The sequence below is a fragment of the Pinus tabuliformis genome, chromosome 1_2 (assembly GCF_031772625.1).
Source record: "Pinus tabuliformis cultivar Carrire ecotype Pingquan chromosome 1_2, CPIR1, whole genome shotgun sequence".
NCBI lineage: Eukaryota > Viridiplantae > Streptophyta > Pinopsida > Pinales > Pinaceae > Pinus > Pinus tabuliformis.
The window spans coordinates 122,700,121-122,844,299 of record NC_142298.1 but is presented as its reverse complement, the minus strand read 5'-3'; positions in this window follow the sequence as shown (position 1 = coordinate 122,844,299).

The window sequence follows — 144,179 nt, the reverse complement described above, 5'->3', positions numbered from 1 at the left end:
TCTTCACTTCTACTTCCCGAATTGGTACGATTCTAGCCATGTGATTTAAATGATTTGATGTCGAACATGTTAGAAACCACTTGATTACCAGTCGATGATGTAAACTGTTAACAAGCGTGAGAGAGACCACCAGTAATGTCAATGGTTCTCAAAGTACCAAGCACAACCCGTGAAATGTGAATAGATGTTTTGATGTCGAACACTTCACGGAATCCTTTGATCGAAAGTCAATGATGTAAACTGACGTCAAAGGCGAGAAACCTGCCATTGATGCATGCAGACTTCAAGGTACTGTCGATTCCTAAGTCATCTTTCTAGATAATGTGTCGATGTCGATAGAAAGCGACCCATTGCAGGCAAGCCCGCAACACGAAATCATTGTTCAAGTTGAAGAAATGTTGCTGTAAGGACTGACTCAGGGATGGTCAAATGGATGACAAGTATTTTGCAGATGAAAGTTTTTGCTTGCAGACCTCTTGAACACATAACGACACGACAGATGGCTTGGTGACGAATAACTCAAAGTTAATCCCCGGAACCCGGTTAAAGACTTTCAAAGTGGTTTGGTCAACTGTGAGGTAAAAAATTTCCCAACCCAGGTGAATGAAAAGTGTCGTGTTCAAGAGTGGTAATAAAGTTTCTTTTGAGACAAAAGGTGACAAATAGGTTCATTCTTCTCTCTTTTCCCCCACCATTTCTGGCAAGTACCTCTTTATTTTTAACAAGCTTGAGGAGGATAACATATGCTTGATTATAAGCTCATCCTTCGGACGAGTCCAACCTAGTTTAAATTCGAACCCTAGGAAGGAGTGGTTCGTTCCTGTTTGTAATTGAACAGGTCCTTTACTGTAAAAGTTTTAACGAGCCCAGTATAGGAGAAACTCGGCGTTTTTCAATTTTAGAGAGTCTGAAAAAACTAAAGGAGACTCCACGTTGAACTTTTTCGTATATTTGTGTCCCTCAAGCCCGAAAAAGTATAAAATAATACCTGGGGGAACCGCTTGATCTTGCGACCAAGGAGTACTTTCATAATAGTGTCGTTGACCTGAAAAGTAAAAAGCGATCAAGGACACGTCGTTTTATTTCCTTATCGAGTTCGAAACGACAAAAACCCGGCAATCTTTTCCTGATTTTGCGGTCAGAAAAGAGCTAAAAGGGGACCGTCTTTTAATTCCGTTTTAACGAGTGTAAAAGAAATGCTCGGCAATCTTTTCATGTTTTAAGAGTTTGAAAAGGGCTTAAAAGAGAACTCCAAGGTTTCACTTTTTCGTAAGTTTTAACGAGTTCGAAAAAAGGGATAAAAATGTACTCATGGTTTTCACTTTTTCGTAAGTTTTAATGAGTTCGAAAAAGGGATAAAAATGTACTCATGGTTTTCACTTTTTCGTAAGTTTTAATGAGTTCGAAAAAGGGATAAAAATGTACTCATATGACTGACTTTCAATTTAATTTACGAGTAGGAAAAGACGGAAAGATCTCGGCATTTTCATTTGTTTTACGAGAATGAAAGATAGCAAAATAATCTCGGTATTTTCATGAGTTTAACGAGTCTTGAAAATAAATGAAATTGACTCGAGATAGGTTTCATTTTTACAAAAGCTTGAAACAGAGAAAAACTATGCTTCAGAGTAGTTTCATTTTTACACAAGCTTGAAACAGAGATAAAACTGTGCTTGATGCCCCCTAAGCATAACTGCTAGAGTGCATGCCCCCCTAGCTTCATTTCATTCAACCATTTGGATGAAATGAAGGTTTAGTGACGAGATCATTTAAAAGACTTTGACCTAAAACTGTAAGAAAATTATGCAAAACACCGAAACAACTAACCTAAATATACAACTTAACATTTACGAGATCTAGTCAATCTCTCGACTCAAGTAGAGGAGGATTTGTTTCATTTTTTAAATGAGCTTGACACAGGAAAAGAACTATGCTCGGATTCGGTTTCATGTTTACACAAGCTTGAAACGAAAAACTATGCTTGTTACAAGTTCACATGCCCCCGGCATAATGATGCAAATCAAGGTACATGCCCCCCAAACTTCATTGCATTCAATGAGGTGGATGGAATGAAGCTTTACTTTCAAGATCTTGGAAAGAATTGTGGGAGTTGTTTCATTTTTTAGTGAGCTTGACACAAGACAAGGAACTATGCTCATAACTACTCTCTACAATCTACCTAACAAAAACTTAACTCTAAAAACCTTGATTCATTTTTTAACGAGCTTGACACAAGACAAGGAACTATGCTCTAAAATCCTTGATTCATTTTTTAATGAGCTTGACACAAGACAAGGAACTATGCTCATAACTACTCTCTACAATCTACCTACTTAACCTACCCTTGTTTCATTTTTTAACGAGCTTGACACAAGACAAGGAACTATGCTCAAAAAGTTCGCATGCCCCCAGCATAATGACGCAAAGAGAGGTACATGCCCCCCAGGCTTCATTGCATTCAACCGACTGGATGAAATGAAGGTTTACTTTCAATATTTAACTTGAAAAGGGAGTTGTTTCATTTTTAAGGAGGTTGACACAAGAAAAGAACTATCCTCACACTCACTGATTCATTTTTTAACGAGGTTGACACAGTAAAAGGAACTTTCCTCGAATCCTGCTTTCTACAATCTACCTACATATCCTAAAATCTACCTGATTCATTTTTTAATGAGGTTGACTCAGTAAAAGAACTATCCTCATACACTGATTCATTTTTTAACGAGGTTGACACAGTAAAAGGAACTTTCCTCGTACACTGATTCATTTTTTAACGAGGTTGACACAGTAAAAGGAACTTTCCTCGTACCTGATTCATTTTTTAACGAGGTTGACTCAGTAACAGGAACTATCCTCATAACCCTGATTCATTTTTTAACGAGGTTGACTCAGTAACAGGAACTGTCCTCAAAATCTTACTTTCTACAATCTACCTACATAGCCTAAAATCTAGCTGATTCATTTTTTAATGAGGTTGACTCAGTAAAAGAACTATCCTCATAACCACTGATTCATTTTTTAACGAGGTTGACACAGTAAAAGGAACTATCCTCATAACCACTGATTCATTTTTTAACGAGGTTGACACAGTAAAAGGAACTATCCTCATAACATCCAGTTTCATTTTTTAACGAGGTTGAGACGGGAACAAACTATCCTCACACTCCTTGTTTCATTTTTTAAAGAGGTTGATACAAGAAGAAACTATCCTCGCAACATCCTGATCATGGCTTCCAACTGGAAGAAAGACATGTCAATGGACACACCTTGATCATGGCTTCCAAGAGGTCTTCATCAGAAGGAAGAATAGTTCTCTGGAAGGAATCCATGTCAAGGGACTCGAAAGGGATAAGAACATCGTGTTCAAGTAATCCCATAGAGTTTTCCATGTCAATTACCGGATCTAAATCAACAGTGAGAGGTTCACTTACATCGGTGACTGAAAACATGGGACCAGTTGCCACATAATTAACCCGTGGCAGGGTATATACCACTTGAGAATCAGGAACATTTAGGGGTGTCATATTATTGGTAGTTGAAACAAGACTAGGGAACGAAAGCTGGTCTACAGTCACAATACTACCATTGTGAGGGAAAGACATCACGCGAAAGAGTGTCGATACAACAGCTTTCATTGCATAAACATAGTCTCGCCCAAGGAGTAAATTGAAATCCAAGGGACCTCGAACTACCATAAGATCAATACAGACAGTTTTACCTTCCAAGGTAATGGAAAACTTAGGAAGGATCCCTAAAGGCTCACTAATAGTTCTGTTAAAAGCTTTCAGATTCTGCGTAATAGGCGCAAGCTGAGGGGAACCCAAAGCTTTCCAAACAGTTGACGATAAAATACTAACAGAAGCACCTTCATCTACCTGAGTACGATGTATGTCCCTACTACCAGCCTTAACAATGATTTGGAAAGGGATGGAGGAAGGAAGACGAGATTCTGTCAGTCTATTCCAATCAAAGGAAAAGACCTCACTACTTGGAGGGGGTTCTGTAGAAACAGGTGAAATGCCCCCCGGCATAGAAGAATCTGATGTAACCAGAAGAACCTGAGCGGTATGAAATTCACTCTCTAGATGGAAAGTGGGATCGACCGAACGTGAAATTGAATCGACCACTTGATCAACTAATTGATCATCAACCTGAGTGACATGAGTTTCACTCTCCAATGGGAGAGTGTGATCGACTGTACTTGAATATAGATCAATCACTCCGTCAGTTGACGGTAGGTTGGGAGAAAGTTTACGGTAACCAGTTGGAAATTCTTGCTGTGGAATAGTAAGTTTTTCCAACAATGTTGAGGCTTCATCCGTGTGAGGGCAAATGTGAGTTTGATGACTCCCTTTGCATAACTTACAAGGAAACCTAACTTTACCCTTTTTCCCAGGAACCTGACTATCACTGGTTGATGGATCAATGGAAAGTTGATGAGAGTTTTTTGATGCGGAAAAAGTCGTTTGTGCGGACACAACTGACCTCCCTAGGAGTCTAAACTCTCTAGCGACAAACAAGACAAAATGGAGTGATCTTTCTCTAAATATACCTTTTAAAACATGAAAACTACAAGTGTTTAGGCTTACCTTATTCCAAAACGTGGTTGTTGTAGTCCGTCCTTGCCAATCCGGATGAGCTCCTCCTTCAAGTCAATTCCTGCAACCACAAACAATCAAACAATTACCAAGCACTTGCATTTCATATAATAAAACATATATTCAACATGCAGACCAAGGAACACATGAAATAACTCATTAACACAAGCTATTGAGAAAAATAAACCAGTTTGTATTAATAACGAAACAAAGAAACTCTTACAACCTGGCCTTGGTGTTGTGCAAGTTCCTCCCAGGGTCCATCAAGGGTTTTCCTCTACTTTGACAAAGCTCACCCACTTCCAAGTAGAATTAAGCAAAGACAATCTCTCCTCACAAGGTTCTAAATGGGAGTCCTAATTCCTGCAGCATTTACCCAAAGAAAATGTATAGCTCCAACCTCTCCTCCCTCTGGCTCAATGTCTTTATTTATAGTGCTGTAAAGAGGTTATTCAGGTCCACCATCAATGGGATAATCCCCCTCTTTGGGTGGGATAGCTCCCTTATTGATGGGATAAGTTCCCCCTTAATAGAGATACATGAACCAACTGGAGGCGCGTCCAAATCATCAAACCGACCTCTAGAAAGTTCTAGAAGTAACCACAAGTAACTTTTCTAAGATGAAACTCGCGCATTTTGCCTTTTACAGAAGGACGCACCTGTCCCTTAACATACAGATCGTCCATGGACGCAGCTTTTGTGAACATGGTCAGCGTCCCCGCAGGTAAGGCTAGAGAGAACCTGCGACCCCAGAGATAAACATATTTTTTACAAGACTTTCTCTCTTCTTTGAGTTTGAGATGGATAACAGAGGCATAAGACTTGCCTAAGAGGGTAGCATGACTGTTGATTTGAGCCATACTAACTGTAAGTAGTCAAGGTGACATTTTTTAGTGTAACAAGTGGGGTGATAAAAGACTCAGAAATAACATCTATCATACCCTTATAGGCAGTGTCCAAGAAGACCTTGTAGTGGTGGTGCACGGGGTTGGCTGTTGATGTATCCAAATTATAAATCCAGTTATCAAATTGGCATCTTGCGCAGATGACATCTAGGAGGTATGAAGCCATGTAGAATTCTGGTGGCTGCTCTGCCTCTGGATGCTTTGCTTAAATGATGTTTGTCCTTAGGTCTGACACAACAATGCTCACGCAATTGAAAATTGTTCCACGAGTGGTGACAATGTACATGAAAGGGACCTATGTACTATGGAATACATAACAATCTGCTTTTCCATACAGGCGACACATCACGGCAGTGATCAGTTGATAAAATTTTCTTAGACCTTTTGTCCTGTACATTTGATCTGCACTAACTCAAAATTTAGATGGGTCTTGCCACCATTCCTTGAGGATGTCTTTGGTAGGCGTCACAAAGTTGGAGAGCCATAGGGTGTTGAAAGTCTCTTGCTTCTCAGGGAGTCTGTAGTAGGTGGAAATATCTGTAGAAGAGATCATTGTTAAGGGTGCACCAGTATGATCCCTCACTGTCCATGAATCTGTATCTGTGCTTTGTAGGATCCAATCGATCGTTTTGACACACGAAGAATGGGATGGTGTGATGCTATCTTGTGGAGCTTAGACCTCTTGATGTTCAGGTACACTGGGAAATCTTCCTGGGTTCGTGGTATGTTCGGCTTGGTGAACTTTTCATAAATTTGGTACCAAGAAATCCTCGAAGTCTTATTGATATTGCAGGCCATGTCTCCATACATAGGTGGTTACCAATACTGATAGATTTCTATTGAACTGCTCCCTGATATTCTACGAGCGGACTTTGTAGTTGCAGGTGCCATCTCATCTTAGAAAGAGGAGATGGACATGTAGTTGAGATCCACATCACCTGGCATGTCAAACAAACAATCCCACAATGAGAGTGATGACATGAAAATAAAGGAGACAGCTTAAACAAAATTAGTTCTAGATGTGGTGAGGTGGCTTTTAGGCAGGTCATAAGGGAAAGTGGTCGCAAGGGTTGCAAGGGGAGAGGGTGACTTAGCGACTAAGTAGTAGAGAGGAGTTGTGGGTCACGGGGGTGGAACTGGTCGTGAGATTTAGGCTATTACGGCTATTGGCCATGCATTCTATGCACTGGGTAAGTTAAACGTCAGGTTGAGGCTTAAGGGATATGTATGGGACTCCTCAAGGCCAAATGGTCAGGCTCATAGGAGAAAAAAGGGGTGGCTAAGGGCAAGGAATGGCTGTTGTTAGTGTCAGTCTTTGCATCTTATCACCAGTGATCAAATAGGCTCTTATCATGTCTTTTTAGGGTCCCACAGTCAAATTTTTGTCATTCCATTAGGTCATCATGCAAAAATTTGGTCAGTGGATGTAGTCTCAGGTTTTTCTCCAATCCTTTTAAATAAATTTTATTCCTTGTTGGTTCATATCACCTTTGTGTTGAGTGTACTTCAGTGATGAGTTGTCTTCATCATGATATTCATTTTTATTTAGATTTCATTCAGCCAAGGTTCCCATTAGGCTTTAGTGTTTCCAAGGTTTCCATTAGGTTTTAGGGTTCCCAAATGATCATTTCAGAAGATTTCATCATCACACATAGGTTGAATTACATGCAGTCCAAGTAAGTTGCCTTGTGTTTACCATATTTGTCTCTCAGTTTTGCTTTGAAAGCTCATTTCCCTCTCCTAGGGTTTTGAGGGCATTTTTCTTGGTTTCATGACCTCCATGGTAAAAATGTCAAGAAAACTTGTATCTTGATGCTCATACACCTTCCCCTATCCTTAATATACCTTCCATTTCGATCTCTCCCATACCTCAAAATCACCATTTCCCCACAAACCCTAGCCTATTAGTACAATTTTACACTTTTATTGGCTAGGCCTCTACTTTTCCCTTTTTAACCTTTTCTCCTCACTCAATCCTTGAAATTACACTTTCCCCTACTTCCTAACATCCCTCCCTATCTCCCAAAACTTTCCTAAGAATTTAGAAGCCCCTTGTCCCCTTTATTTCCCTTCATTCTTATAAATTGCCCAAAGCCCTTGTTTTTCCTACACTAAACCCTAATTTTCTCTCCCATTGAGCTAGGGTTTGCTATGGAATCAAATAAATCTTCGTAGATGAGGCATAATGGAGGTCATATCATCAAGAATGAGGATATTTTAGTTCATAAACGTCATCTCTCCATCATTTTTCAAGAAGTCATTCCAAGGGACAAATCATTTGCCACACATAGGGCCAATTTTTCTTCAAAGGATGGTTCTGAGAAAATTGAGATTAATTTCACAAATTTTCACGAGGGCTTTTTTTATAATACACCAAGGAAGAAAAACCTCTTACAGTTTTTACACATGTCATGGTTTGGGAGAAATGTCTAAAATACACTTGCTACAGGAGTATTGCTGCACTTTTGGAGTGACATTGGGAAAAACATTTTTTCTCCTAGCTGAAGTATCTAAATCACTTTTTTTATTACTCCATTGAAAACTAGACATCTAGGGATTTCTAGCATGCTATCACACTCTCAATTTGGATCTTGGGAAGCCCTCCAAAATTTCTCTACAACATGGTGCTGCATTTTGCCCTGAAAGTACTCCGCTTTTCCCTTAGTCGCTGCGTTTTGCCCTGAGTTTCCACACTTTGTCCATAACAGAGTCAATTTATCTCCATATTCTCTAAGCCTAGCTCTAGGTGCCTCGACCGCATGACAACATAAATTGGCTTCATTTGCAAGAGCATTGAAAATATGGCTTACATTGTATAAAACAAAGAATATGAACAACAAATGAATAGTCTTTTCCGTCACTCTCTAATAATGATGATTGTACTTCATAACCTCAATCAGTTAAATATTGCATGGGAAACATTTATTTAGAATGATATCATCGCTACACCACCAGCTCATCCTGTTAGACCTATTCCATCACCATCATCATTGCCTCAAAGGGAAGTAGGACCATCTAGCAGTACTATAGTGAAGAAAGTTAAGAAGAGAAAAAAGACTAAGAAGGATAAAGAGGTCAAGACATATCATAGAGGACCTAAGCTAGTGTTTGCAACAAATAGGCAAGTGTTTTATCTACATATTGTGGAAGGGGCCTTGCGTTCTACATCAACAAAACAGGATCATCAACATAAGGGTCAAGCATTTGAAGAAGAAGCTCAAGGAAACCCTAACAAGATAAAAGGACAAGGAGAAGATTGATTTAATTGCAGATGCATCCCCCATGGCATATCATATAATATTATAGCTTCAATCAGAAATTTTCAAAATATTTGGAGAAATTTTTGTCATTTTCAAAATTTTGATGTTTTTTGAATGTTTTAAAAAACACAGTGTAAGTTATAAAAGCAACGACTTGGACGTTCCGCTTATTGTGGGGACCTAAAAATGAAAAATGGCTTGCATATTTGGATTCATAATGACCTATACATGCAATTTTGACTATTGTCACACCAAAACTTCAGATTCTGACAGGTAGAAAAGGCAAAAAACCCTCAAGAAATCACCTTTCTGCCTCCTTTTTCAGATGGACGTTGTGCTTATAGAGTCACCTTGGGAGAATCAATTCTTGAAGGCATGGGTAATTTTACAAAATTCAAGATATTCGGGACACTGGACAGGGAAGGCTAGTTGACTGTTCTCTCATATTTCAAATGTGACCTCTGGAAGACACCTAAAAGAGGCCTCAAAGTTGACACTACGCTTATGACAAATTTCTAAGTTTTTATTTAAAAATTGCACTGTGTAATTTCTCATGTTTTTAGTTTGACTTGGTCAAAGTTAAAACCGTTATGTAACTTCAGTAGTTTGAGTTTTATATGATGTAATCATAAATAAATAGGCATGGTAGGTTGTTTTTATGCTTAATTAGGCCTCATAAGAGAAGAAAAAATCAAATCAAAGTCTAAGAGAAGAGTTTGTGTTTGACCTTCTCACTCTATCTTGTTGGTTGAGAGAATCTTGGAAAAAGTTCCACCACTTAGGAATTTGACTCCTAAAGGTGGGGAAGCTATTTGATTGAGTCTATAAGTATCATTTCTCATTCAGAGAGAAGGGTTGGATTTCAAAGGAGAGACCTTTATTCTTATGCTTTCATACATTTAATAAAGGACCAATTGTAGCTATTTTTCAAGAATACTTGTTCACTGCGTTTGTGGTGTTGTTTACCTTCTATATCCTTTTTTTATTGATGAATTCATCTCTCTTAACATGATTTTATTTCTTCTTGTGATTTTCCTTACAGTCATATAGGCAGAATTCTTTAATTCAAAGCTTTGTTTATGTGGAAAATCATGTTTATGTATCTTTTCTTCTAGATTAATGAATTCACGCTAAAACATGCTCGTTATGATCTCTTAATATTTTAGACCCTACACTACATTGACCAAAATCTTCAATTCACAAAAAAACATTGTTTTCTTGCTCCTTTTTACGCTTCATATTGAAAACCTTTAACACTCTAATCTAATTTCTTGCTCTCATCCCCAGTCCAGCGACCTAAAAGACCCTAAATTTCCAAATACTCAAAATCTACCCTAAAATCCATTTCTTTTCTAGTTATTCACTAAGAAATCCTTAGAGAGATCCATCACTAGTTCATCAGGGATAGTTTTTGGACTACAAGTGGTTTGAGGTTACCTCTTTTGATCTCCTCCTCAGCTTGGGACATTGTAGGGGATAACATTTTGGTGTTGTTGCTGGGGACATGAGCGATATATCTTCCCTTGGAAAGAATGACAAAGATAAGATCTTCCTGCTGATGCTGAATAGCGATCAGACATGGAAAGGTTGTGCATCTTTCACCTGGCGACTCCACTGTCGAAGAATCCAAAGGTTTAGAATTCTCATGGTAACTCCACTGTTGAAAAACTGGTAGTTTGAAGAACTTGGTGACTTAACTATTTTCAATATTGATTCAACTACTCGAAGGTATGCTCCCTTAAATTGTGCTCATATTCCATGTTTTCCAAACCACATGCCTTGTGTAGATTGGCAGACTTATTTGTCAAAGTTCAAAGATGAGAAAGGAGAGCATACTGTTCTTCACTTCATCAAATTTCACATGCTTGTACATAGGTTGCAGATTCAATTTCTTGAATATTTTCTGATGAAGATGTTCATGGCGATCCTGGAAGGGAAAGCAAGATCATGGTATGAAGGGTTAAACCCAGGTAGATCATATTCTCTTAAAGATTCCCATACAGTGTTCTCTGAGAATTATGGGAAGTATCTTTTAAAAATTTGTTTTGATTATTGTGAAGGTTTTATTGCATATCTTAAAAGTATTGATGATATCGAATGTTTGTATGATGAAGATATCATTGGAGCCTTCTATGATTTTTCCTCCCAAAAAAAATCTGAAGAAGCTAATCACTCTGATACACAAGATCACACTCAACACATAGTAGCCTCCTCTTTGATTGATGAAGAAAAAAATGATGAATATTGTCTAGATTCTCATAAAGATTCCTCACACAAAACAATTCAGGCAGCAACACAACACACTGATAAGCTAGAGGTTAAGGAAGAAATTCAACAACCTAAAACTAGTCAAGAAGAGGAGAATAATGAAAAGGAAAAAGTTATTTTAAATCCTATGGGTGTACATCGTAGCAGTATGGTTGTTAGAAAAAGTCCTCTTTCCAATCATTAGGTAAAAGTAGATGAGCATATCATTGAAGAATCATTTGTTTATTTGCAACAATCCTATGATCGACAAGAACATCTCCAACAGACAATATTTTCTTCCATAATTAAATATCAATCAGATTTGAATGATGAAAGCCAAGTTTTATTTCATGATCCTAATGATGAGCTACAATGACCTTGCCAATCTTCAAGCAATCAAGATATATATAAAGATGTTCTTTCCGACTTCCCTTCATTCCTTTCCTCTTCTGAGTGTTTAATTCAGGAAGAAATATGTGTAGATCTAAATTTTGGAATTTCTTGTATAGAAACTCTAGAGAGTCATGATTTATCTGTTCAGGTCAAAAACAATGTACAACAACTTTTTTTTCTTGAGTTTGAAAAACATGTTCAGCAGCCTTCAAACGATCAAGATATATAATTTTTTCAAAGCCTAGACAATTCTTTTTTTGATATACATGAAAAGCCACTTGTAGAAATTTGTGTTGATGTTGATTTGGCTACCTCAATTGAAGATCTGCAAGAACATACAAATCTTGTCTATGATCTAGATGGTATGGAAGATCACATTGCTACATTTCCATTTAAGAAGAATCGACCAAAAGAAGAAGAACAATCAGTCATTATATTTGAAGGCATCTCCCTTGTTTTTGCTGATCAACAAGAGGTATTGTTTCATGACTTTCAAGACCCCATGGGCAGTCTTTTGCAAGCATCAGAAAAAGAGGAGTTTGTTTTATTCACTAACACAGGTTTTGGACTTAGGTATCATTTTGAGTTGCCATCTTCTAAATATTTCTTTATGCTTTCTAGAGTTGAATACAAGCATCAATCAATTAGTCACATAATTGATTGGCTACACTGTACCTTCAAATCCACTTCATTAGATCATTTATGGATTAGTTAGAGTAGCTAAGATGTGATGAATAAGCTCAAAATTTCAAGCACCTTTTTCAGTGTCAATTTCCAGTAGGGTTCGCAGTTGATGGTACAGTTCAGTTTCCAGTTTAATTTGAGTCAGTTTGAATATTGTAGCTGCAATGACTCCATTTCCCAATGAATAAGGCTACCTGGTTTACGATATTCATGACACCTCCAAGGAGTTTCCATCCATAGTTGGAGCCAATGTTAGTTTCATTCTTTGCATCCTATCACCAGTGATCAAATAGTCTCTTATCATGTCTTGTTAGGGTCTCACAGTCAAATTTTTGTCATTCCATTAGGTCATTATTCAAAAGTTTGGTCACTGGATGTAGTCTCAAGTTTGTCTCCAATCCTTTTAAGGAATTTTTATTCCTTGCTGGTTCATATCACCTTTGTGCTGAGTGTACTTAAGTAATGATTTTTCTTCATCATCATATTCTTTTTTATCATGATTTCATTCAGCGAAGTTTCCCATTAGGTTTTAGGGTTCCCAATTCATCATTTCAGAAGCTTTCATCATCGAATTCAAGTTGAATTACATCAAATCCAAGTAAGTGGCCCTGTGTTTAGCATATTTGTCTCTCTGTTTTTCTTGGAAAGCTCATTTCCATCTGATAGGGTTTCGAGCACATTTTTCTTGGTTTCATGAACTCCATGGTAAAAATATCAACAAAACTTGTATCCTGATGCTCATGCACCTTCCCATATCCTTAATATACCTTCCTAAACACTTCTGATCGCTCCTATCCCTCAAAATCACCATTTTCCCACAAACCCTAGCATATTGCTACAATTTTACACTTTTCTAGACTAGGCCTATGTTTTGCAATTTTGGACCCCTACCCCTCACTCCATCCTTGAAATTACACTTTCCCCCACTTCCTAACATCCCTCCATATCTCCCAAAATTTTCCTAAGAATTTAGAAGCCCCCTATCCCATTTATTTCCCTTCATTCTTATAAATTTCCCAAATCCCTTGTTTTGCCGATGCTAAACCCTAATTTTCTTTCCTGTTGAGCTAGCGTTTGGTATGGAATCAGAGACATCTAAGTAGAGGAGGCATAAGGGAGGTCATGTCAGTAAGTATGAGGCCATTTCAGCTTATAAACATTGTTTCTCCATCATTTTTCAAGAAGTCATTCCAAGCGACAAATCATTTGCCACACATAGGGCCAATTTTTCTTCAAAAGATGGTTCTGAGAAAATGGAGATGCATTTCACAAAAGGGAAATATTTTTTGATTAATAATACACCAAGGAAGAAAAAATTCCTTCATTTTTTACACACGTGTCATGGTTTTTAATAAATGTCTAAAATACACTGGCCATAGGAGCGTTGCTTCACTTCTAGAGTGACCTTGGGAAAATCATTTTTCTTCTAGATGAATTATCCAAATCACTTTCTGGATGGCTCCATTGGTAACTAGACATCCAGAGCTTTCCAAAGAGCTATCAAGCTCTAAATTTTAAGCTCACCAAGTCCTCTAAACTTTCTCTACAACATGGCATTGTGTTTTTCCTTGATAGTGTTGTGTTTTACCCTTGGTCATTGTGTTTTGCCCTAAAAGTGTTGCACTTTGCCCTTAGTCACTGTGTTTTGCCATGAGTTGTTGCACTTTGTCCAAAAAAAAGGCCATTTATCTCCATATGCTCCAATATTATCTCCAGGTGCCTCCACCGCGTGACAACATAAATTGGCTTCATTTGCAAGAGCATGACAATATGGCTTATATTGTAGAGAACAAAGAATATGAACAACAAACGAATAGTATTTGTCACCACTCTCTAATAAAGATAATTGCCCTTCATAACCTCAATCAGTTAAATATTTCATGGGAAACCGTCATTCATAATGATATCTTCACTACACCACCATCTTACCCTGTTAGACCTATTCCATCACCATCATCGTTGCCTCAAAGGGAAGTAGGGCCATCTAGCAGTACTGCAATGAAGAAAGTTAAGAAGAAAAAAAAGACTAAAAAAGATAAATACATCAAGAAATATCAGAGAGGACCTAGGCTAGTGCTTTCAACGAATTGGCAAGTGTTTGCTCCACAGATTATGGAAGGGGCCTTGCCTTCTACATTAAGAAAACAGGATCAACATCATAAGGGTCAATCATTTGAAAAAGAAGCTCAAGGAAACCCTAACAAGCCAAAACGAAAAGGAGAAGATTAATTTAATTTTTGAGGCACCCCTCATGGCATAAAATATCATATTATAGCTTCACTCAGCAATTTGCAGAAGATTTGGAGAATTTTTTGTCATTTTCAAAATTTTGATGTTTTTTTTACTGTTTTAAAAAATGCAGTGTAAGCTATGAATGCAGCAACCTGGACGTTGTGCTTAGTGTAGAGAGCTATAAATGGAAAATGGCTTGCATATTTGGATTTATAATTACCTCTACATACAATTTTTACTATTGGCACTCCAAACTCTGAGCTTCTCACAGGTAGAAAAGGCAAAAAACCCTCAAGAAATCACCTTTGTGCCTCCTTTTTCAGATGGACACTACGCTTATAGATTCACCTTGGGAGAATCAATTTTTGAAGGCCTTCCCATGGGTCATTTTAAAAAATTCAAGATGTTATGTAAACTAGATAGACAAGGATAGTTGACCATTCTCTCATATTTCAAATTTGTCCTCCATAAGACACCTAAAAGTGGAATCAAATTTGGCACTGCGCTTATGAAATATTTATGAGATTTTATTTAAATATTTCACTGTGTAATTTCTCAGGTTTTAAGTTTGACTTGGTCAAAATTAAAATCATGATGTAACATTAGTAGTTCAAGGTTTATATGATGTAATCATAAATAAATAGGCATGATAGGTTGTTTTTATGCTTAATTAGGCCTCATAAAAGAAGCAAAACTCAAATCAAAGTCTAAGAGAAGAGTTTGTGTTTGACCTTCTCACTCTCTCTTGTTGGTTGAGAGAATCTTGGAAACAGTTACACCACTTAGGAATTAGACTCTTGAAGGTGGGGAAGTTATTTGATTGAGTCTATATGTATCATTTCTAATTTAGAGAGAAGGGTTGGATTTCAGAGGAGAGACTTGTATTCTTATGCTTTCATACAATTAATCGACAAGGAGTAGTTGCAACTATTTTTCAAGAATACTTGTTCAGTGAGTTTGTGGTGTTGTTTGCCTTCTATATCAGTCTTGTATTGATGAATTCATATCCCTGAACATGATTTCATTTCTTCTTATGATTTTCCTTGCACTCATATAGGAAAAATTCTTTAATTCAAAGCTTTGTTTATGTGGAAAATCATGTTTATGTATCTTTTCTTCTAGATTAATGAATTCATGCTAAAACATGCTCATTATGATCTCTTAAGATTTCAAAACCTACACTACATTGACCAAAATATTTAATTCAACATAAAAAAATATCTTGGTCCTTTTTATGGATGCTACTGCAAACCTTTAACACTTTGACCTAATTTCTTTCTCTCATCCCTGGTCTAGCAACCTAAAAAACCCTAAATTTACAAATACTCAAACAAGACTTATATATCTAGCCTAAAATCCATTTCCTTTCCGTTATTCACTAAGAAATCCATAGAGAGATCCATCTCTGGTTCAGCAGGGCTAGCTGTTGAACTACAAGTGGTTTGAGGTTACCTCTTTCAATCTCCTCCTCAGCTTGGGACATTGTAGGGGATAACAAATGTGAGGAAAGAAAAAGGGGTTTCATGAGGACATAGGCATTAATTTCAAGTTTTTGGTGTAAACTTAGGGCAAAATGTAGATAAAACCCCCCGAGGTTGGAATATGCAAGGTTTGGATGGAATAGGGCAACACTTGGATGGAGAAAATGATTATAGGGGAAGAGAAAAGGTTTCCTACCTAGAGAAATCGCACATGCGCCTTGGTCGCAAATATCCCTCGTCTCTCGTGTGACCCAAAAACCGTTACCAACTGATTCTTGGATGACCAGTTATAAATAAATTCGGTCGCACGTGTGGGGGTCGCATGGGTCACATGTTTTGGAGCAGGGAAGGAGTGTGACCTTGCGACTTGCGCGACCTTCGAAGGTTGCTAGGTCACAAGGTTCATGTGTCTATGTTTTGGGACCTATGTGACCTTATGACCCAGTGACCTATTGGTCGTATTGTCGCTTAGGTTGCAAGGGTCGAAATTTTTGGAGATATGACTTATGTGACCTATGTGACTTGGGATGGCTAGGTCTCATGGGTCACACTAGTCACAAGCGAATGAAAGGTCGCATTATGTATATGCAACTAGATGACTTGATCTAGCTTGCGACTTAGCTTGACTTGGAAGGAAGCCTCAGGTTCTTACGAGACTTTTCTAGTCTCTCGAGCTCTTGAACAAACTCTTAGGATGAGGAAAACTCTTGAAAGGTAAAAGGGGCTCCTAAATTCTGAAGAGCTTGAAATTTTGGAGGGGTTGTTGTAGTAGCTACAATAATTGGTGATTCATTGGGAGAACTCCAGGATCTAGAGACATCTTATGGCTTAGATTAAGGGGGACCTCAATGAGTGTTGTTTCCGTAGAGTTGTGGGTCCTGTTGATGGTTCCTGGGTCTCTCATTTACATTGGTCAGCTATCCCCAATCTGCAAAAAAATCGCCTTTAACACATGGAATAGGACATCAATTCCTGTTGGTCTGGGAAGGAAGAAGTTGAAGTAACGATATGAGCTTTAAGTATTTTCGGTAAAATATTCACAGTACTCTGGTGTTCCTTTGCTGTTAGCGAGCATAAATAGTACCCTGGCAGAGTCACTACCTAGAAATCACAAATGTTGCTCTACTACCAACAAGCCTGGACAGTACCATGACAGAGTCACTGCTTCACCTCTATGTGTAGGAAGCCATTCTCAATCCTTTAGCACTTATTAATAGATGAATGTGCTCATTGTCACTTATTTGTCTATGCTTATTTGTACTTATTTGAGGTGGCTATGTAAGCATGGGTGGACAAGGGATCCCAACTTATTTGGCTTGCAAAGAGGTTCCTTCTATTTTTTTAGAGACCTTATTATTTTCCTGAAATGTGTGTGTGCCCAAAAAGGTTTCTTCAGTTTCCCTTCATTCCAAAAACAACATGTGAGCTAGAACACCACAAAATTCATGCCAGGTAAGGAGCTAGGATAGGCTGACATGAGGAATAGGCACCGTGTTTTCTGTCAAGTTCCTCATTACTGTCAATTTTGAACACTATGTTTTGGTCGTGACTTCAGGTTTAATCAATAGACAGTTCCATAGAGAACTTGTGGGAGCCAAAGTGCAGGGCACTCCAACCTCAACCTGATGTTCCAAACTTTTCTTTCAAAGCAAACAAAACTCAAACTGTGCTAGAAAAACAAATTCGTGAGAAGGGAAAACAAAAGGGAACTATAGTACAGGGTGGGACTAGAAACCTCGAGGGCTACTAGGTGAATTAGGATTTTAGGTCTTGGCCATTCAAATGAAGGGGTTCAACCCGCCCTCCTAGGATTTCCAAGTTATAGGTGTGCTGGCCAATTTTCTCTTTGACTTGGAAAGGACCAATCCACAAGGCTTGGAACTTGGTGTGTTTTCCCTTGTCCTCATAGGCCCAATGCTATTTATGAACTAGATTTCCCACACCAAATTCAGAAGTTCCTGCAGAATTCTTGTCAAACCACCTCTTAAACTGGTTTTGGTGAACAACAAGTTTCTTCTTGGTCTTTAGTCTCTCCTCTTCCAATATAAGGAGTGTGTCAATGAGGCTTTGAATGGTAGGGTAAGGGGAGCCCTGTGATTCTTGTGCCAGTTTGAGGGCCAAGAGATAAAGGTTACGAGGCATTATGATTTCTTTCCCATAAACCAGGAAGTAGGGGGATGTACCGAGGGATGGTTTGGGCATGACCCAATCAGCCCACAAGGCTTTGCTGAGTGCATTGTGCCAGTTTCTTTGGTGGGAAAAAAATGTTTTCTTGAGGATGTAGATGAGGTTTTTATTGGTAGATTCTGCTAGGCCATTCCCTTGCGGGTAATAGTTGGCTGAATGTTTTAAAACAATACTATTCTCCAAAGAAAAATCATACAACTTTAAGGACGAAAAATATGTAGCATTATCAAACACAAGTGAGGTTGGGACACCAAACCTGGCCATGATGTATTGATTGATGAAAGATATTTCCTCATGAGTGTTGATTTTCCATTACAGTATTGCCTCCACCCACCTGGTGAAATACTCAGTGGCTATGAGTATATACCTATGCTATTTTGATTATTTTGGCATGATCTCTCCAATGACATCCAACCCCCATTGTTGGAGAGGATCTTCTACTACTATGGGTTGGAGTGGGGAAGATAACCAATACTCTCTTCCTGTGTGCTTCTGACAGATGGGACACTTTCGAGTGTAAGCATACGCATTCTTGAAGAGTGTGGGCCAGTAGAAACCTTCCCACATGATCTTGTGGGCAGTGGCGTTGGCCGCATAGTGACCTCCCACAGGTCCATTGTGCAATTCCTTCAACACTTGCTAAGTTTCATCATATTCCAAACATCTTAGTAGCACACCGAGGTGGTGCTTTCTGAATAGGTTTCCCTGGACCATTTGATATGAAGTAGCCTGAGTCTGATTGTTCTCTTCTGTTTGGTGGACAAAGTATGTGGTAGGGTCCCTTGCAATAGGTATTTTTTGAGGTCAGAGTACCATGACGAGGGATCATGTGAGCTGAGTCGATCATTATGGTACATTTCAATCTCATGCTCTTAGCCTTCTGCCTTCGAATCGTATTGATCTATAGCCTTGGCAATTAGTTTACAAAGCCCATGCCCTTTCAACATATGTGAGGGTTTGAACTCCAAATCATATTCCTATAGAGAAGTCATTTAGTTGGTTCTCCTCTCACCCATCCCTTGTTGGATGAAAAGTGATCTGACAGCCAGGTATAGGACCATTACTGTGACATGGTCTTTGAGAATGTATGGTCTAAAGTGTTTCACTTCTTTGTAGAATACGCATGCTTGCTTATCTATGTCAGGGTAATTGAGTCTAGCGCCTTGCAGCCCTGTACTTATGAAGGATATAGGACGTTCATCATTGTTGTTATCCTTTTGCATGAGGACTGTTGTGAAGGACAAATCTAAGGTGAAAGTGTATAAGATGAAGTCCCTCCTAAAGTTTGGGATGCAAAGGGAGAGGTCCTTAGAGATTTCTCTCTTGATGCAATCAAAATACTCCTTCTCTTCTTGATTCCATTAAAATACCAAATCTTTCTTTATCATGCTCTGCAAGGGCTTAACAATTTGCACAAAATCTAAAATAAATTTTTGGAGAAAATTGATCTTACCAAGGAAGGACAACATACCTTTTTTGCTACTCAGTGGAGGGATCTATGCTATAGATTTTACACGATCGGGATCAATAGTGATTCCATATTTAGTAATGATATTCCTGAGAATATTTCCCTCGGAAACTGTGAATATGATTTTTTTACGATTGAGTGAAATTTCATATTTCCAACATTGTTCGAAAATCTACTTCGAAAGGTGATGGTGATCATACCTCCTCTTTGAAAAGATAGTGACATCAGCAAGGTAGACCACCACACTCTGGTTCATTAAACCCCAGAATGCGATGTCCATCACTCTTTGGAATGTTTCCATGACATTGATAAACGAAATGCAAACATTCACCACTTATTTCTAAAGGTTGTTTTAATCTGGTGTGGTTCGGGTACTAGGACTTGATTGTAAATGGAGAAGCCATCAGGTAAGAAGAATCTTTCTGATCTTGAGACGGCTAGGAGAATTTGCTCTAAGGAGGGAATTAGGTATTTTTATTTGTTTGATGCCCGATTGAGGTTCTGAAAGTTGACGCATAAACGGATCTCTCCAGATTTTTTCAGATTGGATACCCACATAGAGTGCCTCACCTTGAAGATAATGTCGACATCCAACAACTTCTTGAGTTCCTTCTAGATAAGGGGTTGTAATGTGTGATGCACTTTCCTCAACTTTTGCTGAATTGGTTTGTTCCCTTCTTTCACAGGAATAACATGGATGATACACGTATCAAATGTTTTTAGGTCGTCATATGTCTAAGAGAAAATGTCATGGTACCTCTTTAAAAAGCTGATGAGCGCTTGTCTTTCCTCGTGGGAGCATTCTAGTCATATGTTGACGAATTTGGGATCAGACTCGGTTCGAAGGTTGATTTGTTCATGCAAGAGGGTGGAACTTTGGGTCTTGGTGTTCAGTGGGCCCCAGAAGCGACTCTATAAATCAAATAATTTTTCTAACATAACCAGTCCTTTAGGTATAGGATTCCCCTTATGTGAGTTTGCTTCTTCCTACAGGGACCTTTCATGCTCCTCCTCCTCGATGGTTATGTCTTTAAACACTTCTTCATTCATCATGAACTCTAGTATCTATTGGTCATCATTGAAAACATGTAAGTTAGTTATATTATCAGGAACTACCAATTTATAAAAAATTTCAATTGAAAACCCATCCCTAAGGGGCATAAACGTGGTCGTTGCATTGGCTAGAGTATCAAAAATGAAATTATTAAATTTAGGAACATAAATAATGTTAAAATCTTTAAACGATATTATCAAGTGTCATACCTCTTGCTGGTAATTCTTGAGGTGCTGGTAATTCAGAATCCCTGATTACCGTCAAACACTCCGACTTTAAATCTATGTCTTTCTTGAGGCCTAGGATCAATGCCTCATACTCTGTGGTGTTTTTCGTGCATTGGATGTCTAACTTGCAAGAAATAAAAAATATTCCTTTTGGGATCCACCAAGACATAGCCCACTCTAGCTCCGTCGTGAGTCTTGGACCCGTCATAATATAATGTCCAGATTCCATCATTGAGCACGGGTGGGTTCGGAGTGTGTAGGTTTAGAGTGTAGATTTCATTTTCATTGGCGAGGGGCTATGATGGGAGTTCCAATTGCGTACCAAGGGGAATGGTCAATGTCTTGGATTGATAGCAACCCAATAAAGTCTCGAGGAAACACACCCTCAGCTCCTCTTGGGGGAAGCTGATCGACCTGTTAGAGCCTTCAAGACCAGTAACGGTTTGTTTCATGCAATTTTCACTATTGACTCTAATTCGATTATTATTTCCTTTATAGGGTAACCATAAGTGCGACCAGTCTATGGCGAAGTAGCCTTTAAGCTTGCAGGACTAATCCCTACTAAGGAGTAACTCATAGGCTTATGGGATGTCAACCATAATTATGTAAATGCACTGATGCACCTGAGAATCAGAAGACAACCAATAATAATGTTATTCAACTCACCAACAGCTGAGACTTGGGACTTGTCTAGTTGGATGATCTTAGTATATTTTTTTTAGGCTGGATATTTAGCTTCTTGCACATCGACTAGGGAATGATGTTGGTTGATGCACCAGAGTCAATGAGGCAGTTGTGCACATTGTAGTTGAAAATCTCAAAGGTCAAAAGGAAAGGAAGGTTCGAACCTCTTGAGTTTGCATTGGTGGCATTTACAATGGCTTAAAGGTCAATCACGACCTGGGATTAGTTTGAGGAGTTAATCCTAGCTGATGAGGAAGGTTTTGAAGTGGCAGGATAGGTGGCGACGACTTTGATGATAAACTCACATTGGTTGGTCAACATTCATATCTCATACAATGAGATGTTGGCTCGCGTCTTCTCCATGTCGTAGATATATTCCAAGTCTACGGCCGAAGTGTCTTCCAATGAGGGTTGCGAGGATGAGGTGGTTTTAGTTTCAACACCTTTGGTTGAACTTTTAGGTACGGATGTGTCTCCTTTGCCTCCTACTTGAGATTCTTAAGGGCTTTGGCTAGGTGCCCCTTTGGAGGAAGGGGTGTATGGTTGACTAGTGTTAGTGGGTGGAAGAATCCTTCTTAACAAAGCCATTTTATTTATCTTCCAGTATGGAGTCTGACACAAGTCCCTTACTCCTGAGGCTGTAACTTCTGGGAGGCCTTGGGGGAGGGGTGTCCCCCATGATCGCCTCTTGAGCAGTAAAACCTCTCATCCACAGATGACTTTGAAGGCTAGCACAACGGAAGGAAGATCATCATTGGGAGGCAAGGTTTCCTCGTCAGGGTCATTAGTTTCTTCCTCACCATCAACCGTGGTATGGTCTTCTAGGAGTTGGGTTACGATGAAAGTCATGTTATGGAGCCATTAGGGATAGGTATTCTTGGAATGAGAGACCTGATGGAAATTGAAAAAATTATCCTTTCACAGTTCTTCCACATTGAAGTCCGTACTAGATCCCTGAGGTGTCTTAGGGGTGGATTGTTGGTCTTTTGGAAGAAAGGTTTAGTGGGCTTCTCTCCTCCATAGGTGTCACTAGTCTTCCTCTTCAATTCAAACACCCCATTTGTCAGTTTCTTTAAATATTTGGCTAATCCTTTGAAATAAAAGGAATCTTCATCTTCACTGATGGGTTTACTGGTTGAGGCTTGAATTTTTTTAACGAATGGTTTTTCTGCCTCTCGAGAGTTGTGCTCGAGGGCACCGATAGAGAGTAGATATTTCTTGACTTTTAGGGTTGTAGCAAAGTTTTCTACTAGAGTATGTTTTACTTCGTATTTAACAAACATGGAAATGTTCCGCAAAAGGGATTTGGCGTAATAATCGATTGTGATGGAGTCATCAAGGGCTACGTCTGTTGGTAACTTGTTCAAAATGGTGGTGACTCATTGGTTGAAAATTTTCACCTTCTCCTTCTTATGGCACTTTAATGTACTTAGCTCAGTGAGGAGCATAGAAGGTGTCTTGTCTTCTGAAAACTTATCAAGAAAGGTTTTTCAGAATTCTTCCCATGTTCGGATCGAAGCTACAGGTAGTGACCGATACCAGGTGGCAGCCTTATTTTTGAAAGTGTGAGGGAAAAGGTGACAAGCCACATCATTGTATTTCACCCTCATCATTTTCAAGGCTAGGTAGAAATTGCTAATATGGTCATCAACCGAGGTTCCCTTTTCAGGGTCAAATTTCGGGAGGTGTTTCTTAGGATGGCGAGGCATGTTGTGAAGTTGGCCCTTTATGGCTAATGGGGATTGAGCCATCCAAGCAAAAGGCTGACGATAATTGCCTCTAGGTGGGGGAGGAAACATGAGGTGATTGTTGTCCCCTCTGATTCACTATCGGTGCCTAACGCCATGCTCGTATGTGGAGGGTGTCTGTCATCCCCTTAGGGAACACTGAGGTGTCATAGGTCTCTGGTGTTTCTCACATTCTAGAAATTCCTTAGGTTCTCCTAACATCTCATAAGTCGTTGATTATTGTAGAAGCTAATATAGTACATAAGATGATCCTTGGTCCCTTGCCCTAGGGTCCCTTCAATATTCTCTCTCAGAGGTTGGCTGTCGAAAGGGGTATCTTCTAGGAGCCGTTGGTTATTTCCCAGTGTTCCTCCCCATCATGATTGCTTGTTCCTCCAATGAATTTATTCTTGGGGTCCTCTCCTTCATTGCTGAGTGAACTCCCTAGGACACCTTGATGTGTGTGATGAGGCGTGGAGCTGCGAGGGTTGGACATGGAGTTAGTGACAGGAATGCATTTAAAACCCTTGGCACACTAACGAGTAATAGTGTGCATGGCCATAAGATTCTCATTGGTGACTTTGAAAAGGGGGAGTTCTTACCCTCCCGGGGCATCTTCAAGGGGGGGGGGGGAGCTAGGAAACCTCTTAGTGGGGCTTCGTGAAAGCTGGAACAAAAGGGAGAATATATGGTATTTCAGGAGGGGTGAGGGGATGGGTTTGGTTACTAGCTTGATGGGAAGTTTTTATGTGAGGGTGTGCATTGGTACTTGCCATGACCCTCCTTCTAGTGCCAAATCTGTTGATGGGTCAAAATTATCTACCAACAGTAAAGGGGATCTCCCCGATTTAGGATCCCAATTAGAAATTGCACCGTTTGATTTAGGGATCCTATCCAGTATGTAGGCCCAGCTATCGCTCAAATGAGTCGAGATTGCTTCTGAAAAAAGTGGAATACAGGCTTTCAATCGAACAGATGAACTTCAATAAATAGAAGGAAATAATCGACAAAAATATTATAACATGCATACCATGAATAACCAGATTATAAAAAACATAAACCTTACATAAAGTAACTGTTAGTAGACTTGAGATAAGACTCATGTCCATAAAATAAAGTTCTTAACAACTTTAAAGAAGTTTACAGTAATCAAGCATCTATAAACGTAAGTAAACACACAATCAATGATAATATTATTCGAATATCAACGAAATAATTCACCAATACAAGCATAGAGTTAGCAAATCATATACCATCCACGTGTAGCAAAACAAGGGTTGTAGCACGAGATAACACACGAACAGACTGTGTATCAAAGCACTCTCAAGAACATCCAATCCATCAAGTGAAAAGTACTCATGGAATTATAACATAAAATATTTGTGGAGTCCAATAGTGGAAAATAATAATTACTCCTTGCATCAACTATAAGAGCATAAGTTCTCTAAAACAATATTGTCCCAAAAAAATTCCTCAACTAAAAATCCTTTACAATGTGTCATGAGGGTGGCTCTTGACATACCACTGACTCTTGGGATTCCTCACGACTTTTCAACTACCTGATGACTCTTGGACTTCCTTATGAATCTTTTCATTCCAAAAATGTACTATCCTATCTAATTTCCAAAATCACAAAATAAGTTGCTAATCTAATCTATGAATTTAACAATAGTAAGTTTAGGAATGTCCAGGTGGAGCTGCTCCATTATGGTTAATGTGTTTAGGGACGCAAAGATATAACAACTAAATTCATTTAATAATGTGTTAAGTTACTTATTATATGTTGATATTAAGAATTCATATGAAGATAAGTGTATGAGTTTATTTTTTTCTTTACTGGACTTGTGGGATAGTTCGATTGTTGTCATAGTTAGTAATGCAACTACTTTAAGTTTCAACAATATAGCCTCATCCTTGTTATCAGAGGAGAAAGGAAGGATCATGCTCAATGGTGCCATGTTAGGATAATAATTTTAGGTAAACAAAGTGGACACTTCATTTTTCCTGGTAAATGGATTACCATCATCGGTGTTATGACAAGGCTTCATGAAAGAAACAGTCTGGGAAGAAACCCTCTTTTAAGATTCTTTTGATTCTTATAGGAAGCTACATAAAAAACCTGAGAAGTGTATATTTATTGGATATAAATATGGTATGAAAAGTTCTAAGTTTTGGAACACAAAAAATATGAATCTTGTGTATAGTATGATATGTGTTATTTATAGAAATCAAAGATGTTGTCAAATAGGGAGTCCTACCAAGGGAGAAACATCCATAAAAGATAGAGTTTGAATTTAATGATGATTAGGCAAACAATAAAGAATAATAATAATGATAATAATGAGAAGAACCACATATTTTAGTATTGAGGAGATTGGTTTGAGAAAGAAGGAAACCAAAAAGCTATGCTCCACCTAATTTTTGTTCAAAATTTTCTTTATTTATTACTGATAATGATCCTATAACTTTTAGGGAGGTAGTGGATTTAGATGATGGAAAATTCTAGAAGAAGAGCATCATTGAAGAAATTTGATCATTGGAAAAGAATAAGGCCAGAGATCCAATGGAGTTTATACTGGAAGAAATCACATTGCAAACAAATTGGTATTTAAGAAGAAGTTGAATGTAGAAGAAAACATGGAGAAATACAAAGCTTGGATAGGAGCTAAATGATGTTCCTAGGTAGAGGGAATTGAATTTCATGAAATAGTCTCTTCTGTTTCCAAGTTAACTTCTATTATATTTCCTTTATCTATTTCTACTACTTTTGATTTTTTAGAATGGATGGGCATAAAGGAAACATTCCTACATGGGGATCTATAAAAATTAATCTACATGAAGTAGCTAGAAGGATTTGTAGTAAATGGAAATAAAGGCTTAGCCTACATGATGACAAGGTCCCTATATTGGTTAAATCAATCACCAAGGATGTGGTATCAACAATTTGATACTCATATTAGGACTAGGCTTCATACACAGAAAATCATATCACGTTGTATAGTTCAAGTTATTTGGTGATCATATTATTTATTTGGTCTTTTGTGTGGATGATATGTTGTCGATTGGTTATAATAGGGAAGTCATCCAAGAAGTGAAAACTTGGTTTTCCTCTAAATTAGAAATGAAGGATCTCAACAATGGAAATTTATTTTGTGTATGGAAACTAGAAGATATCCAGAAAACAAGAAAAATTGGTTAAATTAGAGGAAGTATGTTGAGAAAATATTACAAAGGTTTAATGCACAAGAATGTAAATCGGTAAAGGTTCTTATTCCTATAGTTTTAAATTTATTTGGATATCAATTTCCCAAGGCACAAAAAGAGGAAGAGGACATGTATTATGTTCCATATGCTAGTGTAGTTGGAAGTTTGATGAATGCAATGGTGTATACTACACTGGACATTGCACATGTAGTGGGAGTAGTGAGCACGCATATGTCAAATCCAGGTAAGGATATTGGAAAATGCAGAACAAAGATTTAGGTATTTGTGTGGAACTACTAACTATGGATTATGTTTTGAAGGAAGAATAGGATTGGAAAGAGTGCTGGACATATATGGATTTGTTGATGCAGATTGGGCTATAGATTTGGATTGCATAAGATATATTAGTGGGTATTTGTTTAACCTATTTGGAGGAGCAATTAGTTGGATGAGAAGATATAGTATATAATGGCACTCTTATCTATATAAGTTGAATACATGGAATCCACGTATGCAAGCAAGGAAGAATTATGGTTATAGAGGTTGTGTTCATGTATTGAATTTTTATAGTGAGATATGAGGATAGATTATGACAGTGAGACAAGAATATTCCTAAAAAAGAAGCCATTTTATCATTCTAAGATAAAGCATATTAATTTTCAAAATTACTTTGTGATAGATATGATCGAATAAAATAAGGTGATATTAATGAAGGTGCACACTTTAAATATTGTTGTAAGTTCATTAAAAAAATTTGTGGGAATTTAGAAGTTCTCTTGGTGTAGAGAAACAATGGGCATTATTTCCCTAGAATGTTAGTCATGTACTCCTGTGACACCTTGTGTCTAGAGAAAACAAGTGAGAGAATGTTGGGTATGTGTTATACTCTTCACACGACCACCACCCCATGTTATATGTTGCATCAGGTGTAGTGGATTCATTGCTCATAGACTTCATATTGGAGAAGACGCCCCTTGCTTTGTAAAGGAGTTCTGGGGTAGTGCCCCCAAAAAAACAATTAGGAAGTCTTTTACATCCATTTTTTGTGGTTTTAAGCACATGATTTCTCCTTTAGCAGTTTGTGGTGCATGGTGGTTTATCTTATGGTTTTGTAGTTTCAAGTAAGAAACCATGGTTGTAATTTTATCTAAGGTATATTGGATTAGTAGTTTATGGATGGCGTATGACACACACACACACACACACACATAACATGACACTATAAAGAAGAATATATACTAAAAGCTATTTTTGGTTTTCCTGATTTGGATTTCTATGGTAAAATATTTGTGCTAATTTATGTGTTTTCCATTGCATCTTTCCTATTTTATTAAGAATCTATTTGCAACAATTAACTACAAAGGGTTAAAAATTACAATTTTTAGGCTACATGAAGACAATTATTTTGTTAATAATTATACAAAATTAATGCTAAAGTGTGACTACTTTAGCAAGCACAATGTTGAGCAAATGACAGTATTGGAGGATCCTACAATTATTCATGGATATTTTCTAATTTTTCCCACAAGAGACCTAGTTTCAGGTATAATTCATGTTCAATTGATCGAAAGGACTAGTTTTTATAACTAAACACACACACACACACACATTTATTTATTTTACTTCATTTTTCCTTTTCTCTATGTAACATACGCCCATACACACGCACACACATTTGTGTGTGTGACTGTGTGTGTGTGTGTGTGTGTGTGTGTGTGTGTGTGTGTGTGTGTGTGAGAGAGAGAGAGAGAGAGAGAGAGAGAGAGAGAGAGAGAGAGAGAGAGAGAGACATAGTATGATATAATGGTAAATGTGAATGAGGACCTCATACCTAGTGATGTAATGTCTAAATTTATTTATTGCATCGATCACTAATAAATATTCGTTTTCTATTACTATGTAATTTAATTTAGCAAGTGACAATTTTACCAACAAAGTAAATGACATAGAATAAATAATTTTCTATTTGTTCTAATACTTCTTGAAGAACTATGTTGGAAGCCCCCCATCAAGATATGAAATGGAAGAGAACAATTAGGTCCCCTTAGGATTGGTTCTACATACTTATTCTCTGATAGTATCTCAAAAGTAGTTTGACAAGGTATATCCCAAGAAAAATCAATATCCATAGTAAGCAATTTAGACAAAGGAGAAGCTATTTTCAAAAAGTTTTATATAAAATTCCTATAAAAGCATAAAAGCCCTAAAAATATTCTTACATCCCTTACAACTCTTGGTACTAGAAATTTTGCTAGAACTTTAATCTTCACTAGATTAATTTGAACCAATCCATAATATATGTGATGACTAATAATTATGCCTTTAGTCTGTATCATATGACATTTTTCATTAGTTAATGTACGGTTAGTTTTTTGAAATATTATAAAATATTTCTCAATATTCCCTCTTCTTCATCAAAATAATTTCAATAGATAGTAAAATCATCCATATATACTTCTATTTAATCATGGATCTAGTCAAAGAAAATTCCCAAGACTGTCATTTGGAATGTTGCAAGGGCATTACACAATCCAAAGGGAAAAATTGTTAGAAATTGTCCTCCATGGACATGTAAATATATTCTCCTACTAATATTTAGATGTAAATTGTATCTGGTTGTAACCACTAAAACCATCAAGAAAATAAAAATACTTCTTATCTGCTGAGGCATCCAAGACCTTATCAATGAACGAGATATGGATGTAATATTTCAAAGTGGCTTTATTAAGATCTAGAAGATGAATGAAAATTCACCACTTGCCATTATTTTTAGGCACTATCACAAGGGGTGATACCTATTGATTATCTAAAATTCGATAAATAACTAGTATCAAGTAATATTTGTAATTCTACTCTAACAATTCATTTGAGTGTTAGGTTTATGCATATCTAGGATTGTCTAATAGGATGTTAATTTTATTGAATATAAATGTGGTATGTACAATTATGAGCACAAATTCCTTGCATATCATGATAAATACAAGAAAATGAATTAGTATGTTTTTGTAGCATCTTAATTACTTACTCCCACTAAAGGTTGTCCAGTGTAGAATTGATATTTAAAAATTTTCCTGAACTAAGTCAACAGGGATAGTGTGAGATTCTTATGTGTTTATGTCCTATATAGAAGGAAGTGATGATGAAAACCGATTTGAATCCTAGTTTTCTTGAAAACCTAAGCCCAAGGTATGATCAAATGGATAAGAAGATGAAGCAAAATATGAAAGAAATTTTGAATTACTAGGGAAATTTTGAAGTAGATTTTCTTTAGTGTTCTATTTGAAATGAATATTTTGGTCTGTTATGGAATATATATATGAATTTTCCTAATATTTTTTAGTATTAATAATTTTCCAACTCATTGAAATATTTTGCAGAAGGATACAAATTTACCTTTTCAACAAATTCACCATGTGAAATAACCATATTTCCAAAATGACGACCAGTGAATGCATCCACAATAGCTATCCATGGCCTTCCTAGGATCAAGGGATGCCAACTTGAAGAAGCTTTAGGCTATATAACCATAAAATAACCAAGGTATTCCCAAGATTCCAGCAAGATAACTACATCATCCAACACAGCTTATGGCCTAATATTAGATCAGACTGCTAGTTCCATATTGTAGATGTAGGATGTATATTGGATAATTATAATTATTCCATGGATTGTTTATTCATTATATTGTTGTTTTTTCTTACATCTATTAAATTATTTGGAACAAGGAAATTATTGATATGTATTAAAACAATAAGATTTCCAGTATCAACATATGTTTCCATGGAAATTTGTCCTCACAATAATTCTGTTAATTTTCTGATGAGTGGAACAAATTTTGGTTAAATTTTCTTCCTTCTAAGTTTCTTCAAGCATATTTCCCTAATTGTTTTGGCATAAATGGGAATATATTTGATATCTTGCAATAAGGAACTTTAATACAAACATTATTCAATTCAATGATTACATCAAACTCATAGTGCATAATAGGTTTCTCTAAGTTAAAACTCTCTAGAGAGGGAGCTGAACTAGATGTTTGGGGTAGCCCATAATTGGAAAGCCTTATTTATCGTAATATTCATTAAAGGAATTTTGAGGTTTAAAATGAGTATTTTAAGGAAAAAAATAAAATAAGAGTTATGGAATTTTAAAGGAAAATAAATAGTCCTTTTTCTGGGTATCTTTCTAGCTTTACTTAAATTTCAAGTGTAGCACTTGTTGGATGGAAATATAATTTCACATCTAATGAGTCCCACTTTGCATACTTTTTACAAGACCTGCACCTAGAAAATTTGAAAATACATGAAAAAACATGTTTCAATTTTTATAGGTGAGACTCGACTCAAAAGTATGCAGAATGGGTACTCATTGGATGCATAATCTAATTCCACATCCAATGAGTGTGACACTTGAAATTTAAGTAAACTTGCAAGGAGATAACTCAAAATACAATAAAGTAACATGTATTTTCATGTATTTTCATTTTTTCTAGGTGCATGTCTACTTAAAAGTATGCATAGAATGGGGGCTTCACTCAATGAGTTTATGACATATCATGTGTGTTCGTAGCATGCTAATCAATACCCTAAATTTGACAATATATTGGAAAATACCTCTAAAAATCCAATTATTTAGCCCTCTTCCAATGCTAACCTAATTCACCTTCGCAATTTAACAAACCCATAATGTCACTAGATATTGTAGGTATCCATTTTTTTATTAATATTTTTATACCCATTTATATATTTTCATTAACTTTAAGTTCCTTTTTTTATACCTCAAAATATAAAAACCCTTTACCCCTTATATATTCCCCACTATATTATGTCATTTCTTCCTCAATGTATATCCCCCAATATGAATGCATGTGGTATGGTATTTTTCACCCAGTGAAGCCCCCATGATGCATAGTGGGTACTTATTGGATGCAAAATCTAATTCCACATCCAAGGAGAGCCAAACTTGAAATTTGAGTAAACCTACAAAGAGATAAATGAAAACCTTGATAAAAAAAAGTGGTTTTCTTCTTTTCACTCCAAAATATTTACCCCTAGTGATCATCATCATCTTGAATCCTATTGGTTCCCTAAAATTTATTTTATTACTACCTTTTTCATTTTGAGGTCCATTTTTACCTCAAAATTCCCCTATTGATTATTAAATAGAGGTGGACTTTCCTCTGATTCCTTCCTCACTAATGAGAGGAGAGTCTTTCTTCTTATTAAATGTCTTTATTGATCTTAATTAAATATCTTGTAATAATACCTCGGTAAACAAATAGGTGGTAAAGGGTTGCAACTCAACATTAAGAGAAGGATCAACTACCTTATTATTTTGGTTAGGTATTGTTTGTACATCTATTTGAGTTGGTTTTTGAGGCTAAGAGAATGGATGTTGTAATTCCTAAGGTGTTACAGCCTATTGTGGTTGTGCATGGTATGTTTTAATTGTGAATGGTATGATTGTTGTGGATATTGTTGAGGTTGTAGTTGCATAAGGTATGATTAAATAGGGATGTTCCCATATATTGTTGGGGTTTTGGTTTCATAAGGTATGATTAAATAGGGATGTTCCCATATATTGTTGAGGTTGTGGTTGCATAAGGTATGATTAAGTAGGGATGTTCCCATAGGTATGATTAAATAGGGATATTGCTAACTAGAATGGTATGGGGAAAATTGAGATGCAAAGTCTGAAGGTATACTTAAGGCTTGAGGCTATAATGGTCTCTTTTTTGTAAGCATACAAATTTTCTTTGCAACTTCATTTCCTGCTTGATACACTTCCTTGTGATCAAGTAAAGAGGGAAAATGTCCCATTCAATGCCCCGCTATACAAATAACACAAATTTCAATGTTATTTAGAGGGAATTATTTTAATGAATGCTTATTTATACATCTAGGATAGAAAATAGAAAGGGCTACATTCTCTTATTATTGTTTTTTTTTAGAATATAAAGTGTTTCACCACATATTAATAGTGCCAAGAATTTCAGTCTTGAAATTATTTAACAAATTTCCCAATCCAACCCTAGTTACTCCACTTGTTGTAGATTTGGTAACTTTAGAGTCTGTAGACCCTTTACCAGATCTAGCTTGACTTGAATAATACCTCATACATACTTCATTGATTTGATCAGATATTAGTTGAGAAACATCTGTAGATCCCATTAAATTAAGCAAATTTATAGATTCAACCAAAGTTCCTATTAGATAAATGGTCGTAGTAGTATATGGATATAATCTATTTTTCTTTGATCATTGGAGAATAAATAAAAATTCCAAGATAATATTATAAGATATATTCTTATTTTTGGTTCGTTTTAAAATTTTCTTCTCTCAAATTTATGGCTTTACAATATTCTTGATATTTTTAAAGGAAATTCCTACACATTTCTTTCCATCAAATTGTGTTTCCTCCCAATCCCATAAACCAATGCAGGGATGAAACATTGAGAGTAGTGGCGAATAGTTTTTGAGTTTTAGTGAATCATTTGAATAGCCATAGATATAACATAAAATGTCAAAATAACAAAGAAAATCATTAGGATCTTATGTTTCCATACCAAGAAAAATGAGGAAAAACAGATGGAGTGATGCTTTTCATTTGTACTATTGTGGTTGGATCCACAACTAGGAAAACCAAAAATTAACTCCTCTTGTTAATATACACATATCTCAACTTCACCATTTAAATGCACCTCACCTTCACCTTCTTCCATATGTCTACCCCTAAACATGATGCACTCAATTTCTATATAGGGAGATTCAAAATCCATAATTCAATTGAGCTCCTCTTCAACCTCTACTTTCTTCCTTCGTTCACCTATTACTGTTTCATTCACCGTAGGATATATTGGAAAAGCTTTAAGCTTCAATATTTTATTTTCTATTGGTCATTTCCTCATTGAGTTGTCCACTACATGTCTTGGATCCAGTCATGTCACTAGACTTCAACCTACTTATATTCCTTTTGTAGATCTTCCTACCAGCAAGTTAGTATGTGAATGGGTATAAATTAGTGTGATGAGAAATCCTTTACCTATTCCCTTCCTAAAAAATATTCCTCTATTGTCTCTTTCCTATTTATATAGTACAATTTTTTTTTAAGATTCATTAAAGTCGTAATCCCACTATTCCACTATATTTTGAATGTTTGTACAAAACAAAATCACATACAATTAATTTCTGAAATTATAAAGTGTCTAAAAAAATGAATCATAAATTTCCTAATATTTTTAGGATTTCCCAAAAAATGTTAGCCAATTTAAACTTTTAAATCCACACATATTTTATTGTCAATCTAAGAACATATATTTAGAAATGCCAACATTATATATGAATAATTATCACATTAAGGATTCTTATGCTATGAAAATAACTCTATAATTTAATGCTCTAGAAAACACTCCTACAATAAAAATTAATGATAATAGAGAAAAAAATACCATAGAGATTTGTTTGACCATTGGGTTTATTTTTACGACAATTCTTTTCTAGGAATACACATTCCTTTGTTAGGATCAAAGGAATCAAACAATTATGCAATACATTACAAGAACATTCTTTCTTCAACATTCAAGGTCTAGTTTCCGTAGGGAGCTCACACTCTTGCAACTAAATTCATGTAAAGAATGATTGCAATGTTATTTAGGTAATTAAATAATAGAAATTGAAATTATATTGTAGAAATAAAAGACAAGAATTAAAATCCATTTAATTAACTAATCTAACCAATAATAATATGTTGCAAAAATAAATAAATTTTGAGGCCCCTCCTAACTGACTTGTAATACAAGAGAAGCTATAACACTTCTCCTTAGTTACAGGAAAAAATGCTCATAACAACATCACTTCTGAATGAAAGAAACCAATTCATAAGTTTATATGGAGATTCACAAGTCTAATAAAATTTGAATAAATGTTTTATGCTAGATAATTATAATGTTTTTCATCCATATTGATGCTTTCAAAGTTGAAAATATGGAGGAATCAACTCGCAAGACCATTTTTTATGGTGGGGCGTAGTTTGGCAAATTGGGGTCTCAAACCTTCTAGCAGCATTTTGAGACATCAAAAAAAAAAATTGGGGTACATTTTTGCTTTAGCACCACACATTTTCTTTCCTATTCTACACATAGATGCCTTTCCAATGACAAAATAATAACCTCAATCAAATTTGGCATGAAAACATTATGCCACTATGAAGTTGACCTTCTTATTTCAACCACCACAATTCTATAGGTTGCAATGTCAACCCAATAACTCAATGAAAAGAGGCTAGTCACATGATCATGATAAATAATAATCTATAAGTGTCCATATTTTAACTTTGGTTAAGAGTTGAGGGAGTCAAACCTAACCACTAGTAGGTTTTCAAGCTATGTTATCACTCAGCCACTAGGAGGAAAAGGGGTTCAATTTGTTTTAAGGGCATTTGGTCCATAATCAAGCATAGTAGCCAATATGAATAAGATCAGAGCAAAAAGATAAAAAAAATTCACTATAGTAGCCCATGGGCAGGATGCCTTACTTCTTTGTACTCAAAACCATTTTCTATTCAGAGAAAGAGAGTAAATTGGTCTCACCTTCCAACTAGGTTTTCTCTCGAAAGGGTTTCCTAGGTTATATCTTGTGTCAATTGTGGTTTTTGAGTTTTTATTTCATTTTTCATTATTTTTTGTATATTATAATTTTCATGCATACACAATAAACAATAATATATATATATATATATATATATATATATATATATATATATATATATATATATATATATATATATATATATATATATATATATCTAGAAATATAAAGAGAAAGAAACCCTCATAATGTAGATTTCAGATTTCTAAGTATAATTTTATCAGATCTATTGCGACAAACAATTCAGTGGAATATCCATGATAGTTTATGGATCATACTAGTATCAAAGTATTTTTCTTTAGGTATATTGTGGATAATTGTAGGGGATCTAGATTGGCGAAGCCAAAAGTTATAAAACCCCAGTGATGGATGATGAATATGCCAATAACCCTCATGATCTTGCGGAGGAGAGGTTTTCATAGTTGGAAGTACAAGTTGTATATATAAAGCCTAACATGAATTTTCTCATGGAAACCTTAACCAATAAGCTCGAGATATTTTTAGAATATGGAGGGTTCTAATGTAGAGGTATGATTATGGGGGAGGTTAACATATCAAGAATAAATAAAGAATAAGATGAAGAAAGGACCAAAAAGTATCATCCAAGTTCAAGTGTCATGAACCATTCATAGTTCCTATTCAAAATGGAAGACAATATCTATATAAAGCAATACCAAGGTTAGATTGATTCTCTAAATCTAAATCACTAGTTGCAACAATTAAAAATTTATTTCAATGTTCATCATATAGAGGAAGAACAAAATATTTCATTTTCCCATCTAAAATTAGAGGACCATGCTCTCACATGGTGGGAAAGCCTCACAAAGACCTTGAAGCTCAAGTGACTAAGTGAGAGAACCCTAAAACCCTCATAAAGTCACACTTTTACTCTATCGGGTATGTAGAGGACCAATGGAACTCGTGGCACTACTTCTAGTAGAAGGAGGGGAAGAGCATATAGGACTACACTATAGAGCTCACAAAATATGGGCATAATGACAGGTATCTCCCCAAACAATCCAAATGTACTCCTCAAGTATTTAGGGGGTACACACAATGATCTGCAAAAGTAAGTGATGATGTTCAAGCCCAAATCAATGCACAAGGTTTGTGTACATGCACAATACCTGGCGAGCATATGCTAGAAGAAGCAGAGATGAAGTGGATCGAAGCAAAGCGAGCATCAGAATGAACCTAAGGTGGGGACGAAGAGGTGGAAAGGGGGGAAAGAAAAAAAATCACATCCAAAACACACTGGTTCAAGGATTGTAGCAACCACTACAACCATTATAACATTGAAGGTCATGTAAAGGAGAAGTGTTGGATGTTACATTCATGCCTTAAACTAAAAAAAATGGAAATACAATAAGAAGAAGAATCTCATGTCCATTGACTCAAGCAACCAGGTTGAAAGAAACTCAAAAGTGGATCAAAATATTGTCTATAAATTAGTGCATAAGGAGATGAATTTGAGTAACCATTAGCAATAGGAATAGGGTATTTTTTAAGGATTTAAATGTTTTCCTATATATAGTATTGTAGGCAACTATTCTTGTTTGAAAATTCATATGATGGAATGTGAGAAAATATTCAATTAAAAACATGTAATTTACTATTAAAGTTAGTAAATTTTTGGAAAATATCATCCATTTAATCATATATATGTAAAAAAATAGGCAAAATTTTAACCAAATTAGTGAATATTTTTTTTCAGAAAATGTCCCAAAAATAGCCCATCTGCAAAATTTATCCCCTAAAATTTTCCCTAAATAGGAAGAGGATGAAAATACCATACTCTTCCATATAAATACATATGTTAAAAAGACAAAAATTGATGCTCTATTTGAATTAGAATCACACGAAAATCTCATTTCCGTAGAGCTAGTCAATAAATTAGGATTGGAAGCATGTGATCATCCAAGTCCATATCTATTATGATGGGTAAATGAGGATGCAAAGGTAAATATACCAAAACATTGCAAAATTAGATTTGTTATCAGTGCCGATTTTATTGATGAATTATAATTAGATGTAGTTCCCCTTGATGTATGTGGAGTGGTATTTGAAAGTCCTTACATCTACATGCAAGATGTAATATTCATGTGGAGAGCCAACTATATTGGCTCATTGAGGATGGAAAATTGTTCACCATCAACGCACACAATGGAAAGTTGAAAATTATGCTAGTAAGTGCCAACCAAGCAAATAAATTGACCAATTCTAGCAGGAATTATGTTTTATTGTTTGTTTTTTATGGAAAATCAGTCTGTAAAAGAGTGAGTAAGAGAAAAGGAATCCTTGGAGGAGTGTACTAAGTAATGGAAAAACAACTAGAAGAGTTTATATAGGCATACAATGATGTGTTCCAAGAGACAAAAGGGATACTTTCCAAGAAGGAAGTTGAGCATGAGTTGTTGTAAAGGCAAGTGAGGTGAAGGAACAATTGCAACAACTACTAGAGAAAGGTTTCATTCAGCAGAGTACATCATCATCTAGGTCACCCACCATCATAGTGCCAAAAAAAGATAAGACGTGGCAGATATGTATTGATTATAGGATGTTGAACAAAATCACACTTAGTTCCCCCTGTTGTGCCCTCACCTAAGATTGTTGATTTTCTAGATTAGTTGCAATAAGAAAAGTACTTCACCAAGTCAAACATAAATTTTGGATATAACCAAGTTTGAGTTAGAAAAGAATATACCTGGACGATCACCTGCAAAACTAGGAAAGGTTTGTCTGAGTGGTTAGTCATGCCATTTGGCCTATGCAATGCACTATCTACGTGTATTAGGTTAATGAATTATATATTTCACCCTTTTATATATTCATTTGTTATTTTCTATTTGGATGATATAATGATATATATTAGTACATGGGAAGAGCACATCTCACATTTGACATAGGTCTTGGACACATTAAAGAAGTAACATTTGTTAGCAAATCTCAGGAAGTGTCAGTTTGAACAACAGTGTTTGGTTTATATGGGGTATGTAATATGTGGAGGAGAGCTAATTATATGTACTACCAATATGAACAAAATCATGAAGTGATTAATTACTACCAATGTTTCTAAGGTCAAGATCCTCATTGGGGTGGCACAGTACCTGGGCAAATTCATAGCCTCATTTTAAGAAATAGAATCACCACTCCATTTCATAACAAGAAGCGGTAAGAGTTTCTGGTGGGGAATGGGACATCAACGGTCCTTTGAGGAGCTTAATAATAAGATCAGTAAAGAGCCAATTTTGGCATTACTAAACTTGAAATAACCCTTCAAAGTGGAGACAAATGCGAGTGCTTATGTTATGGGAGCAATCTTGATGTAGGAAGGAAAGCTTGTATACTATCATTCTGAAATATTTCATGTGCAAGTTCTTAAGTACCCTACCTACGACAAGGAACTCTATGCCTTGGTGCAATTTGGGAAGAGGTGGAAACATTATATGATAGGAAAAGAGACTGTAATCCACCCAAATGACTAGCCATTACAATGCCTACAAGCCTAGAGTAACCTACAACAGGATAGGCATTATAAGTAGATGGGGTTCCTATAATAGTTTCATTTAGTGATCAAGTACAATAACATCAGAAAAAAATGTTAGCTAACCACATGAAAAATACAAGGCCATGCATGATTAGCATAAAACAATGAATTTGTTGATGGTGGGAGACAAAGTATGATTACAATTAAAGGAGAGGCTATAGGGTTCAATTAAGAAAATCAAGGCTCTGTAATATGGTCCCTTTGAGATACTAAAAAGGTGGGAGATAATGCCTCTAGACCCACTCTACCCCCATTCATGTACATTTACTTAGTTGTGAATGTAGATAATATAAAACCCTATGAGTCTTCCATGCTAGACCGGGAAGAGGAATATGTGATACATTTTGTAGAGGATTTAGAATTATATTCTTAGAAAGAGTTGATAGAGGGTACAATTCTCTAGAATAGGTATAGAAATACAAGATAATGCTAGAATGACCTTTGGTAGATTGGGTTGAAAGGGCATCTTCCAAGCAAGGCTAAATGGTGCACCCAAGCTAAGGTGGAGGAAAATTTCATCACCTCATCTAGTAGAATATTTTGGGGATATAAATCCTCACAAAATGGGGTGTGAATGAGATTGGATCATTATACTATTTTTCATCCATATCGATGTCTTCAAAGTGGAAAAAATGGAGGAATAAATTTACAACACCATGTGTACGGGCAGGACCCAATTTAGAAAAATGGGGTGAAACATTCTAGGAGCATTTTGAGGCACATAATGGTATTTTTTGGGTCTAAAATTTTGTCTCTTTAGCGGCATACCCTTTTTTCCTATGATAAACACAAATAAATTTACAAAGACATAAGGATTTCCTTAATTGGAGTTCATATGTAACAATTATGCCACTCCGAAGTTGACCTTTCAATTTTTAGCACCATAATTTGAAGGAGTTCCATGTCTGCCCCCATTACTCAAGGAAAATGGGACATTCATTTGATTATGATACAAAATACTCTAGAAAATCCATATAGTATATTTGGTTAAGAGGTGAGGAAGTAAAACCTAACCATTAGTAGGTTATTAGGTTGTGTTATAGCCGAGCCATTAGAAGGAAAAGGGGTTCAATTCTTTTCAAGGGAATCTATTCCATAGAAAAGAAAATTAGTTGAGAGGGATAGGAAGAGAGCATAGTGAAAGGATTTGCGCATTATAGTATCTCATAGGCCACATGCCTTCTCTTTACTCACATACATTTTCTATTTAGAGAAAGAGAGTAGAGCGACCTCACTTTCTAGATGAGTTGTCTACTGAAAGGATTTCCCAAGTTATATCTTGTGTCAATCATGGTTTGTTAGTTTCTATTTCAATTTTCCCAATCTTCTACATAATTATATTTTTCATGTATACATATAAATAGTAATTTACAGATCTAGAAAAAAACCCTTATATTATAGATTTTAAATTTGAAAGTATGATTTTATCAGATATGTTATGATGAATTATCACTGGGGCTTCACTCAATGAACCTATGATATATCATGTGTGTTTGTGGCATATTAAACAATACCCTTAATTTGACTACATATTGGAAAATACCCATAAAATTCACATTATTTAACCCCCTTATCAATACAAACCCAATACAACTTCAAAATTTAAAAAACCACCAGTTTCAGTAGATATTCTAGGTATCCATTTTTTCATTAGCATTTTTTACACCCCTTTATATTTTTTCATTGACTTTGAATTCCAGTTTTTATACATGCCAAAATCAACCATTTACTCCTATATATCCCCTGGTATATTATGTCATTTTTTCCTAAATATATATCCCGCAATATGAATGCACATGGTATTGTATTTCTCCCCCAATGAATCACCTAATTATGTCATTTTTTCCTCAATATATATCCGCCAATATGAATGCACATGGTATGGTAGTTATCCCCCAGTGAAGCCCCTATGTGAATTATCTAGTGGAATATCCACCATATTTTATAGATCAATAGAACCAATCATTCAACCCTCTCTAAAAAAATATAATTCATATATTAAACTCCACTCCCCCAATTATTTAAGTTACAAAGCATATATAAAGTGTAGGAGGGTGTGTTAAGACTAGAATTGACTCCTCTATTTTTGTCAGTCTATAGAACTATTAAACAAAGGCACAACGTAATGCCATGATACAAATTTGATTGATCACTAATAGGGATAACAAATAAATAGTTATCTTGGGATATTTTCATTAGGTAAAATGCATTAAAATATCCTTTCCACTTGGCAAAGACCTCGAGGTGTTTTAATGGTTAAACCCTGATATGCTAGATACCTTGTTTTGGTAGCCGTTTGACCAAAGCTTGAATGACGTCCCAATGCCATCATCAACGAGCTTGGATTTGATATAAGAAATACCAAACCATCTAAAACCACCTAAGAACAAAACCAATGTGGTATATTTTCCCTTGGATGCATGCAAGTATGCCAACTAGTGATGATGGTTACTTGTTTTGTACTAGGGTTATAGGATCTAGAACTAATATTAGTAAAAACAAGTTCTAACTCTATTAATTCATCAAAAATAAGGGAAATCATTAAAATTTGAAAACATTATACCTTATTAGCTTTTCAAAATCACCTTCCTTGAAAACACTAGTAAATAAGGGAAAATTGGTAGTAATGAGGTGGAAAGAGGGATGGAAGGGGTCAAAATTAGCACTACTAACAATTTAGAAGAGATCAAAATGAAGGCCCAACACCTACCATACCTTTAATATGAAGTACTCATTAAAGGGCATTATTTCTAATATATCCTAGTCTTTGATGCCATAGCATAGTCTTGTCTCCGTAAACTATAAGATTTGTTCCTTTTTCACCTCTGCTCTGAGGAACAATGGAATCGTTGCACTTATAACAATTAGTTCTTCCCAATAAATTATATATAGTTCCAATTTGATCACCCATAAAAAATATTATTTATCCTTGAACCATCTTGCAAGTTTTCTTTTCAAACACTTATTTTACACCTTCATCGCTCGCCTTGATTATAGAAATCAAATTTCTAACTAATACATGGATGTTTAGAATGCCAGCGAGTGTTCTAATCCTTCCATCTATGAGTTTCAACTTTATTATTTATCACCCTATGATTTTTGTTGTCAAGTTGTATCCTAGGGAAATACCAACCCCATTGTATCTTTCATGCTTGTAGAACCACTCCCTGGGAGGAGTCATATGAAAAGATGCACGTGATTCAACCAACAATGTCTCATGATATACATATGTTCTTTAAGAATCCAAGTTCACATCCCCTCATTTGTATGAGGAGGACTTTTCATATATATAAGTATCATAATCATTTGACTTCCCTTTCTCAACACCTTTTGATTTACAATATTTCCTGTAATGCTCTTCTTTCCCACATATCCAATAGAGCTTTATCACTCTTCCTAGAGACCTGGATCTCCCACATGAGGACACTTTTTATTTCTATTATGGTAGAATTATCTTATAGAAAATATATGTTCTAACATTTCGTGTTTCTCCATCTCATTTCCTTCAATAACAATGATGACACTATTTCATCAAAATTTAAAGTAGTTTCATTACTACTTATGAAAACAACTAGACCATTCCAAGTGTTTGGTAAAGAATACAAGTTGACACACATGTATTCATTTTGAATCTTAATACTAATGGATAATAGGTGATTTACCACAGTATTTAATGTGTTCATATGCTATATCATTGAGTCTCCATCCTTCATCCTTAGGTTATATAACTTCTTCCATAGGAACAATTAGTTCACTAGGGTCCTAAATAGATACAAATCCCCTAATTTCTTCCATATTATGTTCCTATAGATTTTATTGAAGCATTCATTAATACCAAATATGAGAGGCATAATCATATTGTGATCTTTTACTTCTAATCCAATTTTTTCCAATCTTTTGTCAACATCCTCGTTAGCGCAACACCTAGATACATAGAAATCCATTGATCTTTTTCCACTAAAAAATATTCCATTCAAATACTCACAATTTGAAACTTTTCCCATTGAATTTTTCAATCTCTATCTTTACATTTATCTCCATTTCTTTTCACCATAAAAATCAATACCATAAAACTCCCATTATAACAACGTTTTCCATAATCTTAAGAAAAAACCCTTTTCCATAAAGGCACCCCATATAAGCCAAACTAATCTGAGACAAAATGTTGGTTTTAACCATATACAATTAGTAATTGCAAAAAAAATCTTAATAAAAATATAAAATATGCAATGACACATAGACAGGTCAATATAGATATTTTACCCTAAAAACCAAAAATCAAGAAAACAAGAAAAAAATTTCGGTGTATGATATCTTTATAATGTTAAAATACAATATGTATACCTTACAACATCCATAAAACCCCAATTCCATTAACCTTCGATTAGAATATAACATTTTTTTCATAACTAAATTTAAAAAACCACGAGCTAAATCACCATGCACGACAAAACTTTTGAAAGAGAAAAACATGAGTTTAAAACTAGCAAAACAAGACATAAAATGCTCAAAATATTGCCTAATGTTTTTCAAGGGTGTTGCTCCTGAAACTGCATGTAGGATGGATCTAAGCCCTTTGTGACAATGTAATGCAATCATTCACATGTGGGGTAATTCTGAAAAAAATATAACACAACCAACAAGAAATACCAATGGAAGTGATCACTATACAATAACTCTTCAATTGTTTAAGGAATGTCTTTATGAATTATTTACATGAAAACATGGACAATGTATGAAAAAATTTACAAATTCATCCATTAGTAAATGCCAACATGAAAATCTTAAGCGATTATGTGCTAAAAACATATTTCCAAATTGGAGGCCTATAACAATATATCATATAAAATATTGTCTTAAAAAAAAACAAATCTTATTGAACAAAATTCCAAATTAAAGTACATGCACAAGAACTAGCATACATCTCAAAGCATCGTAATGGAAAAGTTGGTCTTCAACCCCATTGGCGTAAAGAAACATTGCTTGATTTACATAGTTATTTCATGTATTTAAACTATTTCACCATTATACCTTCTGCATTGATTAGATATAGGGAATTGTCGAATAAGTGACAAAGCCAAGGTTAAGATGTATACTAGAAAATGCATCATGTTGGAACCTTCATTGCAACATTCTCTCTTCATAAAATGTTGGTTACATTTTATTATTCTTTTTATTTATTTACATTTAGATAAGATACTCTATAACTTCAATGTGATGCATGTCGATTTAATGTATTTGCAAGAAACTACAAGGTGATTTTGATAAGAGATTTGAACATTTACATGGTACAAAAGACCAAGAGGAAAAATAATACTTGAATTCACGGAAATATAGGGCATGGCCTCATTGAAAAATATACCAACAATAGATGCAAGAATATGGATAGACAAATTTTGGTCAAATATTTATTCTCATATTATCCATTTCATTTCTTTTGACACCTATTGGTAGACCACTATGAATTGACAATAAAAGCTATCTCATATCAATGTAACTATGCATGCAATGTTTTGAATTTGGAATAACATATTCTCTACTTTTCTTTAACGACATGCTAACGTGACAAACTATTCACTATCATTATAATTTTTCATTAGATCACATTACGTTTATTTGAATTTCCTCCTTGGAAATAACATTTTTTTCTCATGGATCCAAATCCTTCAGAGGAAAGGAAGAAATATTAGGGAGATACACAAGACTCAATGTGGTAGTGTACTCATATTTTCATACACAACATCTGTGTGTGTGTGTGAACCCTAATTCTTTCTGTCTCTATATCTATTCAAATAAGAGCACATTACATTTACTTTCGTTTCCTCCTTGGAAATAAATTTTTTCTCATAGATCTAAATTCGTTAAAGAAAAGTGAGGAAAAAAAGTAAGATACACCAGACTCGAAGTGGTAATGCACTTGTATCTTTATACACAACATATTTCTATGTGTGTGTGTGAACCTTCATTCTTTCCCTCTTTATCTCTATTCAATTATTACTTAACCTCATCCACGTTCATTTTATTTATGTAGCATAACATATTTCATTTTCTTAATAGGATCAAAATGTGCAGTAATGCATAATATTCAATCATTGACCTATGCACGATAAGGTACATTAACATCTTTGAGGGTGTTGTATTAGTGGTGCATGGAATAGCATGTAGTCCAAAAACAAAAATCCACATACAAAAGCATATGTTCTGCACACTGACATAGTAAACCACTTTATCCCACAATTTTAACATCGCTCAAGTGCTTGCATAAAAAACTTTATACTTCAATAAAAGATTGTCTTTGAGAGAGGAAATGACACCAATTATATACATCTTGCTATAAAGAGCATTGTTTAGAACATAGGAAGAACTTTTCATCATCAAAGAATAGCACCAATCACTACCATAAGTCTTGTGAGCATAAAAAATCCAATATTTTACACTTGTATATTGCATGCTAGACCAAATAAAGTTGAATTGATCCAATTTCCTTCTTTATGCCAAAGTGTGACACATTAAATGGGTTTTTCCTTCAAATTTTCACATGGGTCATAGATGTTCCCAGTGATAAATGTAGTTTATCATATTTTCCTTAAGGAGAAACACATACAATGCTAGGCATCAATGGTGAACCCTTGTCTAACTTAGGATGTCTTGGAAATAGAGATAACATAAGGAACGCTAAAGATTCAAGAAAATGAATCTAAAAGTTGTAATTTAAAACAATGCATGTCTCAAATGTGCATGGCATGAATAACATGAATAATTTATTTTATCACGTCCATATTTGATAAATGAGATATCAATAGAAGATAATAGAGGAAAGAGAAATCAAGTGTAATATCCTTTGTTCTAGAGAAATATTGGGAAAAATATCTTTAGTAATAAGGATGCCTTTGTTAAGAAGTAGCTAGGCATTAGTTTTCATAGTAGAGGTTATAGTTTGAGTGGATTTCAATCGACCAATTATTACTAAGGAGAGGACTAAGACTTTGGAGAAGGAAATATGCCCATAATAGTTAGGTTTAAAGTTTATTGCTACTTCTTCATTATAAATCTCTCTCTCTCTCTCTCTCTCTCTCTCTCTATATATATATATATATATATATTCTCCCCATGCATGCCTCCACCCCGACCCAAAAAATAGAAAATAAAATAGTTTGTATTTTCATTGATTATTTATCATGTTTGAATGAGATTTTTGGTTGGATATTTAATTTTTGATGATTAAGTTAGGACTATCAGAGTAAAATAATATTGAGCAATTTTTCTTTGTCTTCTTTGTATCTAGGCCTACTGATGAAAAGTTAGAGTTGTAATAGGATTGATTGGAGCCCACACAAAAGATAAGGAAAACTATCAAATAATAAAGTCTTCTTTCAAACCTCTCCATTTATTGTTAATACGCATGCAAGCTCTAGGGGAATCCATATAGGCTTATTTCCCTCCATTTATTGATGAACTTAATCCATTCAATGGGAAACCTACTTGGGCAATAGGTAGTAAAAGATCCCTCAACACAATATTATGTTAATTCTATTGATTCCATTATAACATGTCACTTACAAACAATAGCCACTATTGTTTGGGCATTAGCAATGGCGAGATTACTAATGTCATTACACTTGTAACTATTTCTCCATTGCATATTTTCTACTCCATTACTAAACCTTGTAAGTTATTTTTTGTATCATTTTCTTAAAACACATATAAAATTCCAAATGTAAATTATTGATTTTCGGATAGAAAGAACAAACATTATTCTTATCTCTTCCAATTACAACTAAATGAGGCTTTCAAATACTTCTTTTTATAGGCATAACATTGATTTATCATAGGATACATTACCATGTTTATATTTTAAAATGTTGTTAGGAATACTCTAAATGGATATGATAGGGAGTTGAGGCTTTTGGGGACAAAATATTGCAAATGGGGAGGTGTAATCTAAATTGGAGCCTTTACCAAATAAAAGAACATTGTATATTTTGTAATAAGCATTTAATTGTCGTTATAAAAGTTGAGAAAATGTTCACAACTCCCTTGAAGAGTTGAATTGAACCATAGTGATGGTTGGCCCTCCAAAGAACTGCATTGAAAATGATTTTTTTTATGAAGAGGAGATGGAATGGAATAAAAAGGAGGAAATGAAGAAGGGTAGTTGCAAAAATGAGGAACCAAGGAAGAAATCTACTTGATGATTACAAGTGAAGAGACCTTGAATCTATCTCACAATGAATGACAATTGTTGTTGAGACATGGCTATCTACATATTTCCTATCAGGGAATAAAAATACGTTAAATCTATGAATAACTCACTCAATTAATTTCCTACTTAATAAAATCCTAAATCAATTTGCTTTCCCATTTGGATATTTGGGTTGAAAAGAATCAATTATGATTAAAATTCATTAATGTGTGAATGAAATGTTTTAATCTTCCTTTTTGTTGGTGAATTTCTATATGGAAATCATTAAGAGAAATGCAATTCATGGGTTAAATGTACTATTGGTTTAGAGTATAGTGCCATTATCTATTGTGAATTTTCCAGTTGATTAATAATTTCAATTTCCATATTCTTTATCTATTTTTTTGTCACAATGGTGCTATAATTCATTTGTTGGTTTCGATTAAGTATTTTTTTGTCACAAGGGCGCTATAATTCATTTGTTGGTTTCAATTAAGTGTTTGTTGGATCATTGCTCTTACACATACAACTCTATTTTCCATTTGATAAATGAGCTAAATTCTTTGAATAATTGTTATGTAAACCATACCATAATACCCATTTGTTATGTATCCTTTATGGGTACATCATCTCCCACCTACCAAGTGAAAATAAATAAAAAAATTATTCAATAGTGGTTAAGAGACTTGGCACATTTACGTTGATGGTGCGGTGTAGTGAAAAGTTTATGACACATGTCTCATAGACAAAGCAGGTAAACTTTTTTTTTAGCATAATTCATGTTCAATATGAGTTGCATATTTATCAAAATCCAGGTGAAAATTTATTTAAACAACTACATTTGACTAATGAGCTTGTGATGCGATTATGTCAACATCAAGTTAGTGCAAAATGGATTAGATAGGTTTTGGTGTAAGTGCAAGTTAGAATTTGATATAGAAGAGTATGTTGAGTCAACAACCCATCCACATTTGATTGATGTCATCTACCCTTGGTCCAAGGGTGCCTCATTTTAAGAGGTTATTAATAGAACATATATATTTGAGGGAAATATCATACACATGACAAGGAGGTTAGGTGAGTTTTTGAATCAACTAAATGATGTTGCACATGTGATTGAAGACACAAATATAGAGATGTAATTTGAAAATAAGAGTGAAAGTCTTTATAGTGATATTGTATTTAGATTTTTGTTTTTATCTATAGATAAAAACCATTTTTTATGTTCATTAATTAGATTTATCTTGGGTGGTTGGGAGAAATGATTGTTATTTTTCCCAATCAAATTAATTTCTACAAGTGATATAATGACCATCATTATTTTTGAAAATAAATAATACCTTAACCATCAAAAATATTTAAACAAAAAAAATTATTCCTTAACGAAGGAAGAAGATTGAACTCTGAATTTCAACGATATTACGAAAATATTGTTTTTATTTTAATAATAACTGTATTAATGAAATGAATATGGATCACAAACAAACACCTGAATACGAGTAATGGTTAGATCACTAAAACATCAAAACGATTAGGCTAGCGTCACGAGCTTGTGCAAAAATTCCCAAACGCGGATAAAGCAAAGATTACAACGAAGCAAAGGCCAAGTATAGGATTTTATGTTTTAAATTATCGAAGATAACAATGGAGCAAAAGAAAAGTACAAACTTTTATATTTTAAATTATCTAAACCCTAGAGAGTAAGCCGCTTTCAGAAATTAATATAAAATGGTCGCAAATAATATGCCTTCTGGTCATTATTTATGTCATTTTCTTGTCTATGAAAAAGTGATTCCATAATGTCGTTTCCATTTATTATTATTTAATGTTGTAATCAATGATTAAAAAGTTGGACCGTAATCTCATTTCCATTTGCTATTATTACTTTTTTAATGTTGGATGCAAGTATTATGTCACTGTTTTACAGTGAACAGTGACATATAGGATCAGTGTCTTTCTATTAATTGTAATCTCGTTTCCATGCGCTATTATTATTTTTTAATGTTGGGTGCAAGTATTATGTCACTGACAAATAGGATCAGGTTTTTTTTATTAATTTAAGTGCGTATTTAATTTTTATTTTATTTTTACAATGTATAATTTTAATTTTGCGTATAGATTGGATTACCTCACTCCGTCACCGCATACCCAGTTCTAATGGCCGAGGAATGAAGACTTTTCTGTACTTAAATTTTGCCAGGTTATTTACACATTTAATGTCACATGCTAGCCATTTGACATTGATTGAACGATACAAAGCCCAATATGCATGGCATCCAATGTTGGAGGTACTACACACCTAGGACCTTCATTATTTGCACATGCGGACATTTAATTAGAGCATTCACTCACATGCAAGGCTTCACCATTGGATTCTTGACCAGATTGGTGCCTTTGACTATCCATGCATGCATGGGACTACATGCAAGATCCTTTCTGCATGCTTTACTCCCTTATTTTCTCGTCTTTCCACTGAGCCACTGGCTAGGTCTCTCCAGAACCTACTGTGGGACTACATGCAAGATCCTTTCTCCATGATTTACTCCCTCATTTGCTCCTCCTTTCACTTCGCAACTAGCTAGTGTTAGGATATTCCGACACATAAGAAATAGTTAACTACAACTAGGTCTAGTATAGAGTTAGGTAAAGTGTGTTTCTTTACCGTTGTACATTTTGTAACTTACAATCCGACGGTCACGATATGTAGTGATCTGACGGTTCATTCTCTCTTCGGTATTACCGACACTTGATCCGTGGCTTGACACCCGATTGGTCCATGATTTCTATTTAAAGCGCATGGAGGGTCATTTGTAGGGTAATCCATGCATGAGAGAAACATATGTAAATTTTCATTCTTTTATTAATAAATTGCTTGATGTGGCCGCGTTGGCTTAGGCCGTGGACTGTTTCCCTCTTTGAGGTTTTAACCACGTCAAAAATACTGGTGTATTGATCTTCGATCTGGTTGTGAGCGGTGTCCTTTGGTGTTCTGTCTGAGGAACTTACCTTGTAAATTCCTACATGGTGTCAGAGCTATTTGAGGGCCGCGTCCGTTGGTGATCCAAATCTGAAGCCGTTAGAACTGCATCCGACTGCCGTTTCCTAGATCTGTTGTTTCTGACTGCTTTCGGGCGGAGAGGACTGCTCTGTTGTGTTGGGAGCATTTGTTCCAGTGAAGAACCCCTTTGGTTTCACGTGAAAAGGTTTCCGGTAGCCCTAGCTACGTCATTTTTAAGATGTGGAGGTATACAATGTTTATTTGCAGTTTACTGTTATTTTCCCTCTGCTTATTTCGGTTTCGGTTTATTTAGCTTTTTTTTTAACCATATCTATACCTTTCATTTCTGCATATGCTCTTTGCCCTGCGACTCTGTGCAATCTGGGCAAATCAGAAACAGAAATGAAGGATTTTTCTCATGCGTATGCTCTTTTCCCTGCACCTTAGTGTGATCTCGGAAAATTAGAAACATTGAGAAAAATATTTAGTTTTTCGGCTAAAGCTAACTTTGAGCCGCAAAGTTCATTTTTGAAAATATTTAGTTTTTTGGCTAAAGCTAACTTCGAGACATAAGGTTCGTCTTCTTTGCATGTCCGTGTTGGGTTTTGTGTTTTTTGTTTTGTAGGGAAAAAGAGCTTTCTCAAAGGAAGCACGCAACCCAAAGCACCCCCCCCCTTCTCTCTCTCTCTCTCTCTCTCTCTCAAATTTTTTGTATAGCTCAATTGGTTCAAAACTATTTTAAGAGAGTAGAGGTCTTGGGTTCAAGTTTCCATTTTGTGAGGGCGGACTTTTTCATTTCCGCACATTCCCGCACTTTGTCGGCAACTTCAACAACTTTTTTTCAAAAATCCATAACTTCTTCATCCGGAAGCCGTTTTCAGAGCCATTTTTTTTAAACCAGCCTAATTTTTCGAGATATATCCATTGGAACACTTAGTTCCAACATCTTTAGCTTCAGTTTCTGTTGAAATGGAAGTCAATACCAAGTTACCCTTGACAACACTAACTACTTCCAATGGTTGTCCTACATTGAGGATTTACTCAGAAGTAAAGGTCTCTACAGAATAGCCTCAGGCCAAGAAAAGAAACCAAAGGATGAAGATAAAGCTGCTAAATGGGAAAATAGGCAAGATCAAGCACGTGGATTGATAGGGATGTTTATTTCTCCAGATCTTAGATTCCATATTGCAGAACTTGATACTCCCCATGAAGCAATGGAACAAATCAATAAAGTTTTTGGGATTAAAAAAGAACTTAGAGCCCATCAACTTGAAAATGAGTTGTTTACATTGGACCCTAATAATTTTTCTTGCATTGAAGATTTCTTGTCCAAGTTCAAGACCCTTAGATATCTTTTGGAAGGTGTTAAAGTTAAGAAAGAAGATAGTAACCTTATCTATTCCATTCTTACAAAGTTGGGACCAGCCTACTCTGTGTTTGTTTCCACCTTCCATTCTACAAGAGAAACCTTCATTTCTCAAGGAACAGACTACAAGTCCCCTTCCTTTGACTCTTTTTGTGATTTTTAATAAGAGAACAAGAAAAACTCTTACACCTTGGTCTTCTTAATCTTGGAAACTCTTCCAAGAAAGCGTTAGCCGCCCAGTAGCAACCAAATTCAAAGAATCCTAAGAAGTCATATCCTAAAAAGAATGGTCCTAAACCAAACAAAGGTCCTAAGCAATTTCAGCCCCAAAATGAAAAATCATTTCAACAAAATGATAAGACAAATAAAAACAAAGGGAAGAAGACTGATAGACATTGCAATTTTTGTAATCGAGATGGCCACTTAGAATCAAAATGATTTAAGAAGATGGAAGCCTTGGAAGCAGCAATTAAGAAGCATAACATCCATTTGGGGCAATCTTCAACTTCAACTTCATCTTCAGGAATGGCACTTTCTGCATGTGGTTGTCAAGAATCTCGGTCTGGCTATGCATTAAATGTATCTTCTTCTTCTCATTCTCATGAGTGGGTCATTGGTTCTGGAGCTTCTTATCACATGGCCAAAAACAAAGCCATGTTTTCTTCTTCAAATGATTGTAACACCAAAAATATATATGTTGGTGATGATAGATCTCTTAATGTTGTAGGGACTGGAACTGTTCATCTAGACAATGGTCAGTTTAATGATGTATTATGTGTTCCAACCTTATCCTGCAACCTTCTATCTGTATATCAGATAACTCATTCAGGTGAAGGTAAAATCGTTGAATTTTCACTGCATGATGTTTTAATCAAGGACTTAAGAGATCCTAAACAGATTTTGGCTACTGGCATTGTTGATTATTCTACAAGGTTGTATAAGTTTCACAACTTTGGGTCATCAAATCTTCCCTCAGTATTTGTTGCTCATAACGATGAAGTGAGCAAACTTTGGCATGAGCGATTTGGTCACTTAAACTATCGCTCCCTTCAGCATCTATGTAAAGAAAATATGATGACAGGTCTTCCTATGGTATCTTGCAGAGATGGTGTTTGTTCCGGATGTGTACTCGGAAAACATCATCGGAACAGTTTTGAAAAACGTGCCTCTTGGCACGCCTCAGCCCCTTTACAGCTTGTGCATAGTGATTTATGTGGTCCACTCCCAGTTGTGTCATTCTCTGGCTGCAAGTATTTCTTAACTTTCATTGATGATTTCTCCGGACGCACTTGGTTATACCTCCTAAAACTCAAGAGTGAAGTATTTAACACTTTTTTTGCCTTCAAGGCCTTTGTTGAAAAACAATCTGGACATCAAATTCTTAAGTTAAGATCTGATAATGGTAGAGAATATGTTAAAAACACATTCATCAACTATTTCACTGAGAATAGAATTCAAATGCAACATATTGTTCCATATACTCCACAACAAAATGGTGTAGCTGAAAGGAAGAATCGCACTTTAAAGGAAATGGCTAATTGTATGCTACAGTCTAAAGGACTTGGTCTTAGTTTTTGGGCAGAAGCAATTAATTGTGCAAATTACATAATAAATCGCACTCCTACTAAGACTTTAAAGAATATCACTCCAGAAGAAGCATAGAGCTCAATCAAACCAAATGTAAGTCACTTTCGTGTTTTTGGAAGTGAAGCGTGGGCCCATATTCTAGATGAAAAGCATAAAGCTTTACAACCTAAGAGTGAAAAATGTACTTTTGTTGGATATTCTTAAGATGTCAAAGGCTATAGAATTATTCCATTTAAGTCCAAAAATGTTATCACTAGAAGAGATGTAAAATTTGATGAAAATATATCGGCCTCCGAGCCTAGTCCGACGGATGTGCCACCTCTCCCTATCTCTTCTACCTTTGAAAACATTTCTTCTTCAGATGATGAAACTGAGGATGACAATCCTCCCCCACCATGTCAGGATCCTCCTTCAGCTCCTGAGCTTCCAAAATGGGTTCGTGCTACTCGAGATGCAGGAGGTGATCTTGCCGGTGATCCTAGAGATTAGCGATGCACACGTTCTCAGTTTGAGAGAGCCTCTTCTTTACTGGCTCAAGCTCCAGTAAATTATGATCCTGACGCCTTTGCAGAAGCTTCAGGCCATCCAGATTGGGAAGAAGCTATGAATGAATAATATCATTCATTATTGGCAAACGATACATGGGATCTTGTTCCTCTACCAAAGGGACGAAAACTTGTTAGATGCAAATGGGTTTACATAACCAAGTATGGACCAGATGGGAAAGTTGATAAACATAAAGCTTGTCTTGTTGCTAAAGGTTTTTCAGAGGTTGAAGGCATTGACTACACTGAAACCTTCTCCCCTGTTGCCAAAATGAACTCTATCTGCCTTGTTCTTTCCCTTGCTGCCTCTTTCAAATGGGAAGTCCATCAGATGGATGTTAAATCTGCCTTCTTGCATGGGGACTTGCATGAAGAAATCTATATGGAACAACCTATTGGCTTCATACAAACAGACTCCAGCCTTGTATGTTGACTTAAGAAATCCCTTTATGGTCTCAAGCAAGCTCCTCGGGCTTGGTATGCCAAAATGGATAGCTTTATTTTAGAATTTGGCTTTTCTAGGTGTCATTCTGAAAATACTGTCTACACCAAGAAAGTGGGCAACTCTCTTGTCATCCTTGTTCTTTATGTTGATGATCTTATCCTTACTGGTAGTGATCCCAACCTTATAAACCATGTAAAGTCTAGCCTTAAAAGGAAATTTGAAATGACAGACTTAGGACACTTACACTATTTTCTCGGTCTTCAAGTCTTGCAATCCAAGGAGGGTATTTCCCTTTCCCAATCCAAGTATGCTTGTGATATTCTACGTCATTTTCACATGGAAGACTGTAAGACAATCCCTTCTCCCTTTCAGTCTGGAGTCAAACTTTCAGTCACTTGTACTTCTCCTCAAGTTGATACTACCTTATACCGTCAACTTGTAGGAAAAATTTTGTATCTAACCCATACTCGTCCTGACCTTTCCTTTGCTATTGGCCTTCTTGCTCGGTTCATGCAAAACCCCCGTGAAAGTCATTGGAAAGCAGCTAAAAGAATAATTCGTTATGTTTGAGGTATAGTTCAGTTTGGGATTCATTACAGTGTTGAAGCATCTCCTCTATTGGTTGGTTTCACTGATTCTGATTGGGCTGGTGACCCTGATGATCGAAAGTCTACTGCCGGTTATGTGTTCACTCTTGGTTCAGGACCTATTACATGGGCTTGCAAGAAACAAGGTGCCATTTCTCTTTCATCAGCAGAAGTAGTGTATCATGGTGCTGTAGAAGCTAGTAAGGAAGCCTTGTGGCTTCGTCAGATCCTGTCAGAGTTTGGCTTTGAGAAGCAGCATCCGACTACACTTTGGTGTGATAATCAAAGTGCCATTCAGCTATCCAAAGATCCAGTCCAACATCAGCGCAACAAACACATTGAACTGCACATGCACTTCATCCGAAAGCTCATTCATGACCATGTTCTTGAAGTGCAATATTGTTCAACAGATGATCAAGTTGCAGACATCTTCACAAAGGCTCTCACACAGGCGAAGTTCATTAAACTTCGATTTATGGTTGGAGTTCAGGAAATTGTCACTAAGGGGGGATAGGCTCTAGTGCCTCCTTCCTTCTCCTATTGTGTCATATTTGTAAATCCTTTAATCCTATCCCAAGTTTTTCTTAAGGGGGGGTGTTAGGATATTCTGACACATAGGAAATAGTTAAGTACAACTAGGTCTAGTATATAGTTAGGTATAGAGTTAGGTAAAGTGTGTTTCTTTACCGCTGTACATTTTGTAACTTACAATCCGATGGTCACAATATGTAGTGATCCGACGGTTCATTCTCTCCTCGGTATTATCGAAACTCGATATGTGGCTTGACACCCGATTGGTCCATGATTTCTATTTAAAGCGCATGGAGGGTCATTTGTAGGGTAATCCGTGCATGAGAGAAACATATGTAAATTTTCATTCTTTTATTAATAAATTTTCTGAAGTGGTCGCATTGGCTCAGGCCGTGGATTGTTTCCCTCTTTGAGGGTTTTAACCATGTCAAAAATACTGGTGTATTGATCTGGGATCTGGTTGTGAGCGGTGTCCTTTGGTGTTCTGTCTGAGGAACTTACCCTGTAAATTCCTACAACTAGTTCTCTCCGGAAAATGTTGTAGGTGTCGAGTCCTGTCATTGATCACCACTATGGTGCTTTACCTTGGGATCTTCACCCAGTGATGCTATATCATGAGCACTGTAACCTATTTTCTGAATCAATCATTCTTTTGTTCTCTCAATTTTCTTTTAGTGTTTTTGCTGTGGAACGCTGTGTGTTCAACCTTTACTAGCTAGATTCATCTGTGCAGGGTTTTTAACACATTTACATGGTATCAGAGCCCATAGGTTGCTAGATAAAAGGTGCACCAGTGCTTTATTTGGTAGGTATTACAGCTTGGAGATCGAAGATCGACAGAAAAATGGAGTTTCCCAAAGCATCAATCCTAACACTGTAGAACTATGACGAATGCAATGACCAAATGGCTCGATACCTTCATTAGAAAGGGTTGTATAGGATTACCATGGCTGCAGCAGTGGAACCCAGTTTAGCCATAGAGAAATTGAAGTACCTCAACCGCATGGATGAGGCCCACAGATCCATATGCATGTGCATCTCCCTAGAATTGCAGTTTCATCTATCTGCCTGTAGTACTCCCAATGAGATTTGGAAAAAGGTTGAAGAACTCTATGGGAAATAGGACGAGATGAAAGAACATCTGCTCGAAGTGGAGCTGCTCTCATTGGATCCACAGAACTATGACAGAATTCAAGACTTATTCACCAAATATAATGATCTATTGTTGCAACTCAAGGGTTGTGGAATTGACAAATCCATGGAGGAGAGTCACCAAGTTCTCTCTATTATGTCAAAGCTCAGACCAGAATACTCTGCCTTTGTGTCTACATTTCATTCAGTAAGGCTTGCAACAGGTAAATCATACATTATGCCTTCTCCCAAAGAGTTCATGGAGTCCCTCACTTTTGAGCAAGATAAACTCATTGGCATGGGGAAAATCAAACCTCCAAAAGTGCATGCACTTTCTATGCATGATGGCAGCCACAATAAAAATCACAGATCTATTTCAAATCAGCAAAATCAGCAGCAAAAAGACAAGTGAAAAGTGCATTCGTATCCAAAGGAGGAAGGGTACACCAAGCCCCTCAATGACTCCTCCAACTCCAGAAATGAGAAAGGGAAGAAAGGACAGAAATGCACCTACTGTCACCAAGGATTTCATTCGAAATCCTCTTGCATGAAGAAATAAAGCAAGGTATGTGCTTACATTTATTTATGATTTCTCACAGTATACTTGGGTGTATCTTCTCAAGGCCAAATCTGAAGTTTTTGCTCACTTAGAAGATTTCAAAGCGCTAGTTGAGACACAGTCAGAGAGAAAGATTAAAGCCCTCCATACAAAAAATGGGGGGGAATATGTTAATGCAGCACTTCAGAACCTTTGCGTTGAGTCCAGCATACAGTTGCAGCACACAGTTCCATACACTCTATAATAGAACAAAGTTGCTGAGAGAAAGAACCGATCTCTCAAAGAGATGGCTTCCTGCATGCTGCATGCTAAGTCACTACCTCATAAGCTATGGGCTGAAGCACTTAATTGTGCTATTTACATCCAGAATAGATCTCCTCATAGATCTGTCAAGGATCAGACCCCCTTTGAGGCTTGGAGCGGCACTAAACTAGAGGTCACCCACTTTCGTGTTTTCGGCTCCTCAGCATGGTCCAAGATCCCCTCTAAAAAGAGGAAAGCTCTTGATACACACAGCATTAAGTGCATATTTGTTGGATACTGTAATGGTGTGAAGGGATACCGACTCCTGACTTCCTCTACAGACGAGCTCATCATTGAGCGAAGTGTCCAATTTGAGGAAAGTCTCTCTCATGCACCTCAATTACCACACGTAGACACATTTTATCTACCTCATGACTAAGATGATGACTCAATACACTCAGATGCAGATACATAGCATGCAGATGCTGAGGTAGAGCATGTAGATGTAGAGACAGAGTCTTCAGATAAAAATCCAGTGCATGCATATGATGATCCACATCCAAGCCCAGATCGGGCTTCCAGCAGTGAATCAACTTCTCCTGCCATAAATCAGAGAACAAGAATCTTAAGTGAGATATATGCACAAGACCACCCAGCTGCTAGAAATGGTCTTGTGGGGGATCATTATGATCCACAGAGGACTAGCTCAGAGTTTATTGAGCCTGTTGGCATTTTGGCACAGGAGTGGCCCTATGGTACAGGTGTTGTCCTTCATGGCAACTCACTTTGGTGTCAGACCTCTGTTCAGGCACTCAGAATGAAGGAAATCTTCTATATGCAGGTTCACCTTGCCGAAGACGTGTATACACGTGGGTTATATGTTCAGAAGTCGCGTATGCGTATACACACACTTTTATGCACAGAAAAGCGCGTACATGGTGGGAAAATTATTTTTGGTCCATGGTTGTTAGTCCTTGGAATTTGAACCTATGGTTTTGGACCAAGGTATCTCATCAGAAGTGTTGACCCCAGGTTTTGGGCCCTTGGTATTGGTTTATTATGGTTTTGGACCGTGGTATTGTGGAAGGCCTAAAACTATAAAAGAGGAAGGAGATCATGTGACAAGGCATTATCTGAATTATTATTGAATATTTGATAAGGTATGAGATCTGAAATATTGGTGATTAGCATTGTGGAGCAGATCTGGATCTGAATGAAGGAGGAACCTTAGCGAAAAGAAGGATAAGTTCTATTGATGGGTCATAATCTCTTGGCTTTAACGATAATATCTTTGCATGATTTTGATCTATTATATCTGGCACATGCGTGATCTATAAATCTGATAATCTGGGTTAATCGGTGCCTGAATACTTGAAAGAGTGAATTATGTTTGTAGATCTGTACGCAGGTTCAGATCAGCTAAGGTGCGTATATACACAAGTTCAGTGAAGGAAAACATTGTATACGCAGGTTGTTCCATACACAGAAGAGTATGCACGCAGGTTTCAGGCCATTAAAGTAGCGTATACATTTTGAGTTGTGTTTTTGTTGCTTCTGTTTGTTGCTGTAGTGTTATGGGTTAAGTTTTGGTGTGTGGTACTGTTACTGTGATCTGGGTACAGTCGTCATAGAGGTGTTTATGTTGATTTAGTTTTGGTGAAAAGGTGATTGGTTGATGCAGAAATTCTTGATGGTTGATTGTTGTTATTTGTGGATCCAATCTGAAAATTTATGAATCATGGTCCTTGAAAGAAAGAGAATGTTGTAGCCTTCTATAGGCCTGCACCTACATACTAGTATCTTCACTAGTGCAAGAGCTAAGGGGGTTGTAGCTCCCTTCTAGGCGAAGCTAGAAAACGAGAGAGAGTTGTAGCTCTCTGCAGGTTGCAGCCTGTGTACTGGTAAAAGGACTGCACCAGTACATTTGTAAAAAGAAGTTTCTAATTAAAGAAAAGATAGAGACTAATTGCAGCAGGTGGTTTTCACCCACATTGGGTTTCCACCTTATATCTTGTGTTCTTGTGTGCGATTGTCTTTCTGCTCTACTTTATTGTTTCTGGTTACTGGTTATTTGCTTCTGAATCACAGATTAATAACTGACATCTGAAAGATAAATCAAATTATAAGTCTGCTTTGTATACGGAGGTTTCTTTAACTATAGTTGCTTATATACGCAGTTTTTATTAAGAGAAGTAGCGTATATCATCTGGAATTGGAAAAGGAAATATTTGACTTGATAATACTAATTCACCCCCCCCCCCTCAGTATTATTTCCAACAATTGGTATCGGAGCAGGTCCTTCTGAAGAAGCTTGATCGCTTGAAGGAAGATCCTTCATCATGAATAACTACGAAAGGGAAGCATCAGTCAGGCCACCGGTTTTTGATGGGACAAACTTCGTATATCGGAAGGTAAGAGTTACTGCCTATCTTCAATCATTGGGTACAGAAGTCTAGGATATCATAGATATAGGATATACCTTTCCAGCAACAACTCCTACAGATCCAGCTGAGAAGAAGAAATATGAAACAAATGCAAAGGCGGTCAATACTCTATTGCGATGTCTATCTCAATAAGAATTCGTGAAAGTTATGCAGTTGAAATCAACAAAAGAAATATGGGACAAGATTGTCCTAAGCTATGAAGGAGATGATCAGGTAAAATGAGAAAAACTTCAAACCCTCACGATTCAGTATGAAAATCTCAAGATGTATAATGATGAAAGTGTGGCTAACTATTTTCTTTGTGTAGATGAGATTGTTAATTGTATGAAAAATTTGGGTGAAGAAATAAAAGAGGCTGTTGTGGTTGAAAAAATTCTAAGATCTTTGTCCCCTAGGTTTGAATCTAAAGTTTCTGCAACAGAAGAAAAGGAGAATCTACAAAGCCTTAAAATATCACAACTCCACGGTATTCTAACTGCTTATGAAATGAGGAAAGGAGGACCATCAGATAGGAGAGAAACTGCCTTCAAGGCTTCAGGCAAAGGCGAGTACTATGAGTCAGGACGCGTGTCAGAAGAAGAAGAAGAATCAAATTTTGTCAAAAATATTCAACGGGGTACTGGACGATTCCGAGATAAGTTACCTTTCAAATGCTTTGCTTGTGGAAGAGTCGGTCACTATGCTGCCAAATGTCCTCACAAGGATAAGAACAATGTAAACTTTGAAACAGGAACTATAAACTCAAAACGGGAACTCTGGCCAAAAAACCCCAAAAAAACATCAAAAACAGTGCTAAAAACAAAAAGTGTGTATACTGGAACGATGTTTTTTTTTAGGTGTCAATTTTGAACGTGTTTTAAAAATGGTGGTGACTACGAAATTTACTACGAAATTTTCGTGCAAAATATAGCTTCAAAACGAAAGTGATGCTACTAGAATAACGTTTTTTTTTAGGGTCAATTTTCAAACTTTTAAAAAAATGATAAAAAAAGCAATTTTTTATGTCTCAAACAAAGTTAATTTTTAAGGAAAAAACACATTAATGTTTCTGGTAGAATATCATTTTTCTTTCCTAAGTATAAATTTAACATGTTTTCAACCACACCATGCTAGATACAAAAGAAACTGAAATTTTTTCAACCATAAAATTAAAAAACCATGACATTATGAACAAAGTATATCACTCAATGAAATCAAAAGTCTTTATTTGTATACTGAATAAAATAGACATTATATCTCTAATTTGATATTGCATTGTAGATATTTAAACAATAAAATTTATCATACTTAAGACATAATCCAACAACATAAAAATGCTTCATAACTTCTCATTTAACAACATATGGAAAAAATAAATTTTATTTGAAGATATGATGCATACATCAGTTATATAATCTGTCTTAAACAATTATTCAAAATCACTCATATTTTCTTGCACACCATCACAATTCACATCTTCAGATGAGTGATTGGATGCTGACGAAGATGTTCCATATTCTTCTCTTTCATCAAATAGTGCCCCATCTGAGTCCACATGCATGCCCAACATTCCAAGTTTCAAAAGTCTTCTAGATCTACGACTGGTTTCAGCAGTCTCCCATGTCAACACTATTCCTTCTGGTAACAACGTTTTCAGAATCTCTATCGTCTTGAAGTGAAGAGTTCCTCTCTTTGTTAAATTGAAGTCATAAACAAGTATGTCAACATCCTCCAATTGTAATATGTTTGTGCGGCGGTGATTTATATTTGTACCCTTTCTTTTTCTTTTTCCACCATTTTTTTTGTCAACTACCATCTCTGGCTTATACACCCCATTGAATGGGTGTGTATTTGTGGCATACCAATGTACTTCAACGCTTGTAACATCCTCATTTTCTGTAAAGACCTTTATAACTTTAGCAACCCAAAATGGATAGCCTTCGGGATCTCCATCTGCTAGCACTACAATCATGCAACCCTCCTTAATATCATGTACTGAACCCCTATAAAGGTCTTCCATGGCTTCACGTTGTGCACGAGATCTTTTGGAACCAATATACATCTCTCTTTCCATTTCATGTGAAGAATTAATAATACCTTGAGTTTGTTGCTGTTCAACAATGTTTACTTCCTCTTGTTCATTCGACACATTTTGTGGCCAAATAAATGGATTTTTCAAAGGTATATCTTCATTGGTTGTTGTTGAAATGATATCACTTTGATTATTGAAAAATGACTCCCACCAAACTGAATCAGCAATGTCAAAGTACTCATATTTATATCTAATACATTTTTTAATTTCTTCTAGGCAATCAGAATAATTTATATGTCTATTCTGTCTGCATGCATTCTGAACTTCACCAACTGATTGTAATAACAATATTTTTGATGCCAATATTGGACGATCTGGAATGAACTTCAAAAATTGCAAACTTGATGACGGTGCCCATTCTGTAGTAGTTGAAAACTTCTTGCCCCATATTAGTGTTTTCCCATCAATTTTGTTTATACGAAATTGATGTTGGAAGCTAATATCATTAAGTTGTTCAATGCATTTCCCCTCACCATATTATCCTAGAATAAACCTTCGCATGTCAACAGTTTCTTCCAACACTTCAAAAGCAGGCTCTGGCATGTATGATTTCTTAATACATTCAATTAGTGATGGCAAGGCCCCAACTTCTTTCCTCCTCAATGTGACTGAAAAACGACTGAACATCTGATCAATATGGTCATGAGTGTGCCCAACAAGAAGGAAATCAACCTTTACCTTTTGAGAAATTCTCAATTCAACAAGCATGTTCAGATACCCAAAAACAACCTGATTTTTTTTTTCACGGCAAGTGTTGTCCAATTGTAGATACAAAACTTCAGGAAGATTACTAGACCAATGAGAAATCACATCATGAATTATGGTTATGGTTAGATTTGCATCATTATGAATATTTGGAGCTGTGAAGTACACCCTTGGCAACATTTTCCCATTGAAGACCATACAACCGACCAAGTGAAACTGAATAAATTTTCCTCTTGTAGATTTTTGGGTCTGCGAAATAAATGTGGTAAAAGTGTTTTCCTCTGGTCCATACCATCAATTATCAAACCCAAATATTTATTTGGATTACCATAACACTTATTTCGATGCTTGTACAACTTCTTCCTTTCATTTGTTTGTTGTTCGTGATGCTCCTGAAGTTCTTTGACAATTAAATCTACACAACATAAAGGAAATTCATTAAGAAATATGTTTTCATAGTTGATGACTATACAATTTTGAAAGTAAAAGTTATGAAGACTTACCTCTTTCTGAGCCTTCACATTTGTCCCTTTTTGATTTAAGAGAAGCACATGTAGCAAATCCCCATCCTTGTCTTCTTAGGAATACGAACATTATTGAATTCTTTCTTCCATATCTTCACAATATATTGATATGTAATAAATTGGCCCTGTCCCTCAGCACTTTCTGCATATTCTTTGTATAAGTTGTAGATTTCTCGTCTTGAAAAATTATCTGGAATATGTATTGTCTTTCTATTTGGCATACACTCTCCATGCTTTGAAAAGAAATCTTTCATCCATGACATTGCAGTATTTGATAATGGCCCAGATTGTCTTTTATAACGTACTTCTGAATAAAATGTGGGATCCTTTTCCAAAGTTTCTTGAATTCTTGAGAGACGAAAATTCCCAATTGAATGAAACATTTTGAAAGCTTTTCTACACAATAATAAATTCCTAATATGATAATCATAACCTGACAATGTAGATTGCATGCAGCCAACTAAATATGAGTTTTGCATGCTTTTATTCATTGACAAATATCTCTTCCTGCTTTCTATTGCAAATGTGAAATCCATATGTTTCAAGAATTTTTTTTGGCAACATTCACTTGAAATGAGAGCACTGATAGAACTTCTTCTCATCAAATATTTTGCTCTACCCCTTGTATAACTAGAATAGTTTGCATTGATATGAAAAGGTCTGCTCCTAGTCCTCGATACAATATTTCTTGGCAACATCTCCATCATTGGATCATCACTGCTACTCTCATCTTGTTCTTCATCACTGCTCCTCTCATAGTCCTTAGAATCAGGACTAAGAGGACATTGTGATACTCCAATCTTTTGAAAATCATCATCCCGCGCTTCATCACTGCTGCTCTCATAGTCCTTAGAATCACGACTAAGAGGACATTGTGATACTCCAATCTTTTGAAAATCATCATCCCGCACTTCATCACTGCTGCTCTCATAGTCCTTAGAATCACGACTAAGAGGACATTGTGATACTCCAATCTTTTGAAAATCATCATCCCACGCTTCATCATTGTTGCTCTCATAGTCCTTAGAATCAGGACTAAGAGGACATTGTGATACTCCAATCTTTTGAAAATCATCATCCAGCGCTTCATCACTGCTGATCTCATAGTCCTTAGAATCAGGACTAAGAGGACATTGTGATACTCCAATCTTTTAAAAATCATCATCCCGCGCTTCATCACCGCTGCTCTCATAGTCCTTAGAATTAGGACTAACTGGACACTTTGACACTCCATTCTTTTGAAATTCATTATCACACTCATCATCACTCCTGCTCTCATAGTCCTTAGAATTAGGACTAAGTGGACACTTTGACACTCCATTTTTTTGAAATTCATTATCACACTTTTCATCACTACTGCTCTCATAGTCCTTAGAATTAGGACTAAGTGGACACCGTGACACTCCATTACTTTGAAATTCGCCATCATGCACGTCAAAACTACTGCTCTCATAGTCTTCAGAATTAGGACTGAGTGGACACCGTGACCCTCCATTCTTTTGAACTTCACCATCACACTCTTCAAAACTGCTACTCTCATAGTCCTCAGAATTAGTACTAAGTGGACATCGTGACACTCCATTCTTTTGAACTTCACCATCATGTTCTTCATCACCACTGCTTTCATAGTCCTTAGAATCGGAACTAAGTGGAAGAATTGACTTTCTATTCATAGTGGAAGAATTACCGCTATATTCATCAATATGAATAGAGTTGTTACACGATGAAGATGTTGATGGTGTATAAATCGAAACTTCACCATCAGAACAATCTGTCCCTTTCAAATAGAAGATTTTGAATGATACAAATGGAGTCTCCTAAGAATATTATATAGCTTAAAGAATGAACTATTCCCTCCAAAATTATTCCCTCCAAAAATTTTCGCGAAAATATTTCCCTCCAAAAATTTTCACGAAAATATTTCCCTCCAAAAGTTTGTTAGATTTATTTACCTTTATTATTTTATTCTACAATTCTTTGAAAAACATAAACTAAATTTTTTTATGAAATCAATCACTGAAATTCAAATTGTAAACTACAACTTCTATATTAATTATTCTAATAGTTAAAGGATATAATATTTACTAAACAACTATTTTTTCTTTTTAATTTTTATAATATATTCTAAAAAAAATTAATCCCACATTCAATCCATTGTAAAATAACTCTACAATATTCGCTCTATAATAATTTAAAACAAATTATCCCACATTAATCGTACAGAAAAACATCTTCGTAATTTCACTTATATATTAAATTTCGTTATCACTATTACTTACCTCACATCCAGGTTTTCTGAAGTTTGTTGAAAGACGTGAATTTGTGGAGCAGCTATATTGCTATCAACAACATATTCAACGAAGAATTATCGCAATTGAAAGGTAAGTTCAATTTTTTTTTCAAAATTTTCATATTAAATTAATTTAACGTCGAAGAAGATTTTTTTTTAAATTAATAATTTTTCCAAGCCAAAATAAAAATTATGTCAATCGTGAGCGTGGTGGGCCCAATCAAACTCAATCACCCAATAACCGTGGGTAGGTCGTCGTCGTGCCCCCTTCCCCCAACCCATTACCGATATTTCCCATTCACCCATGCCCTCTTCCCCTTTCTACCCTACCCATGCTCTAGCCCTTGCCACCCCCAACTCACCCACCCATGCACCCTTTCCCCAACTCTTCCTTCCCTACCCCACAACTCTCCTCCCCATAAACCCACCCCCTAACTCCCATTCCCCTCCAATCTCAACTCCTCCCCCTCTTCCTTAACGCCGGCCCCATGGGCCCCACCCCCTTAATCCTTCCCTGTGCCCCCTCTCCCTCCACCCCCTTCTGCCCCCCCAACCCGCACCCTACCCCCCCTTCTGCCCCTACCCCTACCCCTCCCTACACCCTAACCCCTACCCCCCACCTACACCCTAACCCCTACCCTTACCCCCCCCTTCTGCCCCTAGCCCTACCCCCCCATTCCCACCCCACCCCATCCACCTACTCCCCCATTCCCCCCCCCGCCCCCTACCCTACCCCACCCTACCCCCCCCCCCCTACCCTACCCTACCCAACCCCCTACCCCCCTACCCTACCCTACCCCCCCACCCCCCCCGCCCTACCCTACCCTAAACCCCCTACCCCGCTACCCTACCCTATCCCCCCATTCCCCCCCCAACCCCATCCCCATTCCACCCCCCGGCCCCCTCCCCACCCCACACACCCTCCCCTGCCCCTACTCGGCCCACCCCTCCCCCTCCCCCGCCCCCTACCCCCCCTACCCCACCCTACCCTAACCCCCCCTACACCCCCCCTTACCCTACCCTACCCCATCGCCCTAACCCCCCATTTCCCACCCCCCCGCCCCCTACCCTACCCCCCCACCCGCCCTACCCTACCCTAAACCCCCTACCCCCCTACCCTACCCTAAACCCCATTCCCCCCCCCCAACCCCATCCCCATTCCACCCCCCCGGCCCCCTCCCCACCCCGCACACCCTCCCCTGCCCCTACTCGGCCCACCCTTCCCCCTCCCCCGCCCCTACCTGGCCCACCCCGCCGCCTCCCCGGCCCCTCCCGCTCCCCCGGCCCCTCCCCGGCCCCCTCCGCCCACCCCTCTGCCGCCCCCTCCCCCTCCCCCGCCCCTCCACAGCCCCCTTTGCCCACCCCTCCACCCCCCCCTCCCCCTCCCCCGCCCCTCCTCGGCCCCCTCCGCCGCCCCCTCCGCCGCCCCTCCCCGTCCCCCTCTGCCCTCCCCTCTGCCGCCCCCTCCACCGCCCCTCCTCGTCCCCCTCCACCCACCCCTCCACCTCCCCCGCCCCTCCCCGGCCCCCTCCGCCCACCCTCCACCTCCCCCGCCCCTCCCCGGCCCCTCTGCCCACCCCGCCCTCCCCTCCCCCTCCCCCGCCCCCTCCCCAACCCCTCCACCCACCCCGCCCCCTCCTGGACCCCCTCCACCCACGCATGGCCACCCCCGAGCCACCCCGCCCCGCCCGATTGGTGGCGGGTCGATTCTGGGAATCAACCCGCTGCCGTTCGGGTGGGGTGGGGCGGCCCGGGGGTGACCCTGTGCGGGCGGAGGGGGCCGGGGTGGGCGGAGGGGCTGGGGAGGGGGCGGAGGAGTGGGAGGTGTGGGCGGAGGGGGTCGGGGAGGAGCGAGGGAGGGGAGGGGTGGGCGGAGGGGCCGGGGTGGGCCAGGTAGGGGCGGGGGGGGTGGGCCGTGTGGGAAGGGGATGGGGTGGGTGGGCCGGGTGGGGGCGGGGGGGGTGGGCCGGGTGGGGAATGGGGATGGGTGGGCCGGGCCGGGTGGGGGGATGGGGATGGGGTGGGCCGGGTGGGGGGATGGGGATGGGGTGGGCTGGGTGGGTAGGATAGGGCGCGGGGGGGGGGGGGGGGGGAATGGTGGGGGTAGGGGTAGGGCAGGGGGGGTGGGGTAGGGCAGGGGGGGTAGGGTAGGGGGCAGGGGGGGGGGGAATGGGGGGGGTAGGGGTAGGGCTGGGGGGGTATGTGTAGGGTAGGGGGCGGGGGGGGGGGGAGGAATGGGGTAGGGTAGGGGGCGGGCGCGGGTGGGGGGTGGGGGGGTGAGGGTAGGGCACAAGTGGGGAATAGGGGGGGTAGGGGTAGGGTGCGGGTAGGGTGTAGGGAGGGGGATAATGGTTGGGGGGGGGTAAGGGGTAGGGCGCGGGGATGGGGGGGGGGATGGGGTAGGTGGGGCACATGGTGTGGGGAGTGGTGGGCGCAGTGGGGAGGGGCGGCCGCGGGGAGGTGTTGGGGGGTGTAGGGTGTTTGGGGGCGGGGGATGGGGGGGGAGGGGGTTTTGGGGGCTGGGGGCAAGGGGGGATGGGGCGCGGGAGTGTGGGGGGATGGTAGGGGGTAGGGTGAGGGAAGGGGAGGGGGGCCGGGGAGGGGGGGAAGCTTAGGGGTTGTGGGGGGCGCGTGGTTAGGGGCTCGCCCATACTTGCCTAAATGTCTACCTAGCCTCGTTACCCTCACCTGACCTCCCGCTCGCCCATCGACCCGCCTGCCCGTTAGAGGTGGCTGGGAAATTCTGATTATACAAATAAAAAATTTATGGTATATTTTTGTTATTAGTTTAAGTTAATATGTTTTTTTATTTACTAATTTATGTGTTTTTTTTTAGGAAAATGGCATCAAGGAAAATTTCTGTGAATCTTTTTGGACCAAAGAGTCTTAAAGGTGTATCTTCAAAAAACATTGGTGAATGAACTCCACCTGAGCTCATGCCTACAAATATTTCAAGTGCTTCAAGTGATAAGAAGCTAATCTCGATTGGAAAAGTTCAAAAGAGGTGAAATTTCCATCAAGAGTCCGGTATGTGAAAGAAAGAGAGAGCACAACTGTGAATATATATCTATACATTGATATACCCCATAATAATGAAAATTTGGAGGTGATGGGAAGAGTCATCGATATGTGTTCGGTACCAAACACTGAAGTTGTTTACATACTTACAAAAGCTCCCAAGTCACATGAAAGGATTAAATACCGACTATCATATTCATTATATGACACGAGAGAGGTATCTACAAAGTTGTGTAAACAAATCGTAAATGAGATAACACAAAACATCGTAAGTTTTGTTATTTGTATTTTTATTTTGCGTTTTGAAAGTGTCTCGCTATATTTTTTTAACTTTGTTTATATTAACATATGATATTTTGTTTGGCAGAATTTCGTTGAAAGCTGTTCAATTAGGTTGGGAGGCATTCATTTCATAGAGCATGATATCATGAAAGTTGTCAGCCATTTTTACTCAGTGTCAGAAGAAGATATGGAAAACATGGAAAATGTAGTAATTGATGATGCTACAAAACTACATCCAAAGAATCAGAAAAAAAGGCCTCTGGTGGATAAATCTAGCAAGGGTAAACAAGTTACTTTTGAGGACGATGAAGTTGAAATTGACAATGAAGCATATGTTGCCATTACTGAAGATGACATTGGAACTGAAGAAGGTCGTAAAAGACCAAAAGTAACAATGCCCAAGAATAGATCTCTTGAGAATGTTATGACGAAAAAAAGTAGAGTTGAAGATCTTGAAGTAGTCATTACCAGCAGTCAAGAACCTAGTGAAACTTCAAAAGAAAGCAAAGAAATCATTACACCAGGAGCTGATTTAGATGATGGCATAATCAAAACAAAACAAAATGCCATTCGACAGAATTTGACAAAGAGAAACTTAATTGATGGTGGTCGTACATTTCAGTTAAATGTTAGACAAACCTATAAGGCAAGTGAAGGACAATGCCAATATCAAATCAGAAAGCCACATCATCTGCATGTTCACAACTTGAAGACACTGATGAGGTACAATCCATATGCTCATGTGGTTAGTTATGTGCTTCTTGTTGATCCACTTCAAGTTCCCAACAAAGAAGCATTTGATAAGTCAAAATGTTTTGAATACAATTATTATGTGCTTGGGGGGAACCATTCTATTGAATCTCAAAGACAATTGATGGAGGAATATCCTAATAACCCACATTTTGAAACAATGAAATGTATCATTTAGGCTGGTTCAAATGAAACAGAAGCAAAGTTAGTGGCATTGGATCATAATTCAGATAATGAATATAGGATGTCTATGACTTTGATCCAAAAGGTTAGATTTATTCATAGTGAATTCCTAGAAAAATGTGGTGGGGATAAGATAAATATTACTGCAAATTTCCTAAACGAATGTTGTATGGAAATAGGCTATCAAATTGAAGAGAAAACCAATTCAAAAGGTTGAAAAGATAGCAGATATAGAGATTTATTCAGAGGTGTTGATAACATTTTCCAATTGGCATTTAGAACTAGAGATATTTGGAATTTGATTGATGACATTTTTAGCATGTGGGAAGACATTGGCATTAAAAACCAGAGGGTCAAAAAGTCTAAGCCATTGATATATAGCAACAATAAATCAGCTCCTGAACTGAAGCAACTTCCAGATGATATGACCATCACGCCTTGGAAGGCGATGCAAGGAGTGAAAGATGAAAAAATTGTCAAAAAAATATTATCTCGTGTGAGGTCAGGGGAATTATCATTGGAAGAAATGTCTGAAGAATTTCAAAAGTAAGTTTGCTGAATTATTTTTACTTATTTCCAAGATTATAGTTATCTTTTAAATAAAACATGTTGTTATTGGTAGTATTTGTTATACATATCATTATATTAACTTTTTCTTACTTTATCTATGTAGTCACAAAGTTTACATTAAAATTCAGGAACAAATGGTTAAACTGTTGAATGAAGATAGTTGGGATGATGTTGTACGCAACTATCCAGATTCAAGTTCTACATCAACGTTAGAAGCTTTTTATCTTGCATTTAAAAAGGTAACTTGATTTATACATTCAGTTTTAATCATCTGTGTACTATTTTTAATTTAAAACTTACACATACATTTGTTTGTTTGGTAAAAGATGAGGAAAGAAGATAATGGAGCACCAGACAGTTTCAAGACTTTTATTGAAAAAATAAATATTGAAAGACTGAGAAAGCAACATATTAAGAATGTTGAACTTGATCCAACTCTTAATCATTTCATTTGGAATGGGCTAGACACTATTCAATATCAAGTAATACAAGGTGACTGTGAAGACATTGCTAAACTCGTACCAAAAAGGGATTATGCCCTGGTTATTGCAAATATTCCCCATGGTTTCAATATTCCAAACATTTACTGTGATAGTGACCCTTATACTTATCAAGCTTTTAATAAAGTGGTGGCGGGATTTATGGAAGTGACGTCATCACCATTATGGAGATTTGTGACATTTCATTCAGACACACAATTGGCAATGGTATTGTCAAGCTTCAAGGGGAAAACAAATTCAAGGATGCAACTTACATGGTAAGATGTTTAAAGGTATATTTGATTAATGTTGAAAATTCATTTATGTACAAGTTAATTGAACTTTTACTATTTTATGTTACAGGCAAAAGTCAAATCTTCTTAACAATGAAGATTAACAATTTATAAATGACTGTGAGTTCATTCATATTGATAGTTGGGCAAAAGATGATAGCCATATGTCTATGATTTTTAATCGGGTGGACAGAAAGAGTCATAGCCAAATACTGACTTATGATGCCCTTATGAGAAAACTAACATATGAACACAAAGAAACGAAAGGAGAGATAGTTAACATTTATCAGAAACCACAATTATTGATTAAATATCTTATAGACATATGTTCAAATGAAGGAGATTGGGTTCTGGATTTATTTTCTGGCTCAGGTAGGTTTTGCCACATGGAATTGAATTTCAATATGTTCTTTTTTTTAATTAATATGTCATTGTACTAATTTACTTCATTATTTTTTTGTGCTTGATAATTAGGTACAACACTAGCATGCTGCCTTCAAAAAGGAAGAAATTGCATTGCAATTGAGAAAGATCCATTACAATGCAATTTCATTCAGCAAAGAATTAATGCTCTTCAATTTCTTCCAGATGAAATGCAAGAAATTGGGTTGAAGAAAGGGTACTTTAGTGAATCACGTGTGGCAAAAAAGGCAAAGGAACCCCAACCACCATTACATGGAATGTTTGGAAAGACATGTATTGGGAGATTTGCAGACATCAAAGACCCATTAGAAGAGGAAATTGCGCAAAAGGAAGCAGAAAATATTGTGGAAGATGACAATGATGAAACTCTAGAGGACGAAGAGTTTGGATTACGTGACATTGTTGATTAAATTTAAGTTATACCTGGAAATCAAGCTTTGCAATGTTTTGACTCTGACATTTCATGAAAAGAATAATCAATGAATTAAAGTTGTTATGTGTTCAATATTTGTAATTTGTGATTTTCGCATTGATTTTTAAGTTAATTATTATTTTTTGAAAAAAAAGTTGTTATTATTATTTTTTTGACATGAAATTCATAAAAAAAACTATTATTTGACCATTCTTAGTTAATATTTTTGTATAAAAATTGTGATTTTGACATGTTAATTCTAGCAAAAAATTATCGAAACGTTTAGCTTTTTTGTTATATTTATGCTAAAAAAGGTTATTTTTATGTCCATTGTTAAAAAATGTTGTTTTTTAGAAACAATTATTTCATGTGGATTGAAAAATTAATTAAGGATGTATAAATATGTAGATTATCTAAAATTCAAACTATCGACTTTCTAATTTAAAAACCCTAAACCCTAAAAACCCCACTAAAAAAAAAATTAAGATAGAGAACAAGAAAATATGAATAAAATGACCACTTCAAAAACTATCAAATTTAGAAAATAATTTTTTACATTTCACACACTAGAAAATTTAAAGTCAAAAAATAGGTCTTTTAAAAAAAGGGTGTGATGCAGAATACTCACTTTTTAAAATCAGCATGAAAATCACTACCATTCTAAAACTTAATGCACATGAAAAAAATTAAAGTTCCAAAAACCATGTTCTAAAAAAAAAATGTGTATTTTGCATCACCACTTTTGAAAATCGGGTCATTTTTTTGCTCTCTACGAAACGGGTAATAGTATCAGTTCCCGTTTCAAAGTTTACATTGATTAAGATTGACAAAGGGAAGGAACATGTTATATGGAACAAGAAACATAATGCAAATAAGAAAAGCTATTACACTCATGAAGATAGTGATGGACTTTCAAATAGTGACGAAGATGAACGAGGTGATAAATATAAACTTTTAATGGCTTTTGAAGATGATGACTACATGGATGCTATAGATGTAGAAGGTTTTTCTAAAGAGATGACTAATCTCAAAATCTGCTTAGAAGAGAAAAGTGCAATTATTGAGTCTCTACAATATCAACTAGTTGAAAGGGAAAAACATATTGAAAAATTGGAATGTGAAATTGTTTGTCTTAGAAAGGAGATTGAGAAAACAAAAGCTATTAATCTTAATTTGTTAAAGGATCTGAAACTCTGGATGAGATTATCAATGTGCAACGTTCTCCACTAATCAAGACAGGTCTGGGATATAATGGAGAAAAATCTCAAGCTTCTACCTCCAAAAGTTATCTTGATGCAGCAAAGAAGAGCGAGCAAAGGCCTAATAGAAATCATCAGGTAAATCAGGGACAATTTACCTCAAGAACGAATAAATACTATCAAGAAAATCAGGGACAAGCTACCTTAAGGACAAACAAAAGTTACAATCAGCCAAAGGTAAAATCTTCCCAATTTGCCTCAAGAATGGATGTGAGTAGAAACTACAATCGATTGGATGATAGATTTTAGAATCGCAGGAGTTTCTTCAATGCCCAATGTTTCTCTTGCCATAATTTTGGTCACAAAGCAGCTCAATGTGTTGCCTATAAGAAAATCATGACTAGAGAAGCTCAAAAACAAAGGAATATGAATGGAATCACGAAAAGGACATATAACAACTTTTCGGCCCTTGAAAATGAAGTTGAATGTTCTATTTGTAATAACTTTGGTCATGAAGATTCTGAATGCGGGAGCAGGTTTTGGAAGACAACTCAGAAGGAACATACCTCAAGTGCCAGAACATGGAGAATGAAGGAACCACAACCAGAAAGATGTGGGATAGCCTTCTATGCCGAAGGACAGGAAAATATATGGTATATCGACAGCGGATGTTCAAAGCATATGACAGGGGATAAAGAAAACTTGAATCATATACTGCAGTAGAAAAGGGGAAGAAGGTGTCTTTTGGAAATGATAACCCTGCAGCCATAAAAGGAAAATGAATTGCTCAGTTGAAAGAACAGGTCAAAGCTGGAAATGTTTTGTATGTTGATGGCTTGAAGCATAATCTACTAAGTGTTATTCAGATGTGCGATCAAGGAACCGAGGTAATATTTTGATCAAATGGATGTAGTGTTCGTGATCTTGATACAGGAGAAACAATGATTAAAGGCAGAAGAACTCCAAATAATCTATACATATTTGAAGAACGACAACAACAATGTTATTTGAGCAAGGATGATGAACACTGGTTATGGCACCGGAGGTTGGGCATCTAAGCTTTTCACAAATAAGGAAATCATGCAAATACCAGGCAGTTCGTGGTCTTCCAGATATCAAAATTCCAGACAACACCATATGCATATCATGTCAGTTTGGTAAGCAAACCAGAACTAACTTTCCTGAGAAGGAAGGATCAGCTAGCAGGCCTCTTGAGCTAGTCCCTACAGATGTATGTGGTTCATTTAGGACAAGGTCACCTCGAGGAGAAGAATACCTTATACTATTCATTGACGACTTCTCCAGGTTTGTTTGGTTAGGACTTATGAAGCACAAAGACGAAGCATTCGAAAAATTGAAATCCTTCAAAGCCTTCGTTGAAAATGAATCAAATTACAAAATTAAGTGCCTCAGGTCCGACAGAGGTGGGGAATTTACCTCAAATGAATTTTTTGATTTTTGTGAAGAACATGGAATAAGAAGGGAATTCTCTACAACTAGGACTCCTCAGCAAAATGGAGTGGCGGAAAGGATGAACAGAACAGTCCAACAAATGGCTCGTGCTATGCTTGATGAGTCTGGAACTCCCGCAACCTTTGGGGTGAAGCTGCATACGCAGCGGTTGTTATTCTCAACAAAAAATGTCCGAGTAAACAACACTCAAACTCCTCATGAGCTCTGGTATGGTGAAACTCCTTCGGTAAATCATTTCAAAATTTTTGGTAGCAAATTATATATTAAGAATACTGATGAGCAGCTTGGAAAACTTGAACCTAGAGCAGATGAAGGCATTCTCCTTGGTTATTCTCCCTACACCAAATCATATAAGTGTTACAATAAAAGGCTTGGAAGAATTGTTGACAACATTGATGTAGTGGTTGATGAAAAAGGATACATCCCTAGGGAAGTGAATCATGAAAATATCAATGAGGATGAAGACTACTCTCTAAATCAGACAGATGATGAAGAAGAACCCCAAGAGGCACCAGAGGAATAGATAAGGGTAGAAGAAAAGACTCCATCCAGGTATGTTTAGAAGAATCATCCAAAATCTCAAATTTTGGGGCAGAAAGAAGCAGGTATACAGACAAGAAGAACAATAGCAGAAGCTTCAAGCTATTTGGCATTGCTCTCTTCCACTGAACCGCAAAATGTAAAATAAGCATGCAAAGATGAGTGTTGGGTTAAGGCAATGGATGAAGAGCTTGAGCAGATCGAAAAGAGTAACACTTGGGAGTTGGTTCCTAGACCAAAAGACAAAAATGTCATGGGAACAAAATGGATCTTCAAAAATAAGTTGAATGAAAATGGGGAAGTGATTAGAAACAAGGCCAGACTTGTTTGCAAACGGTATGCTCAACAGGAAGGAATAGACTTTGAAGAAACTTTTGCTCCCATTGCTAGACTTGAGGCCATCAGAATGTTCCTTGCTCTCTCTAGCTTCCAGAAGTTCAAAGTATTTCAAATGGACATAAGATCAGCCTTTCTGAATGGAGACTTAGACGAAAAGGTGTACATAGAGCAACCAGATGGCTTTATCCTTGTGAATGATCCAAATCTTGTATGCAGACTTAAAAAGGCTCTCTATGGGCTTAAATAAGCTCCGAGGGCTTGGTACTATCGTTTGGATAAATATCTTCATCAACAAGGTTTCTCAAAAGGATCAACAGATAGCGATCTCTATATAAAAATTGAAAATAACAAATTGCTAATACTTGTTGTGTATGTAGATGATATTATCTTTGGAAGCAATGAAGAAGCTATGAGTCAAAGCTTTGACTTGGTGATGCAGAAAGAATTCGAAATGTCCTTGCTTGGAGAATTGACATACTTTCTTGGATTGCAAATCCAACAAAATGAAGGCGGTATCTTATTGTCTCAAACCAAGTACCTCAAGCAGATTCTGAAGAAGTATGGCATGGAAGATTCAAAACCAGTATGTAACCCCATGGTTACAGGATGCAGCCTCAGTGCAAATGATGAATCAGCAGCAGTGCATCAACCAACCTATAGATCTATGATTGGAAGTCTTCTTTATTTGACAGGTACCCGACCAGACATCATGCATGTAGTGGGAATAGTTGGAAGATTTCAGGCAAATCCAAAGGAAACTCATCTTCAGGCAGTCAAGAGAATCTTCAAGTACCTTCAAGGAACTCAAAACTATGGCTTATAGTACCCTAGAGATACATATCTCACACTTCATGCTTACACAGATGCAGATTGGGCCGGAAGCGTGGATGATAGGAAGAGCACAAGTGGTGGTGCATTCTTTATGGGTTCCAGATTAGTATCTTGGTTCAGCAAGAAACAGATTTCAATTGCTTTATCTACAACTAAAGCGGAATATGTGGCTATTGCATCTTATTGCACTCAACTTCTTTGGATGATGCAAACCTTGCAGGATTTTCAAATCACATGTACTCCACCTGTCTCTATCTTATGTGATAATACAAGTGCAATAAGAATTTCAAAGAATCATGTCATGCATTCAAAGACCAAGCACATACCTATCAAATATCACTTTCTTTGGGAACAAGTGCCTGAGCAAAAAGTCAAGTTGGAGTATGCTCCTTCTAAGGAACAAATTTCCGATATCCTCACCAAACCACTGCACAGGGAAACTTTTGAATATCTCAGACAGAAGCTGGGAGTAGTTGATGCTTCATCATGCTCTTGAAGCTTGTATGTATCAAAGAAAAGTTGGTGTATGCGAGTTGGATGAGGTGAATCCGCGTACATACACCGATTTATGCAGGTGAAGTCGCATATCTGGAGAAAATCAACAAGGACAGACTCTGCTTGAAGAGAGTCTGATATGGGTTTGTCAGAGACTTTTCAGGCACGGGTTCAGGGGGAGCAGATAATCTTCTAATAATGCATTGTTGGGATTACCTTAGAAGCTCTTGGTGCTAGTACTAAAGTTGTTTTTGGTTCAGGTGGATCGGGTGCAGAAAGGAGATCAGAAGGAGAACATGGTTGCTGATATATACAATGATTGTCAGAAGCTACTGATAGTAGTTATTGGTCATTTGCATAAGTCTTGATATTTCGTCTCTATGTCATGTATATTATTTTATCAAGGTCATGTAACGACCTATTTTGGTTTCCCCACTATGCCTGGGATGATTAATGTGATTGGTTGTCATATGTAAAACTCTGATGTATCCCCACTTGGTTGGGTGATGGTTGTATGTATTGAGTCTTTTGGTGATAGGAAGGTCTTTTATGATATATATGGTTCTTCTTGAAGAACATCTTTTTGTAGATCTTGCCTACGCATGTTCAGCACAACAGAGCAGAGATATCAGCATGTACTCAGGGGGAGCACAACCCTTTGCCCTTGATGACAAAGGGGGAGAATGACTTTGAGGATCGTGGGGTTGCCATCAAGTCCAAAGGGGGAGATTGTTGGCATTTTGGCACAGGTGTGGCCCTATGGTATAGGTGTTGTCCTTGATGGCAACTCACTTTGGTGTCAGACCTCAGTTCAGGCGCTCAAAATGAAGGAAATCTTGTATAAACAGGTTCACCTTGCCGAAGACACGTATACACACGGGTTATACGTTCAGAAGTCGCGTATGCGTATACACACACTTTTATGCACAGAAAAGCACGTACATGGTGGGAAACTTATTTATGGTCCATGGTTGTTAGTCCTTGGAATTTGAACCTATGGTTTTGGACCAAGGTATCTCGTCAGAAGTGTTGACCCCAGGTTTTGGGCCCTTGGTATTGGTTTATTATGGTTTTGGACTGTGGTATTGTGGAAGGTGTAAAACTATAAAAGAGGAAGGAGATCATGTGACAAGGCATTATATGAATTATTATTGAATATCTGATAAAGTACGAGATCTGAAATATTGGTGATTAGCATTGTGGAGCAGATCTGGATTTGAATGAAGGAGGAACCTTAGCGAAAAGAAGGATAAGTTCTATTGATGGGTCATAATCTCTTGGCTTGAATGATAATATCTTTGCATGATTTTGATCTGTTATATCTGGCACATGCGTGATCTATAAATCTGATAATCTGGGTTAATCAGTGCCTGAATACTTGAAAGAGTGAATTATGTTTGTAGATCTGTACGCAGGTTCAGTTCAGCTAAGGCGCGTATATACGCAGGTTCAGTGAAAGAAAACAACGTATACGCAGGTTGTTCCATACGCAGAAGCGTATGCACATAGGTTTCAGGCCATTAAAGTAGCGTATAAATTTTGATTTGTGTTTTTGTTGCTTCTGTTTATTGCTGCAGTGTTCTGGGTTCAGTTTTGGTGTGTGGTACTGTTACTGTGATCTGGGTATAGTCGTCAAAGAGGTGTTTATGCCGATTTAGTTTTGGTGAAAAGGTGATTGGTTGATGTAGAAATTCTTGATGGTTGCTTGATGTTATTTGTGCATCTAGTCTGAAAATTTATGAATCGTGGTCCTTGAAAGAAAGATAAGGTTGTAGCCTTCTCTAGGCCTGTACCTACGTACTAGTATCTTGGCTAGTGCAAGAGCTAAGGGGGTTGTAGCTCCCTTCCAGGAGAAGCTGGAAAACAAGAGAGAGTTGTAGCTCTCTGCAAGTTGCAGCCTGCGTACTAGTAAAAGGACTGCACCAGTACATTTGTAGAAAGAAGTTTCTAATTAAAGAAAAGATAGAGACGAATTGCAGCAGGTGGTTTTCACCCACATTGGGTTTCCACCTTATATCTTGTGTTCTTGTGTGCCATTGTCTTTCTACTCTTCTTTGCTATTTCTGGTTACTGGTTATTTGCTTTTGAATCACAGATTAATAACTGACATCTGAAAGATAAATCAAATTATAAGTCTGCTTTGTATACACAGGTTTCTTTATCTATAGTTGCGTATATACATGGTTTTTATTAAGAGAAGTAATGTATATCATCTGGAATTGGAAAAGGAAATATTTGACTTGATAATATTGATTCATCCCCCCTCTCAGTATTATTTCCAACAGAGCCTCCTCTTTCCCTCACTACAACTAAACCAACGTCATCCCGATATTGTCATTTAGTTCAGTCTTCTGATCCAAAGTCTTATGCTGAGGCTGCTGGGCATCCCTCTTGGGAGTCCACCATGGAGGAGGAATATAACTCCCTCCTCAAGAACCAGACCTGGGATCTGGTTCCCCTTCCTTTAGGAAGGAAACTTATTCGATGCAAATGGGTCTACAAGACCAAGAGTGCTGCAGTTGGGCAAATCACTAGATAGAAAGCCAAGCTAGTATCCAAAGGCTTCCAGCAAGTGCATGGCATTGATTATGATGATACCTTTGCTCCAGTAGCAAAGATGGATTCCATACACCTTGCACTTGCCATTGCGGCTGCCCAAGGGTGGGAAGTACATCAGATGGATGTGAAGAATGCCTTTCTTCACGAAGACCTATATGAGGATATCTACATGGAGCAACCACATGGTTTCTTTCAGGATTCATCTTTGGTCTACAGACTGAAGAAGTCTCTCTACGGCCTTAAGCAGACCCCGAGAGCTTGGTATGCGAAGATGGATTCTTTTCTCTTATCACAAAACTTTGAAAGATGTAAATCTGATCTAAATGTTTACATGCTCAGGACACATGATTCTCTTCTTATCTTAGTTTTGTATGTGGATGATCTCCTGATCACTAGCAGCTCAGCTTCAGCCATTACTGCAGTCAAGAGGACCTTGCATGATAGGTTCTTGATGACAGACATGGGTTCATTACACTTCTTTATTGGTCTTGAGATCAGCCAGGATTCCACAGGCATAAAACTCTCTCAGGCTAAGTATGCATGGCATATCATTGAGAGATTTCACAAGATTGACTGCAAGCTAGCATCGACTCGTTTTCTGTCTGGTGTTCGCCTTGAGGATGGAGGTGACAACTTAACAGTACTCTCTATTGATAGCTAGTGGGGAGCTTACTATACCTCACCCACTCCAGACCAAATCTCTCATAGGTAGTAGGGGAAGTTTCTAGATACATGCAGGAGCCACATGAGCTACACTGGAAAGCTACCAAGCGCATCCTCCGATATGTGCAGGGCACCACCACCTTTGGGATTTATTATGTAGTAGGCACTGCATTAAATCTCGTTGGCTTCATAAATTTTGATTAGGTGGGCGACAACATTGATCGCATGTCCACCTCCAGATATTCACCCAGTCTAGGGTCTAGCCCTATCTGTTGGTCGAGCAAGAAGCAGGGTGTTATTGCTCTCTCTTCAGCTGAGGCCGAGTATAGAGGAGTAGTCAACATCACAATTTAGGCTCTATGGCTACAACAATTTCTCACTGAGTTGGGCGTCCAGTTGCACCAACCCACTGTCATCTTGTGTGACAACCAAAGAACTCTCAAATTTTGTAGGGATCCAGTACAACGACAGCGGACGAAGCACAGAGAGGTCCATATGCACTACATGAGAGACTTTGTACATGATCGAGTAATTTATTTGCAGTTCTATCCTTCAGTAGAACAGACTACAGACATCTTCACCAAGACATTCACTGAGCAGAAGTTTCACTCTCTGCACGATCGTCTTGGAGTGAAGGATACAGTTGCATAGCAACTTTCTTTTCTTCCTCTTTTCTTTTGATTACATTTTATTTTGAGGGGGGTTTTTCCCATGAGGGTTTCCCTCTTTCCTCAATTTTAGTACAAGTTGCATTATATTTTGGGTGACCTTTGGCCTTAGTTTCTAGGGCCGATTTTCTATTTTTCCCCATAGTGGTGTTCAGGGGGGGTGTTGGAGGTACTGCACACCTACGACCTTCATTAATCGCACATGCAGACACTTAGTTATAGCATTCACTGACATGCAAGGCTTGAACATTGGAATCTTCACTATATTGGCACCTTTGACTGTCCATGCATGCATGGGACTACATGCAAAATCCTTTCTGCATGATTTAATCCCTAATTTTCTCCTCTCACTCCGCAACTGGCTAGTTCTCTCCAGAACTTGTTGTAGATGCCAATTCCTTTCATTGATCACCACTATGGCTCATTACCTTGGGATCTTCACCCAGTAATGATATATCATGAACATTGTAGCCTATTTTCTGAATCAATCATTCTTTTTGTTCTTTCAATTTTCTTTCAGTGTTTTTGCTCTGCAAAGTTGTGTGTTCAACCTTTACTAGCTAGATTCATCTGTGCATGTTTTCTAACGCATTTACATCCAACAATGCACAACGAGTATGCATAATATTTAATATAACATTAGTAATATTTAATGTTCTAGAGCCGACAAAGTTCTAGCCGCCTGAAAACTAAGGCTCGCCGTGTAACATTAAACCACACAACTCGCAACTACAGAACTCTGAGAATTATATAATTATTAGATTTGAAATATGGTGGAGATATGCATACAATTATTTTTTAGTAGAAAAATGAGCCATATTTAAATGTTATTTCAATGAACGAGCTTGTTGGTATCAGACACCTTAAGTGCGAGTTATTTTTTTTAAATATTTGAGATATGTAGGTCATTTATGCATTGAATGATTTATACGACTTCGTTGATTTTTTCTGCCAATACTTTTGTTTGGCTTGGTATCAAGGTGGTGATTTCTCCCTTTAGTTTATAGTCTATCCCTAGTTATTGGTTTGGTTCTCACTCTGTTCCACAGTGTCATTGATGGCTTAGACACTTGGCCTTATAGATAGAGTGTTATTAGGTTGATTGGCATCTGCTTGTTCTTGTGTGAGAGGAAGAGGAATTCAGGTGGGGAGCGCTTTGGAGAAAGCTAGGGTATGGTCAGGAGTTGTTTGGTGAACCTCAATATTCCGCTTATTTTTCTGTCAGTGCTGAACAAGAATTTAGGTGGGCAATGTTTTGGAGAATGCTAAGGTATGGTCGGGAGTTGCTTGGTGACTATCTAAGAAGTCAGAAATAAAAATTTCTCTAGAAGGTTCCATTAGAAAAGAAGTTCATATTTGTAATTTTGGAAAGCCATAGTGCTTTGCAAGGTATTTCAACTATTTTCTTTTTCTCTTTTTTTGAGTTTGTTGGGTTATCATCTTGAAATCTTTGTTCCATAGTTTTTAATTGGATTCTGTTGTAGGTCCCTGGTGGTGGTAACAACATCTGGTGCGCATCTTTTTGGGCACTGGCTGTGTGGCAGTGGCATTTGGATTGAAAAGCTTAGTAAACTATTTGATTCTGATTCTTTATTGTTAGAGAAAATGAATTTACTAGGAGGCATAGGAGATGGGTCTACACTCTGAAATCGGTTGCGGCAAAATCAACTAGTCTACACTCTAAAATCGGTTGCGACAAAGTCAACTATCTCAGAAATATGTTGCGGAGTGGATATTGCAACCACACAGGGGCTTAATTAAAACACAAATTTTATGCACAGCCAAACAACGTAAAACAAAAGAGGTTGTCGTAAATATACTTGTGAAAGATTAATGTCATAACACAACACACCACACTTTATATTATATGTCAAAGCATAAGGAAATACATTTGCATGATAAATGGAGGTTGCAGCTCCAAGTGAAAAACACAACAAACTTAGTGCAATTTACGCATCACTAGGGTTGCGAAGTAAACTTATGCAAAACTTTATATTGTATGTCAAAGGATAAGGAAATACATTGGCGTGATAAATGGAGGTTGCAACACCAAGTGAAAAACACAACAAACTTAGTGCATTTACACATCACTAGGGTTGCGGAGTAAACTTTTGTAAAACTCGGTAAAACTGGTTTTCACTCCCCCACCAATATTTCCTCCACAATTTTCTCCTCACTACCTCACATACTCTCGCTCTCTAACTTGCCCCCCAATATTTCAAATTACTTTTACATTCATATTTATCTCAACATGCAAATTTGACATTAATACACATAGAGAAAATAATTAATGGGCAACTTTACATAGTAAATGGTTTTCTGGACTTGCAGGGATTCTGGAGTGTGGTTAGCAGTTGCAGAGTGCATTCTTGCACATAACTATTTACCAAAATTTATTCAATACCTTAAACTTTCTACTGTGTTGCAGAATGGTCAATGTTGTACTTCTTCTCTGACTTCAATCTTTGCGCCTGCAAACAAAATCGCAACCATACAATAGTTGACTGGGCACGCATGGTGTTTATGAGTTTATTTAAGGCAGTGGTTGGAATTAATATTTCCAACACTCCCCCTTAATAACAAGTGCCGCCATTGACAATTCCCAAACAATCTATGAGATAAACAAAAATTTCACGTGCCAATGGCTTTGTGAAAATACCAACATATTGTTCCTTTGACCTGCAGTGCTACAACAAAATTTCATCATTGTTAATCAACTCTCTGCTAAAATGATATTTAGAATCATTATGCTTGGTCCTCTTGTGAAACACATAATTCTTTAACAATGCAATTGCTGAGGTGTTGTTGCAGAAAATAGTTGTCGCTCCCTCTTGGTCATGGCGAAGATCCCTCAACATCCTTCTCATCTAAACACATTGTTGCTGTTGCGATGACATATTCAACTTCTCCTGTTGACAATGAAACTATCGGCTGCTTCTTGGAAGCCCATGAAATGGCTCCAAAAACCAAATGAAAAACATATCCTCACGTGCTCTTTCTATCATCGACACTTCCTGCCCAATCACTATCAGAGTAACCAACTAGCTTGAAATCATATGTTGCAGTGCACAAAATGCCATATTGTTTTGTCCCATTGACATACCTTAGAATCCTTTTCATTGCTTGCCAATGCATTTCATTGGGTGTCTCCATGAACGTCAACACCAAACTCACTGCATACATTATATCCGACCTAGTGGTGGTCAAATACATCAAGCTGCCTATCATGCTTTTGTACAATATCAGATTGACATTGCTGTTTTAATATTCTTTCCTCGACTTCAACCCCATGACAGTTGGAGTTGGTGCAGGCTTGCTGTTCTACATTTTAAACGTCTCCAAAATGTCTACTACATACTTTGCTTCAGAGATAAAAATTCCATTTTCTATTTACTTCAATTCTATGCCCAAAATATACCTTAACAACCCCAAGTCAGTCATTTTAAATTCATTCTTCATGACTTGTTTGAAATCAGCGCAGAGGAAATCATCACTGCCAGTAAAAATCAAATCATCTACATATAATATGACCATAAGAATCTTACCATCTCTCTCTTTGATGTAAAGAGTAGGCTCACCGTCACATTTATCAAAACCATTGTCCAACAAGTAGACATCTATCCTGTTGTACCATGCTTGTGGTGCTTGCTTCAACCAATAAAGAGCTTTCCTCAACTGATACACTTTGTCTTCTTGGCCTTCTACCTCATAACTAGACGGTTGCACAACATACACTTCCTCTTTCAACACTCCGTTCAAGAACGCTGATTTTACGTCCATTTGATACACTTCCTTTTATGTTGCACTGCAATAACCACAATTGTACGCATTGTCTCCATCCTCGCAACTAGCGCAAACGTTTATGAATAATCTCTTCCATGTTGCTGCTTGTATCCTTTGACAACTAGCCTTGCTTTGTGCCTTTCAATCTTACCGTCGACATTACTCTTGGTCTTATAGACCCACTTCATTCCAATGACATGTTTTCCTTACGGAAAGTCCACTAACTCCCATGTGTCATTCCTTTCTATTGCTTCTATTTCTTCCTCCATTGCTACAACTCATTTTTCATCTTTGACTACATCTTCAAAGTGGATTGGGTAATCTACACAACAAAATAATGGAAATAAGGAATTCAGACTAGTGCTGCTATCAACCTTATCTTGCTCATAAATTTCATTTAGATTTCTGAATTTTGGTCTTCTTGTGCTTGTTGAAGATGGGCTTCACATGTCACTTGGTGTTGCGCTTTGCGATGTGCTTGGAGAAGCGCTTGCCTGACTGCATGACGCTATCCCATTATTTGTCAATGGTGTTACTTGTTGCCTACTTTGTTGCACTTGAACAGGTGTAGAGGGAGTCACTGTTGAGGAATTGCTTGCTGATGTCAATTCCTCTTTGTCCTCATGTGATATACATGCTTTGACATTGACTGTCTTCTCTGAACTTCCATGCCATGCTTCCTCTTCTATGAACTGCACATCTCTGTTGATTATGACCTTCTTGGTTAATGGATTGTAGAGCTTGTATGCTTTGGATTCATCACTGTATCCAACAAATATACATTTCTCCCCCTTGCTGTCCAACTTCTTCGTCAATTCATTTGGGACATGTGCATATGCCACACATCCAAACACTCTCATGTCAGTGACACTATGCTTTCTTTCACTCCATGCCTCTTCAAGAACTACGTTCTAGACGCTTTTGGTTGGACATCTATTCAAGATATATGCTTCACATGTGAAAACTTCAGCCCAATAATCATTTGGCGAATTCTTTGCCTTCAACATACTCCTTTCCATCTCCATAATGGTCCTATTCTTCCACTCTGCTACACCATTTTACTGACGTGTATATCTTGTTGTAAATTTCTTGTGAATTCCATGCTCCCTACAAAATCAAAGGAAATCAATTGAGTTGTGTTCGCCACCTCTGTCAGTCCTGAGGACTTTGATGTAGTGTCCACTTTGCTTCTTAACAAGAGCCTTATACTGGCGAAAGTTCTCAAACACTTCACATTTATGTTTTAGGAGAGAGACCCATGTCTTCCTTGTGTAGTCATCTATGAAGGTCAATAAATAGTGGCTGCCACCAATTGATGGTGTCTTCATTGGTCCACATAAATATGAGTGGACAATCTCCAACGATGCCTTTGCCCTTACTAACTTTCCTGTCGGAAATGTCTCTCTATGTTGCCCGCGCGAGATACATCCTTCACATAGGCTGTTCGATTTTTCTATGAGTGGCAAACCCTTCACCATGTCTTTCCTATGCAGCAAATTCAAACCTCCAAAGTTGAGATGTCCAAATCTCAAATTCCATAACCAGTTTTCATCTTTGACGTCGGCTTGATAGTTCACTTGTGTGACCACTGCCTCTTTTCTTCCATCCTCTTGCGAGTTCATTGATAGTTGTGCTTGTGCACCTTCTTCCTTCAAATCTGATATTATCTTTAGCGGAAACATTCTATTGTTTGTCATCTAAACCTTTGCAATCAGTGTTCTACTTGGAGGCCTATCCAAATTTGTGCAGACATCATTTTTGAAGAAGACATTGTAGCCCTTTTGCATGAGTTGTCCAATGCTTATGAGGTTATGCTTCGGACTAGGGACAAAGTAAACATATGAGATGTACTTCTTCTCCCCCTTCTTTGTTAAGATATTAACTCTTCCTTTTCCCATGACAGAGACTTTGCTATCAGTCCTTAATGTCACTTCCGATTTCACACTTTAATCTAGATTGGAAAACATTTCTATGTTCCCTAACATGTGGTTGCTACACCCTGAATCTAGATACCATGCATCACTTTCTTTTTCTTGTGCTACATTAAAATCTAAAAACATGCTATCATTGTTTTGATTTTCTTTTATGAAGTTTACACTTGGTTTGTTACCTATGTCATATTGCTTCTTCCTACATTCATTTGCATAAGGACTACACTTCTTACAGTAATGACATTGGACTTGCGATTTATCATACCTCTGTCCTTGTGCTTGATTTTGGCTTGGGCCTTTACTTTGATTTTGATTGTTTCCCCTTGCACTTGAGCTTGAAGCGCTGTTTCTTCCACCTTTGTGTGGGCTTCTTCCTCTTCCTCTAGCATATGATCTTCCTCTGCCTCGACCTTGACGAAAGAAAACTTGTGTCTTGAAGGCATGCTCCAATGAGGAGCTTGTTGCTCTATTCAGTGATGTGTGAAGCTCATCCACTGAGAACTGTGAGATATCCTTTATCTCTTTTATGGCCACAACAATGGCTGCCAAACTTCTCAAAACTTTCTCAACTATTCTCCTTTCTTCAAGTGTCTCACCATGAGACCTGATTTGAGTAACCAACCCAATTACATGTGTAAAAAATGAGTCTACATTCTCAGACTCTTTCATACAAAGCGTTTCAAAATCTCTTCTCAACATTTGCAGTTTTGTTTTCTTGACCTTTGCCATGCCTTGGTAGGTTGTCTGGAGGGTGTCCCATGCTTGCTTGGACTTCGTTGCTGATGCAACCCTTGGGAAAATACTTTAATGAACTAATTGCAAAATATAGAACAGGGATTTTGAATCCTTCTTCCTGCTATCCCTTAACAAATCCCTTTATTCTTGAGATAAGGCATTGTATGCTGTTGCATCTGCTGGTTCTTGGAAACCATTCCCCACCAAATCCCAAATGTCTTGAGATGAAAATAGGGCCTTCATTGTTATAGCCAAATAATAGTAATTTTTTCGATTAAACTGAGGTATCTGAGGATTAGTCAAGCTTGTGCTTGATGTTTCCATTTCTGAGTGTAAAAAAAACTTTCTACCTTCTAGTAAATATGCTAAAAAACAATCTGCCCTCAAAACATATTTAATTTCTAGTAAAAACACTTGTTTTTACACTAACAGAGTTTAACGTGCTCTGATACCATGTTAGAAAAAATGAATTTACGGGGAGGCAGATGAGAGGAGTTTACACTCCAAAATCGATTGCAGCAAAGTAAACTAGCTCAGAAATATGTTCCGGAGTGGATATTGCAACCACACAGGGACTTAATTATAACATAAATTTTACTCACAACAAAATAGAGTAAAAAAAACAAGGTTGCCGTAAATCTACTTGTGAAGGATTAATTCCATAATGCAACATGCCACAATTTATATTATATGTCAAAGCATAAGGAAATACATTGGCATGATAAATGGAGGCTGCAGCTCCAAGTGAAAAACACAACAAACTTACTCTGATTTATGCATCATTGGGGTTGCAAAGTAAACTTTTGTAAAACTCCGTAAAATTGTTTTTCATGCACCCACAATTATTTCCTCCACAATTTTATCCTCACTACCTCATATTGTCTCACTCTCTAACTTCCCCAGCATTCCAAATGACGTTTACATTCATATTTATCTCAACATACAAATTTGACATTAATACATGATAGGGAGAATAATTAATACGCAACATGGACAACTTTACATAGTAGATGGTTTTATGGACTTGCATGCTTTATGGAGTGTGGGCAACAATCACGGAGTGAATGCTTGCTTATATCTATTTAACAAAATTTATTCAATGCCTTAGACTCTCTGTTTTGTTTCAAAATGTAGTGAAATGGAGATGGAGTGTGGGCAAGAGTCGCGGAGTGAATGCTTGCCCATATCTATTTACCAAAATTTATTCAATGCCTTAAACTCTCTGTTGTGTTGCAGAATGGAGTGAATGCTTGCCCATATCTATTTACCAAAATTTATTAGAGTTTTCTTTAGTTCTACATTTTGGACTTTGCGGTGTCGGAATCCCGTGGAAAAATCTGAGGTGAAATCTTGATTTGTGTTATTTAAATTAGTTTTTTGATTGTATATATGGATTCAGCACCTTGGAAAACCCCCAGGGCACTTGGATTGCACATGATTACCCATCAATATTGTGATTTCAATAAATGTCTGCCGGATTTTAGAAAAATTTGACCGGAAAAACCCACCGTAAAAGCTTCCAAAAAGTCGCGCTAAATACAACTCCAAATTTATTCAATGCCTTGAACTCTCTGTTGTGTTGCAAAATGGTCAGCGTTGTGCTTCTACAAACAAAATCACAACCATACAATAGTTGACTGGGCAATCATGGTGTTTTTTCACTGTATTTAAGGCGTTGGTTGGAATTAATATTTCCAACATTTATCATAATTTTAGTTCAAATTAGTAGTTCAGAAGCCTTCACAGTAGTGCAAAAATATAAGTTGTGATTTTTTGGAAATGTGTGTTTTTTTGGCCACCACTGCTGAAGAGTAGACGAATCCACAACCATCTATTCATCTTTTATTCTTGTATTTTAAATCCACTACATAGATAGACAGTTAGAGTGAACAATATTCCACTGTCAAACTCCCCAAAATGTAAAGTATGGTACCTAGGAAGCCGAAATGCCCAAATGGTTCAGAGGGCTTTCTAAACCTCTCTAGAAAGCCAAAAGGCCTGAATGGATCAAATGCGTTTTTAGGCCTTAGTTAACATCTGAGGTATTGGTGGGTACTGCCATTAATAGGAAAGAAAAATCGAAATGTAATTTTCTTCTGCTCTTAGTCTAGTGGTGGGCCAATAATATTTATTGGTGCATTTTACTTTATTATCATAACCATCCATTGCATTTACTTCAACGTAAGGGGCGATTAATGCACTATGCCTTGAACTCTCATTACCACTGGTAGAAACTAGAGAGTCAAAAATATTCAGAAGCTTACTTTTAACAGATCCTGATCGGAAAATGATGTATAAATATGACTTGGGAATGTTGGTAAGGAGACAAATATTAATGTGTGTGTTTTGCCCTATATATTGGCAAAAAATGAATGTTGCAGTTATATTTTAGGAAATTAAATGCCTCCGTTTATCTTTCCTTGTAAACATATTTCCACTGACAATCTAAGTTGCAAATTAGCAAGTTAGACAACAGAACACTTAAGTTAGTCATTTTGGTTTTCTTGAAATAAATGTCATTTTTTTCCATGCCATAAAACAAAAGATTGGTTCAACAAAAGAGATGGAACATACAATATGTCTCAAAGCCATCTCCAATGAGCTCTTTGAAATTGTTCTACCAAAACCAAAACTATCAGGAGATGGTGTAGACTTCACCTGACGTTTGTTCTACAAGGTGGAGGTATTACATCTAGATATTGCTTGATCTTCATGCCTTTGTGTGATAGACTTTGCACTCATTACCTTGTCTACCATTTTGCCGCCAAGTACAACATGTATCGTCACGTCTGGGCCATTAGTATGCGGTTTTCCAGTTCTCAACGTAGATCATTCATTATGATGGCTCTCATTTGAGATTCTTCCTCTTGTGACATTAGGAGAACATGACTGTCTTCTCAACCTTCTACTTGCACTCGTTATTTCAGTAGTAGGTGTTATAGATCTGGGAGCTCCAATCTTGCCCCCGCGTGGCAGAAGGTGGTCTCTAGGGAATTTTCATTCTTAAATGTGGAAGTGTCTCAAGAGAAAATCCAGGCAACAATGGAGGCTGCGATGGTCGTGGCTTTAATGAGGGTGAGTTACCTCGGGAGGCTAGTGGATTTCTAGAGGGCATACACGATATTTTGTTGGTAGCAGAAGAGTGGACAGGAGGACAATAACTGATCTGGCTCAGGCTTGGAGTAGATGGTCATCTTGTAGGTGTGGATGGTATGGATAATTCTTTTTATGATGGAAATGTAGACCTTGATGCAGGAACTACAGACCTGCCTGTAGGTGTTGAAGCCTAGATGAAGCTGGACCTGTCGACCTTGTAGTGGGGCAGAATAATTTAATGTTGTGGGCCCTATAGACCTTGTTGTAGGTGTAGATGGCCTTGATGATACAAGGCCTGAATGTATTGAGTATCTTCCACTTGCCATATTTGTTGAGCTATTTGATGTGGGGGAGATCGTTTGACGAGTAGTCAAATTACCTCTCACAATTGTTGATGAATACTCGTTATGCATGTTAGAGAGTTGTGCACCATAAGAGGTAAATATAAGAAATCATATACTACTTGCATTGATAAGAAAAAATTAAGCGTGCCTTTGTCGAGGTCAATCTGAAATTCACACATAATATTGTAAGCATATCTCAGTAAAAGAACCTTAACAGAAAACAATGAATCTTTCATGGACCATTAAAGAGTGCTATTATTCGGGAAAGAAACTATGTATTTCTAAATAAACTAGACAAATTTTTAAAAGAAGTGTATAGCCCGAGGAAATTTGCATACAGTAAAAGGATCTGAAATTGAAGTAAAAATATAAAAAGAGTTTAATAGGACATTCAAATATTGGTAGTGAGCATCAAGGTTAGTTCTAAAAATAACAATCAAGGCAAAGGCTATACTTAAAACCAAACTTTTATGGTAGGAACATGATTTATTTGAAATTTTTATTATTTGGGCAAAGCCAACCAGCCAACTTTGAGACACCAATTAATTCTCTCATCAATACATGTAGAAAAAGGTCATGGACGTGGTAGAAAATATGGAAACAAATGAAAATTTTGGTCCAAATGCCTTGAAAGGGTGGTTTTCTATATGAAGGCGAGTTCTAAAAGTAGGAGTCGCACTATGGCTCCGGTTAAACCGAAACTTGTCATGTATTCATGTGATTTATTTTAAACTATTATTACTTGGAAAAAGCAATCCAGTTGATTTTTAGAAAAATAGAATTGAAAATCTTTAGAGTTTTTTAAGGTTAAATAACTCAAAAATATTTTCAAAACTTACTAGTCAATTAGATTATTTTTTTTCTTGCCTAATTTCTTTTGAAAACCGCTTTTTCCATATTTAGGAATTGGAATTTTTGGGTTTTTTACTTTTGAGTATTGTTGTTTTGAATGTTGGTATTATAATATAAGTCATATATACCCAATTTTGGTTAGTTATTTTCTCACAAATTGTTCGTAAAAGAATGATTGTAATAGATGAGCTTGGTGGCTTAACAAAAATAGTTTTCTTCTTAGCATTCTGTGGTCAAATGAATCCTAGCTCAAGATAATTCTTTTAGTCTTACAAGTCCTAAACAATCTCATTCTTCTTAGTCAATTGTAGTAACATTATATTGTAATATTTTTTCAAGGACTGATATTTATCAAACAATATATTGTTATCTATTTGAAGAAGGTTAGCTTCTTAAATAGTCTCATTAATAGTCTTGTAAGTAGAAAATGTCATTAGTTAGTTGGCAACTAGCCTCCTCTAGCCTATAAATTTTCTCCTTCAAGGAAACATTTTTTGAACAAGGGAGTCTTAAATTCCTCACCCAATTCAACAACAAGGTCAACCTTCTTCTTAAATTCATTTGGATGATTATGGAAATAAGGTTTCTATGAAGCTCTTGAGGACAACAACCTACCCAAGTTTGTTAGCCATAACATCAATATTCAATTGATTCTTCAACTCCTCATTCTTTATCTAAAACAAAGCAATGACAGACTCCAAGGTAATGGTCTTCTTATGAGACTCATCAATAGCCTTATTTTCACTGAGGTCATATAATAGTTTACACATGGAGGTCTCACCTTGTTTACCAATATCTTAGCAAAGAAAATTGCATGCTCGGAAAATCGTATACTCTAACTCGATCCCAGAGATGGAGAACATAATGTGGATAGAGAACACAAATAAAATCCAAGAAATATTATTCTAAGAAAATAAAAATACATAAATTAGGAGATGCTTGAAAGGCCTTTGAATGTCTCTAAAGGAGTCATGATCAAATGAACTCATTATTGGAAATAATACTGAGAGCGGGGTGAATCAGTATTATTAAGTCAAATATTCCTTTTCAAAATCAAATGATATACGCTACTTCAGTTAATTAAACCCGCGTATATACGAAACTATGTAGAAGAAAACCCGTGTATATAAAGCAAACTTTTAATTTACTTTATCTTTCTGATGTTGATTGTTAATCTATGATTCATAAGAAAATAACCAGTAACCAGAAACAATAAAACAGAGCAGAAAGACAATCGCACACAGGAACACAAGATATAAGGTGGAAACCCAATGTGGGTGAAAACCACCTGCTGCATTTCGTCTCTATCTTTTCTTTAATTAGAAACTTCTTTTTACAAATGTACTGGTGCGGTCCTTTACGAGTACGCAGGCTGAAACCTACAGAGAGCTACAACCCTCTCTCGTTTTCTGGCTTCTCCTGGAAGGGAGCTACAACCCCCTTAGCTCTTGCACTAGCCAAGATACTAGTATGTAGGTGCTGGCCTACAGAAGGCTACAACGTTCTCTTTCTTTCAGGGACCATGTTTCATAAATTTTCAAACTGGATCCACAAATAACATCAATCGACCATCAAGAATTTTTGCATCAACCAATCACCTTTTCACCATTCAACATAAACACTTCTCTGACGACTTTACCCAGATTACAGTAACAGTACCACACACCAAAACTGAACCCAGAACACTGCAGCAATAAATAGAAGCAGCAAAAACACAACTCAAAATGTATACGCTACTTTAATGGCCTGAAACCTGCGTGCATACGCTTCTGCGTATGGAACAACCTGTGTATATGCTATTTTCCTTCACTAAACCTGTGTATATAAACGCCTTAGCTGAACTGAACCTCCGTACAGATCTACAAAAATAATTCACTCTTTCAAGTATTCAGGCACTGATTAACCCAGATTATCAAATTTATAGATCACGCATGCGCCAGATATAACAGATCAAAATCATGCAAAGATATTATCATTCAAGCCAAGAGATTATGACCCATCAATAGAACTTATCCTTCTTTTCGCTAAGGTTCCTCCTTCATTCTAATCCAGATCTGCTCCACAATGCTAATCACCAATATTTCAGATCTCGTACATTATCAGATATTCAATAATAATTCAGATCATGCCTTGTCACATGATCTCCTTCCTCTTTTATAGTTTTAGGCCTTCCACAATACCACGGTCCAAAACCATAATAAACCAATACCAAGGGCCCAAAACCTGGGGTCAACACTTCTCACGAGATACCATGGTCCAAAACCATAGGTTCAAATTCCAAGGACTAACAACCATGGACCAAAAATAAGTTCCCTACCATGTACGTGCTTTTATGTGCATAAAAGTGCGTGTATACGCATACGCGACTTCCGAACGTATAACCCGCGTGGATACACGTCTTCGGCAAGGTGAACCTGCGTATACAATATTTCCTTCATTCTGAGCACCTAAACTAAGGTCTGACACCAAAGTGAGTTGCCATCAAGGACAACACCTGTACCATAGGGCCACACCAGTGCCAAGATGCCAACACTCATCTATCCAAAATTTGCAATCTATGGGTTAAATATAGAATTAGTATAGCATGAGAAGGAAATAGTCATTATTTACACCATGAATCAAGCAGCTTATAACTTGAATTATTGAAATGGCTACAAATGAAGAAATACCTAGAAACCTCTCATTGATAATTTTGATCATTAAATTATAGGACGTTTTATTACTATATATTTTTCAATATAATATATGTTTAGTTTTAAAATTTAATTAATATTACAATATATTTAAATGTAAATAATTATTTAAATAAAATTAATAAAATATCACATGTGCCGTGGCCTATTATATGTTCCTAAATATTTCTGCTAGTATAGGTGTTGAAAGTGAGCTTTATTTATGATAAAGAAATGAGATTAGGTTTCCATTAATGTTATAACTTTAATAAATAGGCATAAAATTATTATCAATGTTTTATGTCACAGTGAGAACTATGTTATATTAAATTAAATGAGATAGTGTTGTATTATTTAAAAAATGACAAATTGTATGATATAATGGTGCAACATTTGTAAAAAAAATGACTATGTAATTTCGTATCATTTTCTATATATATATATATATATATCAATTGTTCACAGAGTACGAAACACCTCCAACACACTGGAAACCACAAAATATGGTTTAATGCCACTGCCTATCATGTGGAAACTTTGCTAATGATGACATTATCCAATGCCCTTTGCTACAAGAGTGGGAGCTTGAGGAACCCATTCCAAGATTCAATTTTCTTTAAGGACTACATTCTTCCTACTAATTAAAAAGATTAGATTACATGGAGAAAGGGATCATAGTCTAGTTCAGGGTGGGCTTTTAGGATGGTTTTTTTCATCAATTTACTTTTACACATCGATACTCGAATATTGAATTGAACGAATCTAGTTACAGATATCTTAAAGTAAAATAAAAATATTTTATCGATGTCAAAAATATTCTAGGCATGACTGTCAACTTTTAATGCATAATTGACTTCCATTTTTCTAGGAAACAAATATAATGCATTTATATATTTAATTTCCTTCTCGAATCCGATTCAGAAATCACCATATCCTAAAAAAATGACAATTTGAGGCTAGAAATTGTATTGTTCTTCAGCTTCAAAATGCAATGAGAACGATTTTGTGTAGTAGTTTGTGTGTAATATGTTACCAATAAATGTTATGGAACTCTAAATAATTTGAAAATATAATATGTTTTCATGCAAGCATCGAAATCGCTACAACAATACATAAAAGAGGAAGAGGTTAATAGTGACAAGGTGGATTGTGGGAGTGTTACACTGTATTTTGTCATACCTCTTGCACTTCGTTGTGACATATCCTGAAGTGCCTGAAAAATGACCATCATTCCATGTACTCATTCATATATGAAACTCAGATCCTTCCCAAGACATTGATTGGAAAATGCCTTGAGCTTCCCTTGAAAGAAGTATCTCTTAAACCCTAATTATAGAGTCATCGCTCTTGTGAGACTAAAAACCATGATGGTCGCCTGTTGTATTATACTCGACCTGTGATGGCATCGCTATGTTTACTTGTATACCCACGATGATCCCAAAAATGAAATTTTCCCAAAGAGGATGAGAAGCTTCGTGGTCTAGAAGCTTCCAGAGCGGCGAGATGGAGGTTGCTCGACGTAGATGAGGCCGAGTTCTCCCAACTTGGCCTCTTGGTATTATCCCAGTGAGCTACCTCCTTGAGATGAGGGTCTATTCCTATCTTTGGAGAGATCCTAACTCCCTTTCCCTACTTATATATTCATCCTCTCCCATTCCCAAATGGAGGGTCTGTGTCTATTTTCACCCTTATGCTAAGATTGTGCCTATATGCTACTCATTTGGCTCAGAGAAGGAGTGCTTGGAGAGCTTAGCTTGGACTTGGATATTCATTCAAGGAGAGCCTATTGACATCAAGGCTTGGTTGTATGCTTCCTTCTTTATTCTATTAATACACAACTGTTGGTCCATTTTCCATTGATGTGTATGCTCATGTATCATCTATCTTAACATTCCTTGATCAATTAAGTAGGTTTCTTTTAAATATGCTATTTGTATTTGCATGCCTTGTTGTGTCTTGATCTCTTGTGCAGGTGTATAAATGCTATGAGCAGCTGGAACGAGCTTGTGACGCAAGTGATTCAAGGTCTTCAACAAAGGAGATCGAGATAGCATCAACACGTGGTAGGCCATCTTCTTCATCTCTCATTTCAATTGTAACTTAGGGAAGTGTCTAGTAGATTGTCACTTAGTTTGCTAGTGCTACTCATTAGGCTAGAGGGATGATCTCTTTCTGCAGAGAGGATTTACCTAGACAACAAAATGGTGACTCCAGTGGGAAGCTATAACCCTTTCCATTCAATCCTTCACCTTGAATTTATGATGAGTTAGACCAATGGTCAATTTCTCGGCGTGTCTGCATCAGTTTGGGTTTATACCATGACACATTACTACCTTAGAGTGCTAAATCTAGATTGTTTCTTGGAATGTTTTTTGTTTTTCCCATATTCCTCACCCATCGCGGGTTTAGATCTAACAGTCATGATGGCATCGCAGTTTTTACCTTTACAATGATGACGAAATTTTTTTTCTTCATTATTTGGTCGTGCTGAAATCATCACTACCTTTTCTATACAAAGTAGTGATGATGACCCCCACCATTGTCGGTTTGGGTATGTGTTGTGGCCAGCAAAAACCCCCCTCGTTCAATCTAGTATCAACTACGATGCTAGATTTAATGGGGACCCTTAGTTAATGTTTTTGAAAAAACATTGGTTTCTTTCGAAATCGCCAGCATAAGCGTAGGAGAGGTTTCTGAGACAACTTAAGCCTAGACCTGTGTTCATAAAAGCAAATCCTAAGATTGCTTCACAAAAAAATCAAAGAGATGCCTTAGTTTCACCTCTAAAAACCAATATGCACACCGCCTCGGTATTAATGAACAACATCGCATCGCAATACACTAGCATCCATAAAGAAAAGCTTCAAAGTCTGCCGATCTGCGATGTTGCGATTGCGCGATCGCATATCGCAGAAATGAGGCTGGGCACGTTGGCAAATATTTGAATCATTGCGATCTGCGATATGGCGATCTGCGATGTTGCGTTCACTAACCTTTGCGATCGCGCGACATGCGAGGATGCGTTGGCAAGTCATAAAAGCACCTTAGTACGACTCCTTCTCGCACGCCTCCAAAAGAAAATCCACTTACTATAAACTGACTTGGAAATTATGCGCTTTTAATGTTAGTAATGAATTAGTTGTCAGTTATTAAGTGGCATAAAGACGCGTGCCTTAATGCGGATTTGTTTCACGTAAGGTGGCGTATCTAATCTATCTCTTGCATTTAAAACTCTCCCATCACCTTTCTGATCAATCTTTCCATTTTCGCTCGTAACCTGCAGGAGCAAAGTGCGAAGGCAAAACCGAACAGAAACGCTAAGCGAGATGGGGAAGAAGAACAAAGCTCAGAGCTCAGAGACAAGGGAAAAGACCAAAGAGATGGCACCCCTCTACACAGATACTGCATGCAATAAAGATGCAGGCATCTCAACTTGGGAAGGAATGTATAGGATATTGGAGGAAGAAAATCCGAGAATAATCAAGGTAACTGCTGCTGTCGCAGGTGCATCACGTTCTTCAGAGGCATCCCTGGAAGATCTAGCATGTTCTTTCCTCCATAGAATAGAAGCGAGGCCAAAGATCCTGCCATACACAGACATGATCAAATGGATACTAGATGATGCGGAGTTTCACCATAGACAGTTCAAGGTCCAGGGACATGGGCCCGTGGGATCGTTTACAACTCAAGACCTGAAGCTCATGTATCATCTACCTGAGCCGCAAGTGACCTACAATGCAGAGTTTGTTGAGAAGTTCACAGCAGAAAATCCGGACCTATCAGACACAACTAAGGAGTGGTCAAGAAGAGACGAGCCATTAAAGAAAGATAAGAACGGTATGTATAGCACTGGTTCTCTTACTTCTCCATATTGCTTTGCTGCAGCCATGCTCTGTAGAATATTCGGTAAGCCAGATATCAATAAATTTTCACGTGAATGGCTACCGCTGATTGATGCCGTGACTAGCTCTGAGATAGTCGATTGGGCCAAAATCCTTTCTAACACTCTGTACATGGCAGTCCTCCACTACTGTTCTAAGAGATCCTACTCCCAAAGGGTCTATCCGCCTTTTTATTTATCTGCCTATATAATGGATTCTGTTTGTCTTGTGTCGAAATTCCCTACTATGGGTTGGCAATGGACTACGCAGGACCCATTGCCTATTCACGTCTATCATAAAATCTTGTGGGATTCCCAATTCGCCCCCCATTTTTACCAGATTTGTCATGGACTTATGTTGCCCATACATAAGATATAATACGATAAAGACCCCCCAAGGTGCTCTCGCGAGGCACAAATTGATATCACCCCCATCGCAAGATGGTTTGGAGAAGAGTGGTTTACATACATCCCAGTTTTTGGAAGCACAGCACCTCCACATGTCCTACCCTTGTACATCCCAGATAAGTTGTTGGCCCGAGAGATCGCATATCAGACTTGTTCTGAAGGCGGTTTAACTAAGGACCTAAAGAACAAAAAGAAGGCCATTTGGCCTCAATTCCCAGTCACATGTGGGGACTTCTCTTTATTTGATGTAGGACACGCTTTTGGCGAGGTGGAGAACGTGACGTGTCTCCAACTATTTAAATTCTCACCGAGGCCATTTGATCTGAATAAGCTGGCCTAGGAATTCACAACTAATGTCAGGATAAGTGTGTTCTCTGGGCAAAAAGATCTGTTTGACGATCTCTTTCAGGGCAAGAACTCGCTCGAAGAAGTTTTGCACGAAGCTCAGTCGAGGCTGTCCCCGGACGACCTCCGGAAATTCTGGTTATATAGAGAAAGAAGGCTGGCCAATGTTCCACTGGAAACACTGCGAATAGCTACCAGAGAACCGACTCTTCTCAAGCCCATGCTTGAAAACTGCAATTTCAGAGACCAAATTAAGAAGTAATTTCATTTAGAAAGTTGTTTTTTCTTGCTTTTTGTTTTACTGAATTAGAAAAAGGGCGGTCATTTGAGAACCGTGTCCTAAATTTTGTAATAATACTATTATTAGGATTAGATAGTAGTATTTCAACCCTTCTCATTGCATTGGAGAAGGGTCCAGAAATTTGTCAAAAACTTATCCTCAGAACATGCACTTCTGCACCCTCAGAGGAGGTTTTGATGAATGGAAGGATCGTGATTTATTTATGTTTGTATTTTTAATGTCTGCTACTGATGTTGCACTTCTGTACTCTTGGTAGATGTTAGAAGCAAGTAGAGATAGATCGTTATTGCTTGAAGTCTGTGAGTAAGAATTAGTCATAAATGATACTTTTATCTCTTGATTAATTTCTGCTTGTATTCCCCAAGCGATATACAGCTGATATTGTTTGCATGTTAATGTATGAACACATGGGTTATCATTTGGCACTTCTGTATAGTGGACTTATCGATTTATGCTTGATATGCGAATGATTTGATTATGCGATTAGCTATTCACAACTGTTTTGTCTAACTTCTTAGGCAGAACAGTTCATCTTGAACGGTTTATATTCTTATAATGGTTGAATAATCTTTATTACCAGTTATTGTATGAAATCTTTTTAGATTGCATAATGGAAGAAATATATATCCCGGGTTAGTGTAGATCTTGTGTGTTATTTCCATTAAATTATAGTAGCTTAGATTCAAGTTTGCAAGTCAGATTTACATTAGTTGTAGAATGTCTTTAGAACTAACATAAACAAACTCTACACACACACACACATCCCACGCATCGGGAAGTTGGTCCCGTTATCCCCAGTCGGACCCGCTACTTCAAACGGGCAAGGAGCCGCCAACCATGTTCCAGACCGGGTGGGTATCCCCCTTGTTGTTGACCCGACTTCGGGGCCCTCAACATTTCTGGCGCTAGAAGGAGGGCCTGAGCATATTGTCTGTTGGAATGTTTTTAAACTAGAAATCCTGGAAAAGGATGCCTGCTCACAGAATTCCCATTTGGAGTTGCATCCATGTTCCTACCTCTTCCAACACTCCACCAGATGTGGTAAGACTACTATCTCAGGTAAAATTCAATGGTGAGAATAATTCTTCTACATTTCATCACGCCCTGCATTTCATTCAAAGAGTTTTGAGTGCTGATATTCAAAAAATTGACGAAGGCGTTTTATGCAGGATTTTCACTCTTACATTCACAACAGAAGCTAGAAGATGGTGCAGAAACCTCCCAGTTGCATCAGTCCACAGCTGGGACCAATTCGTTAGAGCTTTCATCTTGGAATTTGATTGCTATGAATACGACCAGTTATACGATGAAATCGACCATCTGTGGAAACAAGACGAACACGTAAGGGATTTCAATATACGATTTCATCTTAAATGTCTACAATATGATCTTGAAGATGAACTCACAGATGAAGAATCTTCGGATTATGATGAGTGTTTCCTACCTCCTGTACCTGATCAGACAGAATTTAGCCTAGGAGTTTTGCATGCTCTAACATCAGAAAACGCAGGCGAAAGTACTGAAAGGGAAGGTGCCCTGACATCAGAAGTTGACTTTAATATAAAGTCAGACAACATCATTTCAAATCAACAACTCCTCCTGCCAAGGTTAGATCCACCTACTGTTTCTCTTTCGAAAAGTATCGACGCAAAAAGGTATGATCTAAAGCCCGATGCTTATTGTGAATCTAATGAACAAGATTTATTTGATGATTTTAAATACATTGTTCGAGATCCACATTTTTCTCTTTACCCCGATGTTTTTAGTAATGACGATCTTCTCCCTCATAGTATCGATTCTATTCCAACAGAGGGTTATTCAAACGAGACATCACTGGGTTTCCGAAATAAAGAGACCACTATATCACAGTCTACGATTCATATCAAGCAAGAACTGCCTCATCTCCCTTGTCTAAAAACACATAATGAAAAAGAGGAACCTAGGGAAAATTGTAAAGTCTTTCGTGATAATTGCTTTGATAACTATGATGATATTGAATTGTCGCAAGTAACTCAACTAGGGTCAGATTATAAGAAACATCTTAGATCAGAAACTGTTCCGTCTAACCCTCATCTCAAGGAAAAATCTCATTTGAATAATTTTACTATCCGAGACGATGCTCCTATCTACGATTCATATCCAGAGGAGATCTCCGTCCCTGATCGCAATCATGATTTAATTCCTGATTCACAGAACCCGGCCAGTTCTTGTGAAAAACACAGAGTTTCAAGTAACTCCCAGACGTGCGACACCACTGTATATATAGATACCCAATCATTTCTTTTTCACTCACTTTCATTTTGTACAAAATCGGACTTATTTTTAAATTTTCAAAACTTTGATAGATTAGATTCTAGCGACTTATATATAAAAACTCTCATTTCAAACGGAATCGCTAAAAACTCAAAGTTAACAATCAACGGGTTACAAGCCATCGAGATTAAACAACCTATTTCACAATTCGGCTTGTTATCCTTTCTATTGAAAGATCACCGATTTACAAAAGAGATTCATCCCAATTTTTGTGATCCAATAGGTACTCAGTTGGAAAAAACCTATCATGAGAAGATGAAATCAGACAAGATTCCAACTAAGTTTATGGGTTCCTATTTCCTAGCCAACAATTTCTATCCAAGGGGAATTCAATTCTTTTTACTAATGCTTGGGAGACCCATACGGCTAGGAATAATAATGAATCATTGGTTCCATTGGAAATATCATTTTTCTTAGTTATTTCCTATTTATAATTAGAGTAGGAGTAGCGGTAATTTAGACAGGATATTAGTTTTGCTTCCAATAATGATAGGCAATGTCAGTTGTATTCTCTACATGGCCCTAGATAATAATTGCCTATCCCAAATAAAGTTTGTTCTGGCTAAACAGTATTTGACCTTTACTCAAGAAACCTTGTCTCTGGTAAAGATTTTGGAATTTCGGCTCTTGTGAACAGCTAATCTTGTGGGAATCCGGTCCTTATTGTTAATAGATCTTTAACCCAGAGATGATGTTGAAGTTCAAACCCAGAAAATTTTAAAGAAAGCTATCTCAGTGAGGAATTCGTTTTAGATCAGCACAATGAAAGGTATCAATATTAGAATAAAGATTCTCTGTGAAAACAACCATTATCAAAAGTAGCCCTATCATTGTCGTCTAGAACTTTCTTAAGGAAAGAGAATTTGACTTCCTCCCTGCTAAAGGAAAATGCAACATTCAGAGGAATGACCTAGAGAGATGCCATATCTCAAAGAATAAGAGGTCTCATCACGAGCCGACTTATCATAATCACAGATATTATAACTTGCTGACTTTGCCAAAACTGTCTACCAAAACAGGGCAACGACTCAAGATTGTTGCGATCAAAAGACAAGGGGTCTCATCATGAGCCAGCTTGTTCAGCAAAAGTATAAATCAAATGAATGACTGTGTCATAATTTGGCCACCAAACCAAGACATTGTTCTTTAGAGAATAAAAAAGAAAAAGCATCAAGAAAGGGATAATTCTTCTGAAAAAGTTGCGAAAACCTGAAGCAGGATAAAGGATCATTCCTGGATAATAGGTAACCCTGTCGAGGCAGTGTCTCTACCTACGACAAAGGGGCATTCTTAAAAAGGGTTGATACATAGAGGACACTTTATTTTGTGCTTTACAAGACCAAGTAATAACTGATCTAAACTCGAAGACAACCTGGGGATGCAAGTAATTGGAATAGAATGGGGCCAAAACAAAACATCATTGACGCTTTGAAGTATTGTTTGTTTTTATCTTTTTATAATAAAGTTCGAATTCCCTAAGAAAATTTTTGAAGAGCCTGAAAATGTCAATAGAAAAAGAGCAGAGATAACTGGTTCTCCCAAGTGAATCGCCAATTGTTGTGGCCAGCAACAACCCCCCTCGTTCAATCTAGTATCAGCTACGATGCTAGATTGAATGGGGACCCTTAGTTAATGTTTTTGAAAAAACATTGGTTTCTTTCGAAATCGCAAGCATAAGCGTAGGAAAGGTTTCTGAGACAACTTAAGCCTAGACCTGTGTTCATAAAAGCAAATCCTAAGATTGCTTCACAAAAAAATCAAAGAGATGCCTTCGTTTCACCTCTAAAAACCAATATGCACACCGCCTCGGTATTAATGAACAACATCGCATCGCAATACACTAGCATCCATAAAGAAAAGCTTCAAAGTCCGTCGATCTGCGATGTTGTGATCGCGCGATCGCATATCGCAGAAATGAGGCTGGGCACGTTGGCAAATATTTGAATCATTGCGATCTGCGATATGGCGATCTGCGATGTTGCGATCACTAACCTTTGCGATCGCGTGACATGCGAGGATGCATTGGCAAGTCATAAAAGCACCTTAGTACGACTCCTTCGCGCACGCCTCCCAAAGAAAATCCACTTACTATAAACTGACTTGGAAATTATGCGCTTTTAATGTTAGTAATGAATTAGTTGTCAGTTATTAAGTGGCATAAAGACGCGTGCCTTAATGCGGATTTGTTTCACGTAAGGTGGCATATCTAATCTATCTCTTGCATTTAAAACTCTCCCATCACCTTTCTGATCAATCTTTCCATTTTCGCTCGTAACCTGCAGGAGCAAAGTGCGAAGGCAAAACCGAACAGAAACGCTAAGCGAGATGGGGAAGAAGAACAAAGCTCAGAGCTCAGAGACAAGGGAAAAGACCAAAGAGATGGCGCCCCTCTACACAGATACTGCATGCAATAAAGATGCAGGCATCTCAACTTGGGAAGGCATGTATAGGATATTGGAGGAAGAAAATCCGAGAATAATCAAGGTAATTGCTGCTGTCGCGGGTGCATCACGTTCTTTAGAGGCATCCCTGGAAGATCTAGCATGTTCTTTCCTCAATAGAATAGCAGCGAAGCCAAAGATCCCGCCATACACAGACATGATCAAATGGATACTAGATGATGCGGAGTTGCACCATAGACAGTTCAAGGTCCAGGGACATGGGCCCGTGGGATCGTTTGCAGCTCAAGACCTGAAGCTCATGTATCATCTACCTGAGCCGCAAGCGACCTACAACGCAGAGTTTGTTGAGAAGTTCGCAGCAGAAAATCCGGACCTATCAGACACAACTAAGGAGTGGTCAAGAAGAGATGAGCCATTAAAGAAAGATAAGAACGGTATATATAGCACTGATTCTCTTACTTCTCCATATTGCTTTGCTGCAGCCATGCTCTGTAGAATATTCGGTAAGCCAGATATCAATAAATTTTCACCTGAATGGCTACCGCTGATTGATGCCGCGACTAGCTCTGAGATAGTCGATTGAGCCAAAATCCTTTCTGACACTCTGTACATAGCAGTCCTCCACTACCATTCTAAGAGATCCTACTCCCAAAGGATCTATCCGCTTCTTTATTTATCTTCCTATATAATGGATTCTGTTTTTCTTGTGTCGAAATTCCCTACTATGGGTTGGCAATGGACTATTCATGTCTATCATAAAATCTTGTGGGATACCCAATTCGCCCCCCATTTTTACCAGATTTGTCATGGACTTATGTTGCCCATACATAAGATAATATACGATAAAGACCCCCAAGGTGCTCTCTCGAGGCACAGATTGATATCACCCCCATCGCAAGATGGTTTGGAGAAGAGTGGTTTACATACATCCCAGTTTTTGGAAGCACAACACCTCCACATGTCCTACCCTTGTACATCCCAGATAAGTTGTTGGCCCGAGAGATCGCATATCAGACTTGTTCTGAAGGCGGTTTAACTAAGGACCTAAAGAACAAAAAGAAGGCCATTTGGCCTCAATTCCCAGTCACATGTGGGGCCTTCTCTTTATTTGATGTAGGACACGCTTTTGGCGAGGTGGAGAACGTGACGTGTCTCCAACTATTTAAATTCTCACCAAGGCCATTTGATCCGAATAAGGTGGCCCAGGAATTCACAACTAACGTCAGGATAAGTGTGTTCTCTGGGCAAAAAGATCTTTTTGACGATCTCTTTCAGGGCAAGAACTCGCTCGAAGAAGTTTTGCACGAAGCTCAGTCGAGGCTGTCCCCGGACGACCTCCAGAAATTCAGGTTATATAGAGAAAGAAGGCTGGCCAATGTTCCACTGGAAACACTGCGAATAGCTACCAGAGAACCGACTCTTCTCAAGCCCATGCTTGAAAACTGCAATTTCAGAGACCAAATTAAGAAGTAATTTCATTTAGAAAGTTGTTTTTTCTTGCTTTTTGTTTTACTGAATTAGAAAAAGGGCGGTCATTTGAGAACCGTGTCCTAAATTTTGTAATAATACTATTATTAGGATTAGATAGTAGTATTTCAACCCTTCTCATTGCATTGGAGAAGGGTCCAGAAATTTGTCAAAAACTTATCCTCAGAACATTCACTTCTGCACCCTTAGAGGAGGTTTTGATGAATGGAAGGATCGTGATTTATTTATGTTTGTATTTTTAATGTCTGCTACTGATGTTGCACTTCTGTACTCTTGGTAGATGTTAGAAGCAAGTAGAGATAGATCGTTATTGCTTGAAGTCTGTGAGTAAGAATTAGTCATAAATGGTACTTTTATCTCTTGATTAATTTCTGCTTGTATTCCCCAAGCGATATACAGCTGATATTGTTTGCATGTTAATGTATGAACACATGGGTTATCATTTGGCACTTTTGTACGGTGCACTTATCGATTTATGCTTGATATGCAAATGATTTGATTATGCGATATGTTATTCACAACTGTTTTGTTTAACTTCTTAGGCAGAACAGTTCATCTTGAACGGTTTATATTCTTATAATGGCTGAATAATCTTTATTACCAGTTATTGTATGAAATCTTTTTAGATTGCATAATGGAAGAAATATATATCCCGGGTTAGTGTAGATCTTGTGTGTTATTTCCATTAAATTATAGTAGCTTAGATTCAAGTTTGCAAGTCAGATTTACATTAGTTGTAGAATGTCTTTAGAACTAACATAAACAAACTCTACACACACACACACATCCCACGCATCAGGAAGCTGGGCCCGTTATCCCCAGTCAGACCCGCTACTTCAAATGGGCAAGGAGCCGCCAACCAGGTTCCGGACTGGGTGGGTATCCCCCTTGTTGTTGACCCGACTTCGGGGCCCTCAACAGTATGCAAAGTAGCGATGACAACCTAATGATCATGGGTTTGGGTATCAAAAGTAGCGATTATCCTTGAATGTGAGAATTTTTAAGGTTTCTTCCTTACAATCCAATGTGTCTTGGCCCCTAAGGTCTTTTCCTATCCTGTATACTTGGATTTTTTAATTTTTCATTAATTCTCTTGATTAATTTTCAAAATTTGTCTCATTGGTTTTGAAGTGAAATTTGATTGAGTTCTAGGTTTTCTAGTCAATTGGTCATCACTCGCTGCTTGTCAGTGTCGTTTAGATGTATCTTTTGTTGATTGATTGAGTGTTTTTTTATGCAAAAATCATTGGAAACATTGGTTTTCAATTGTTTTAGATTGTATTTAAAATTTTAATTTTCGTGAAAATGCATTAGATTAGTTGCATTAAAAAGTTATTTTTTGAGGTTCATCATTGAAAATAGATCACGTTTTTCAGTGATTGAGAGCTAAAAACTGTATTATGTGCATCAAATCATTCAAAACGTAAATAAAAACATAATTAATATAAATGCATCTTAATAAAGTTAAAATCAATTTTGTTTTAAAAAGTTTCATTTAGGATAGTGAATAGTCAGAATCATTTTTACTTTTGGCATTGCATTTGGAAGAGGAAAATGAAAGTTAGTGGAAGGAATTTTTGCATGATGCATTTTGTTTGATGCATTATTAATTGAAATTTCTTCCCTTGGTTAGTCTAGCTTCCATTGAAACAAAAAGTTTTCCTTTTCTCATATAGTTGCATCATAGGTGTTCAGGTGACATCGTTTTGAGGCTTAAAACTAAAACATAAATAAATATAAACACTAAAACTTACCTCAATTAACCAAAGGAGCGTTTGGAACTTAACACAAATATCTAGAGGTCTAGGCTAGTGACGTGTTCCGACGTCTTTAAACATAGCAACTGTCATTAACTGCCTATAGTGTATCCTGGTGTTGAAATCCATCCCAGCATGGAAGTATATAGAAGGTTCTCGAGTACTTTCAGTATATCAGAGGCACTTTAGTATGATAAGTATATAGGGATGCTCTCATCGAACGGTTTTGCATTAGACATTGCCAACATGGACTTGTGATCCCCGTACCATTGAGTATATATTGGGAGACCCCACTAGGTTGCTATATTTTAACCACAGGTAACCAAGCCAACTACCTTATAAATGTGATACACCGAACACAACATTTGGGGAGATTGACCACTGTATGTTAAGTCCTTGGTTTCGGCTAAGGTGTATATTGCAGTTCATGGATACTTGGTAAACCCTTTTTCCTAGATTACCCCTTTATATATATTTTTGTTAAAGTTCTAAAATCAATTAATTGACGTGGAAGAACATCCTTCCTATGGAAATACTTCTCAGCAGATCTTAGGTTGATACCAATGGCAACATTTCCCAAGTCTACCAACCAAGGAAACCCTCTGATGGGAATCATATTCCTTTTCCTTCTTTTGGAAATTTTGGTGCTCCCTATATGGCAATGTTGTCCCTTCCTGTATTGACCATTGGTCTGCCAGTTTGGCTATTTTCGGCCTCGGTGATTCCGAGTGTCCAAACTGATTTTCAACTGAGTTCTCCTCCACCTGAACAACATCAACCTCATGTTGATCCTAAAGTTGACCCCTCTCCTTCTTTTCCTATTTCTTCATCCCATTCTTCCTCTTCTCCTAGTGAAAGTTTGGATTCTAGTAACCAAGAAGCTAAGAAGAAGAAGAAGAGGGTGAAGAAGAAGAAGCCAAATAAGCAAGGGGGAAACCATGTAGCCATTTCTACTGATGCAATTGATGTAGAAACATCTTCCAACCCACCCGAGAAAGTAAAATTCCCTTGCATGTTATGTAAGGGTAACCACCTTGTTTAGAATTGTCTTGGTATTCCCAAAGTCTTAGAAGTTTGGTCCATAGGTTCAAATCGACCTTTTTCATCAGCCTATGGCGATCATGCTAGTGATAAACCTTCAACTAGTAATAGTAAAGCTCATCGGAAAAAAGAAAAAGTCAAATGTCCTTGTAAGTTGTGTAAAGGTAATCATCCCATTCACCTTTGTCCTTTTATGGATGAAGCTTCGAAAGAGTTGGAAAACCTTAAAGCTTCCCAACCTTGTCTTGTGGTTGGTTATTGGCATATTTCCCTCGATCCTTCACCAGTTGATCAAGTGATTGATCGAAAGCCATCTTGGGTCAACCCCACTCTCTCTAAAAGTGAGTCTTGTGGGTTTTTTCTCGACCCATTATTGGTCAAGAAAATGGTAGACTTGTTTCCACCTTCAGTTAGCCATACCTTTTCGGTAGAGAATGAACCTCATACTGCTCAGGTTCTTCTAGTTTCTTTAGTTTCGAATGTACTAGAGGGAAATCCTTCCATTCCCAAGGTGCATGAGAGTAGTCGTCATGTTCCCATACAGTAAGTGGGTAGATCTCATGTTCCTACGACACCCCCTTTGAGTAGTTTAGTCACTTCTTTTGATTGGAGTCGACTGACAGGATATCATCTTTCGCCTTATGTGCCTTTGTAGATTATAGTGCAAGCTTACCATATGGCCATACCTAGCACAGTCATAGATGAGTGTGCATATGTTAACATCCTACCCTCAACTGCTTGGCAAGGTTTATGTTCTCCTCACCTTGTCATCGTCACCCAAAATCTGTTATCTTTTAACAGAGGAACCAACCAACCGTTAGGGATCCTTCCTAAGTTACCTATTACTTGGGGAGGAAAGATTTTCTATATAGATGTGATGGTTTTCCAAGGCCCTTTATATTTTAATCTACTCCTTGGTCATGACTATGTTTATGCCATGGGAGCCCTCGTTTCTTCTCTCCTTTGAGTGAAGTGTTTCCCACATGAAGGAAGAATTGTGATCATTGATCAACTTATATTCATTGGTTCTAAATCAACTCAACCATCATCCCTACATGGTTATCATATGAAAGTGGTCTCACCCCTGCCACATGTTAATTACGTGGCCACCTATTCCATACCCACATCTATTGATGATCTAGTAGGTGATGTAGTATGCCATGTACTGGGGGCATTGGAGCTAGTTTTTTCCATTAGATCCCTGGACATGTATCCCTTCCAAAGTATTGTTATCCCATCTATTGAGGACCTCTTGGAAGCCATGGCCTCTTTTGGGTGGTGATAAAGGGTATGGAGCAGAGTTCTTTGTCTTGTGTCAAACTCATTAAAAAATGAAACAAGGACCATGAGGATAGTTCTTTTACTATGCCAACCTCGTTAAAAAATAAAATAGGTGTCATGAGCATAGTTCTTCTCCTGTGCCAAGCTCATTAAAAATTGAAACATATCCCCTTCCTATTCAAGTCTTTGATGAGATCTCATAAAATTCCAGTCGAGTCTTTCATTTGATCTGGTAAGTGAGCCTTCATTCCATCCACCTGTTAGTAACTAGTAGTCTACTGAGGTGAATGAAATGAAGCTTAGGGGGAATGTACGTCAAATTGAGTCATTATGTTGGGGGCATGCAAACTTATCTCAAGCATAGTTTATCTTTGTTTCAAGCTTGTGTAAAAACGAAACCAAATCCAAGTATAGTTTTTCTCATGTTTCAAGCTTCTGAAAAAATGAAACCATCTTTCAAGCATAGTTTCTCATGTTTCAAGCTTGTGTAAAAATGAAACCATTCCCATTTTACATCTCGTGATTTTTGTTTTTATTAGCCGATTTTTTCCAAATGAGCCTTGGTTCTTTCATTCCATCATCACCATCTCTTTGGTTGATCATATGCTTTCACTTGGTTGTTTTAATTGTGCTTAAGGAAAAACTGTGATGAGTGGTCTTATTAGCCAACCTCTTTACCATTAAATGTTTTGAGTAGTTCCATCATCACCAGAACCAATTGTTATCCATTTATACCAATCGTTCTTCCAAGTAGATTCATCTTTCAACCCTTTTCTGACTCTCACAAAATGTAAACATTGTCGAGTACTTGTCGTTTCGAACTCGTAAAAGTAAATGAATTGATGTCACCTTAGTATATGTTCACCCCTTTTTCGGGTTGAGATTGACTATTTATGAAAAGGGTACACCTTGGTCAACATGGTTAAGAGGTTCTCTCGAATATTGTTTTCTACCTTCTCAGGTTCAAGAGACAAATTACGAAAAGGGGCCTCATGGATTTTTCCTTTTTTGTCTCTTCTTCAAACACTCTAAATACGAAAAAGACACTGAGTTACTCTTTCGTCATACTCGTAAAAGTGAAATGGTGAAAGACTTGTCACAATGAAGAGACCGAGTTTCTCCTTCCTACGACTCGTAAAACTTACTAGGATGTGTTCACTCGAAGAGTGAAATTATACGAAAAGAATATGGTATCCTCTTCAAGCTTGTGTAAAAATAAAGAGGTACTCGTTAGAAATAGTGGGAAAAAATGAAAATGAAACTTCTTTTGTATAGGTAGCATGTCGCTCTTAAACATGACACTCTTCTGCTTTTGTGTTGGGTTTGGGATATTCTCACTCAGCCACTTGTCCTTCTAGGTTTTGGATATTATCACTTAGTCACTTCTGCTTCTGGGTTTGGGTGATCCATTTTTTGCCTCTCATCTGATTATTCCATTTTGTCAGCATGAATTTTAGTCCTATGTTGAGTTAAATGCTTCCACACTCTGGAGCCGTGTTGCCAATGTTCAAGAGAAGTCTTATCTGCAGTTATTTACATATAAATTGTCTGACCCATTGTTACAGTCTTAGATCTTATTCATTTTATTCCACTTTATTCCCTGTTTCGTGTCGATGATGGGGGAATCATCATGGCCCTCATTCGAAGGGTCACTTCCTGTCAAATTCAACTCATTATCTAAGAAGATGACTTAGAAACTCCCTTCAGTACCTTAGAGCTTGCATGCCTTAATGGCAAGTTCTTCGCATTCGACGACATGTTTTCATTATTTCCTTCAATCAGGTGATTCCACAAGTGTCTGATTTCAGCTTCATTATCACATTCATGGATTGTACTATCGTACCTCAAGAGCCATTGTCACTATTGATGGATTCTCTCATGCTTGTTAATGGTCCACATCATTGGGCGGTAGTTAGGCGGTTTTCTAGCACTTTCATCTTCGACACATTCATTCGCATGTTAGAATTTGTACTTTGATTATGTTGGGATGGAGCACCAAACCCTAATTCTTGTCTGGTATGACTCAGGCTGCGTGGAGTTATGTGTTATTCATGATTGTACACATGTTTCTCTTATACAAATTGCTATGACCATACCATGGGACTTTTCATTTATGATTATCTTTCTATATTGGGGGGATGTGTTCATGGGTCTGAAATGATCATAGACTAAAACTAACGTGGAATTTATTAACCATTAATGATTCGAATTTTAGCTAAAAGTGCAGAAATCGAGGAAAACTGCTTGAGAAGAAGTTTTTACGGCAGTTGTTTAAACACAAGGAAGATGCATAATAGAACTTAAAACAATAAAAACATAGTGATACCATACAATAAAGTTGATTATGGAGTTCGTCCCTGATGGACTGCGTCTCTCGGTCCGCTTTCACGATGGGTGACTGCTTTATTAGGATTGAAACATTAGAGGTCGATCACATAGAGATTTGATCAGACTGAATGTGCACATAGGCACTTCTGATCACTATCAAAGGGAAGCTCTCTAAACTAGCTTTCCAACGTATATCACGGTTGCCAATTTCGACTCCGGATGCTGCTATTACACTAAAAAGAAAATTGCCTATGACCTCCAGAATCTACATACAAAAACCAAAACCACTCCCCTCCTGATCAATGAAGAAAAACTACCTCTTATAGGCCTGTAGGTACATCAAAACCTCTTTTGGCTAGGTTCGAGGTGAATAGGTTATCTTCTGGATGAGTTTTAGAGCTCGATCTTCTTGTAAAGTGACACATAGGCTAGGTTACATGGCCATCAGATTAATCGTAACCAAAAATTAATTCAAAAAACCCAAAAATACATTGGATAAGCACATAAATGTTTGTGGTCAGCGAACTGGGCGAAGGTATGTAACTGTTTCATGTGACTGGCCATAACTGGCGGTTTGGGCTTCGGCAGTTCCGCTGACCATTCACTGTGACCGTTGGCGGTGGCGGTTATCCTGATGCTCACATAACGCTGCAACCCGCCTAACTATATCTACCGACCAAACCTGTGGAGCTTTAACCCTGACGGCTTATCAACACAACGTTCACATGTTACAGTCTCTGGTGACGGTTCCCGATGCGATTAAACTCCTGATTGCTGACTCCACTAACCCTATCTTTGTTCACATGCAAACTTCGTGGTTAGGACCCTGAGCAGTTGGGTGCTCGCGGCTTAATTCTAACCCGACGATTTACAATACAACATGTTCACATGCGCCCTGCCCCCTTCATGGTTCTGTTGTGGTTAGGGTGGCAGTTAGGGTCTGTTTATGTTTTTTGCATTGTTTTGCAATGTTAAAACAAGGTTGAGAGCTAAACATGTTAGGTTTTATGACTTAGGTTGACGACTTTAATCACATAGCAATATGTGATAGTTTTTAATAGTTTAGATCTTAGTTTTTCTTAATACATTTTTCAATGCATTAAGGTTTATGACTTAGGTGATAGGTTTGATAGGTTTTTAATGCATTTGGTAGGTTAGGATTATGTGTATTAGATTAAGGTTTACATTTTGTTTTTAAAAAACCCATGTAAAACATATTGTCACAATGTGACATAAAACCCAAATACACATCATCGACACAAGTGACATTTGCATCGACAACCCTGATGACAAACCATATTGAACGCCTGCAACAGATGACACAACCCTAATCCTACGAGGTGAACAACAAACACATGTCGATGACCAAATCCTGGCAGAACTAACGACAAACTCATGTGGACAACCAGGTATAAACCCATAAAAATTACGTGAACAACCTAATCCATAAAACATTGTTGAAACTGTGAAAACTGAACTGAATGTTGGCGATGACACTAAACACTGATCTGACGACATTGAATACCTGTTCAGTTGATCCGACGAGATTCTCCTGGATCAATCCTCTCCACTTGAAAGCTTTTGGACCACAAAAGTTGGACTAAACAAATAGTCGATGAGGGTAGAACTCCCTCTCTTTCCACCTTGACCTGATGATGTACCAATACATTCGATCAACCACCTATAAGTGATGACCTTGATGATGCTGACCATGGCACATTTTGAGTCGGTGACCTGTTCCATCCATCTGCAGTATAAACAACTTACGACGATGGGAAAACAACCTATTATGAACATGACAATTGATTTCTTTCCATGAAGAACCATGAGTTAGTGATTCATAATCATCTTTGAAAACAATCTCTACAGGATATTGTTCAATACCATCAACATGTATTAACAATCTATTTTGTGGAATGACAGAGACAATCAAAGATATTCTTGACATCCAACCAGCTACTTGACTTGACATACTTTCCTACTTCCTGATTACTAAGTGAATTTTCTGTAATGAACCCATCAAACTATAAGGTGAAGTTTGCTACAACTTAGTTTGGCTTTGAAAATATTGAATTAGTTGTTGATTTGTTTGAATTGCTTTTTCTTCATTTATTAAATGATGTTTCCATTGATTAGCACTTTCCCCTAATGCACAAGTTTCCCTTAGACACTTTGACACTGCTTTAGAAGAGGCTTTGATATGAAAACAAACGGATTTCCTCTCCACTTGAAAAGAGGTTTCCAAACTATTTGAAACATGAAATGGTGACACAATACAAGAGAAATTGAACATTGATTTTCCCCAATACTGACTTGTATCCGTGTAACTGTTAATTTCCAGACTTGGACTAAATTGATTCATTTTGAAATTAGGAAGAGGAGCTTTAGGAAAAAACTTTAATTCATGTTGTATTCCCTACTTATGAGTAAGATGTTTGGTTTTACATAGAACTGGAATAGTTTCTATCTCTTTAAACAAACTATATTTAAATCGGAACTCATAACTTGAACAAACATCATGTCGATTCTTATGTTATTCCTTTACACACATGATTACCAATATCTTATTTGAACTTATTAATCACTTCATCTGATTAGCTTTAATATTCAAATGATTTTTGTTTTGATGTGCACTGACAATAAATTCAACCCCATCTTTCTTACGGTGATATTTATGTTCTCTCCTATAAAATACTACATCACAATCATAAAGATAAGGACTTCCTAAGACAACTCCACATATGTCTACTGGAACCACATCTAATTCCACTTCATCAATGCAATTACCTATAATAGAAAATCTTAATCGACACTGTTTGGTGACTTTTATCTTAGTTGATTTATTCAGCCATCCTAATGTGTAAGGTCTTGGATGATTCCTTGTTTCAAAACCCAAACTCTTAACTAAATAGTCAAAGATTAAATTCGCTTGTGATCCACTGTCAAACATTGTATCCATCTTTGTATGCTTAGAAGTTATCCTTATGTTAAATAATTCATCTCTTTTATCCTCATTTGAAGGATTTATGTTTGATGAAGATGCAATAGTTTTCAAACTTGAACCAGACCTGAATCTGAACGTTGATCTTGTTGGATTGCTGCAATTGCCTTCTTTTCATCCTTCCCCTAAAGGAACTTTTTGGGCTTAAGTTCTGGATGAAGTTTCCAAGACTTAGATTCATCATGACTGATTCTCTGGCAATGAGAACAAGTAGGTATTTCCTTCTGAACAATTTATGATTTCTTTCTCTTCGAAATGTTCTGTTGGAAATAATACTGAGAGGGGGGGTGAATCAGTATTATCAAGTTCTTTTAATAAATCTTCCTTATTTATACTTTGAATTATTTTTGCATCTCAGTACCATAAAATAATGAGCATGAACAGGAAAAACAGATAGACACACCAAAGAACACCAGATATAAGGTGGAAACCCAATGTGGGTGGAAACCCAATGTGGGTGAAAACCACCTGCTCTAATATGTCTCTATCTTCTTTCAAATTAGAAACTCATTTTACAATGATTTTGTACTAGTGCAGTCCTCTACCAGTATGCAGGCTGCAACCTGCAGAGAGCTACAACTCTCTCTCATTTTCCAATCTCTTCTGGAAGGGAGCTACAACCCCCTACTTCTTTTCTTTCAAGGACCACTTTTCATAAATTTTCAAACTGGATCCATGAACATCAAATGATTATCAAGTACATGTAAATCACACAGTCAACTGCAGTAACCAGATTAACAATAACAGTAAACTAAACCCAAAACACCTTATTAACAGAAAAATTCAGCCAACAAAAAGTCTTAAGACAGATCCGCAATTTTTCTTTATCTGGACTGTGTGGCTAGGAAATTCACCTTCTGTTCCCCTGCGTATACCCGCAGAGAGCCTTCTGCTGCACTGCGTATCTACGCACCTGCACCTTCTGTCGCGCCGCGTACATATACTGTAGCTCCGCACATTCGGATTCTATCGCGCCGCGTACCTCTACTGTAGCTCTGTACCTGTGACTTCTCTCGCGCTGCGTATCTTTACTGTGCCTCCGCACCTGAACCTTCTATCGCGCTGCGTACCCACGCACTACGCCTTCTTCTGCTCTGCGTACCCACGCACTGCGCCTTCTTCTGCTCTGCGTACCCATGCACTGCGCCTTCTTCTTCTCTGCGTACGCCCGCACTTGCACCGTTAATCACTTGCGTACTTCTGATTAGGGCAAAATTGGAAGTCCACCAGTGTACCACAGATAGTCAGATGCACAGATCTGATCATGCGCCCGAGAAATCACACTTCATAGATTCACTTTCAACTTCACTTTTACATAGATCAAGCTTTTAAACTGATAACCCAATATTTTAGATCTTAAGATATTCAATTTGCAAAAGGATACATTGGCCAAGTGATCTCCTTTGCTTTATATAGGCAAGCTCTTCCTAAAATCATGGATCAATACCATAGATAACCAAAACATGGGGCTCAATAATAATAATAATAATATAAAACAATGCCACGGGCCAAAAACATAGAATCAAGAACGGCGGGCTAAATACCACGAGCCAAACATAAGAAACCCCACGTGAGTGCACTTCTCTGCCTTGAAGTGAGTGAAACTGGGGTCCGCACCTTTTACATGGTGTACCTGCGGGTATGTACGCACTTTATCTATGATATTCCTGCGCGTCCGTGCCTTTTGTACTGTGTACCTGCGTACTTCTTAATTTCCAACATTTTGAGAGCCTGAACAGAGCATTGCCACTTAAGAGATTTGCCATCAAGTACAACACCTGTAACATAGAGCCATACCAGAATCATAATGCCAACAATCTCCCCCTTTGGACTTGATGGCAACCTCAAGATCTTCAACGTCATTCTCCCCCTTTGACATCAAGGGCAAAGGGGTATGCTCCCCCTAAGAACATGCTCCTCCTCACTATAAGCCAGATCTACAAAGAAGAACCATAATCCACCGAACATCATAAATTACCATGAAAGAGATAGAGACATATTGCAGCAATATTGAGGCCATCATCCATGATCTCTTTCTGTACTTCCTCCATAATGCCAACAATGCATTATATGCTCCCCCTGAACCTGTGCCATTCGGTCTTCGATCAATCCGCAACCCAGCACCTGTACGCATATACCCCAGATGAGCCTTGCGTACAACCAACCATCAGAAGAGGTTCAACAACAAGATGATGCATCAACAAACCCCAGCTTTTTCCTGAGGTATTCAAAGGTCTCCCTGGGCAATGGTTTGGTGAGTATATCAGCAACTTGTTCCTTAGAAGGAACATACTCCAACTTGACCTTTTGTTCAAGTACTTGTTCCCGGAGAAAATGATACTTGATCGGTATGTGCTTGGTCTTTGAATGCATGACTGGGTTCTTTGAAATGTTGATTGCACTTGTATTATCACATAAGATGTAGATGGGTGGTCTACAAGTGATTTGAAAATCCTGCAAGGTTTGCATCATCCAAAGGAGTTGAGTGTAGCAAGATGCAGCAGCAACATATTCCGCTTCAGCTGTAGACAAGGAAATCGAACTCTGTTTCTTGTTGAACCAAGATACTAATCTGGAACCCATAAAGAATGCACCACCACTTGTGCTCTTCCTGTCATCCACGCTTCCAGCCCAATCTGCATCTGTATAAGCATGAAGTGTGAGATCTGTATCTCTAGGATACCATAAGCCATAGTTTTGAGTTCCTTGAAGATATTTGAAGATTCTCTTTACTGCCTGAAGATGAGTTTCCTTTGGATTTGCCTGAAATCTTCCAACTATTCCTACTGCATGCATCATGTCTCGTCGGGTACCTGTCAAATAAAGTAGACTTCCAATCATAGATCTATAGGTTGGTTTATGCACTGCTGCTGATTCATCATTTGCACTGAGGCTACATCCTGTGACCATGGGTGTACATACTGGTTTTGCATCTTCCATGCCATATTTCTTCTCTGCTTGAGATACTTGGTTTGGGACAAAAAGATCCCTCCTTCTTTTTATTGGATTTGCAAACCAAGAAAATATGTCAGTTCTCCCAGCAAGGACATTTCGAATTGTTTCTGCATTACCAAGGCAAAGCTTTGACTCATAGCTTCTTCATTGCTGCCAAAGATAATGTCATCTACATACACAACAATTATTAGCAATTTATCATTTTCAACTTTTATATAAAGATTGTTATCTGCTGATCCTTTTGAAAAACCTTGTTGATGAAGATATTTGTCCAAATGATAGTACCAAGCCCTTGGAGCTTGTTTGAGACCATAAAGAGCCTTTTTCAATCTGCATACAAGATTTGGATCATTTCCAAGAATGAAACCATCTGGCTGCTCAATGTATAATTCTTCTTCCAAGTCTCCTTTCAGAAAGGCTGATTTCACGTCCATTTGAAATACTTTGAAGTTTTGAAAGCTTGAGAGAGCAAGCAACATTCGGATGGCCTCAAGTCTTGCAACAGGAGCAAAAGTTTCTTCAAAATCTATTCCTTCTTGCTGCGCATACCATTTACAAACAAGTCTGGCTTTGTTTCTAATTACTTCTCCATTTTCATTCAATTTATTTTTGAAGACCCATTTTGTCCCTATAACATTCTTATCCTTTGGTCTAGGAAACAGCTCCCAAGTGTTGTTCTTTTCGATCTTCTCAAGTTCTTCATCCATTGCGTTGACCCAACATTCATCTTTGCATGCCTCTTTCACATTTTGTGGTTAAGTGGAAGAGAGTAATGCCAAATAGCTGGAAGATTCTGCAATTGTTCTTCTTGTTTGTACACCTGCTTCTTTCTACCCCAAAATCTGAGATTCTGGATGATTCTTCTGAACATATCTAGATGGAGTCTTCTCTTCTATCCTTATCTGCTCCTCTGGTTCTTCTTGAGGTTCTTCTTCTTCATCATTCTATCTTTGAGGGTAGGCTTCATCTTCTTCAATATTTACTTGCCTAGGAATGTATCCCTTCTCATCAACCACTACATCAATACTGTCAACAATTCTTCGAAGTCTTTTATTGTAGCACTTGTATGCTTTGCTGTTTGGAGAATAACCAAGAAGAATGCCTTCATCTGCTCTAGGTTCAAGTTTGCCAAGTTGCTCATCAGTATTCTTAATATAGAATTTGCTCCCAAAGGTTTTGAAGTGCTTTACTGAAGGAGTCTCACCATACCAGAGCTCATGAGGGGTTTGAGTGCTATTCACCCGGACATTTGTTTTGTTGAGAAAAACAACCGTAGCATATGCAACTTCACCCCAGAAAGTTGTGGGAGTTCCAGACTCATCAAGCATAGCACGAGCCATTTGTTGGACTGTTCTATTCATTCTTTCCACCACTCCACTTTGCTGAGGAGTTCTAGCTGTAGAGAATTCTCTTCTTACCCCATGTTCTTCACAGAAATTGAAAAATTCATTTGAGGTAAACTCCCCACCTCTGTCGGATCTGAGCCACTTAATTTTGTATCCTGATTCATTTTCAACCAAGCCTTTAAAGGATTTGAATTTTTCGAATGCCTCCTCTTTGTGCTTCATAAGTCCTAACCAGACAAATATGGAGAAATCGTCAATGAATAATATCAAGTATTCTTCTCCTCGAGGTGTCCTTTTCCTGAATGGACCACATACATCTATATGTACTAGCTCAAGAGGCATGCTAGCTGATATTTCCTTCTCCGGAAAGTTAGTTCTGGTTTGCTTTCCAAACTGACATGATTTGCATATGGTGTTGTCTGGAATTTTGATATCTGGAAGACCGCAAACTGCCTGATATTTGCATGCTTTCCTTATTTGTGAAAAGCTTAGATGCCCCAACCTCCGGTGCCATAACCAGTGTTCATCATCCTTGCTTAGATAGCATTGTTGTTGTCCTTCTTCAAATATGTATAGATTATTTGGAGTTCTTTCACCTTTGATCACTGTTTTACCTGTATCAAGATCACGAACAAGACATCCATTTGATCTAAATATCACCTCGGTTCCTTGATCACACATCTCGCTGACACTCAGAAGATTATGCTTCAATCCATCAACATACAAAACATTTCCAGCTTTGACCTTTTCTTTTAACTGAGCAGTGCCTTTTCCTTTTATAGCTGCAGGAGTATCATTTCCAAAATAAACTTTCTTTCCCTTTTCTAAAGAAGAATATGATTCAAGTTTTTCTTTATCACCTGTCATATGCTTTGAACATCCACTGTCAATGTACCATAGATTTTCCTGTCCCTCTGCATAAAATGCTATCCCACATCTTTCTGTTTGTGGTTGCATTATTCTCCATGTTTTGGTGCTTGAGGCTTGTTCCTTTGTCTGTTGAAACCTTCTCCTGCATTCAGAATCTTCATGACCAAATTTATTGCAAATAGAACATTCAACTTCATTTTCAAGAGCCGAAAAGTTGTTATAGGTCCTTTTTGTAATCCCGGTCATACTTCTTTGTTTTTGAGCTTCTCTAGTCATGATTGTTTTATACGCAACACATTGAGCTGCTTTGTGACCAAATTTATGGCAAGAGAAGCATTGTCCATTGAAGAAACTTCTGCGGTTATCAAATCTTCTGGCCAAATGATTGTAATTTCTATTGTCATTCATTCTTGAAGCAAATTGAGAGGATTTTACCTGTGGCTGGTTGTAGCTTTTGTTCATCCTTAAGACGGATTGCCCCTGGTTTACCTGATAGTCTTTGTTTGTTCTTGATGTAATTGGTCCCTGCTTTACCTGGTGATCTCCATTGTGCTTTTGCTCATTCCTTATTGCTGCATCAAGATAACTCTTTGAGGTGGATTCTTGAGAAGTTTCTCCATTATACCCCAGACCTGTCCTGTTTAGTGGAGAACGTTGTAAATTGATGATCTCATCCAGAGTTTCAGATCCTTTGACAAACTTAAGATTAATAGCCTTTGTTTTCTTAATCTCTTTTCTAAGACCAACAATTTCACCTTCTAACTTTTCAAGATATTTTTCTTTTTCATCAATCTGAAATTGTAGAGTATCAATGATCATATTCTTTTCTTCTATACATGTCTTGAGTCTAGAAATTTCTTCATGAAAGCTATCCACATCTATAGCATCCATGTAATCATCATCTTCAAATTCCATTAAAATTTTATAGTCATTACCTCGTTCATCTTCATCAATATTTGATAGACCATCACTATCTTCATGAGTGTAGTAGCTTTTCTTATTTGCATTTTGTTTCTTGCTCCATCTAGCAGGTTCCTTTCCTTTGTCAATCTTATTCTTATGAGGACATTTCGTAGCATAATGACCTACTCTTCCACACGCAAAACATTTAAAAGGTAACTTACCTCTGAACCTTCCAGTACCCCGTTGAAGATTTTTGACAAAATTTGATTCTTCTTCTTCTTCTGGCGCATGACTTGCTTCATAGTAGTCTCCTTTGCCTGAAGCCTTGAAAGCAGCTTCTCTCCTGTCTGATGGACCTCCTTTTCTCATTTCATAAGCAGTTAGAATTCCGTGTAGCTAAGACATAGTAAGAGTTCGTAGATTTTCCTTTTCTTCTATTGCAGACACTTTAGATTCAAACTTGGGGGACAGTGATCTTAAAAAATTTTCAACCACAATAGCCTCTTTTATTTCTTCACCCAAGTTTTTCATGCAATTAACAATCTCTTCTACCCAAAGGAAATAGTTAGCCACACTTTCATCATTATACATTCTGAGATTATCATACTGAATCCTGAGGGTTTGAAGTTTATCACGCTTTACCTGTTCATCTCCTTCGTAGCTCAAGACAATCTTGTCCCATATTTCCTTTGCGGATTTATATTGCATAACCTTCACGAATTCTGTTTGAGATAAGCATCCCAGTAGAGTATTGACTGCTTTAGCATTTGTTTCATATTTCTTCTTCTTGGTTGGATCTTTAGGAGTAGCTGAAGGAAAATTGTAGCCTGTATCTATGATATCCCAAACTTTTGTACCAAGAGATTGAAGATAGGCAGTAACTCTTACCTTCCAATAATTGAAGTTTGTCCCATCAAAAATTGGTGGCCTGATTGATTCTTCCCTCTCGTAGTTGCTCATGATGAATGATCTTCCTTCAAGCGATCAAGCTTCTCTGAAGGACCTGCTTTGATACCAATTGTTGGAAATAATACCGAGAGGGGGGGTGAATCAGTATTATCAAGTTCTTTTAATAAATCTTCCTTATTTATACTTTGAATTATTTTTTCATGTGAGTACCATAAAATAATGAGCATGAACAAGAAAAATAGATAGACACACCAAAGAACACCAGATATAAGGTGGAAACCCAATGTGGGTGAAAACCACCTGCTGTAATAAGTCTCTATCTTCTTTCAAATTAGAAACTCCTTTTACAATGATTTTGTACTGGTGCAGTCCTCTACCACTACGTAGGCTGCAACCTGCAGAGAGCTACAACTCTCTCTCGTTTTCTAATCTCTTCTGCAAGGGAGCTACAACCCCCTACTTCTTTTCTTTCAAGGACCACTTTTCATAAATTTTCAAACTGGATCCATGAACATCAAATGATTATCAAGTACATGTAAATCACACAGTCAACTAGAGTAACCAGATCAACAATAACGGTAAACTAAACCCAGAACACCTTATTAACAGAAAAATTCAGTCAACAAAAATTCTTAAGACAGATCCGCAGTTTTTCTTTATCTGGACTGCGTGGCTACGCACTTCACCTTCTACTCCCCTGCATATACCCGCAAAGAGCCTTCTGCTGCACTGCGTATCTACGCACCTGCACCTTCTGTCGCGCCGCGTACATATACTGTAGCTCCGCACCTTCGGCTTCTATCGCGCCACGTACCTCTACTGTAGCTCCGCACCTGTGGCTTCTGTCGCGCCGCATATCTTTACTGTGCCTCCGTACCTGAACCTTCTATCGCGCTGCGTACCCACGCACTGCGCCTTCTTCTACTCTGCATACCCACACACTGTGCCTTCTTCTTCTCTGCGTACCCCCACACTTGCACCGTTAATCACTTGCGTACTTCTGATTAGGGCCAAATTGGTAGTCCACCAGTGTACCACAGATAGTCAGATGCACAGATCTGATCATGCGCCTGAGAGATCACACTTCATAGATTCACTTTCAACTTCAAATTTACATAGATCAAGCTTTTAAACCGATAACCCAATATTTCAGATCTTAAGATATTCAATTTGCAAAAGGATACCTTGGCCAAGTGATCTCCTTTGCTTTATATAGGCAAGCTCTTCCTAAAATCATGGATCAATACCATAGATAACCAAAACATGGGGCTCAATAATAATAATAATAATATAAAACAATACCACGGGTCAAAACCATAGAATCAAGAACGGCGGGCTAAATACCACGGGCCAAACATAAGAAACCCCACGTGAGCACGCTTCTTTGCCTTGAAGTGAGTGAAACTGGGTTCCGCACCTTTTACATGGTGTACTTGCGGGTATGTATGCACTTTATCTATGATATTCCTGCGGGTCCGCGCCTTTTGTACTGTGTACCTGCGTACTTCTTAATTTCCAACATTTTGAGAGCCTGAATAGAGCATTGCCACTTAAGAGAGTTGCCATCAAGTACAGCACCTGTAACATAGAGCCATACCAGAATCATAATGCCAACATGTTCTTCCACTTACTGCCACTGGAATCTTTGATTTCCAACTCTTTGGATGACTATGATGGAAACTTCAATGATCTACCACCTCATTCAATATGTATGGCCTAAACACACACTTTATCAAATCATTAAGATTAAACATCAATAGTGTATGCTAGAAATATGAATGTAAAATGTCGATGTATTTTAACAAAGTTTCACATGTATCCAATGAAATACCAAACGCCAATGCTTTCTTTCTGAACTCCCGATTAAAATCTTGAACACTCTGCCCTTTACCTTGCCTCAAATGCTGCCAATCAATAAAAACTTGTTGCATGTATCCTAAAGGATAAAGTTGTTTCCTAAGAGCTTTTAAAAACTTAAACCATGAAGAGATGACTTTTCCTTTACACTTTACATCTATTTGAGTTTTACTTTCCCACCAGATTAATGTTGTTACCCGCATTCTAAGTGTAGCTAGCTAAATTTTACTTTTATCATTATAAATGTTCTGAATACGACAATACACTTCTAACTACTTAATCTAGTTATATAGCTTTTCAGGATTCATTTCGCCATCATAAACAAGTAACTCAAATTCCACATCAAGTTTCAAAAGAAATGTTTTCTCTGGTTTCTTTTATTTTTCAGATTCTACACTGGAAGAAGAAGAAGAAGAAGATGACGATAATGGAGATGATGGAGGTGAGGTGGTTTATCAGCCTTGCCTTTGCCTTTGTCCTTATTCGATCTCTTTGAAGAAGAAGTTGCATCTCTCGCCTTCTTGTCTTTGTAAAGTTCTCCCAACACCTGCTGCATAGTCAAGAATGCTTGCTGAAACTGTTGATCACTCATCTTAGTCTTAGTGTTTTCACCTATATCAGATCCTGTCATGGTCGATTTATGAACGACTTGTGGCTTTCCAATCTTTGGATCAATCTGCTCAAGGATTCCTTGTCCTCATTGTGACTTTGACCTAGTTAATATTCAATGGAAAATTCTACAAATGCAACCTAATTTGATAGCAAATTATATGGTCTGAAATGATCACAGACTAAAAATAATGTAGACTTGATTAACCATTAATGATTTGAATGTTAGCTTAAGGTGCAGAAATCGAGGAAAACTGCTTGAGAAGAAGACTTTATGACAGCTGATTAAACACAAGAAAGATGCATAACAGAAGGGAAGACAGTAAAAACACAACATTACCAGACAAAAAAGTTGATTATGGAGTCCGTCTGTGATGGAGTACGTCTCTGGGTCTGCTTTCAAGATGGGCGACATTGAAACAGTAGAGGTTGATTACAGAGAGATTTGATCAGACTGAATGTGCACATAGACACTTCTGATCACTGTCAAAAGGAATCTTTCTGAACCATATTTCCAACGCCTATCATGGTTCCCAATTCTGACTCCTTATGCTCCTATTACACTGAAAACAAAACTACCTATGACCTCCAAAATCTACATACAAAAACCAAAACCACTCCCATCCTAATCAATGAAGAAAAACTGCCTCTTATAAGCCTGTAGGTACATCAAAACCTCTTTGGCTAGGTTTGAGGTGAATAGGTTATCTTCTGGATGATTTTTAAAGCTCAGTATTTTTGTAAGTTAACACATAGGCTAGGTTACATGGTCATCAGATTAATTGTAACCAAAACGTAATTCAAAAAACCAAAAAATACATTGGATAAGCACATAACCATTTCTGTTCAGCTAACTGGGCGGAGGTATGTAACCATTTCATGTGATTGGCCATAACTTACGGTTTGGGCTCAATTAGTTCCTTTGATGGTTCATCGTGACAGTTGGCAGTGGTGGTTATCCTAACGCTCACATAGCATTGCCACCCACCTAACTGTAATTGCCCACCAAACCCGCAGAGCTTTAACCCTGATGGCTTATCAACGCAGCGTTCACATGTTACAATTTCCAATGACGGTTCCCGCTGTGGCTAAACTCTTGACTGCTGATTCCACTAACCCTGTCTCCATTCACATGCAAACTCCATGGTTAGTACCCCACATAGTTTTGTGCTGGCAGCTTAATGCTAACCGGACTTTTAGAATACAACATGTTCACATGAGCCTTGTCCCCTTCACAGTTCTGATGCGGTTAGGGTGATGGTTAGGGCCTGTTTATGTTATTTGCATTGTTTTGCAATGTTAAAAGAAGGATGAGAGTTAAACATGTTAGGTTTTATGACTTAGGTTTAGGACCTTAATCACATAGCAATATGCAATAGGTTTTAATAGTTTAGATCTTCATTTTTTTAATACATTTTTCAATGTATTAAGGTTTATGACTTAGGTCATAGGTTTGATAGGTTTTTAATGCATTTGTTAGATTAGCATTATGTGTATTAGATTAGGATTTACATTTTGTTTTCAAAAAACCCATGTACAACATATTGTCACAATATTACATAAAACCAAAATACACATCATCGACACAAGCGACATTTGCGATGAAAACCCTGACGACAAACCATATCGAAACCCTGCAATGGACAACACAACCCAAATCCTGCAATGCGAATGACAAACACATGTCGATGACCAAATCCTGGTGGAACTGATGACAATCACATACCTTGGATCTTATATTTGGGGATGATCTTTCTCATTTGGATGGCGGCGCCCATTGCATGGATCCTTTCATATACTCATTATCATCCAGATGGTAGTGTCCATACCATGGATTCATGTTTTGATATCATATATGTATATGTATATGCATCGTCGATTTTCAGTTCTCCTCATAGTGTTTTTTCTCATCATTTCAAAATCTCGTAAAGCATCTTAGCCATCACTCCCTATTCTGCCCCATGCTTTAGGGGGCATCTATAGCAAAGTATTTTGTCACACCTCCCGCACTTCCCTATGACATACCCCGAAGCACCTGAAACATGATCATCATGTAGTATACTCATTTAGTTATGCAACTCATATCCTCCCTAAGACATTGATTGGAAAATTCCTTGAGCTTCCCTTGAAGGAAATAACTCTAAAACCCTAATTTGAGAATCATCGCTCTTATGAGACTAAAAACTGTGATGGTTTCCTGTTGCATTATACTAAACCCATGATGGCATCGCTCTGTTTATTTGTATACCTGCAATGATCCCAAAAAGGAATTTTTTCCAAAGAGGATGAGAAGCTTCATGATCTAGAATCTTTCAGAGCGGCGAGCTAGAGGTTGTTCGGCATACATGAGGTCAAGTTCTCCCAACTTGACTTCTTGGTCTTCTCCCTATGAGCTACCTCTTTGAGATGAGTTACTACTCCTATCTTTGAAGAGATCCTAACTCCCTTTCCCAGCCTATATATTCATCCTCTCCCATTCCCAAATGGTTGGTCTATGTCTATTTTCACCCTTATGCTAAAATTGTGCTTATATGCTACTCATTTGGCTTGGAGAAGGAGTGCTTGGAGAGCTTAGCTTGGAATTGGATATTCATTCAAGGAGAGCCTATTGACGTCAAGGATTGGTTGTATGCTTCCTTCTTTATTCTATTAATACACAATTGTTGGTTCATTTTCCATTGATGTGTATGCTCATGTGTCATCTCTCTTAACATTCCTTTATTAGTTAAGTAGGTTTCTTTTGAATATGTTATTTCTATTTCCATGCCTTGTTGTGTCTTGATCACTTGTGCAGGTGTATAAGCGCTATGAGCAGTAGGAACGAGCCCGTGACGCAAGTGATTCAACGTCTTCAACAAAGGAGATCGAGATAACATCAGAACAAGGTAGAACATCTTCTTCATCTCTCATTTCAATTGTAAGTTAGGGAAGTGTCTAGTAGATTTTCACTTAGGTTTCTATTCCCACTCATTAGGCTAGAGGGATCATCTCTGTTTAAGAGGATTTACCTAGATTCCAAAATCTCGTAAATCATCTAAGCCATCACTCTCCGTTCTGCCTTCATGTTTTAGGGGGGATCTGTTACACAGTATTTTGTCACGCCTCTTGCAATTCCCTATGACGTACCCTAAAGTGCAAAAAACATGACTATTATGTCATGTACTGATTCATATATGCAACTCATATCCTCCCTAAGACACTGATTGGAAAATTCCTTGAGATTCACGTGAAAGAAGTAGCTCTTAAACCCTAATTTGAGAGTCATAGCTCTTATGAGACTAAAAACCAAAATTGTTGCATGTTTTATTATACTCGACATGCGATGACATCGCTCTATTTGTTGGGTGTGGAGCCTCATTATCTTCTTTATCCAAAGGTATCATCGCATTGGACCTGAATTTATAATGTTGCGGCAACGCCTAGCGTAATATTTGCGCTGCAAGGGGGGTCCACGGGGGGCGGGGATCAGGGGTAGCACCCCCAAAGCTTAAAATAGATGTAAAATTGCCTTCTAAAAGGTTGTAATTTCATAGTGAATCTGGGTCGTTCATTAGGTGGAGATCTGATGGTAGAAGTTATGTTTAATTTAGGGGTATTTGCGCTAGAAGGCAACCCGTCGCTATATATGAGGGAATTTTATTGCGTCTATATATATCAGTATTCTAAGTGAGAAAGAGAGAGGAGATTTAGTGAGAGAAGAGGGAATTACATGAGATCTATTATAGGTTATATCTCTTGCTGGTTAATATAAAAGGAAGGACTGATTGTTTCTCCGTGGAAGTAGCCCAAATTGGGTGAACCACGTATATATGTCTCTCTCTCTCTTTTTATGTGTTTTATGTGTTGATATTTATGCAATATATTTTATGTGTTCCATTGCTGTGTAATATATAATTTTATAACAAATCGTATCAAATTCAAAGATCTATTTGGTCGATAAAATTGCAGGAGAGAAGGGTTCCTGGTTCGAGTGGGAGAAATGGAGGAAGATGGTAGGTTTAGGGTCAAAAAATTTAACGACCAAAACTACCAACTGTGGAAGATGCAGATGGGATATTATTTATTCCAGAAAGTCTTTACCAACCATTGAGCGGGAAGGAAAAGAAGTTGACGAGTATGACAGACACATAATGGGATATTCTTGACAGAAAGGCACTTGGAACAATACGATTGTGTCTAGTAGCATTGGTAGCATTTAATATTTCAATGGAAACGAAAAAAGAGGGTTTAATGTCGACATTGGCCAAACTATATGAAAAACCCTCGGCCTCATATAAGGTATTTCTTATGAAGTGTTTATTTAATGTGAAAATATCAGAAGGTGGATCTGTTGCTGATCATTTAAATGAATTTAATACAGTTACCAATTAGTTAATTTTTGTAGGGGTAACTTTTGATGATGAAGTTAGGGCTCTATTATTTCTATGTTCATTACTAGCAATCTGGAATGGTTTAGTTATGGCCATTTGTAAATCTGTCTCTGGATCTATTACTTTAAAGTTTGATTATGTTTTCAATGCAATCCTTAGCGACGAAATGCGACGAAAAAGCTCCAATGATACATTAGGTAATGCTTTGATTGCAGAGACTAGGGGAAGAAAAATGGAAAGAGTGTTGAGCCCAGGATATCGCAGTAAGTCAAGGAAAGGCAGATCCAAGCCCAGATCGGGATAGTGTGCTAGAAATTCAGGAATAAATGACACCTGAAGAAACACTGCAAGTCTTGGAAGGGAAAAGAATGAGACACACAACAAAAAAACAATCATGAAGTGAATATGATAGGTGATGTGTTGCAAGATGCTTTGATTCTCTCATTAGAAAATATTATTGATGCGTGGGTGGTAGATTAAGGGGCATCATTCCATGCCACACCTTATAGGAAACATTTTCATGATTATGTTCAAGGAGATTTGGGATAGGTTAGATTGGGTGAGATGATAAAACTTGTAAAATCATTGGAATGGGTACAATTTTCATAAAATAAAAGAATGGAAATCAATGGATATTGAAGGAGGTAAGGCACGTTCCAGATTTGAAGAAAAATATAATTTCAACTGGGTAGTTGGGAGGTGAAGGTTGTGTAACTACTTTCACAGATAAAACCTGGAAGGTCACTAAAGGAGCCCTGGTAATAGCAAAAGGAGAAAAGGTTGGTACATTGTATTTATGCAATGATTTTTCTAATTTTGTTAATGCTATAACCTCTATAGGAGAAGATACAGCATTGAGGCATCATAGGTTTGGGCACATGAGTGAGAAGGGGATGAAAATTATTCACTCAAGAAATTTGTTGCCAACTTTGAAGTATGTTGATTTAAAATTGAGTGAGAATTGTGTTTATCGAAAACAAAAGAAAGTCAGATTCCTTGGAGTCGGGAAATAAAAGAAGAGCAAAAATTTAGAGCTTGTGCATATAGATGTATGGGGACTTTCTCAGGTAGCATCTCTTAGTCGCTGTCGTTATTTTGTTACTTTTATTAATGATGCAACGAGAAGAACCTGGATTTATTGTATTCGAAATAAATCTGATGTATTTGATACTTTCAAGAAATGGAAAGCTTTGGTTGAAAATGGGACAGGAAAAATGTTGAATTTGATAGGTACTGTTCGGAGAATGGAATTCGTAGAGAGAAGTGTTTGATAGGTACTATTCAGAGAATGGAATTCACAGGGAGAAGACAGTTCTAGGAACACCACAAGAGAATAGTGTGTCAGAAAGGATGAATATGACAATCATGGAGCATGCAAGGTGCATGAGATTGCATGCAGGATTGCCTTTACAATTTTGGACAGATGTTGTAGGTACTACTATTTATCTAATAAACAGAGGGCCTTCAAGTTCCTTGGATGGTGGTATTCAAGAAGAGGCATGTACAAGTAAAAAGGTAAAATACTAATTTTTAAAGACTTTTGGTTGTGAAGCATTTGTCCACATTAATAAAGAAAATAGAACAAAGCTTGAGGGAAAATCAAATAAATTTACCTTTATTGGATATGGTGTTAATGATTTTGGTTATCACTTTTATGATTGTGAAAAACACAAAATCATTATGAGAAGAGATGCCGTATTCAATGAAAAGGTTTTGTATAAGGATCAAATGTAGGAAAAGAAACAGGAAAAAGAAAATAGAGAATACACAGTTCTTGATGACATCACAGAAAAAGTGAAGGTGCCTGTAAATAATAGTGATAAACAACCATAAAAACAACAACAAGCACAACAACAACAAGCATCTCAAACACCTGAAAGTGGTGTTATAAAATCTACCAGGATAAGTAGACCCCCTGAACTATACTCTACTTCATTATATTATGTATTGCTGACTAATTTTGGTGAACCAGAATGTTATGAAGAAGTAGTGCAGGTAGAAACCAAGAAGAAGTGGGAGCAAGCCATGAAAGAAGAAATGGACTCCTTAGCACATAACCATACTTGGGACATAGTAGGGTTTACTACGGGTAAAACAACATTGCAGAATAAATGGGTTTATAGGTTGAAGGAAGAATATGGAGGTAGAAAAAGGTATAAAGCTAGACTTGTGGTGAAGGGGTTTTCAGAGAAAAAGGGTATAAACTTTGATGAGATATTTTCTTCTGTTGTTAAAATGACTTCAACCAGAACTATTTTAAGTCTAGTATAGCCTAAATATTTGTATCTTGAGTAGTTAGATGTAAAGACAACCTTTCTCCATGGGGATTTGGAGGAAGATATATATAAATATATATATATATATATATATATATATATATATATATATATATATATATATATATATATATATATATATATATATATATATATATATATATATATATATATATATATATGCAACCACAAGGATATGAGGTAAAAGGGAAGGAGAAAATAGTGTGCAGGTTGAAGAGGATTTTTTATGGCTTAAAACAAGCTCCAAGGCAATGGTATCTAAAATTTGACAGGTTTATGTCTAAACAAGGTTATACTAGATGTCACTCAGATCATTGTGTTTATCTCAAAAGGAAAAATGATGGTAGCTATATTATATTGTTATTGTATGTAAATGACATGCTTGGTGCATGTTCTAACATGTAGGAAATAAATGTGCTCAAAAGAAAATTGGCGAACTCAATTGCAATGAAGGATTTGGGTGCTGCAAAACAAATCCTTGGTATGAGAATAACTAGAGATAGGAAGAATCACAAATTAACATTGTGAGAAAGTGAGTACTAGAAAAGGTGTTGAAAATATTTAATATGAAGAATGCAAAATCAATTAGTATACCTTTGGCTAGCCATTTAAAATTAAGTAAGAAGGTGTGTTACAAGACTCAGGAAGAAATGGCTTATATGTATAAAGTTCCATATGCATCAGCAGTTGGAAGCTTAATGTATGCAATGTTTTGCACAAGGGTTGATATTACACATGTAGTGGGAGTTGTAAGCACGTACATGAACAATCCAGGAAAAGAACATTGGATGGTGGTGAAATGGATTCTCAAGTATTTGAGAGGTACCACAAATCATGCATTATGCTTTGGTGGTTCAAACATTGCTCTACAGAGATATGTTGATGCAGATAGGGCGGGTGATAGAGATAATAGGAGGAACACAATAGGGTATGTGTTTACTGTAGGTGGAACAACTGTCAGTTGGGTTTCAAAACTACAAAGCGTTGTTGCACTCTCAACAATGGAAGCAGAGTATGTTGCCACTACAGAGGCTAGTAAAGAAATGATTTGGTTACAAAGGTTTCTGGATGAATTGAGTAAGAAGGAGGAGTTGGGTAGGTTATACAGTGATAGCTAGAGTGCCATACATCTTGTAAAGAACTATGCATTTCATTCCAAGAAAAAACAAATACAACTCAAGTGTCATTTCATACGGTCAGTGTTGGAAGATGGACAGTTGAAGTTCTGAAAAGACACACACTAGCCAGAATCCTTCTAATATATTAACACAAGTTGTAACGAGGGAGAAACTAAGATTTTTCTTGGTTTCAACTCGTCTTCAAGTATGATGATGAAGATGAGAAACATCCAAGTCCAAAGTGGAGTCATTGTCTAGCAAATGAGGCAGCGATGGAGTTGTTATAATTAGCCTCCAAGTGGGAGATTGTTGGGTGTGGAACTTTATTATCTTCTATGTCCAAAGGTATCACCACATTGGATCCCAGTTCATAATGTGGCAGCAACATTTCCTGTAATATTTGCACTCGAAGAGGGATCCATGGGGGGCAACGTCAATCTTTAGGAGCCCCCCTTGGCAAGGGATCAGAGGAAGTGCCCCGAAGCTAAAAATAGATGTAAAATTGCCTTGTAAAATGTTTTAATTTGGTAGTCAATCTCGGTCGTTCATTAGGCAGAGATTTGAGAGTATAAGTTATGTTTAATTTAGGGTTTTTTTGCCCTAGAAGGAAACTCGTCGCTATATATGAGGGAATTGTATTGCATCTATATATATCAGTATTCTAAGTGAGAAAGAGAGAGGAGATTGAGCGAGAGAGAAGATGGAATTACAACGGATCTGGTGTAGGTTGTATCTCTTCAGTTTGTTGGATAATATAAAAGGAAGGACTCGTCGTTTCTCCGTGGAAGTAGCCCAAATTGGGTCAACCATGTATATCTGTGTCTATCTCTTGTTTTATCTGTTTTATGTGTTTATATTTCTACAACATATTTTATGTGTTCCATTGCTCTGTAATATATAATTTTTTAACACTATTTACTTGTATACCTATCATGATCCCAAAAAGGAAATTTTCCGAGAGAGGATGAGAAGCTTCATGATCTAGAAGCTTCCAAAGCGGGAACTTGAGGTTGTTCGACATAGATGAGGTCGAGTTCTCCCAACTTAGACTCTCCTTCTTATCCCTATGAGATACCTCCTTGAGATGAGGGTCTACTCCTATCTTTAGAGAGATCCTAACTCCCTTTCCCTACCTATATATTCATCCTCTCCCATTCCCAAATGGTTGGTTTATGTATATTTGCACCCTTATGCTAAGATTGTGCCTATATGCTACTCATTTGGCTTGGAAAAGGAGTGCTTGGAGAGCCTAGCTTGGACTTGGAAATTCATTCAAGAAGAGCCTATTCACACCAAGGCTTGGTTGTATGTTTCTTTCTTTATTCTATTAATATACAACTATTGGTTCATTTTCCACAAATGTGTATGTTTATGTATCATTTGTCTTAACGATCATTCATCTATTATGTAGGTTAATTTTGAATATGGTATTTGTATTTTCATGATTTTTTGTGTTTTGATCTCTTGTGAAGGTGCATAAGTGTTATGTGTAGTAGGAACAAGCCCATGATGCAAGTGATTCAATGTCTTCAACAAAGGAAGACGTGGTAGCATCAGAACGAGGTAGGCCATCTTCTTCATCTCTCTTTTCAATTGTAACTTAGGAAAGTGTCCAGTATATTGTCACGTTGGTTGCTAGTTCCGCTCATTGGGCTATAGGGATTTTGTGTGTCCGCAGAGAGGATCTACCTAGACTATAGGGTGTGAGGTTAAGAAAAGCAGCAATGGTCGACACTTTCAATATAGATTTGCTAGAAAGTGGATTAGGTGCAGTTTACATGGGTGCACATGTTGTTGTTGGGTGTAACATGTCTCTTCATATCTAGATGATGTTGAGTAATATGTTTAGCACAAGAATAACAAATATTACTATCATATAAGGATATTGTAGTTTTTATGATGTGAAGTGTTTCGACTATGGTACCTAATAATTTTTTTTCCTCTTTTTTCCTAGCCATGAATGATGGAGAATGTGCATAGTTTATACAACAACTTGTTCTTTCTTTGCAAACCATTTCCATTCTTATGAATTCTAGGATATTTTAGGTTTTTTCAAACTTTGGACTATAATGATGAATCTTTAATGGATAATGATAATCAAGGATATACATAGTGTTTGCAGTCAAGTAATCATTTTTTGTTTAAATAGTGCCATTGTTATGAATGATAAACATAGTTGCTCTTTTGAACTTTGGCTTGTTATGATAAATCTTTGATAAACCTATATAAATGTTGTTACTTAGATGTTATGACACATTTTACTCTCTTTCTAGAATATCATTTTTTTAATGATCTTCTCTTAGCTATTTTGAGCCTTGATTATTTAACATCTATAATTTACTACTCATATATATTGTAAGAAAGACACTTAGGAGTTTGTGAGATGAGTTATCTGTCATTGATAACATGCATCCTTATTTTTTATCTCTCATGTCACTTCAATTTTTATGCTTTGGATGTAACAATAACCAACAATATATAATTATCTCTTTGTAATTCTCTAGTTTAATTTTCAATGCTTTATATTACTTAGGTTGTCAATAGAGTAAAAATATCTTAACTGTTCGCATGGTTCATGATTTTCCTACCTAGATAATGAAACTTGCAAAGTAAAGAACTCAAGTACCATATGTACTTCAAACATATTTTTGTGTTGTTCAAATTCTTGCTTGCAAATTATAATATTCTAGCTTACAATAGATAAGACATGTAATGGCTTAAATCCTTTTTGTTGTGTCTTTTCAATGCTTCTTTCCATTTTTTGTTGCCATCTCAAGCTCTATGCTTTTGGTGTAACAAAAACTAATAGTATGACATTGTTTCTTTATGGTTATTTAGTATCATTTATGTCTTTTATATAACTTAGGTTCACCACCATTGTACTTGTTTGGATGAACAAAAAAACATTGCATGTAAGAGAACTTTAAAAAATGTATATATTTCAAAATTACTAGCCTATCTAGACTCTTTCTTGCTGTTACCATGAATATTGGATTTACTATAGACTTTAATAGAAACATATTTGTATTCTAAGACTTTTGGCCATAATGTGGTAAAATGTTTCATTCATCTTAATGGTTTAGTGTTGGGGTTGAAGTTTGGATTTAGAGTTTCTCAGCAAACAATACGGTTATGATTGTTAATAAAGTATAAAAAGACATATTGATACCAAGAAAGGTCTTCATCTTGGTAAGTTTTTGAAATTTGGGAGGAGAGGCTCAAAGAGTTTTTGTTTGGCACCACATGCATGAAATTTTCTCACCAAGTTCATAAAAATGATCAGCTACTAGGAGTTTCTCACTGGTAAACCTCCTTCTTGAATCTTTCACTTTAAAATTGTTATTTTCTATTTTAGAGCTTTGTCATTTTGGGTTTCCATGATCCTAAATTTGTTAGAGCACCATTTCAATTCTTTCTCCTTGGAATAGATCTACATGTACCTTGTGCATCCAGGTTTCAAGAATGGATGTCTCAAGCATTCCTTAATCAAAGTCTACCAAGTTAATGATATTACTTATAGTTTGATTAAATTTTCTTTGCAGCATTAAACAATGTTATCATGATAGACCAAAAGAATGAAATTCATGCTATTAGTTTGCACTATTTTGATCTCATTGAATATGTTTTTGTTGGTGTTTGGATCAGGCTGAATCCATCACCCATTGAGACCAATGAGAAGCACTTTTCAGAAACAAAAATTGTTTCACTACCCATGTTTGACATATCACATTCCACATTACATTCTTGGATAGACTGTTTTTGTTTATGTGAAATGATATTTTTAGGTTTAGTTTCTTTGCTATCATTTTCTAGAAATGGAATCCTTTTCCTTCAACAACTTCTTTAATTGAAGGTTCACACTAATTAGGATCTAGATGGGAACTGTACAATACTTCTATCATTGCCAATGCAAGCACAAACCTATCTGATAGAGATTACAAATAGAATGTAAATATATATTTTTAAAGCAGTTCTTATAGTGTTTTATACTTACACAACTTAATGCACATTTTCATAATCTTTTATCCTTCATCCACTATGCTACATTATTCATCAATTTGAAAAATTTCATCATTTATGCTTACTATGCTCATCTTTCTTATCTTGTAATGATAAAAGTAAAGTCTCTTATTGTGAAATATATTGTTCCTAGTTGGCAATTTTTATAATTATTAGCAGATTACCTATAAGTAGGAAACCATGTTGATATAAATAACTTTGAAGAAATAAAAGTTGCTAGTAATTATGGATGTAAATTTGTATAGGCATTAAGGAGAGAAATATAATATGATACACTCTATTTTTTTTTTTAAGATTAGCATTAACACAATAGACATCTTGTTGGTTGCAGTATTAAGTTATTGTAATTTACAACAATCATATGTAGTAATGTATTAACTATTTGTATAATTGGGTGTATGCTGCAATATTCTCCATTGCATTACACATATGAACTATATAGCCAAGCAGGAAAGAATTTAAGATATAATCTTGTTGATTGATGCAACTTGTTAATGTTGTCTAGTTGGAAAATCTTATGTTTTTTCCTCTATTCTAGAATTAGGCTTTGAGTTGAATGTGATTTTGTTTTTTTATCTTCACTCCAACCATTAGTAACGTAGGTGGGTTGTTTTCCACTTTTTGCACTATGAAAGTTTTAAATCATTAAATGTCACAAATTCGATGTAGTTTCAAAACCCAGTTGTTTCTCTCATCTGGCTTTATATCATTAGATTGTACATGTTTGCATTTTCAACAGTGCAATGTTGTATCTATTGATGGAAATATTTTCATTGATGTGAGTTTGGAGGGAAGATTGGCTAGAGCTTTAGAGAATGTTTGTCAGATGATTGAGGTGTTAAGCATTAGTTACCTTGCACATATGAAGATTATGTGAAGAAGATTTGAAGGGAAGAAGAGGGAGAAAATGAAGATGAAGATATGCATAATTGGTGACCACGTAAACCAACAAGTTGTTGATTCTTGTTTGCATGAGGTGGTTGTAGTCTCCTTTCAAGTAGTGGCTTGATAAATATCAGGTTGGACCCTTTGAGGTGGGACCCTCATGTAGGTGGTGTCCTCCTAAAAATGTATGGGAGTTAGATCTTACTTGCATGTTGCAGCTTGCAGAAAATTGAGGTAGTAGCCACATGTATGTTGGAGCCTACATAAAATAAGATGTAATAAGGGAATAGGATCTTGCCTTTGCATTAGAACAATAAAAAAATTGTGGTTTTCTCCCTTTATGGGTTTCACTTATATCTGGTGTCCATATGTGTTGTTTTTTTCTATTGATGTGATGTTTTATTTTTCTTATTACTTGTTGTTCACATATTCAATCTCCTAGTAATTATTTGTTAAGATGCTCATTGTTCCAGTGAATGATTTTAAAGAAAAGAACTTTAATGTCCATGAATGGAGTAAACTGATTCACCCACCCTCTTAGTTTAGTCAAGTTTTCATCAATTGGTATCAGAAGGGAGGTTCCATCAGTGTAAGCCTAATAGATTGAAGGTATATCTGGTTGATTCATGGACCATCAAAGTGTACCTATGCTTAGTGAATCAAAATTTCATAAATGGAGAGATTATATTAAAACACAAATAATAGCTTATGGTTGTAGTGTATGGAAGCTTGTGTGTGATGGTTATTACAAAGACTCGCCCTCTATGAAAGAACAAAAATGTAATTCTAAGGAAATATGTGTTATATATAAGAACCTTCATAATAAGGATCTTGATACAATAGTATACTTAAATTTTGGAAAATAAATGTGGGATAGATAACAACCCATGCATGAAGGAGACACTAGTAGCTACACTATCCAAAAGGAGAAGAAAAAGAGTAGGAAGAAAAAGTCCTATAAAAAACGAAAATGTTCAATCAAATGAAACTTGTTCTAGACTTTGATTATCATGAAGGAAAGTTAGCAAAATAACAAAACAAACTTGAGATGGCCTTTCTTGAAACAAAAATATTGAATAATGAGAGCATAGACTATAAGAAACAGTTACAAATATGTGATGAAAGAGAACATAAATTCAAGGAAGAAATTGTAAGCCTGAAGACCCAACTTGAAGAGGAAAGGAGAATAGAGGAGATGATGAATAATCAACAAAAGGAGAAAGATGTACAATGTGAAATATTAGAGTATGAAATTATTTAGGGTGGAAGAGATTTAGATGAAAAGAACATGTTTTGTAAGAAGGTAGGAGAGGAGATTGCATCCATGAAGGACTCAGAAGAAATGAGTAGTATCTTAAAGGACGTTATTGAGGATAATGAAGCAGCCCTAAAAATAACATTAGAGGAACCTATAAGCAGAGTGAATAGAAAAGAAGAAAGAAAAACCAAGCAACAAAAACAAGAGCCAAAGAACTAGTCAAAGAAAATGATTCTTGCAAAAAGGTCATTTCCTTGTAGAGATGAGTTGAACAAATTTGAAAGATACCAAAGGTGATTTTTTTCTCCCTTGAAAGGCATCAAATTTTTTTCTTGCCCTGAACCTAGTCATGGCAACAAAATGTAAGATAAATCAAAGCAATATCAATCAATAGAAGATGCAACAAACAAGAAAATGTAAGATAAATCAAAGCAATATCAATCAACAGAAGATGCAACAAACAAGAAGGCTCCCTCAAGTAAGAAAACAAAAGATACCACCTTACATCAAGTACACAAAACACTTCCACTGTTACTGTTATTTGTGCAATGGATTTGGACATGGATCCATTGAATGTAAACTTTATGAAAATAATATCACAAGAGTACACACATCATTTTTTCCATATCATTGTCAAATAAGGTGTTATTTATGTAGAAAATTGGACACAAAGCCAAAGATTGCAAACTAGAAAATACCCTAAAGAAATCTAAACAAATGATGAAAGCTAATCAAAGCAAACTAGTCACTAGATCAAAACGAAATGTGGGTAGTAGAAGGTAGCCCACTGAAGTGTGGAAGAGGAAGATGAAGGAACAACTTGTTACTTCAGTGACATAATGAAGTCATCATTGTTTGAGGGGGAGTTACTCTAAACAAGGCAATCATCCAATTAGTATTAGAAGAGTAGCAACAACATCCCAGGGGTAGAGAAACCCATAAATTGTCTTAAGAAGACAATGTACATGGTGAGATCAAAGTTGGCATGGAGAACATGAAGAAATAAAAACATATACATGCTAAGACAACAATTAAACAAATAATAGTGAGAAATCCATAGGGGGAGTGACAATATCATGAGGGCAGACTTGATTAGGAAGTTGAAAATAAAGAAAGATTTCTATTTTCATATTCTATTGTCACTTCAAAGGCCATAAGAGAGCAACACCAAACATATCCTAGAAGAGATAATTTGTTTAAGAAGAAAAATTGTGCATGGAACAATTACCTAGCAGAAAATTGGCCAAGCTTGCAATAAAAATAGTATTATTTCAATTGGATTGGTAAAGGAAGATAGTTCAAGGTTCAGATGACCAATTTGTAACCTTGGACAGGGTTAATCGAAACATAAATTGGGTTCCAACAAAGTTTATTATGAAACTAAGGGAATGACTAGAAGGTTATTAAATCTTGATCAGAAATTTGAACTATAGCTGAAATTAATTTCCAAGTTACTTTGTCCATATATATATATTTAAATGCAGAGGGAACAATAAAGAGAGAAAAATTATTCCACCTAGTGCTACATAAAAGGCTAGAATAAATGGCCCTATAACGTTTGAAGAATCATTATCTTGGAAGAAAAGTTCATTTTTTAGCAAGCAGGATTGAGTTAATAAGACTAGTCCATATGGAGAAAATAAAGTTTTTGGCAGATAAATTTATGGCTAAGATCCTCTTCTAGATGAGGAGGGAGAAATAGGGAATGTGATTTTGAAGGATCAACTAAATAATGTTGATGTAAAAAATAAATAAATGTTGTCAAGTATACCAGTTACAAAGGACTAATCTATGACAGAGAGGGTAGAAGAAGTGGAAGAGAAAAATGGTATGCGCCAGCAGTGTGAAGGAAAGAATCGAACTAATAGAGTTGGAGAAGAAGATATTCGATAGACTAGAGAAGGTGTTGCGCCAGTTCAATCTTCAAATGCAACTCCTTTTTGCAGTAAATTGGGTTTGTGATAAGCTTTTGGGAAAGAAAAACTACGATATTGATATAATATATTACTTTGAATAATATGTAAGATCCATAATTATGCAAGAAGGGTAAGGAATATTTGCCAAATGCTGAAATATGGTAGTGTTTAATGGCAACGATAACAGACCTACGTTACATGTTAATGGTAAAATTTACGGTGCATGGAATTGACAAGAATCTGATGGTGTTCTAGTGAGAGAATTATGGGTTGGCAAGATGAAGTGTTACATAAACATCGAATCAACCAGGATGAAGCGTTACATATTCAACAAATACATAACAGTTACATAGATAGGAGTGGTATGCGTTAAGTGATGACAGTACCAGAATAATTATGTTGTGAAGATGACAGTGACAATGTCTGAAAAAGCCATAGAAGCTATTGTATTCAGAATTAAGGCATACGTTACCCGCATCCAATGTCTCTATGAGCAGAATTCTGCCAAGTCAGAACAATGGACGCAACATAGTGTTACCTATTATGCATTTACAGTATGCCCAAAAACAATGGTATCCGTTATTCACAAATATGAACATGTGGAATGGGAGCCGGTCAGGAGATCAATGATTGATAGAAAATTGGAAATGTAATGTGGAAGAAGTTGGTGTGATGGCATCTATCACGTACAAGTGGGGTATAAGAAGCTACTACATAAAAATATGCAAGAAAAGGTTAACTATGAAAAATGTGTCTCTACTAAGCTAATGCATACAATTCTGTGCATTGGAACACAACCTGTCAACTATATCATTTCTGAGTCATGTAACATATAATGAAGGCCCAGGTGGCATTGTCATTCAGTAACAATACATTATATAATGGTGTTGATATGATATGTGTTAATTTATATTATATATGAATTAGGGTTTTTCGCCCTAATTTTCAAGCCAAGAATGTTCACACACTACTCAATTAAATTTATGGGTTGTTCGACTTATTCATTCACATGTTGTCGAAGGATGTTAATTTTATTCTCCATTGTTGCAATTATGGTAAGCCAAGATTGTAATAACTCTTCATTACTCTAAGACTCAACCTTTGAAGCCTATGTTTTGTCTTCCATGCAAACTAGTGCAACATTAATATACTCATTCTCCTATATCTTCACAAAAGAAATCCGCTTCAATGATTAGTCCAATAATATTTTTTCTTATTAATCCACTCTCGCTAGCCATTAAATCAACCTTTGTTTGTATCTCTCCATGAGTGGTCTCCTATGTCGGTTGAATGGAGTCACATGAGAAAGACTATTCATTACATACATTCCACATACGTAAGAGATAAAGATTATTGACATAGCTTGGAAATGTCAATGAGTGTGTTAATACATTTCCTCCATAACATGGAATTAGGGGCAACAAAGCTTCACCAACGACACTCAATAAGAGTCACATTTTGGGGGCTTGATCTTTGAATATGGCACAATATCAAATGGAATGCAACATCAAATGCTAAGCATGGTTAAGAATATCCAAGGAATATGTGGATGAAAAGCATGATTTACATGTTTATTAATACATGGACGTTGAATACATGTGATTCCTTGTGTCCACTAAGTTCAATATGATAATACAATTGACTTGGGATTATATCAATGGTACAAATTGAAACAAAAGGAAGTACAAGGTTGATTACTGAAAGTGAAGGATTTTCTTAATCATACCACTCTATAAGTAGCTTGATATGGATTCAAACAACAACCAACAAATGGCTCTTTAAAGGCACTTATCACTCTGCTATATTGTCCTAGTCTGCAAGAACCTTCTCATTAAATAACCAAGCAGGCATCTTGTTATGGGATGATTTTGTCAGTTTTTGTCTTGTTTTCAATCCATGCAAAGCTTCTTGACAACCAAAGATTTTTGTTCTGATAAATTTGTGAGTTATGTTTAATTGTCAATCTTAACTAAGCAAGCTGAGATTTAATACAAATAAATCTGCAATATGTGGATGTGTCCTTTGTATTTTATGGATGGGTTAAGTTTTTTTCTTAATAACTCCTTGTCTCCTTTCTAACCTTGAAAAAAATATAGGCACCTTCCCCTTTGCAAAAAGAGTGGCGTCCCTTAAAAAAATGAACCAAGTTGACCCATCCTTTGCACTATTTGGGCCACTTGAGTGACACAAGTCCATCACCTTAGCCCATTGGTTAGGTTATCTACATGCAAGTCAACATTTTTCTCCATGTCCAAATCATCAATTTGTCATAATTCCTTCATCCACACAATATAACCAAGATATGTGATCGATAAGTGCATCCAATGGTCATGATCTAAGACAACATGTACCTTAAGGCACCATGTTTTGTTGTTTTAATCGACCAAGTATGGAGTGCTTGTCCATATGAATCCTAAGTTGCGTCCTCGAGCCATCTAGCCAAGTTCTCATTAATATTTTAATGGAGAAACATTAATAAAACATGATGCCGTTAATGGAGAAACATTAATGGAGCAGCGTTAATATTTTTATAGAGTAGACTCGTAAAAGCTTGCAGTTGTTGATGCTTGCATTACTGACCAGAAGCTTTGAATATGTGACATTTGTGGTGCTTTCTTGACCATCTATGGCAATGATCGACGATTTTCTGATCAGTTTTGGAGAGAATTTGCATTTGGGATACATGCAAATTCGTAAGAGTTAGTAGACCCTCGGGAAGAGAGAAATAAATTGCAAAAACTTGGCTGAGTTGCAGACGTTCAAAGGCCATGAGATAAAACATCCAGTAGGGATTGAGAAAGTGAGGTTAAAAAGGATAGAGAGAGAGATTGTAATTGCATAAGAAGATAAATACACTGTGGCCATAGAAGCAGAGAAAGAGACCGTCCATATGATAGAGACTGTAACAGAGAACATGATCACTAAAGGAGCTAGAAGAGGTTTCATTCATATTCAAGAGAAATATCAATGGAATGCTCGAGAAATTAAGAAAGGTCGTCAAGAGACAGGAGTGGCCACCATAGGCAACATGATAGACATTGAGCGTTGAAATTAGGGTTTTGTTCCCTAATTTCATAATAAGTGCCTCATACAATATCGACGTGGAGGATCTGAAGCATGTGGTTTGGATTGCGATCTCGGTGGAAGCGTGGGATTGATATATATAGGGACAACGTTTTATACTTTATATTTTTTATGCAACTTGTATTAATGCTTGTTGTCTACCATTATTGGAAATGGTGATGGATGGAATTTAATTTTTGAAAGAGGCAGAATGGCATACATTTTCAAAATGGGTTGATTTTGTTCATTTATAGGTTGATTTGCAGAAAAATGGTGGCCCACCAAAACATTCATATGCTTATTAGGTTTCTTTCATAGATGATATGTACGTTGAAGACTTGTTTACAATGCATTGATTTACAAAGTGTTGTGCGTTAAGGTTATATGTTATGTGTTGGTTGAATAACACAGGGCGACGACACTGGTTAATAAACACAGTGAAATTGATATCTTACAATACCTAAGGTGGAGTTGTTACATATGGAAGATCTACCATGGAGTGCCTACAATGTTCAGTTATCGCTTGGTGAGAATATTGACAAGTGCAGATAGTATTTCTGGTCTAACAATGCATTATCCATAGATCATTGGTGATCTGGTTGAGTCATGCGTTATTTTAGTCAGTTGGTAACATAACTAATGGTGATGTAAATGATTACCTGGTCGCTTTAATTTACTTGACCGTGTGTTTCCAGTAGATCTCATAAGTTATTTGTGTACAAATCTATTAGAGATGGAAAGGAATACTTACCAACGAGGGAGATATGATCTGCCATGAATTTTTGCATGCGATATTTGGTTCATTTAGATGGAAATATTCGTTATATTCGAAGTCTGTGTCACATTTAAGGGTCCAATTTTTAACATTTTAGTCACTAGGATGTGTGTTTCCGATGAAGAGGACAATTTGATTATACTCATGGATCAAACCTCAATGAAAAGAGAAAAGTCTAAGTCTTCTCTTCCACATATACCTATCGAAGCTAGGGTTGCAAAAGTTTTAAAGGCTATCTGTAAATGCTGCATTGGTAATGATGTGATATAAAATGAAGATGAAATGTTGCTTTGTATCATGATTGTTTGAAGGTTTTTTTTTCACGGTTCATAAAACTGAGATAGAGATAGGGTTGCAAAAGTTTTAAAGGCTATTTGTAAATGCTGCATTGGTAATGATGTGATATAAAATGAAGATGAAATGTTGCTTTGTATCATGATTGTTTGAAGTTTTTTTTTTCACGGTTCATAAAACTGAGATAGAGATAATTGTGTGGAGTAGAGTTAAACTGTCATTGCCAATCAAGAAATAATTTACAAAACAAACAAACAACATACTAATGAGTCAATATTTCTGCAAAAAGATATCGAATTATTATAGGATAAGTTTCAGTTTTTTCAACCATCCTCAAATATTATGTTAATAGTGGCATGATGGGTGTCAGTCATGCTTAACCTTAATATAATTTCTCAATGGCTTTAACACTATCATATTTTAAGGTCAACTCACAACTTAGGCCATAAAGAAGTCAATTGTTGTTAATCTTTGTTGGTCAATGAGTTCACATATCCATTCCCATTATTCTTTTGGGTGCTCAACATTGTCACATGGTTGCTCCTACTAAGGCTACATTACTTTCTTACATTGCAATGATGGGCCTATGTGAAGATTGTGGTTATAAGCTCTATTTGGATTAAAGGAAAGGGCCAAAACAATTCCAGTTCATGTTTCTTCAATGGAGATGTTTTATGCAGGGTGTCAGTTAATGAAATGTATTATTTGAAGAGCACATGCTTTCATGAACTTGTAACTGGATTTCCTAGAAATATTGGAGTTGGGTTTTTTTTGTTGCCTCTTGCAGATCAAAATATTTGAAATTGTCTTTCATATAACAAGAATTTGTGCAATCATTGAATAACTCCTTC